This window comes from Trichomycterus rosablanca, chromosome 25 (genome assembly GCF_030014385.1).
Source record: "Trichomycterus rosablanca isolate fTriRos1 chromosome 25, fTriRos1.hap1, whole genome shotgun sequence".
NCBI classification, from domain to species: Eukaryota; Metazoa; Chordata; class Actinopteri; order Siluriformes; family Trichomycteridae; genus Trichomycterus; species Trichomycterus rosablanca.
The window spans coordinates 17,281,344-17,423,897 of NC_086012.1; the positions used below are offsets into that span (position 1 = coordinate 17,281,344).

Genomic DNA, 142,554 nt, shown 5'->3' on the forward strand with positions numbered 1-142,554 from the left:
TTCATCGAGTCTTCCACTGGGGGCGGCACCGAGCGCTGATCCTGAGCCTGCTGGGTTCGGAAACACTTTATTTATTTATTTATTTCGCAAAGCTAGATTAGACGGGGGGACTGTCGGGGGTGTGCAATGTTACCGAGAACTTACCGAGAAAGCTGCCGAAATCCGGTTGGGTTTCGGCGTGCTGTGTAAAAAGAAAAAAAAACAACAGAACTCTTTATTTTTCACGTTTGCAGACGTTTTCACTTACACACGTATCGTATGATTATGCATCATGAATTATTATGAGATGTGCAAAAATATGCATTGATATTATGAAGCAGAATGATATTAGAGATTGTTTAAGAATAAAGGTATGAAACTCAGCTTTTATTCTCGTGTCTCTTTGGTATCCTGTCCTGTAGACTGATAGACTGACGAGAAGAGGGCGTGTCTAAATTCTTAGCTCCCCTAAAATGCTCCTACTGAGGCGCCTTAATTCTGAGTGATGATCTGACTGAATAATGAGGGAGCGTTCGACGCCTCCTCAGCGCTGAGGGCAATCCCAGCATTCAGTGCGGCACGACTTCTCTCACAAAGAACTACAAACGTGGTGGATGAATATAATGCGGAGCAACCAACAGAGTTCTTTTCAAATGTAAATCTAACTGTGTTAGCTTAGTAAGCTAAAACTGCGGCAACGTCTAAGTAGAGCGTCTAAATAATCTGCCTTATGAGTTCGATGTCTTATTAGAATCCTCTCTACTGAGGCAGCTGCCCAGGTAGGCAGTAGGCAGCAAGGCAGCTCAATAGGTTTGAGACAGACCCCTGGTTTAAAATGTCAGCAGGCTGTTATTTCAACCAATGAACATTCACATATATACTTTTTTAATGCATTTAATTTATATGGAGATCCGTATCGCGCACGGAGAGTCACGCACCGATCTCCGTTATCCCCCGTCTCATTGTGCAGTTCCATCGATCAGCCAGCAGAGGTCGTAACTGCAGCAGTCAGCAGTTGTGAGGATTTGCTCTCCTACCCTTCTTCTTAATCTGTAAATCCTTGTGCTCATGCTGCATCTTAAAAGTGTCCGAAAACTTTTGAAACGTTATTTGTCGCTGGTTCTTGTAGAAAACGAAGTTAAAATAGATGCCGTTCAGATGTAATGTGATGCGCCGCGGCGGTAATTGAAGTGCCAATCCGCCGGGCGATTTTTGGGAAGGTGCACCGGTGCCCTTCATCCTCCAGTTGTCATGGAAACAGACTTTTCCTCCCGAGGTGGAGGAAGACTGCACGCGTGATGGTGTGTGTGTGTGTGTTACAGATGAGCCACTCATCTCTAAACCCAGTGCTGAATGTTACGCCACACTAACGAGCGTCTGCATTTGCATTTATACGAGCGTGTACGTGAATCGAGCGTGTGAAGGTGAGATCTGTTTTCCTCCCTGAGATGCTATCACGCGCCTCTCGGGTCATCGTTAACCCCCCGCCGATGTCGGTGGCGGGGCCGGACGGAGGTCAAGGGCACCGGCAACAGAAATAAAATCAGTTAGCGGTGGCGGTGCGAAGGAATGGAGCTAACCTTAGAGATCAAAAAATGTCAAACTGACCTGCTTTCTCTTTAACAGGAAAAAAGTTTACATACTGGACATTTGAAAGGGCCAAAAATATGTGGACACCCTGACAAGCTTGTAGGGACGTTGTGCTGGTAAATTAGCAAGTATAGTTTTATTTTTTAATCATTTTTATTTTTTATGATTAAATTTTTTTATTATCATTTTTATTTTTTAATTAGTTAAATTTTTTAATCATTTTTTATCAGTTTCATTTTAATCAGTTTTGTTTTTTATAATTTTATTTGTTAATTAGTTATTTTTTATAATTTTATTTTTTTAATGTTTTATTTTTATAATTTTATTTTTTAATCTGTTTTATTTTTAATCAGTTTTCCTTTTCGACTGCTTTTAGAAGAAAGCCTTTATTTTTAATTAATTATTAAAACACATTAAAAACACGTTTTCACTCGGTTGTTCTGCTCTATTAAGTGTAGCTTGATGGGTACAAATGTCATTTCCATTCATTTAAAATCAAACTCGAGGGGGTGTGAATACTTCTCTCGCTTCGTGTCCAGCTCTCTCCTCTCTCCATCGTCGGCCTGTTGTTGGGTGAGACGCTGTACCGCGGTGATCCTCTCGTCTCCTCTCGTCTCCTGTTTATCTCGCTCGTCCTCTAATGAGACGGTGAAGCTCGGCTCGGTGGGAACCTGCAGAACCTCATTAAAAAATAATTGCTCTCACAATATTTAACGTAGCGGGAGGGCACGTCTGATTTCGGGGAAGAGTCGAGCGTTCTCGGCTTCCTTCCAGGTCAAAGATTCGCTGTGATGTTTGATGTTCTTCCTTTTTTTTTTTTTAACAGAGCGAGAGATTTATGGGAATCCGGGCGCTAAGGAGGCGACAGGGCTCGAACCGCGGTCACAATTCGGTTGAATTTTATCTCCAGAAACATTCCGTGTAAACTTTGACCTGCAAACTTGCAAAATCTATCATCAGTTTGCTGATTTACAGTCTCAGTTTTTAGTTTGAGCTTTACAAGTTTTTATATTCCTCCCCATCTTGGTCTTATTCTGGCTTGAAAGGAGCAAAATGAAGGTTTTAAAGCGTCCAAGTCAAAATCCTGACTTGAATCCCATTGAGGCTGTTTTGGCCACCTCTATCCCTCAGATATTAACCAATCACATCCATGCAGACGCTTAGGTGGTCGATAGCACGGCTGAGATTCAAACCCTGGATCCCCAGATCTCAGCAGTAGTGGGTTAACGTACTTCAGCGCTGTGCCACCTTATATACAGTATATATTAGGGCTGTCAAACGATTAAAATTTTTAATCGCGATTAATCTCAGAATTTCATATAGTTAATCGCGATTAATCGCATTTAAAAAAATCTGTGTAAATGTTATAGAAAACAAGGATTTTTAAGTGAAATGTTACAATTCAAATGGTGAACACATTTTATGCTAAATGTACTTATGTTAAAAACTGCTGGGACAAGAGAAAACTGTAAGGGAGTTTTATTCACTTACATACTAGGCAGTAAATGTCAGATTGTAGGTTAGAATTTCTCCATCAGCAAACATTGTAGATCAGCGGTGCTTTAGGTGGGATAAGGCGTAGTTATTGTAACAGACTTGTCTGTGGTTGTATCGTGACGATGGTTTGATGGACGTTTCTACACGAAGTGAGTGTGTTTTGACCCTTTGGGGCTTCCATAGTTCATGAACTAACGTGCTCGACTCAGCTTTCCGGTATTCGGTACAGAAGAAGAAGTTAATTAAGTGTAATAAAGTGTTCTGCTCCCGACAACTTGTGAATATAGCGTGTATTTATTTCTTTATTATGCAAGTGCATCACTACCACGATCGGTTACATTATGTTAACAAACCGCAAATGAAAAACGGTGGCAAGTCCGACATTAAAACGTTTGTTCTACCAGTCAAATGTCAACATGAACTAGAATTTGCGTTAATGGCACTAATTTTTTTAATCGCGTTAAATTGAGGTTGCGTTAATGCGTTATTATCGCGTTAACTTCGACAGCCCTAGTATATATATATATATATCACAACTGCAGACGCCGCGTCCTAAAGCACATTAAACAGACATTAAAGTAAAAACAATTCTAATTTATTTTAGATCTAATAGATATTCGACTGTTTATTGTATTGTTAACTAAATTATTGTGACAGAATCTGGCTGCAGTGATTCTCCAGGCCACCAGATGGCCACCACACCGAAATTCTAGTTATATTCTGTAGCTCCTTAAGAAAGTGTGTTCCTGAATTCTTCTCCTGGATCTCGTTGAATCACGGTTTACGTTGTGTTATGTAAGTCTGAGTCTGCACAGAACACCACTGAACACTGTTTGGATGAATTGGGAAGCCAATAAATGCCCTGCTGACGAAATGGCCACAAATTCCCATAGACACTCTCCTTGTAGATTCTCGTAAAAAGCTGCTCCAGAGAAATGTGACTGTTATAGCCACAAAAGGAGGGTCAGGGGGTTCATATTACTGCTTCTGCGTTCGGTACTGAATGCCTAACATGCTCAGGGTCACGTGTACTCACACTTTCGGCCGTATAGCGTTCTCATCCTCTGTCGCTCATTTTGTTACCACCAGAGCCCAAATTTTACCCCCGGCGCATTTAAACCCCCCTGTCGTAAAGCTGCACCGCCCCGAATCGATGAAGTCTGAAACCTGAACTCCGCTGACTACACCCGCCGGATTAGCCGGAGCACCGCTCGGACCTCCGCTGATAAGATTGGAAACTCCTTACCTACAGAAATCTGCTTGGTGCATAATCCCCTAAAACGAGGCCACACACCAGCGCATTCTATCAGAAACGAGGAGGGGGGCGCATGCAGAAGAAATTACCCAGCATTCCTGCTCAGAGGGAACATTTATCATGAGCGCTGACAGTGAACACAGAGACGTAACGGCACAGCAAACATACAGGGTGGATTATAATATATAACCAAAAGTATGTGGACACCCGACCGTGAGCTTTGTGGATGCCCATTCAATCAAGAGATGGCAGCATTTGTATGGCTTGGCACTGACGTTGTTCCAGTTCATTCCAGAGCTGTTCAGTGGGGATCTATGCACTGGGCTTGCTTTGGAACAGGAATAGTCCTTCCCTAAACTGTTCATCAAAGCTGTGAGCATATAAATTCCTTTATAGAGTTAATTTATTACCCCTGTTGGCGACTGTTGTGGCTGAAACAAGCAAACTCAGTAATAAGAATAAGAAAACATGTGTAGATACTTTATTCATCAGCAGAGAATGGCTGTCTGTGTGGACGCCCGGCTGGCCGACAGCACCACTGAGATTCGAACCCGGATCTAAGCGGTGGTGGGGTAGCGTAATAGACCCAAGCACCTACCTGACATCTTACAAAACAGGGAGGAACAAAGTCATCAGGGCTTAGTGGTTAAGATACTGGACTAGTAATCGAAAGGTCACTGGTTCAAGCCCCAACACTGCGAGATTGCCACTGGTGGGCCCTTAAGCAAGGCCCTTAACTCTCAATTGCTTAGACTATACACTGTCACAGTACTAAATAAAAGCGTCTGCTAAATGCCAATGCTGTATGATGTTGGCAAATTCATCATACAGAGGCGGGGGCGTCCACATACTTTTGGCTATATAAGGTATCTAAGAGCGCCCGGACAGGTCAGAGCCAGCTAGGCCTCGAACCCCGGGTTGCAGCACGGATGGGCGAGCGTGGCACCCCTCAGCCTCAGAAAGTTTTACCTAAACTCTCTCTGTAAGCACTAGCGCATTCTCAATTACCCCAAAATTAAAAAAGCCGCCCCGGGACGAATCAGCATCTTGGTGGCTGAGATATAAAACCGAGGCGGTTCGGCCGCCCCGGACTCGCTAATAAAAGTTTGATGGTGAACTGAAGGCAGCGAGGAGCTTTAAATGAAAGGATGAATAATTCACGAGCCGCTTTCAGCTGATTGTTTGTCCGAGTCTGTGCGCCGTCTCACGTCTTCTTTCAGGTCCTTTGAAAGTCTCTTCGGCTGGAACTTTCGTGGAACGGTGGCTGAGAGCTGAGGAGAAGGTACACGGTGTCTCCAAAACCTGGTCCAGTAATCGGAAGGTTGCCAGTTCAAGCTCCACCACTGCCAGGTTGCCACTGTTGGGCCCTTGAGCAAGGCCCTTAACCCTCAATTGCTTAGACAGTATATTGTCACAGTACTGTAGGTCGCTTTGGATAAAAGCGCCTCCTAAATGCCGAAAATGTAAAATGTAAATGCACTCCTGAAACCGGACCCACTGTGACCCTGACCAGGATGAAGTGGTTGAAGATAATTGTGTCATGTCTGAAGCGCGTCTTCCCCTGCAGACTGTTTCCCCCCCTCACTTCCCTCCCTGCCTGAGCATCCAGACGTTCCCGTTCATCAGGTAATGAATCTTCCCGGCTGTGTCAGTGACCCGTCTGTTATTCTCGAGCGTCCAGACATAACAGGATGTAGAATTCCTGTCGGTTATGTCATGCATGTGCTCGGCATGCCTGTGTGCGACACTTGCGGCCGCCTCCGCTGGCACGGGCGGTGTAATTCGGCCAGCGCCGCAGGCCCGGGTGTGATTTTATTGGCGCGCACACACGGGGGGCACTGAAAGGTCATCCTCATTCAGACAGAGCCTGGCACCGGTCACCGCGGCTAATAAAAGCCCCCGGGCCTAGTGATGGACTTAAAATTAAACACCAATCAGGTGTGAGATCGGCGTTAAAACATTAATTACGTGTCCAATAAACGGGAGGCAACGGGACAGCGAGTCCAGCCGCCCGGGGGGCAGAGATTTCTACACTACAAGAGGAAGGGTGTGAATGATGTCATCAGAATAGAGGATTTCGATTGGCTGAGCAAATCTATAAAGACGTTATTGGTGAGAGACGGATGGGTATCAAGTGGGCATCAAAAGAGGAGGAAGATACTGAAGATATTAAATCACTGACGCTTCTTCAGGAGCTCCTGGATACGAACAAGGTGAGAATAAATAAAAATAAACTAGTATTAAATACACAAATGAATAAATGAAATGTAGTAGATTCATAAAGTTAATTCATTTAATTAAAGAGGAAATTTAAAGCAGCATTTATACTTTCACTTACATGATAACATAGTAATAATAATAATAATAATAATAATAATAATCAACATATATAATAGCAGTAATAATAACAATATTAATTATAATAATAATATTAATATTAAAAATAATAATAGTACTAATAATAATGTTATTATTTTTATTAATAATATTACTAATACTACTACTAATACTTGTATTATTACTAATAATAATGGTAATAATAATAATAATGTAATAAAATAGGAAAATAATAATAATGATAATAGTAATAATAAACATAATAATAATGTATTAAAATAGGAAAATAATAATAGTAATAATAAAAATAATAATAATGTAATAATAATAATAATAATGATAATAATAATAATAATAATAATGTAGTAAAATAGGAAAATAATAATAATAATGATAATAGTAATAATAAAAATAATAATAATGTAATAAAATAGGAAAATAATGATAATAATAATAATAATAATAATAGTAATAATAATAATAATAATAGCAATAATAGTAATAATAATAATAGTAATAATAATAATAATAATAATAATAATAAAAATAATAATAATAATAATTGAATTAACCAACAAGGTATAATAATAAAAAATAAAAAAATCAAACTACACACAAGTACTAACACATAAAGCAGATAAATTCTATTTTATTTGATTTATTACTGACAGAACCGAATAATAAACTGAATGGATCATTCTGAGAGCCTCTCACACAATATAGGGTCACATATATATATAAACAGGGGCGAGAGGATTTATATTTGAGTCCATTTAATCAAATTAAAGTCGGACTGCTGTAGGATACGTGCTCCTTATATGATCCAGATAATCATGCTCTCGTACGTGCACTGAGACGCGCACTTACTGGGTTATATGGGAGTTTTATAAACCATATGAAGTCATTTGTAAATGAAATGTGATTTTTATAACATATGGCATGTTTGTGTAGAATTGCTGTGGAACTAGAGATGAAATTCCAGGTCTGTACTGGAGTCAGAGTTTGTTTGGGTGGGTGAGGGGGTGGTTGGGATGTCCAGTGGGGTCACGGTCAGGTGTCCAGATACTTTTTATGTAATAAATCAGATGCTGAATTGGACACTGAGGGGAATCAAGCAGCCGACCCATTTCATCTTTGTTATTTATTATACGCTATAGGGTCGTTCTGGCGTTTTCTGCCACCCCCTCTGTTAACAGGTGTATTTTAGCTTTTAATGTTGTGCCAGTTTAGGGAATGCCTTACCCGTCGTTCCTGCACGACTGTTCCCTTGTGCACAAAGCAAGGTTCACATGTTAATTCCACTAAATACCTCTGGGATGTATTGGAACATCAACTGTGAGCCTGTGTAGATGCCAGGCTGGCTGATAATAGAGTAACAGACCCCTGCACCACTTGAGGACCCGTCTTTTTCATAATCAAACACAGGTCATTGCGGGCGCTGCGGTAAAACACGCTAGTGAACAGTGCTGAGATCTCGAGCTCCTGGGTTCGAATCTGAGTTCTGCTATCAGCCAGTCGGGCACCAGCATTTAGGAGACGTTTTTATCCAAAGCGACTTACAGTACTGTGACAGAATACAGTCTAAGCAATTGAGGGTTAAGGGCCTTGCTCATGGGCCCAACAGTGGCAACCTGGCAGCGGTGGGGCTTGAACTGGCAACCTTCTGATTACTGGACCAGCATTTCAACCTCTAGGCTACAGCTGCCCTTATGCTATATCACGGATGGCATCCCTAGCAACAAGAGAAAGCTCAGTGGTTCAAAAGGTTTCTGGTTCAAACCCTACTGCCACCAAGTTGCCACTGTTGGGCCCCTAAGTGAGGCCCTTAACCCTAAATTGCTCACATTGTATTTTAGTCGCTTTGGATAAAAGCAGCTGCTAAATGCCACAGATCTAAATCCTAAATGTCCCAAATTTTGGGGGTTTTATTGGTGCGTTATGCTCCTTTTAAACCCCCTGCGCCTGTTTTCCGAGGCTCAATGTCACGCCCGTCCGATGGCCGCGATGCTGCATGTGTCGGATCCTAATTGAATTTCCAGCAGCTTTTTTTAAAGCAGCAACATTCCCCCGTAAACTATTCCTGTCCCGGGGTGAGTCCGGGCTGACCCGATCAGCGCCGAACCCTCCTCTGGACGGAGTCTGTGCGCCGTGGGTCCGATGCCGGGCCGCTGTGCTACGTGTTGGGGAAGGGGGGGGGATTCTCCAGAGGGACGCGGTGCCCCTCTGTTCAGAAATAGCTGAATTATTTCCATCACTTTGACCTTTTTAATGAAGATGAGACGCCAGCGCTCGGACACGTGCTGCCGCTGGGGAAGGGCAGGACTAATCCGGGCAAACATTCCATCAAAAAACGTCTCACAGGGCCTCACGTAGCACCGGGCGACACGCTAGATCATCTGGACTGTCTACAATAAATACTTTTAGGTTTTTAATAAAGATAAAATATGAGGTTATTTATTTTGTGCATAAATAAGTGCCCCCTTCTTTCAATAACTGGTTGCACCATTTAATCCTGGTCAGGGTTGCGGAAACACCCGGCACCAGTCCGTCACAGGGCGCACACACACACACATTTCTAGTAGCTCCATTTAGCCTGACTGCTTGTCTTTGGACTGTGGGAGGAAACCGGAGCACCCAGACAAAACCCACACAGGAAGGGCCCTGGGGAATCAAACCCAGGCCCTTCTTGCTGTGAGGCGACAGCGCTACCCACTGTGCCACCTTAATATTATCCTGGTAAGTTATGCGGTGGGGCTGTTTTTTCCCGAATAATAGGGCACAATGAGGTAACACATCCTACAGCCCACTACTAACCCACTACCTCTGAGATCCAGGGTTCGAATCAAGGTGACAATGTTAGCTGATTAGCCAAAACATTAGAACCATCCCCTTCCTGCTAAATGTGAAATGCATATTTCATAGCGCTGGTGCATGTGAGGGTGAAGGATCTATTAAATTTTGGGCTGATGGAGGTTCCTCACAGTTCACGTGTTGAACGCAGACGATCTAATCACCATAAAGACTTGACTGACCAAACTGTTGACCAGGACCAAATCATTATGGCCAGACAACTGGGTTGGAGTATCGTCAAAACAGCAAGGGGGGGTCACAGGCAGTCGTGGAGGTTGAAGGACCTGTTGGGAATGTCCACCACTGGACTCTGGGTGGGTCGGAGATGTTTTGACAGCAGATTAGACGGGCGGTCTTGGTGTTTTGGCTTATTTTTATGGTTCTAAATGTTCTCTTGTGTCCGTGTGGTTTTCAGATGCAGCTTTGGGAGCTGGTGATTCTGTACTGTGTCTTTATGATTGAGGCGCCACACTGCAGCACCTCCGTCATCCAGCAGCAGGTAACTGAGAGGACAAGAGTGGCTTTAATGTCATTTCAGCTCTATACAAGTGCATACTGAAATCCTCAAGTGCATACACTTTCATCCTCAGAACGAAACACCACTTCCTGTCGGCGCGGTGCATGCAGCCGACGTCGTGGCGGAGCCGTGCGGTCAAGCGGACACCGAGGGCAGAGTCCAGCAGGACCACAAGAGGACGAGGGACTTTCCTGCAGGAAAAAGCCCTCTGGATCCTCTCTCCATCAGCCCGGTGAAGCCAAAACGACACCAAAAAGGGAGGCTGAGGTACGGCCATGCGATCCAGCAGGTGGTTGCATGTGGTTGCGTGATTGATCCCTAAATATCCCTCATGCGATTGTGGACATCAGAGAAGCCTGAAGTCATATTGCCACGGATGCTGAGGTCATAGGGCGGATAAATTACTCGCTACGTTACCGGACGCCATGTTATGATAACAGTGAGCCGGGCCGTGGCTGATCCGCCGGGGCGACCCGCTCCAGAGGAAACGTTTTCCCAGAACTTCGGTCAGCTGCTGCGAATAGATCTGACAGTCCAGCTCCTCCTGGGAGCTAACACCATCCGCTGTGGTCTAAACAACGGATCAACCCAATATGATTAGAGCTTATAGGGAGGGATGAAGCCGGGTCCAGTGGACCCCAGAGTGGAAACGGGATACACACACATACAGTCAGGCACACACTTACGCATGAGCTTATTCATTCATTCCTCTTCGCTAACCGCTAGATCCCTGTTTGGGATCGTGGTGGCTCTGGTGCCACCTAGAAACACGGGTGCAAGGTAGGAACACGGCCTTGACCGGGCACCGGTCCATTTTAGGACAACACACATCTACATCGACGTATTCACTCAAACTTTGAGGCAATTCTGCATGTTTTTCTCTGAGGTGAAAGAAAACCCTGGAGGAAAACCCATGCAGACATGAAGAGAATGTCTTAGAAGACGATTCGTCCCAATTCTTGGTTCCAATAAAAACTGGTGCGAATGTGGGCTGCCTTTTCTTAATACCACCAAGGTTCTAAGAACTAAATTACTCTGGATAAAAAGAGCCAGTTGTGGCACAGCTGGTTGAGCAGGTATCACCCGAGGGTCCTGAAGACCTGGGTTCTATCCTCGTGTGGTTTTTTTTTCGGTCAATCCACTTACTACAATTTCTGGGAGATGGGAGGATCCAGGCTCCAGGTCCTCGGGAACCTTGGGTGACACCTATTCCAGCAGCTGTGCCACATATGGCTCTATTTATCCAGAGTAATTTAGTTCTTAGAACCTTGGTGCTATTAAGGTTTTTATTGGAACCAAGAATGTGTGGTAGAAGAGACTTGGAACAAATTCATGTCTGCACAGGTTTTCCTCCAGGGTTTCCTTTCACCTCAGAAAAACATGCAGAACTGGCCCAAAGTGTGAGTGAATACGTTGATGTAGACGTGTGTGTTGTGCTATGGACCGGTGCCCTGTCGAGGCCGTATTCCTACCTTGCACCTGCGTTTCTAGGTGGCACCAGAGCCACCACGATGCCAAACATCTACTACTCAGACTACTCAGAAAAAAAATTGGTTCTATAATTCTGTAGTTTTACAACTGATTAAAATAATTTATATTTTCTCACCAGGCGGATTAAAGGCTCCCAGAAAAGAAAACCTCTCACCGGTTCACCTGACCTGATGACGGATGGACAAAGCGGCTCCTTGGTTCACATCAGATCTGGAGAAATCAGCTCTGTGGATTCGACTGAAAAGATCAGAAACACCACAAACTCAGAGAGGGTGGAGAAGGTGGAGAAGGTGGAAATCCCCGTCTCTACTGCACACACCCCTGATACTGCAAAAAACCCTCCCGCCAGAACTAGACCTCCCAAACAAAGTGGCAGGACCAGCTTCGGACTTCCAGTGGATCGGATCGGGCACCGACGTCTGCCTGGTAGAAGACTCTGAGACCAGGACATTTACTTTAGTTCTCTACTGAATGGATTTCTGTGTATCTGATTAAGATTCAGAGAGTTTGCAGTGAGAAATGTACTTATTGACTAATAACCAATAGTGAAATATGTTAAACTTTGATGTAACATCTGAATTTCTATTTACAGTGGTGTAAAAAAGTAATTGCCCCCTTTGGAACCGTTTCTCTTGCTGCATATTGAATAATTTCAGATCATGTAACAAAAAAAGGACCTTGTTGTAAAACCCAGCCTATCATGTCTGTGTAGATGCCTGGCTGGTCGATATCACCACCACAGAGACTAGAGCACAGGTCTCAGTGGTGGTGGGTTAACGTAATAGACCCCTGTACCACCAGAACACATACAGTGCCTTGCAAAAGTATTCAGCCCCCTTGAACTTTTCAACCTTTTGCCACATTTCAGGCTTCAAACATAACGATATGAAATTGTAATTTTTTGTGAAGAATCAACAACAAGTGGGACACAATCGTGAAGTGGAACGAAATTTATTGGATATTTTAAACTTTTTTTAGAAATAAAAAACTGAAAAGTGGGGCGTGCAATATTATTCAGCCCCCTTGCGTTAATACTTTGTAGCGCCAAATTTTGCTGCGATTACAGCTGCAAGTCGCTTGGGGTATGTCTCTATTATTTTTGCACATCAAGAGACAGACATTTTTGCCCATTCTTCCTTGCAAAACAGCTCGAGCTCAGTGAGGTTGGATGGAGAGCGTTTGTGAACAGCAGTTTTCAGCTCTTTCCACAGATTCTCGATGGGATTCAGGTCTGGACTTTGACTTGGCCATTCTAACACCTGGATACGTTTATTTGTGAACCATTCCATTGTAGATTTTGCTTTATGTTTTGGATCATTGTCTTGTTGGAAGATAAATCTCCGTCCCAGTCTCAGGTCTTTTGCAGACTGCAACAGGTTTTCTTCCAGAATGGTCCTGTATTTGGCTCCATCCATCTTCCCATCAATTTTAACCATCTTCCCTGTCCCTGCTGAAGAAAAGCAGGCCCAAACCATGATGCTGCCACCACCATGTTTGACAGTGGGGATGGTGTGTTCAGGGTGATGAGCTGTGTTGCTTTTACGCCAAACATAACGTTTTGCATTGTGGCCAAAAAGTTCGATTTTGGTTTCATCTGACCAGAGCACCTTCTTCCACATGTTTGGTGTGTCTCCCAGGTGACTTTTTATAGATATCTTTGAGAAATGGCTTTCTTCTTGCCACTCTTCCATAAAGGCCAGATTTGTGCAGTGTACGACTGATTGTGTCCTATGGACAGAGTCTCCCACCTCAGCTGTAGATCTCTGCTGTTCATTCAGAGTGATCATGGGCCTCTTGGCTGCATCTCTGATCAGTCTTCTCCTTGTTTGAGCTGAAAGTTTAGAGGGACGGCCGGGTCTTGGTAGATTTGCAGTGGTCTGATACTCCTTCCATTTCAATATGATCGCTTGCACAGTGCTCCTTGAGATGTTTAAAGCTTGGGAAATCTTTTTGTATCCAAATCCGGCTTTAAACTTCTCCACAACAGTATCTCGGACCTGCCTGGTGTGTTCCTTGGTCTTCATGATGCTCTCTGCGCTTTAAACAGAACTCTGAGACTGTCACAGAGCAGGTGCATTTATACGGAGACTTGATTACACACAGGTGGATTCTATTTATCACCATCAGTCATTTAGGTCAACATTGGATCATTCAGAGATCCTCACTGAACTTCTGGAGTGAGTTTGCTGCACTGAAAGTAAAGGGGCTGAATAATATTGCACGCCCCACTTTTTAGTTTTTTATTTCTAAAAAAAGTTTAAAATATCCAATAAATTTCGTTCCACTTCACGATTGTGTCCCACTTGTTGTTGATTCTTCACAAAAAATTACAATTTCATATCGTTATGTTTGAAGCCTGAAATGTGGCAAAAGGTTGAAAAGTTCAAGGGGGCTGAATACTTTTGCAAGGCACTGTATACTACTATTTACTGAATGATAATATGAGAGTTGTACAGCTTTTTGTATGTTTAACAAGATATATTTTATGTTTTTACTCAAGTTCCCTTTGTGAGATAGGTTTGAAGGAATTATAAGTAAATAAAATTGGGAGGAGTAGCTTTTTACATCACTGTATACAGTATAGTACACTGGTTTTTATATGTAGAGGATCTTATGTATTTTATTTGATTCAATAAAGAAGTGACTTTACAAAATAGGTGTCTGAAATGTCATGTACATAAAACGATGGTCTCCACATTGAGTCAATATTGCATTGAAAGTGCAGTCCAGAGTAATTGTCACCCATAATTTCATTTTCATCAACCACTTTCATCAGGCTACACTGGACGCAAGGCAGGGACATCCTATAACACCATACATTCTCCCATACATAAGTGTTTAATGTTATTAATATTTCATGTTTTTATATGAAATATTATCAGATGTGAAAACTCAATGGTGAGATCTGAACCTTTACTGCCATCTTCTGCCATCTTCTGTAAAGCATCTTCTGCTTTAATGTCGTAACCATGCGTCTGTCCTCGCAGTCACGTGACTTGAGCGTTTGAATCGAGGACTCGAATCATTGAATCATTGTGTCGATTCCCCGAGAAGCGTTTCGTTCTGAAGCGTCGTGGTTTGTATGTGAACACCGCGATTTATAAACGTTTCATTATATTTTTCTACAAATACTATTCAGTGTCATGGGAGGAGGAGATCTCGTAAGTATTAAAGTAGCTTTAATTTTAATTAACGTTTAGCTGGGTAGTTGACTACGTTAGCAGGTTAGCAGCTAAGTGGCTAATTTGATTAAACAAAAATATGTCGAACTTCTGAGAATATAAAACTCTTAATTACGAATAAAGACTTATATTAAACACTTAATTAAGATTTGCGAAGTGACAATTATGTACAGAATGGCGAATAACTTACAGTACTATACGCGAACATAAGCTGTTAGCATTTTAGCCTAATGTTTACCAGAGCTTTAAATTACCTTATGTGTAATTTCCGATTTAATTGTAATATTCTTATACGCTTAATTTTACATAATTTAAAGATTTGGAATCACATATACAGCTAACGTTTATTTACATTTGTGTACTCATTTCATTATAACTTTAATATGTTTAATTTCAGTGGATTTTACATTGTTTTTAATAATTATATAGTTTACGGTGTTTATTGTTCTCAAGTTAATTTAAAAGTCAGATTAAGTTTGATTTAAATAAGTTATTTATGTAATTTATGAAAAATAAATAGATATGTAAATTTTGTTATATTTTATGCTGTTTAAATTAACTTTAGATGTGGATATTTTTATGTATTTATTTATATAAAGAATTGATCAGGTCTTTGGAAAGGAATTGCTGTTTTTTCAGAATAGATTAAGAGGTGTTGGAACACCTAAGTAAGTGCATTAAGTTCATGACAATCATTTTAAAATATCTGTAAAAAATAATAAAACCCTGTATAGAAATTTGCCAACATCAAGGAACCCAATATCAAATAAACACACATTTTATTATGTGTCATTTAAATGTTTTCCTTTTTTATTTGACATATTTTGTTACTTTAACTTTAGGTTAAACGTGCGGATCAGTAATTATATTTCTGTGCCTTTCTTTTCAGAACTTGAAGAAAAGCTGGCATCCTCAGACGCTGAAGAATATCGAGCGTGTGTGGAAAGCCGAACAGAAACATGAGGCGGAACAGAAGAAGATCGAGGAGCTGCAGAAACAGCTGAGAGACGAGCGAGCTCGAGAAGAAATCACCAAATATGCTCAGGAAACTGGTGCTTTAAAGTGTGTGCAGTCTGTTGGGTGTTATTTTTAATCACAGGGCTGTTGTTATTGTCGCAGAGCTGTTTGTTGATGATATTTAGCAGTATTGGGGTGGTGCTGTAGCCATCGTATGAATTAGCAAACTAGTTAGGAAGCTGTTGCTTGCAATGTGACATTTCTGCAGCTTTGTTCGTAGTGTCTATAAAAAAGAAAAGCATGTAGGTGTAGTTTGGGTCAGTTATTTTCCCAATACACCATAGGTAAATAGGACTAGCTGGACATGCTTACTGAGAGAGTGTTTCTGACGGTGTAGTGCTGATGATACTCTGCGCTTTGGTGTTTCAGGAGGAAGGATGAGCGTCTCGACTGGATGTATCAGGGCCCCGGGGGACAAATCTCCCGTGAGGAGTACCTCCTGGGTCGTCCCATCGATAAGCAGGTCACACAGCAGTACGAGGAACAAGAGAGCGGACCGTCCTCAGAGACCGGCCTCCTGCCCGGCTCCATCTTCAGCTCGGACACCTCTGTCAACAGCCTCGATCTGGCCGCCAAGATCAGAGAGGATCCGCTGTTTGAGATCCGGTTAGTGTGTTGCTACTCACCATCAATAATTCAGCCCAGTATATAGGGGCAGAATCTCCTATATCTACATACAATCACAGTCATTATGGTATATTTGTGAACATTTAGGTACTGAGAAGTGTCTAGCATCTGTTTACAAGCATTTTCTTTATTAAATCAGTTAATTTGGTTAATTTTTGATAATAATATAACATAAACCTTTTAAATTTTATAGTCTTTAGAAATTAGGCTGCTTGAGTGGTTCAGCAGTCTAACGTGCTTGAATCTCAGCTGTGCTGTTGACACGGCGGGCCGTCCAACAGACACAATTGGCCGTGTCTGACAGGGAAGCAGGGAAGCTGGGAGGTTCACCGGGTTCCTCACTGCTGCACATGCGACCTCTGCTGGCACATCGAGGTGCCCGTTTGAGCGTCCCTAAAAATGCTGTCTTTTTCTCTGTGAGACGTGTGTGTGTTGATGAGTGCACATGCTAGTCTGCAGGGTATACCGCTTAAAACAACCGCGGAAACAACTAGAATAGGAGGGTGAAGATGAAATCATTTTATGAAAACGTGTGTTTGTGCTAAAGGCTTGTAAGTATGTAACTGTTCCTCTTCCTCTGTTCAGTAAACGCGAGGAGGAGAAGAAGAAGAGCGTCCTTACCAATCCTGTCAAAATGAAGGAGATTCGCAAAATGGTGAGTTATCCATAACAATGTCAGGTTTACATGAACAATATAAGAATGAAAGGATTTGAAAATGAATAAAAATGAATATTAAGTGTCGTGTCGGTCCGTCTGTCCCCCTTTTTTGATTGATTTAGTTGCAAGAAAATCTAAAAAAAGAGAAAAAGAAGAAAAGTAAGAAGGACAAGAAGGAGAGGAGAGAGGAGAAGGAAAGAAGAAAAGAGAAGAAGCACAGGCGCAGGAGCTCCAGCTCGGAGGATGAAGACAGGAAACACAGGTAATAGGGTTGTAGATTAATTAGAAGTTTTACATACTTCATAATAAACAGTATATATATATGACGGGAGGATTAAACACAACTCGGTGTTGCCACCGGTCGGCTGGGCGCCATCTAGCGGGCATAATTGGCAGTGCCTGCAGCAGACTCGTTTCTGCTAGGGCGGGAAGACCGGACTATGTGGGTGGGCTCTTCAAACGCTGTGTAAGGACCCTGATTAGCAGATAGAGGCGCCCGTGCAGAACGCCCAGTTTAGATACTGGACTCGTAATCAGAAGGTTGCCAGTTCAAGCGCCACTGTTGTTGCCCTGAGCAATTCACTCAATTGCTCAGTTGTATTCAGTCATCATTGCATGTCGCTTTGGTTAACAGTGTTTGCAAAATGCCATGAATGTAAAATGTAAATAAACAATTTAATGCTGTTTAGTTTTATTTAACACTGTATGAAAGTAAATCATCATTTATTTGATCATCAGTTGAAAACAGACTTAACAAAATTGAGTAAATTATAGTACTTATAGGTTATACTAAATTATAGTTAGAGTCTGATTCCACTGGGAAGCACTGGGTGAGGCAGGCACAATTCTCTACATTAATATAGTTTATTGATGAATGTTTTTTAATCCCCATAATCACCCTTTTCTAGCAGATCAAAGGAACAAAACGGACACGCCACAAACTCTCATTCTCATCGAAAAGCGGGTTACGGACTGCTGGTAGGTGGTCGCAGCTTCTTTTTGAGCCAGGAGCTCACGTTTCTGCATTATTATTATTATTATTATTTTTTTTTTTTATATCTTAAGAGCTATTTGACTTATTGCAGTTACCATCGAGCAAATCTCATCATTCGTCGGAGTCGAACCACAGACGGGACAGGAGTCGCTCTCCTCTGAGTTCTAGAGAGGATCAGAGGAACGGCGATTCGGACAGGAAGCACAAACCCAAATCTCCGAGTCCGTCTAGATCCAAGGACCGCTACCGCCGACCACAGAGCGCCAACTACAGCAAGTACGCAGCTGAAGTGTTTTAATACTGTATGTGTACACCGGACTGAGAGCTTGTCGGACGTCTTGTAGAAAAACAGCCACTCCGCTCTTCTGAGAAGGCTTCTCACAAGACTTTAAAGTATGTCTGTGGGAATTTGTGCCTATTTAGCCAAAAGATGACCACACTTGTGTGGCTGGGCATTGATATTGATAAGTTCATTCAAGAGATGTTGAGTGGGGCTGAGGTCGGGGCTCTGTGCAGGACACTGGAGCTTTTCTTCATGTCTTTATAGAGCTCGCTTTGTGCACAGAGGTAGAAAAGACCTTCCCTAAACTGCTGCTACAAAGTTGGAAGCATATTTCCTTCACAAAACTGATTTAGTAAGTTATTATGGCTGAAACACATGAATTCACTAATCCGACGGGGTGTCCCATTACTCACGTCTCCTTCAGGCGCCTCTCGGCCGATGAGCTGGAGAAGAGGAGGAAGGAGATGCTGGGTTTCGCGCAGGAGAGAGAGGAGGAGCGAGCGAGCAACGTGAAGAGATACAAACAACAAGACGAGCAGGAGAAAGAGAGAGAGAGCGCAAACAAACACAGAAGTCAGGCCTCGTTCATACAGTGAGTGGTCATTCTGACCATAAGGTCAAAAGTCATGACATAAATAATCTATATCAGTCCAGTTTCACAGCCACGCTTGTCTTGTCAGATGCCTGAAGCTCTCTCAGTCCAGATGACCGCTCATGACTTTACTGTAATTGTGTCATGTCCGTTCCAGTGGACGTGGGGACTGAAGGGGTTAACGTGGAGTTGGTCTGTGTTAAGGGCCTTGCTCAAGGGCCCAACAGTGTCAGCCCGGCTTGAACCAGCGACCTCTGGCTTACTAGTCCAGTGCCTTAACCACTAGGCTGCAGCTTGCCCCTTAATGTGACTTACATATAAATATTATTAGGGGGGCTCGAATGGCATCGTGGTCTATTAGGCGAGCCCACCACTGCTGAGATCCGGGTTCGAATCTCGGTGTCGGTGTCAACCTGACGAACGTCTGCACAGGTGTGGTTGGCCGCGTCTGAGGGAGGAATGGCCGAATCCGTGCGATGGATCAGCGCCCCCTGTATTCCAGGCTCTTCCTGCCTCCTATCAAGTGACCTGGACAAAGCGATCAGCTGTAATATATCTTATATAGTTTATTTGTTTATTTCTAGTGTTTGATGCTTTTCCTGATGCATCCTCTTATTTCTATCCGGACTTGGGACCTCCCAATGGCTAGGCTGTTTGACCACACCCTAAGACATAGCCAATTATGTCTGTGTTTGGTCACAGTTTATGGACATGCTTTACCATAAAGAATTCTCATTTCTTTTTAACATCTTTGCCTATAAAGCAGTTTGAGACTTTACGGTGTTTTATAAACATAACCGTTTAATAAAAACATTACTGTCGTCTCTGTGTGCAGCGATATGAAGCTGAAAAGCGCTTCCACCTCATCCGTGGAGGATCGAGTGAAGCGGAACATCCACTCCATTCAGAGAACCTCCGCCTCCCTGGAGAAGAACTTCATGAGGAGATGAAGCGTGATGGAGAAAAGCCGCCGTCGCTCGCACAGTGGTGCCTCACGTTGGTTGGGTGCTTAAACTCGTACAGCGACTTTTATTGTAACATTAAACGTTATTAAATTGTGTAAATTCTGCATATAAAACAATATATGGACAAAAGTATTGGGACGCCCTGTCTAATTATTGAATTCATATTAAAGCTCTATAAAAGCTTAAAGTAAAGTTGAGCTCAGTTCTGGTTTCCTTTCTGACAGAATGGGCACAAATTCCCACAGACATGCTCCAAAGTCTTGTCAGAAACCTTGTTATGGCTGGAAATACCATTAGATTTTGAATACGCCGTCTCAACAAGCTCATGGTCAGACGTCCAAATACTTTTGGTCATACTGTGTATATATTTTTCTGGTCAGGGTCGCGACGGAGCCGGTTCCACCTGATAATACATACTGGGCAGAAACAGGGTGCCAATTTATCACAGGGCTTCGACCTTCACCCCTTCCTTCCTCCCTCCTTAAGACACTGCCGGTCATGTCTGTGTAATCTGTCAATCACCGATGTTAGCCGACAAGGCCCGGCTCTCAATTGGCATTCCAATTCGTCCCACTGGTTACTAAACCTAAAGGTGCATGGAGTGGAATCCTGCCTCTAGTGGTTGCAGCAGGAACTACAGCAACAGACCACAAGATGCTTGCAGTTTATAAATGTCATGTTTGTATTTGTGAATTGTAAAGCTTTTGGTGGAATGGAGTGCTCTTGAAGGCACGTTTATAACATGATTTTTTTGTTTTTATTCCTTTTTTATTGTTTGTTCTTGGAAATGTGACTGTATAGAATTATAATGCTGTAAATATACAAGCCCCAGGTCTAAGACTGTCCTGTTTTATAACTCTGTCGTGTGTGTTTTCCTCTTTGAAAAGACATACCACACCAGACCACCACATCAATGCTATGTTCATTTTATTGAAAAGCGTTTGTAATTCAGAGCGAGCTAATACTGATATTAATACGTCTATCATGTCTACAATTACGGCGAGCTCAGAGCCGGAGAGTTAAAGAGAGAACAGTAATCACTGTAGGCAGCATATCATCGGTGTAAGTGGCACGTCTGGCTCCGAACCGCGGCCCTCGCCGGCTCAGCATGCCGTCCTGGACTTCCAGAAGTAGTTCATACAGTTGACCGGTTTGGTCGTCACCGTGTTCTGTCTCCTGACCAGCTCCATCCGTCTGGGAGGCACCTCGTCCACCTGGGGGGGCACCAGCTCGTCGTTACTGAGCATCCACTGCAGCTCCTGGAGAGTCAGTCTGTCTGGTACCTGAACAGGAGGAAACACAATGCTGAATTAATAAGTTTTATCAGGCACATGAACTTGTGCACGAACGCCCCCTTGTGGAGGCCTTACGTTACAGCTTGTAGACCACAGTGGGACCAGATTGCCACGTTTTGTTTTGTGTTAAGTTTTGATGGATTGTTTGTGTTGCCTGGGTGTCCTAAGGAGGAGTGGAGGGATGGGTGATCCGGGTTCCTGTAAACTAGCGGACCTCTTAAGAACAACCAATGATTGTGGATGTGGATGTGAGCGTTCCATCATCTGCCTTTATCCAAAGTGAACTACAGTACTGTGTCAGTATACAGTCTGAGATATTGAGGGTTTATGGGCCTTACTCAAGGGTCCAACAGCAGCCACCTGGCGGTACCTTAACCGTCCCTGTATAACACTGTATGACATTGTATAACACTGTATAAACATCATGAACATGATTTTATTTGCAAATGTTGAGATCTGACTGTCCAGAAGCGATTTTTTTCAGCGTTTGTGTGCGACATGAAGGAATTGATGATCACAAGACAAAGATAAGATTAAGTGCACGATGAAAGCCGAGAGCTTTGTTTGCTTAATCTGTTAAGATGCAATCAATGCGTTTGTTTCTTTTGCGGACCACTGATGATCTATTACTGCCATTGTTTGGCCGCTTGTATCACAGGTCTGTGGGATCCAGACCGGCAAGATTATGGGGCCTGAATGGCACCAATTTTTCTGGCGGAGAACCTGTGATTTTGTGGTGGAAAAGCCCCAAACTGTCTGGGATTTTGGCACCAACACTGGCACCTGTTGACTGTATGAAAAGTGCCAGCAGCGCCGGTCCCAAGCCTGGATAAAATAACAAGGGTTGCATCAGGAAAGTAAAACTGTGCCGAATCAGGTATACAGACCAGAATGATCCGCCCTGGCCACCCCTAAAAATATTGGAACTCTCTGCTATTTTAGTTTTGTAATACAGGGTGTCCCTAAAGTCTGGACACATACTATACTATACTGTCTATAACTATAACTAACTGTATGTTTACTAAAATACACACACATACATGTTGCATAGCAAATAGTGGAGAACACACTGAAGATGTTATTCATGTATTCATGTATTCATGTGTCCAGACACCCTGTAGAGTGAGGTAAATAAAGTTCCAGTAATTCAGTCACAGTAGAAAAACAGTAGCAAAAAATCAGTAAAATCCCAAACTCATGTCCATTATGATTCGAGTACTTTTGACATTAAGTGTACATCAAACACGGCTGCTTTAAAGAACGTAGATAAAGGTTTGTGCATGTTTATAAGGAAAATACTCTGAGTAACATCAATATTTATTCGTTTGATCAAGATTGGCCTCCTAGCTGCACCAAAAACTAAAGACTTCAAATGTTTTTTCTAATCAACAGGGCCGACTAAATAATTCAGATATTTACTAATCGACTCATTTTAATCTAACGTATATTTAATGCATCCACCAAATTTCCAACAAATCAGATTAACGTAGTGTCGTACCTCTTCTCCGGTCGGACCAGCTTGAGGGTTTTCCAGAGCCGAGTTCAGGAGCACGTGAGGCCTCCCGCATGATACGACGCCCACGGCGGCTACCAGGCACATCAGAGCGAGCGGTGAACAGGCCATGTTTCTCGGTTCTGGAGTCTGCTGACGGTTCTAGGTGTTCCTCTCGGTACCTGATGCCTGCTGAGCTGCTCGTGTTCTGTCTGCTCCACAGGTCTGTTATTTATACCAATCGTGCCTCGATCTGCTCTTAATGGAATCGTGAACTGGTTTTACGACTCTGGGCATCTGGGGGGGTCGTAAACGTGTTGGTTTTGTCCAGATTCCACCAGTTTGGAGCTGCTTCTGATGATGACCCAAGATAATAAAGTGCTAATGGACGCTCGGGACATTTTTGTGTTGCTGGATGGACCTGCACTCAGCATCATTGCTTAATAGCACCATGGGAACATACGGGCGGCGTTTCCTGGAAACGTGAGGGCAATTTCGGATGGGTTCTCATGATCTAACAGTGATGTGACCTTTCAGATTTCAGACTAACATTATGACCACCTTCCTAATATTGTGTTGGTCCCCATTATGCTGCCAAAACAGCCCTGCAACTGTGATGCTCTGTGTATCCTGACTCCTTTCTATCAGAACCAGCATGAACTTCTTCAGCAGTTTGAGCTACAGTACCTCGTCTGTTGGATCGGACCACACGGCCCAGACTTCACTCCCCACGTGCATCAATGAGCCTTGGTCGCCCATGATCCTGTCACCGGTTTACCACTATTGTTGGTAGATACTGACCACTTCAGACCAGGAACACCCCACAAGATGCTCTGACCCAGTCGTCTAGCGATCACAATCTGGCCCTCGTCAAACTGGCTCAGATCCTCACGCTCGTCCATTTTTCCTGCTTCTAACATCAACTTTGAGGATAAAGTGTTCACTCGCTGCCTAATATATCCCCCCCACTAACAGGTACCGTGATGAAGAGATAATCAGTGTTATATGACCTTCCTTAACTACATAAAATGAGATAAAAACCTTAATATAACTGAGGTCTATTAGATGAATTATATAAAGGAAACTTTGCAGCAACAGCTTGAGGAAGGCTCTTTCCTGTTTCCTGTTCCTGGTCAGTACTCTGGAGTAAAGCTGCTAAAGTGACCAGAAATTGAAATAAAAATAGTTTATTAATAATAACCATCACTACAACAGATCAGAGCCTCGCTTTAATATTGATCACCTTCCTAAAACATGATTGGCAATACCTGCTTCCTAACAATAGTGCAGGTCACTTTAGGATGCTGCTCGTGGTGCCCATGCTGACTGACCCCTGTCCACCACATCATCCTGCTTTTTTTTAGACCTTGTGGTCAGCACTGTTTACCCGGTGAAGCGAAGCTGCCACCAGGATGCACTTTAAAATGATCCATCGTGCAGTGTGAAGGATCTGAACAACTTGTTGGTGGTGTCCTGGTACCAAAAAACATGGGACACATTTAGAGGTCTTGTGGCGTCCATGGTTCTTATTAGGATATTAGGTGGTCATAATGTTTTGGTTCATTGTGTCGTGTCTAAACTGTATTAATACTGTAGTTAGTTCTTGTAGGATTGTTGTCTTTAGTTTATAAAAAGTAATAAATGCGCTCGCTGACAGTAACAGGAGCCAAATTATAAAGTATAATTTATATTATAATGAATTAAAATTATAATAACTCTTTAACAAAAGCTTCCTGCCTGAATGAACATTTTTATATATATATATATATATATATATATATATATCTTCTTGTTCCTCAGCCTTTTTGTCCCGTTTTTCGGTTACGGGGTCGGCATTTCTGGCTTCTTCCCTTTTTAGGGGTCGCCGGCGGGATTTGGCACAGTTTTTACGCCGGATGCCCTTCCTGACACAACCCTCCCTATTTATCCAGGCTTGGGACTGGCACTACAATGCACTGGTCAGTGCATCCCAGCGGCTAGGTAACTATGGGACAATTCAGTGTCTCCAATTAGCCTAGTGGCATGTTTTTGGACTGTGGGAGGAAACCGGAGCACCCGGAGGAAACCCACGCAGACACGGGGAGAACATGCAAACTCCGCACAGAAAGGACCTGGACCACCCCACCCGGGGATCGAACCCAGGACCTTTTCGCTGTGAGGCGACAGTGCTACCCACTTAGCCACCGTGCCGCCCATATACAGTGTATCACAAAAGTGAGTACACCCCTCACATTTCTGCAAATATTTCATTATATCTTTTCATGTGACAACACTATAGACATGAAACTTGGATATAACTTAGAGTAGTCAGTGTACAACTTGTATAGCAGTGTAGATTTACTGTCTTCTGAAAATAACTCAACACACAGCCATTAATGTCTAAATGGCTGGCAACATAAGTGAGTACACCCCACAGTGAACATGTCCAAATTGTGCCCAAATGTGTCGTTGTCCCTCCCTGGTGTCATGTGTCAAGGTCCCAGGTGTAAATGGGGAGCAGGGCTGTTAAATTTGGTGTTTTGGGTACAATTCTCTCATACTGGCCACTGGATATTCAACATGGCACCTCATGGCAAAGAACTCTCTGAGGATGTGAGAAATAGAATTGTTGCTCTCCACAAAGATGGCCTGGGCTATAAGAAGATTGCTAACACCCTGAAACTGAGCTACAGCATGGTGGCCAAGGTCATACAGCGGTTTTCCAGGACAGGTTCCACTCGGAACAGGCTTCGCCAGGGTCGACCAAAGAAGTCGAGTCCACGTGTTCGGCGTCATATCCAGAGGTTGGCTTTAAAAAATAGACACATGAGTGCTGCCAGCATTGCTGCAGAGGTTGAAGACGTGGGAGGTCAGCCTGTCAGTGCTCAGACCATACGCCGCACACTGCATCAACTCGGTCTGCATGGTCTTTATCCCAGAGGGAAGCTGACGCACAAGAAAGCCAGCAAACAGTTTGCTGAAGACAAGCAGTCCAAGAACATGGATTACTGGAATGCCCTGTGGTCTGACGAGACCAAGATAAACTCGTTTGGCTCAGATGGTGTCCAGCATGTGTGGCGGCGCCCTAGTGAGAAGTACCAAGACAACTGTATCTTGCCTACAGTCAAGCATGGTGGTGGTAGCATCATGGTCTTGGGCTGCATGAGTGTTGCTGGCACTGGGGAGCTGCAGTTCATTGAGGGAAACATGAATTCCAACATGTACTGTGACATTCTGAAACAGAGAATGATCCCCTCCCTTCGAAAACTGGGCCTCATGGCAGTTTTCCAACAGGATAACGACCCCAAACACAACCTCCAAGATAACAACTGCCTTGCTGAGGAAGCTGAAGGTAAAGGTGATGGACTAAACCCAATTGAGCACCTGTGGCACATCCTCAAGTGTAAGGTGGAGGAGTTCAAGGTGTCTAACATCCACCAGCTCCGTGATGTCATCATGGAGGGGTGGAAGAGGATTCCAGTAGCAACCTGTGCAGCTCTGGTGAATTCTATGCCCAGGAGGGTTAAGGCAGTGCTGGATAATAATGGTGGTCACACAAAATATTGACACTTTGGGCACAATTTAGACATGTTCACTGTGGGGTGTACTCACTTATGTTGCCAGCCATTTAGACATTAATGGCTGTGTGTTGAGTTATTTTCAGAAAACAGTAAATCTACACTGCTATACAAGTTGTACACTGACTACTCTAAGTTATATCCAAGTTTTATTTCTATAGTGTTGTTCCATGAAAAGATATAATAAAATATTTGCAGAAACATGAGGGGTGTACTCACTTTTGTGATACACTGTGTATCACAAAAGTGAGTACACCCCTCACATTTCTGCAAATATTTCATTATATCTTTTCATGGGACAACACTATAGACATGAAACTTGGATATAACTTAGAGTAGTCAGTGTACAACTTGTATTGCAGTGTAGATTTACTGTCTTCTGAAAATAACTCAACACACAGCCATTAATGTCTAAATGGCTGGCAACATAAGTGAGTACACCCCACAGTGAACATGTCCAAATTGTGCCCAAAGTGTCAATATTTTGTGTGCCCACCATTATTATCCAGCACTGCCTTAACCCTCCTGGGCATGGAATTCACCAGAGCTGCACAGGTTGCTACTGGAATCCTCTTCCACTCCTCCATGATGACATCACGGAGCTGGTGGATGTTAGACACCTTGAACTCCTCCACCTTCCACTTGAGGATGCGCCACAGGTGCTCAATTGGGTTTAGTCCATCACCTTTACCTTCAGCTTCCTCAGCAAGGCAGTTGTCATCTTGGAGGTTGTGTTTGGGGTCGTTATCCTGTTGGAAAACTGCCATGAGGCCCAGTTTTCGAAGGGAGGGGATCATGCTCTGTTTCAGAATGTCACAGTACATGTTGGAATTCATGTTTCCCTCAATGAACTGCAGCTCCCCAGTGCCAGCAACACTCATGCAGCCCAAGACCATGATGCTACCACCACCATGCTTGACTGTAGGCAAGATACAGTTGTCTTGGTACTTCTCACCAGGGCGCCGCCACACATGCTGGACACCATCTGAGCCAAACAAGTTTATCTTGGTCTCGTCAGACCACAGGGCATTCCAGTAATCCATGTTCTTGGACTGCTTGTCTTCAGCAAACTGTTTGCGGGCTTTCTTGTGCGTCAGCTTCCTTCTGGGATGACGACCATGCAGACCGAGTTGATGCAGTGTGCGGCGTATGGTCTGAGCACTGACAGGCTGACCTCCCACGTCTTCAACCTCTGCAGCAATGCTAGCAGCACTCATGTGTCTATTTTTTAAAGCCAACCTCTGGATATGACGCCGAACACGTGGACTCAACTTCTTTGGTCGACCCTGGCGAAGCCTGTTCCGAGTGGAACCTGTCCTGGAAAACCGCTGTATGACCTTGGCCACCATGCTGTAGCTCAGTTTCAGGGTGTTAGCAATCTTCTTATAGCCCAGGCCATCTTTGTGGAGAGCAACAATTCTATTTCTCACATCCTCAGAGAGTTCTTTGCCATGAGGTGCCATGTTGAATATCCAGTGGCCAGTATGAGAGAATTGTACCCAAAACACCAAATTTAACAGCCCTGCTCCCCATTTACACCTGGGACCTTGACACATGACACCAGGGAGGGACAACGACGCATTTGGGCACAATTTCGACATGTTCACTGTGGGGTGTACTCACTTATGTTGCCAGCTATTTAGACATTAATGGCTGTGTGTTGAGTTATTTTCAGAAGACAGTAAATCTACACTGCTATACAAGCTGTACACTGACTACTCTAAGTTATATCCAAGTTTCATGTCTATAGTGTTGTCCCATGAAAAGATATAATGAAATATTTGCAGAAATGTGAGGGGTGTACTCACTTTTGTGATATACAGTGTATCACAAAAGTGAGTACACCCCTCACATTTCTGCAGATATTTAAGTATATCTTTTCATGGGACAACACTGACAAAATGACACTTTGACACAATGAAAAGTAGTCTGTGTGCAGCTTATATAACAGTGTAAATTTATTCTTCCCTCAAAATAACTCAATATACAGCCATTAATGTCTAAACCACCGGCAACAAAAGTGAGTACACCCCTAAGAGACTACACCCCTAAATGTCCAAATTGAGCACTGCTTGTCATTTTCCCTCCAAAATGTCATGTGACTCGTTAGTGTTACTAGGTCTCAGGTGTGCATAGGGAGCAGGTGTGTTCAATTTAGTAGTACAGCTCTCACACTCTCTTATACTGGTCACTGAAAGTTCCAACATGGCACCTCATGGCAAAGAACTCTCTGAGGATCTTAAAAGACGAATTGTTGCGCTACATGAAGATGGCCAAGGCTACAAGAAGATTGCCAACACCCTGAAACTGAGCTGCAGCACAGTGGCCAAGATCATCCAGCGTTTTAAAAGAGCAGGGTCCACTCAGAACAGACCTCGTGTTGGTCGTCCAAAGAAGCTGAGTGCACGTGCTCAGCGTCACATCCAACTGCTGTCTTTGAAAGATAGGTGCAGGAGTGCTGTCAGCATTGCTGCAGAGATTGAAAAGGTGGGGGGTCAGCCTGTCAGTGCTCAGACCATACGCCGCACACTACATCAAATTGGTCTGCATGGCTGTCACCCCAGAAGGAAGCCTCTTCTGAAGTCTCTACACAAGAAAGCCCACAAACAGTTTGCTGAAGACATGTCAACAAAGGACATGGATTACTGGAACCATGTCCTATGGTCTGATGAGACCAAGATTAATTTGTTTGGTTCAGATGGTCTCAAGCATGTGTGGCGGCAATCAGGTGAGGAGTACAAAGATAAGTGTGTCATGCCTACAGTCAAGCATGGTGGTGGGAATGCCATGGTCTGGGGCTGCATGAGTGCAGCAGGTGTTGGGGAGTTACATTTCATTGAGGGACACATGAACTCCAATATGTACTGTGAAATACTGAAGCAGAGCATGATCCCCTCCCTCCGGAAACTGGGTCGCAGGGCAGTGTTCCAGCATGATAATGACCCCAAACACACCTCTAAGACGACCACTGCTTGAAATGTGAGGGGTGTACTCACTTCTGTGATACACTGTGTATCACAAAAGTGAGTACACCCCTCACATTTCTGCAGATATTTAAGTATATCTTTTCATGGGACAACACTGACAAAATGACACTTTGACACAATGAAAAGTAGTCTGTGTGCAGCTTATATAACAGTGTAAATTTATTCTTCCCTCAAAATAACTCGATATACAGCCATTAATGTCTAAACCACCGGCAACAAAAGTGAGTACACCCCTTAGTGAAAGTTCCTGAAGTGTCAATATTTTGTGTGGCCACCATTATTTCCCAGAACTGCCTTAACTCTCCTGGGCATGGAGTTTACCAGAGCTTCACAGGTTGCCACTGGAATGCTTTTCCACTCCTCCATGACGACATCACGGAGCTGGCGGATATTCGAGACTTTGTGCTCCTCCACCTTCCGCTTGAGGATGCCCCAAAGATGTTCTATTGGGTTTAGGTCTGGAGACATGCTTGGCCAGTCCATCACCTTTACCCTCAGCCTCTTCAATAAAGCAGTGGTCGTCTTAGAGGTGTGTTTGGGGTCATTATCATGCTGGAACACTGCCCTGCGACCCAGTTTCCGGAGGGAGGGGATCATGCTCTGCTTAGTATTTCACAGTACATATTGGAGTTCATGTGTCCCTCAATGAAATGTAACTCCCCAACACCTGCTGCACTCATGCAGCCCCAGACCATGGCATTCCCACCACCATGCTTGACTGTAGGCATGACACACTTATCTTTGTACTCCTCACCTGATTGCCGCCACACATGCTTGAGACCATCTGAACCAAACAAATTAATCTTGGTCTCATCAGACCATAGGACATGGTTCCAGTAATCCATGTCCTTTGTTGACATGTCTTCAGAAAACTGTTTGCGGGCTTTCTTGTGTAGAGACTTCAGAAGAGGCTTCCTTCTGGGGTGACAGCCATGCAGACCAATTTGATGTAGTGTGCGGCGTATGGTCTGAGCACTGACCGGCTGACCCCCCACCTTTTCAATCTCTGCAGCAATGCTGACAGCACTCCTGCGCCTATCTTTAAAAAACAGCAGTTGGATGTGACGCTGAGCATGTGCACTCAGCTTCTTTGGACGACCAACGCGAGGTCTGTTCTGAGTGGACCCTGCTCTTTTAAAACGCTGGATGATCTTGGCCACTGTGCTGCAGCTCAGTTTCAGGGTGTTGGCAATCTTCTTGTAGCCTTGGCCATCTTCATGTAGCGCAACAATTCGTCTTTTAAGATCCTCAGAGAGTTCTTTGCCATGAGGTGCCATGTTGGAACTTTCAGTGACCAGTATGAGAGAGTGTGAGAGCTGTACTACTAAATTGAACACACCTGCTCCCTATGCACACCTGAGACCTAGTAACACTAACAAATCACATGACATTTTGGAGGGAAAATTACAAGCAGTGCTCAATTTGGACATTTAGGGGTGTAGTCTCTTAGGGGTGTACTCAATTTTGTTGCCGGTGGTTTAGACATTAATGGCTGTATATCGAGTTATTTTGAGGGAAGAATAAATTTACACTGTTATATAAGCTGCACACAGACTACTTTTCATTGTGTCAAAGTGTCATTTTGTCAGTGTTGTCCCATGAAAAGATATACTTAAATATCTGCAGAAATGTGAGGGGTGTACTCACTTTTGTGATACACTGTATATATATATTTAAGCACCATGACTGCGTTTTAATATCATGTAAAAATAATAAATATCTGGACTGTGATGTTCTTGTTGGCCGGTGATGGTGTTGCACGACTTCACTTTCCTCTCCGTTGATCCTTCATGCAGACGCGGCACCGACTGATCACGTTGGTCATTGCTGGACCTTTCAGTGTCTGAGGTTCAGGTTTACTGTAAAAGAACACAGAAACATGTACTGAATATTTCAGATTTTATATATTTATGGCCAAAAGTATTCGGACGCCTGACCATGAGCTTGTCGGATGTCCTATTAAAAAAAGAAATGCTATTAAAAGAGAGCGACATCTATATGTTATATTCAGACAGAACAGCAGCTGCTATTTGAGGAGACTTCTCACAAAATGCTCAAGTATTTGTGTGGGAATTTGTGCCCGTTCTGTCATTCCAGAGCTGTGCCTGCCACTGGAGTTTCTTGCTCTGCTGGAACAGGAAAGGGCCTTCCCCAAACTGATGCTGCAAAGTTGGATGCATTTACTTTCCTTTATATAAATGATTTATCACACATGAATCCAATAATTAGAAGGGGTGTCCCAATACTTTCGTCCATATAGTGCGTATTTTGTCTGCTACAGAAAGCACCTGGTTAGTTTAACTGGTTGGATAGAAGGACACTGGAAGGGCTGTATGTATGTATGTATGTGTTAGAGACAGCAGGGTGCGCTCTAAGACTATCGATTCACCTGAACATGTTCTCCTCACTAAGCGATGCCAGCCAGTAGCTGTAGGAATCTGGGTAATAGTTACACGTGCCCCGCCCATGGCACTCGATGAAGGGCACCTGTCTGAAGCTCTCCAGGCACGAACCCGGAGAGATGAGTGATTGGCCAGAGCCCTCAGCACCCACACCGGTTTGCTGAAAACAAACAAACAAACAAAATACAGTTAAATATTAATATTATTAATAAACCTACAGGGTTCATTCAGAGTGAATTAATCCATCCTTCCATCCATCCATCCTTCCATCCATCCTTCCTTACATCCATCTATCCATCCATCCTTCCATCTATCCACCCACCCGTCCATTCATCTTCCTTCCTTCCATCCATCCATCCATCCATCCATCCTTCTTTCCATCCATCCATTCATCCATCCATCCATCCATCCATCCTTCTATCCTTCTTTCCATCCATCCTTCTATACATCAATCTTCCATCCATCCATCCATCCTTCCTTCCATCCATCCATCCATCTATCCTTCTTTCCATCCATCCATCCATCCTTCCATCCATCCTTCCATCCATCAATCTTCCATCCATCCATCCATCAATCTTCCATCCTTCCATCCATCCTTCCTTCCATCCATCCATCCATCCATCAATCTTCCATCCATCCATCCATCAATCTTCCATCCATCCATCCATCCTTCCTGGGACTTGTACCATGGTGAATGAATATCCAGTCCAGAGTGAGATCCACCCCCGAGGACAGTTTGGTATCTGTAAGGTTTGGCTGTGGATGCTGATGGAATTAGTCGAGCTCTCACACACTGAACATCTGTCAAACATCAGAGCATAACATCAATATCACACATCTGTAAAACATCTGTTACAAAACATCTATAACATCACTGTTATACCCCCCCCCCCCCACACACACACACACACTCACCTGCTGATATATTTGGCCAGATTGTCCCCCATGATGGGGTCCATGTTGGGGGGCATGGGCTCGTCCGTGGAGAGCCAGTACGAGTAGTCGTTACGTGAGGCGTATCGGCAGGTTGTTTCCGTATCACAGAAGAGAAACGGCATGGTGGAGAAGCGGGGTAGACAACTACCGACTGTACCTGAGAGGTAAAAAAAGTGCCACTCTGAATTGCTGAGTGGAGGATTAAACTGCTGTAGGCTGAGTGGACGGTGATTAGCCAGTGTTACCTAGGTCCTGTCCATGCGTCCGGTCGTTCCCGTGGATGAAGAGCAGCGAGTACCCCGAGTAAATAAATGTGGTTCCTTGTGGGCAGGCGGGCACCTGGACGCTCTGGCTGTGTCTGGCTAGCAGAAAGCTATCAAATGTTCCCGAAGTTCCTTCTCCTTGAGGCCCTTGAGGGCCCTTGTGTCCCGGCGGCCCCACATAGCCATTAAGCCCTAAAATAAGATCAGCAGTTAGTTCTGAGTTCACCAACGTTAGTAAACGTATAAAGTGTGAAAACCGTGTGCCAACCTGGCGCCCCTGGTCCTCCTTTATTCCCCTTTAGTCCAGGAAAGCCTTGAGGTCCTGTGATGGACCTGCCTTGATCACCCCGGCGGCCCTGGGCCCCTGAGAGAGAAGCAAAAAAGGCGTGTCAACTCCCAAACCACCAAGTGACCGCTACATTGACCAGGGTAAACTGGTTACTACAAATGGTGATTGGTCAAAAGTATGTGGACACCAAACATCTATGAGCTTTTACTAGACTTCCTTTAGCCACAAAGCACTGGTGAATGGCCAGTAACACAGTGGGATAACACCTGAGCACAGTCAGCATTCCGAATCATCCCAAGACTCAGAACTGTGCAGCTTTATTCCCCAAATTGTTGCCCCCAAGCTTTAAGATTTCACCACTCAGAAACTCTGAAACTAAGCAGCCCAAACCAAACCACCAAGAACAATCCCAGGCCATTATTACTCCCCTACCAGCCTTATAACCGTGGAAGCAAACTGGAGTTTTTTTTTTTACTCCAAGGAAAGGTTATGCAGTGCAGCAGAGACCAATGGAGCAGTCCTTTACACGACTCCAGTCAATATTTGCTCTTGCATATGAAGATCTTGGGCTCATAAAACTCCAGAAATCAGCAGGGTGTGGGCTTGCAAGTGTTTACAGCTGAGCTGTTGTTTCTCCCAGATGTTCCCACTGTATGCCAGTGCATTAATGAAGGACCTTGAGTTCTTCATATAACCATTTCTACTGCCAGTGTTGGTTCTATGAAGATCACATGACCAGTTCTTTGATTTTATGCAGATTAGAAGGACACGTGCAGCTTATTGATTACAATAACAAATTTTTTACATTTTAACCCACTTTAACGCCACTTTTAGGGGTAAAACGCAACCAACCCGATTCACCTTTTGGTCCGAGTTTTCCGGGTGGTCCATCACGTCCACGCGTGCCTGGATATCCAGGATCTCCGTCCGGCCCCGAACTCCCCGGTACATTTATTACCGGTGTATGAACAGCAGGTCCATCTGGGCCTAAAAGAAACCACAAACAAACCACAAAAATCACTTTTATTTAACATTAACGTGTCCTAATTCAAGTTGCATTTACAACTTAAACCTTTAAAAATGCTGAAATAAATGATAAATTATTATAAATTAAAATATAATACATAAAACAAAACCTCTAAAGTGAATTATAATTGATGCGAATTATTTGCCTATTTTATTTTTTATAAACTGAAATAGAAATTAACTACAAACAAGCCGATTAAGTTTTAAAAAATAGGCTAAAGTTTTTGTTTTTGTGTGTATTTTTTTATTTAACAAAAATTAAACCTAAATTTAACAAAATCTGGAAAAAAGGAAATATTTTAAATATTACAAAAATGACCAACATCAGTTATTTTATGTACATTTTTTAATAAACTAAAATTATTAAGTTAATAAAAAAAATCATAAGGAAAATATGATGCTCCTGTATTTAGGCGTCGCCACAGCAGATCTGGTCCACATCAGAGTTGGCACAGTTTTTACGCCCGATGCCCTTCCTGGCACAGCCCTCCTAGTTCTATCCGGGCCTGGGACCTGCACTAAGAGCGCACTGAGAAGCATCTCCTGTAGACAGTACTGTAGACACTAGCCAATCATGTCCATGCAGACTCCTGACCGGCCGATATTTTACCACAAATTTACATTAAGAGAAAATATACAAATATGCCTAAGAAACATCATCACATATTAACAAATAATAAATATCAATAATATTCAGATCTAAAGAAATTTCAGTCCATAGTTTTGGGTGCAATATTCAGTAGCAGTGTTTGTGATTGTAGGGACTAACCTGCTGATCCGGGGGGTCCTGGGGGCCCGGGATTCCCATTAGGTCCGTACCTATAGTTTGGCTCTCCAGGCTCACCTTAACGAAAGATTTAAATTAAGTTAAACACTTAAATTACAGCTATAGAACTTGAGGACTTTGTGACTGCTGGCGCCGCCCTGTAGGACAAAACAGTTCATGACAACCTGGAGTCCTCACCAGGTTTTCCTAAATGTGACTAGATTTACCCACGATACCTCTGTAATTGTACAGACACCCTTTAAATGTGCTTAATTGCTTTGTGCGCAGGGGTGCAGTCATGAGGAAACTGGTACAGTTTGGAAAATTATACATAAAAATTAAACATTCATTCCATTTATTCTTTATAATTATTAATTGCCTTTAAATAGTTAGAAACAGTAGTCGCTCACCTGGAAAGCCTGGAGGACCAGGTATCCCAGGTTCCCCGTGTATCCCAGAAGCACCAGGTCCACCTTCAGGTCCCTGTCAAATAAAAGGTCAAAAAAAAAAATCTATCAAAACAAACAATCTCTCTTTTTCTCCTAATTTTGGCACAGCCAGTTTGTCTTTCAGTGCTGGAGACCCTGATCACGTCCGAGGAGGGGATATTCCCCTGACACACGCTCCCGCCAACGAATTTCCCTAATGTCCCAACTATTTTGGAATTGCGTGTGTAGCAAAAGATAAAAAAGTGATTGGAGAAGTGATTTACCGACGGTCCGGGGTTTCCTCGGCATCCCGCCTCTCCGGGATAACCGGGCCGCCCTGGTGGTCCTCTGTCCCCCTTGTCTGCTTTATGTAGGGTCTCTGGGCGGCCTGGTGGACCAATCGGCCCTGCACATCAAACGAGATTCATTATACAGGGCTGCGCTTGGTCTGGAACTGAGACCACAGACCAAATATATTGTAATCACAAAGTATATTGGGACACGCCCCGCTCCCCAATATTCAGATATGCTAAAAATGCCCCCCCCCCCCCCCCCCCCCTTCCATTCCACTCAACAGCTTTGGCTAGAATGTTTTAGAATGGCAAGAACCATTACCCCTGCCCCCCTCCATCCCACAGTAGATCTGGCCCCGTTACCCATACATCGCAATCCATCGAACCCTTACCCATTCATCCAACAATAAACTCAACCAGAGCTGAGGATCAAACCCAGCTCTCCAGGATGCACCACCACTACCCACCACTCACTCATCAGTGTCACTCACCAGGACGTCCGGGGCTGCCAGGATTCCCAGGATTCCCAGGATCTCCCTTTATGCCATGAAAACAGTCCCCCGAAATTCCAGGTAAGCCGGGTGACCCGGGGACTCCTGGTGCTCCTTGGATTCCTTTATTGCCAGTAGGACCTGGAATCCCAAAACCTGGGACGCCCCGAAGTCCCGGATCTCCCTTCGGACCTGAAGAGCACAGATTACAGTGAAATCCAGACCCAGAGGATCGAAGTTGTTAGCAATAATTGGACTTCAATCACATGATGCTCCTTCACCACCAAGTTGCCACTGTTGGACTCCTGAGCAAGAACCTATAACCTCAAACTGTATTTGATCATAAGTGTAAGTCGCTTTGGATGATCAGAGTTTAGCAGTGGAGTAAAAAAGTGCACCAGTGTCCACTCAGTACCTGTCATTGTGTCATTGCGCATGGTAATCTTAGGCTTGTGTGCATCTGCTGTAAAAGTGCATGACACTACACTTGATTGTGTCAGAAATAGCTGCTACTGGTTAGAAGCTGGGTGGCGCTGTCGCCTCACAGCAAGAAGGTCCTGGGTTCCATCCCCAGGTGCTGTGTTTGCGTGGGTCCAAAAACATGCAGTCAGGTTAATTGGAGACACTGAATTGTCCAGTAGTTGAACAGGTGTGGTTAAGTGTGTCTGCCCCTTCCAGGGTGTTACTGTGTGCCTTGCGCCCATTGAAAAGCCCTTCGACTCTGATTGGATAAGCAGTTAAGAAAGTGAGTGAGTGAGTTAGAAGCTAGTTAGAAGTGTCCATATACTTTTGGCCATGCATTTTAGCAAACCATTAGAAGTAGAACATTTCATCAAAACAACTTTGGATGCAGCTCTAGAGCTGTTGTCTATTCTATTTTGTTTCAGTACTTGCCCGGTTGCCCCTTCTCTCCTTTTCGGCCTTCGCCAGCCACAAATGGACCTGAAAAAGACGCCACACGTTTGAAGCCCAGCTGACATGGATGGCATGACAAGTTTGTGACTTCAGTACAGTTATGAACTAAAAGCAGGCGTGAGAACAGGGAACAGGGTTCTACCTGGATCTCCTCTCGGTCCCGGTGATCCCGGAATGCCATCTAGACCCTGGTTGCCTTTTTGTCCTCCAGGTCCTGGAGCACCAGCAGGACCAGAAGGACCTGAGATCAGATGTAAAGATAATTATCACACAGATTCAACAGAAGACAATCACAAATACAGGTGGCCATCCGCAGTCCTCAACGGAGAAAGTGAATAAAACAGGGGTAGCGCAGAACTGAGTACTGGTCCTCACAATATAACAAGCTTTTCCATCTGCATTAACTCAGTTCTTGGTAAAAAAAATCAAATATAGGCAACACTTAAGAGCCTGGTGGGACAGGCAATACATGAGCGAGACCCCAACCACACCAACTAGTGCACCCGTGCATAAAGTGGATGTACGGACGGGGTCCAAACTGCTCCCCTCTGGAGCAATAAGCTCTACATCACATCCCAGTGATAAACCAGACCGGGGCAAGTTTGGAATCACAGCATCAGAGAGATGAGAGGGAGAAACCATGATACTGACACAATCATCTGCACCTCCGTGCCCCCTCTGCTGGCCAAAATGTAGTACTCACTGAGCTACCATTGCATTACACTGTGCGTCTACATACTTTTGGTCCTGAATTGTGTTGAATTATTTATATTTAGTACAGTACTAATAACGTTTTAAGAAATATATGTTAGACTGAACACATTACCTGGATTTCCATTCAGTCCTACGGGTCCGGGAGGTCCAGGATGACCGAATGAGCCCAGTGGACCCGGTGGTCCTGGAGGGCCTGAAACAGCCACATCATCAAGGAATAAAAACCTGAAATATAAACAACTAAATACAAAACACTGTCTTGATCAGCAATTACTGTTTACCTACAAATCCTGGAACCCCGACGTCTCCCACAGGTCCGGCTGGCCCGGGATGACCCGGTGGACCGGACGACCCGACGTCCCCCTTCTGTCCTTTAGGTGAAGCAGTACCTCTGAGTCCAGGTTCTCCCTGTGGTGGAGCACATATATTCACATACATATACTGTATACAGCCAGAGGTATAGACTGATGTGACTCGTACCTTTTGCCCTCGAGGTCCAGAAGGTCCATGTGTGTCTGCACCCCAGTCTCCTTTGTCTCCTTTGATTCCGGGTAGACCGTGTGCACCAGGTGACCCTTGGGATCCAGGGAAGCCCTGCTCTCCTTTAATACCCCGGAGACCTGTCCAACAGGATGTTCCACCAATCAAATAGCTTTTTTTTTTTAATGGGACGTCCAACAAAGCTCATGGTCAGGTGTCCGAATACTTATGACCAATATGGACATCATTTAGTGGGTGCAGATATGTGTGCAAATTCCCTCACCGGGAAATCCTATATGTCCACGATCTCCTCTTGCTCCAGCTATGCCTGGTTCTCCTGGAACGTCACTGTCAGTACCCGGATTACCATCAGGACCTGGGAAACAAACGTATGGATCTCGGTAATCTTGATGACCAAGCAGAATTCCGATACCTCTGGAGCTCCAGCAAGAGTGGTTTGCTAACATCAGCATCTGGAACAAAAGTCTAAAGCCAGAATGTCCTCAAGGGTGTAAAAGTTACATGAAAACTTACCCATTGGTCCGGGGCTTCCAGGTATCCCTATGCGGCCATCGGTTCCTCTGGTTCCTGAATCTCCTGGATCTCCATGTTCACCACTTAAACCAGGTTGGCCTATTGAAGGTCAACAGAAAATATTGGACGGATTAGTCTGACCAGCGGTGGAATCTAATCATGAAATGAAACCCGATTACCAAAACGGACCCTGCAGAAGTAGCCATCAATGACACCATGATGTAGGATGGTGGGTTGAGAGAGTATTCAGACCCTTAGGCAGCTTTGGGCTTTGGGCAGTTTATCCCATTCTTCATGGCAGAACCTTGAACTTTCATGGCTATCAATGGCTGCATCTCCCTGTCCTTGGTGCTGAGAAGCTTCTCCAGAGCTTGACGCTGCCACCACTATGTCCATCCACACCATAGGGATGGTATTAACCAGATGATTAGCCAACAGAGATGGTTGTCCATCTAACAGGTAGAAGTGACAGTTGGGCTCTTCCTTCTTTCCTGGATGCCCAATTTGCCCAGGCAAGTCTACGAAGGTTCAAGGTTGTGCCAAGCTTCTTCCATTTGAAAATGATTGATGTGATTGTGATCCTGGGGATGCTCAAACATCAGATATTGTTTTTTACCCCTTCTTTCATCCCTGCCTTGCCACAATTTGATTACGTGGATTAACAGAGGGCTCCTTGGACATCATGGCTTAGTCTTTGCCCTGACCATGCAGAGGATTGGGTAGAAATGGCAAATAGATCCATTAAAAGTGAACCCCACAACACAAGTGCACAAAAATCAAGGAGTCTGAACCCTTTCTGAATCCTGTATATGTATGATTAAGCGTACCAGGTGGTCCAGGGTCTCCTGGTGGTCCGAGTTCGCCCCCTGTACGACCTGGAGACCCAGGTTCTCCATCGTCTCCAGGAACACCAGTAAGACCTCTCACGCCTTTCACTCCAGCGAGACCCTGAGATCCTGTAAGCAAAATAAATGTCGATCTGAGGCATCAATGGTCAGCGTTCCTGCTTCAGTGTGTATTAGTAACTGACCTTTGAGTCCGGGTAGCCCGACTAGTCCACTGGCGCCGTCTGGTCCAGGAACTGACCTTCCTGGAAATCCACAGTCTCCTTTTGCTCCTGATTGGATCAGTTAGAACATTAAAAAAGCGAAGCTGCCAGAATTTTACACTTGTTTATATTTTGAAGTAAACAGTACCGGACACTCCGGGGGGTCCGTGCAACCCTGATGGACCTGGTTTGCCAGGAGGTCCAAGTTGTCCCGGCACCGATGACCCAGGTGTTCCAGGGATTCCAGGCTGTCCAGGCTTCCCAAAACCTGGCACACCAGAGCTCCCCCTAATACCTTTCTGCCCACTCGATCCTGTAAAACGTGTTTCCGTTGGTAAATCTGGCACCTGTACGACAGAGGTTCCTCAGAGACCTGGTAGAAACTCTTTAGACAAACCTGTGGGGCCTGGTTGACCTTTTAATCCTGGATCACCCGGTGGACCAGTTGTTTGCCAACAGCTACCTGGTGCTCCGTCTGGTCCTCGTCTGCCTGCTATACCTTTATCCCCTGTTTAAAAAAATCATGATTTTAAAGCGTGTATAAACTTTGACTGCTCGGTTTCTCTGGTAGCTACTTACCTTTCAGGCCTCTTCTCCCTTCCAGTCCCGGTACTCCGAATGGTCCAGGAAAACCCGGAACACCTGGATCTCCAGGAGGACCTGGAACATCTGCCTCACCTGGGAACCCTGCTGGTCCTGGAGGTCCTGGTGGTCCATATACATCTTCACCCTGCAGCAAATTCATTTTAATGTGAGCGAGTCTTCAAATATGAGGCAAAATTGGCACTTTGTGGTTGTTTGTATTACTGACCGTTGGTCCTGGTAGTCCTTGTGGTCCGGTTGGTCCAGGCATCCCTGGTGAGCCTATTCCAGGAAGTCCTGCAGGCCCAGGTGGACCTTTGTTACCTGCAATAATGTACATTTATTAAACCCATTGACCACCCCATTGCCCTCGCAGAAGAGTTGTGTGACTCCATATAATTGCCCATGGTTTGGAATGGGATGCCCAACATGCGCATGGTCAAGTGTCCATAAATATTTGGCCATATAGTGTTCCAATCATCCTAGTCGCAAAAAAAACCCCTTAAGTGTGTATATTAAGCACGTGCACACCACACCTTTTGCTCCTGGTGGTCCTACACTTTCAGGTAAACCAGTGCCCCTCTCTCCCTTCGGACCAGGGTAGCCTTGAGCTCCTGGAGAGCCTGGTAGTCCAGGATGTCCTGTGAACAAAATGCTCAGTAAAAATGTCCACAGAACAGTAATGCCTTACCCGTAACAGCACTCACCTTGTGTTCCAGGTGGCCCTTGAGGTCCTTTCCGGCCTTTAAGTCCTGGGCTTTCTGCTCCTTGACTCCTACCAGGTTCTCCTTTCTGACCTAATGAAGAAGGGCAGAAGTTTGGCATTAAAACAACGCAGGTGAGAAGGTCAGCAATGTATGCGAGGTTAGGGTTCTTGCCTGGTGATCCGGGTGTGCCCATTAGGCCTGGCACTCCACGGTCGCCTTTCTGACCAGGAAATCCAGGCTGTCCGACACTTAAGGGTCCCGGTGTTCCACTTGTACCTGGGATTCCTGAAAGCCCTGGAAAACCAGGAGGTCCTGGGTCTCCTCTGATACCAAATCTCGTGTCCTAATCATAAATGATTGATTATTTAGGGTTTAAAGAAATAGCCAGCTGATTAAGGAAGGCAGTCATAATGACGTGGACACGGGGTATCACTTACTGAATACCCCTTGGGTCCAGGGGGTCCCTTTTGTCCCGGAGATCCTAGTGGACCATGGCGACCATCTGGTCCTGGTTGACCTAGCGGTCCTGGAGAGCCTTGATCTCCTTTCTCCCCATAGTCAATGGTGTTCCCACCGCATCCTCTTGGTCCTGGAGCACCTTGAGGTCCGGGTGGTCCTGGAGGCCCCTGCAGTCAAACAAGGGACATGACGACCAAACATCTGGCGCCAAATTTGGACAAATATAGCTACACAAATAGTCAGAATTATGTGGTCACCTGACCATGAGCTTGTTAGACATCACATTCAATCCCAAGGGCATCAAAATTTCCCCATTTTCTTGGAATTTGACACTTGGAGTGTGTTAGTTGAAGGTTAAGGGTCTTCTTCAGTGGCCTACCATTGGCAGCTTGGCTGTGGTGGGTCTTGAACCCAGAACGTTGACTTCTATGACATGCTATGCTACCACTTTCAGCCATAAAAAAGCATTTGTATGGTTTCCACTCATGCTGGACGATGATTATGATTCCTGAATCTCAGTTATCTCAAAGGTGTTCCTTAAGGTCACCATTAGGAGACCATGAGGTTTCTGATACACCTGAACTTAATAATTAAGGGGTGTCCACATAATTTTGACTATATAGTTTATCACCAGTCATTAACTTTATACCTGGTATCCTGGTAAACCAGGCTCTCCGTTGTAACCCGCGTCTCCCTTCGGACCAGGTGGTGCATTCGTACCTACACAAATAATCCATATCAGTGGAGTTTGAGTTTATAACCATCGAGACGTTCCGCTTCCCATCAGCCGTATAATCTCACCTGGAAGACCTGGTGCTCCGGGAACACCCGGGGGTCCTCGTACCTCATTACAGGAGTCAGGACAGTCGTAGCACGGCTCTCCTTTCTGACCTGTGTTAATCGTTCAGTGTTAATTCAAGTTATTTTACAGCCTCAGCTGAACATTGTTGAATGAACGCCGGTTCACCTTGTGGTCCTTGTTGGCCGTCTTCACCAGGAGGACCCAGAAACCCTTTCATTCCTTTAACACCCGGAGGACCCTCGTAATCAGGACCTCCCAACACAGAAAATCAAGAGGTTACAGAACACACGCTAACCACAGGCACCAAGTCTTTAAAAATAATTATTTTAATATTTAAATCTTATCAAACTGTGTCCTGGTGTACATGTCATAATAATAATAATAATATCAGTAATAATAATAATAATGATAATAATAATATCAGTAATAATAATAATATCAGTAATACTAATAATAATATTAATAATAATAATAATAAATAATACAAATTTAAAATAGTAAAACATAATAATAATAATACTAATAATAACATTAACACTACTAATAATAATATCAGTAATAATATTATTAATAATAATAATTTATAACAATAAAATAAATAATCATGATAATAACAGTAATAATAATGATAATAAAAACAATGTATAATTAATGATAAAAATTTAAAATAACAATGATAATCATTTCAGTAATAATAATTATTAGAACAATAAAATAAATAATAATAAAGACTAATACATAAATGATAAATATTTGAAATAGTAATAATAATAGTAATAACAATAAAACAAAATAATAATAAAAACAACAACAATACTACTACTTATAATAATAATAAAAATAATAATAATATAATAATACAATTATAATAATAATATTAATATTATCATTATTATTATTACTATTTTAAATATGTATTATTCATTATCTATTAGTCTTTATTATTATTATTTCATTATTATTATTATCATTATTATTATATTACTATCTTAAATATTTATTATTTATTACGAATTAGTCTTTATTATTACTATTATCATCATTATAATTATTTTTATAAGTTTTGCAGGACAGAAAGTGGCACAAATACAATTAAAATAAAAGAAAAAGGAAAATAATCAAATAAATAGAAATGTTAAACCACTAAATCTGTGTGTCACTGACGCTACATGAGTAGAAGTTTTGAAACCTGATAACAATGGGCCTGGTGGACCTGGGTCTCCAGGAGGCCCTTGGAATCCCAGAGGACCATCTTCACCCGGGGGTCCGAACCAGTCTGGTGCTGCCTCACCCTTCTCCCCTTTAGGACCCATGATACCTGGTGGTCCTCTCTGCCCCGCAGGTCCCGGGAAATGAGAACCTGAGGGGACACACAGAAGCTTTTTATTATAAAATCATTTGACATTTTTTATTACCACTACCAAGCTGCCACTGTTGGGCCCCTGAGCAAGGCCCTTAACCTTCAGTTGGATAAAAATGATGTTGCTTTGACACATTTAGCTCCAAAACCTGTATGATAAGCCAGCTACCTCTGAAATTAAAAATTAAGAATTTATAATTACATTTCAATTTCAAAGTCATGTTTATGAGAAAGTGAGGGTGTTTTGCAGGTACCTGGCAGTCCCGGTGGTCCCGGAAAACCCGACACACCTTAAAAAAAATTTACATTCATTAATAAACAGTGCTAATATCTATCGCTTGTTCTCTCTTAGATCCCATTATGATCAAGCTTTTTTATACCAACTGTACAAAACTAAGATGCATTAAATGGAATAATTAATAATTAAATTCTGTTTGATAATTGGTGCATAATCGACCCACCTGGCAACCCAGTGGGCCCAGGACGCCCAATACAGCCAGATTCCCCCTGGATTCCTTTAACTGGAGGATATTCAACAACCTGAAGAATGAAACGGAACGCTGTTTATATATATATATATATATATATATGAATTATTATATATATTATATAATATATATATATATATATATATATATATATATATATATATATATATATATATATATATATATATATAAACACATATATCTCATAACTTGTTTGGGAACTGAATGTGAGAGACCTAATTCCCATCTCATGTCCCCCTTTGCTCAGGGGTCCAGGGTTTGGGTCACTGTGGTTTTGCATTACAAATGCTCTTGTATAATAACATTTGTATTATAAAACGTTTATATTCTATTAATTACACCTTTGTATGATGATAAAATAATAAGGATGTATCACATACATCTCCAGGAGGACCTGACGAACCCCAGTCACCTTTCTCTCCCTGAAACAGAGTCACAACTGTAAGTCCTATATTTATTTATTTATTTATTTATTGCGATATGAAAAACATGTTTATTTAACTGACCTTGACTCCTTCTGGCCCAGCAAAGTATCCTGGAGGACCTTGATCTCCTTTATCACCCTTTAAAAAATACACATAATTTTACAGGTACAAATTTTGGGGCCCTCTAGTTACCCCGAATGTTGTCAAACCAACATGTTGGGTGTTTAGGGTCATTTTGTACTGGCGCTACAAGGCTAATGTAGCTTACAAAAGCTAAGAAAAGGTGATCTAACCAAACATGCTTATACAAATCTTAATAACAGGGTCTGTGAGGCTTAATTGGCTAAAAAAAGAAAACACCGAGCCATAACGACGACCTCAGAAAGGATGTAAATAACCACCGTAAATCCTCGGAATCCAGGATCTCCGTCTTTCCCCTGTTTTCCCTGAATGGAAAGAATTTAACACTTCTGAGAACATGTGGGACTTATTACACATTAAATATGGCCAAAAGTATGTGGACACAGCATTAGTTTTTGACTTTAGGGCTGTGGTAGCTCACTGGTACAGGTACTGGACTGGTAAAAGAAGGATGCTGGTTTAGTCTTCACTGCTGGACTCCTGAGCAAGGCCCTTAACCTTCAGTTGCTGTAAAAGCACCTCTATTCTATGCTTTTAATGTCGTAGCAACAGTTTGGGGAATGCCCTTCGCCATTTTAGCATGTTTATGTCCTTGTGCACAAAGGTCCAGACAGACACAGTGATGAGTTCAGTGTGCACAATGCTCCAACCTCAACCACAATGAGCTCTTTTAAAATGGAATGGAATGACAACTGTGAGTCAGGCCTTCTTGCCCAGCATTTCCCAGTAGAGTGATGACAACTGCTTTATTAAATGTGGTTTTGGAACAGGATGTGTAACTAGTTATCAGTCTGGTGTCCACATACTTTTATTTTGTATGTATTTCAGATTCAGATATAAGGACCCACCTCAGGACCTTTATCACCTTGGTCCCCCTTTATACCCTTCTGCTGGACATAACCAGGTCGCCCCTGCCGAAATAACAAAACGCCTGTCGTTAGATCGTACAGAAAATCTCAGGAGCCAAAAAGTCGCCACAAATTTTAACGTTTCGACTCAAAACTTGTGATGCAAACGTGAGTGAAAGTACTTACAGGTTTACCGGTACAGCCTCGTTCTCCTGCGTCTCCTACATCACCCTGAGAAGATCAAATCATCAGCAGCTATTTATTTATTTATAATTATTAATTCTTCATTAATTCTTTCATTTTCTTCTCGCTGCACAATTAAAAAAACTAATTAACCCTCCATGTGGTTTGGGGAGATGGGAGAAAGTACCAAACACTGATGAAACCAACATGTCGTATATCTGACACACAGTATTGGAACTGAGGTTCAAACCTAGGTCCTCGGGGCCCGTGTTGATGTGCAGCACCCACTATTTCTGCCTGTGGTTCTGACACACAACAGATCAGGTGATTTTATCATCACAGGGGGGCGTGCACTGATGTTTTGAGAACTTGTGGGACTGTTATTATACATTAAATACAGCCAAAAGTATGTGGACACCCCATTAGTTTTTGTGTTCAGGCCTGTGGAAGCTCACTGGTTAGGGTACTGGACTGGTAATAAGAAGGATGCTGGTTTAGTCTTTACCACTGGACTCCTGAGCAAGGCTCTTGACCTCAACTGTTCCCTAAACTGTTGCGTCTGTGTGAAGTCAGCGTTTACCCGCCCTGCGCCCCCCAGTAAGTCATTCAGTCACTTTGAAGTAGATAGAAATATTAAATATTACCTTCGAGTTCTTCCCGGCGGTTGCGTACAGGATCGTTCCTCGTTTACCGGGTGTACCAGGAAGTCCCCGATCTCCCTAAACCCACCGTATCAAATAAAACAAACACACACATATCAGTACCGTAGTAAAATACATGAGAAGAATTCATTATCAGATGAAGTCTAGTCCTGACCTTCAGTCCTTGAAGTCCTGGGACACCAAAACGTCCTTCTTTACCCTGTCACACACACACACACACACACACACACACACACACACACACACACACCGGGTTCAGCTGGACTGGCGAACAGTTTCACACTTGACCAATGAGCGATCAGCTGTGAATACCTTCAGTCCTGGAGGTCCAGAAGGCCCCGGAGGTCCCTGCAACGAGCCACACATCAGTTCAAGAGCCTCTCCAAACCCCCTCCAGACCTGGACTACACTAGATAAATAAGTACACCCGTGTGTACATAACGGAATCCTGTTTATACTCATATTATATTCAGTGTCTGGTTTACCAGCGCTTTATCCTGGTCAGGGTCGCTGTGGGTGTGTTTTACTGGGCGAAATGATAGGGAACACCTTGGACAGGTCGCCAGGCTGTCACAGGGCGCACACACACATTTAAAATTTCTAGTATCTTCAGTTAACCTGACTGCACGTCTTTGGACTGTGGAGAACATGCAAAATCCACACAGAAAGGACCCTGGTTCTAAGGAGATGACATACAGGTGGTGGACAAAATAACGGAAACACTAGAAACAAATTAACCTGACTTTAAAGCTGCTTCATCACAGTTTAGTTACAAGGGTCAAGCCTAGTGGGAAAAGCTTTGGGGTATCAATCAGAAGGTTGCGGGTTTGAATCCTGGCTCTGCCATCCACTGTTGGGACAGACACTTTTATCCCAAGTGACAATTATAACTGAACACAAGTTTGAGCAAGGGCCCTGCTCAGGAGTCCAACGGTGGCAACTTGGCAGTGGTGGGGCTTGACCCAGCAACCTTCTGATTACTAATCCAGTACCGTAACCAATGAGCTATCACTGTCCTTTCAGGACCTTACTTAAAAGAGAAAAACAAAACAAAAAAAAAACTCACGTGAGGTCCTCTGAACCCGACTGACCCCGGGGGTCCGGTTCTGCCCGGCGGCCCTGAGGGTCCCTGTGGGTAAAAACAAGGGATGAGTTCTCTCTTCTGCAACAAGAACGCAGGACTTTACTCAGATTCTTCAGAAAAGGATGGACGTACTGGATCACCGTCGCGTCCTGGAGGTCCCGGTCTTCCTTTTAGACCCGACGCCGGGAGAACAGAGTCGCCCTGTTACCCAAAATCCAATCAGAAAGAGAAACGGGATTATTTAAGGGTGCAGCGGTCAGTCGTGATGCCAATGTGATGGGAACATCCGGAAAAACAATTTAAATAAAGCAAGCATATCAGAAAACACCCACACAGACACGGGAGAACATGCTAAATTTACACAGAAAAGACCCTGGACCCAAAGAGATGACATAAAAGTGGTGGACAAAATAATGGAAACACCAGATACAAAATAGCTTGAAGGGTGGATGAAGTTTTGGGCAATCAATCAGAAGGTTGTGTATCATAACGACCTGGAGGAAACCCAAACAGACAAGGGGAGAACATGCAAAATCCACACAGAAAGGACCCTGGACCCATACAGGTGGTGGACAAAATAATGGAAACACCAGATACAAATTTGCCTGACTTTAAAGGGTGTGTGGAGATTTGGGCTGTCAATCAGAAGGTTGTGGGTTCCAGTCCTGGCTTTGCCATGCAATTTGAATAAAGGAAGTGTGTCATAACGACCTGGAGGAAACCCAACAGACACAGGGAGAACATGCAAAATGTACACAGAAAGAACCCCGGACCCATACAGGTGGTGGACAAAATAATGGAAACACCACATATAAAGATGCGTCATCACAGTTTAGTCACAAGGGACAGTGGCAGCCTAGTGGGTGGAGCTTTGGGCTGTCAATCAGAAGGCTGTGGGTTCCAATCCCAGCTCTGCCATGCAATTTAAATATAGAAAATATATATTTATAACGACAGTGTAAGAAAGCACTCACTCTCAGCCCAGGCCAACCAGGAGATCCCTAAAAAAGGAAGTACATTTACTGATTGGTGTTAAATAATAATAATAATAATATCAGTCCGATTACACAATTAAATAAGAATCGATTACTTACTGGGGGTCCGGATAAGCCAGACGGACCAGGTGACCCGGGTACACCCACGTCTCCCTGTCACCGTAAATGTGCAAGACTCAACAATTTATCTTCAAGGGCAAAATAAAATAAAAATAAAATCTAAATGAACTTTTTACCTTGGTGCCATTACATCCAGGGTCTCCGGGGTCGCCAACTGGACCCTGTTCTCCAGGCGTGCCCTAATTAGAGCACACACAGTTTAAACTGGACATACTAGACGTCTCATGTACACCATAACAGTCTTATATTCAATTATCTAGATTTATCACTCATCACTGCTCCAGACTCCCTACCTAAGCCACGCCCACATGAATTCATACGGGGATCAGTATCGCATACAGAGAGTCATGCACTGCTCTCTATTATTCCCTGTCTCGCCAGCAGAGGCCGCAGTTGGATCAGTAATGAGGAATCCCATCGACCCTCCCTCCCTCAGACATCATGCTAATCGTGTCTGTATAGGAGCCCGGCCGGCTGGCAGCGGAGCTGAGATTCAGACTCCTGAGTTCGAGATCTTAGCGGTGGTGGGCTGGTGCTTTAGATCGCTGCATTTTTTTTCTGTGACTGAATGATGAGTTCAGTAAGGCTCCTGATTTGTTATCCTGGCTTCTTGATTGATCTTTGGTCATTATGATTATAATTGGTAACTTCTCTGTGCACATATAAAGAGAACTAGTTTGACTGCACTGTCATTCGGTCACAGAGAAAAATGTTATATATTATTGTAAGTATGGCTCTGATTAAATTTTGGTTCTATTTACAGTCGGGTCAGATTAGCTGGTGGACTGTTCTCATCTTACCGGTAAACCTGAAGCCCCGAGAAAGCCTGGACTTCCCACGGCTCCCTACAACACACACAGAAACACCAAAACTCAGGTGAGTGGTCAGGTACGCCGGATATGAGCACACGTGAAATATTTCAGCATTATTTAAGCATAAAATAAAATAAATTCATTTCACCCGAGCTCCTTTTGATCCTGGAGCACCAACAGGACCAGGATTTCCCTTCGAAAGAAACAAATAACATATTACAGTGTCAAAACAATTACTGACTGTAGTCTGTAGAGCAGTAAACAGGCCTCATATCGGCTTACCGGGTGCCTACACGTTGACACAGTTTCCTAAATCATGCTTGTACAAACTGAAGTGCATGTAAAGTTTTACACACATTTTACCTTCTTGCCTTGTGCCCCTCTCTGCCCCTCAGCTACGGCGTAGCCCTGTAATCCAGGAGACCCGGGATCACCCGCAAATCCCTTTTCACCCTGCAGAACATCCCAGAGTGTATTAAAAATATTCACGTGTTTTATTTATAGGCATTAATCTGATGACATATATCTGATGGGGATCTGTCCCACCTGAGCACCAGCGCATTATTATTAGTAGTAGTCTTTATGGCTCTTCATTAATAATGTAAAAATATATATTCCCTTTAGATATAGGAGGTTAAAATCATTCTACGTTTAGGGCAGCTCGAATCTCAACAGTGCTATCAGCCAGTCGGGTGTTTGGGGGGTGGGAGGTGCGCTTGTCAGTGCGCTCTCAGTGCAGGTCCCATGCCCAGATACAATAAGGATAGTAATAAAAAATTCTAGGATTTAATTTACTTCTTTTAAAGGGTTGAAGCATCATTATGAGGTGCTTTCTTGATGACACCACAGCCTGGTCCTGGTTTAGTTCTTTAGACCCTTTGGTGATGCTGGGCAGCCCACACAGACACACTGATGCACCTTCTGTTCCCAGATAAGAACAGAGCAACAATCTGAAACCACTGCAGGAACAAAGTCACAACAGACTCAACGTGAACGAGTTCAAGGCCTCCGGACGTTCGCGGTGTATCAGACGCAGCTGTGGTGTGGGTGCCGCACAGCAACGCAGGTTCTGAGGACCTGGGTTTAATCCTAATCTCTGCTTACTGCCTGTGAGAAGACTGAAGAAGGTGGATAATAGCGAGCTGAACACCGATCAGCCATAACATTAAAACCACCTCCTTGTTTCTACACTCACTGTCCATTTTATCAGCTCCACTTACCATATAGAAGCACTTTGTAGTTCTACAATTACTGACTGTAGTCCATCTGTTCCCCTTTCATGCTGTTCTTCAATGGTCACGACCCCCACAGGACCACCACAGAGCAGGTATTATTTAGGTGGTGGATGATTCTCAGCACTGCAGTGACGCTGACATGATGGTGGTGTGTTAGTGTGTGTTGTGCTGGTATGAGTGGATCAGACACAGCAGCGCTGCTTGAGTTTTTAAACACCTCACTGTCACTGTTGGACTGAGAATAGTCCGCCAACCAAAAATATCCAGCCAACAGCGCCCTGTGGGCAGCGTCCTGTGACCACTGATTAAGGTCTAGAAGATGACCGACTCAAACAGCAGCAATAGATGAGCGATCGTCTCTGACTTTACATCTACAAGGTGAACCAGCTAGGTAGGAGTGTCTAAAAACTCCAGCAGCGCTGCTGTGTCTGAGCCACTCATACCAGCACAACACACACTAACACACCACCACCATGTCAGTGTCACTGCAGTGCTAAGAACGATCCAACACCTAAATAGTACCTGCTCTGTGGTGGTCCTGTGGGGGTCCTGACCATTGAAGAACAGCGTGAAAGGGGGTAACAAAGCATGCAGAGAAACAGATGGACTACAGTCAGTAATTGTAGAACTACAAAGTGCTTCTATATGGTAAGTGGAGCTGATAACATGGACAGTGAGTGTAGAAACAAGGAGGTGGTTTTAATGTTATGGCTGATCAGTGTATGTGATGTAAATGGACGTCTCACCTTTTCACCTTTTACTCCGCTACAGTGGCAGATCGATTTTCCATTACACACACATTTCTGAAACAAAAAACAACAACAATAATAATAATGTTAAAACATGCACATCAGCTCACATATTCGCTCAAATAAGCTTTGTTTATTGTTTAAATCAGTCAGGAAACACAAATTAATAGTTCGGTCCAATATAAAATTGAACCCTTGTTGTGAAGGAAGATGAGATTTTGGGATTCTGTGTGTTCTGATGCCCCCTGTTGGCCAATTTTGGCGTTTCTACTGACCGTACACACTGGGGTTCTAGAGAATTGGATTCGTAGCCTTGTAGTAATCAGAAAATTGCCAGCTCAAGCCCCACCACCACCAAGCTGCCACTGTTGGACCCCTGAGCAAAAAATCACACACGTAACCAATCAGCTCCATATTTTATGCAATGTTGTTTAATAACTTTATAGAGCTTGCTTTGTGCACAGAAAAGGACCTTCCCTAAACTGCTGCTGCAAAGTCAGAAGCATGTAATTACCTGTTATCGACTGTTGTGGCTGTAACACATGAATTCGGGAATTAGAAGGGGCGTCCCAATACTTTTGTCAATGTAGTGTATATTATCATTAGTTAAATGACTGGAGCTGTATTGGCAGTGATGTGGACAAGCACGGTGGGTCGGCGGATAGCACTGTCACCTCAGGAAAGAAGGTCCTGGGTTCGATTACCCGGGTCCTTTCTGTGTGGAGTTTGCATGTTCTCCCTGTGTCTGTGTGAGTTTCCTCCGGGAGCTCCGGTTTTCTCCAACAGTACAAATCTTGTGTAAGCAGTAACTACCTGACCTGTCATGTGTGGAACCAAAGTGACGTTACAATCCTAATAAATAAATAAACTAGTTCATATCACGGACACACACACACACACACACACACACACACACACGCACACACACACACACACACACACAGAGACTCGACCTTATTTGTTATTTCCCATGTATCATCGTTCCGTCTCTCGTTCTGTTTATGCTGGTGAGTAAACACAGAACAGGCCACCGGAACCGAAGCGCTCGTACCGTACACACGCCCCGGGTCACCCGTCCAGAACTCGACGTCCTGCACAAACACTCTTGAGTTTGTGAACACATTCCGTCCTCTGGTTATAAAAGCGCAGGAATCCCGTCTGCTCACCTCTTATGTTGTTTATCATCGATGGGGGGTCGTGGATTTTTAAATGTCACCTGCTGACCCCATGTGACCCCTTAACCAATCCTACAGCATGTCATGTCACTCTGAGGGTCAGCACTTACATCTCTTACATATCTGAAGTAGTTTGACCGGTAATCACATAAAGGAATCATTAAAGCTCCACATGTGGTCAGTTCTTCTTATTATTACTGCAAATTAATCAGCCCAAATCTGTCCGAGTCACACTGGTCACCCGTCCCATTTCCTGTTCGTTTTGATCTCCGACGGACACACACGTCTCTGCACGGTTTAGGACCTGCTGGGGGTCACTGTGGTCACTTTCAGCATCATGGCCCCCAAACTGGACCACATTACTTTCCCAAAAGCATTCGTTCGATGAACCGTGAGCTTGCTGGACATCCCCCCAGGCTTTTCACAAGATTTTGGAGGCTGTCTATGGGAATTTGTGCTCATTTAATCAAGATATGAAAGCTATATCTACTGTATAAGGCTGGGTGCTGATTGATCAGTTGATGTTCCGGTTCAACAACCTATTTGTTGTTGTTGATAATAAAAGCAGATCTGATACTCACCCCGTCTGCCCTGCCGTGCCACAACATCATCCAGCCGAGGACGAACCACGTCCACCGCGCTCTCATGCTTCACGTCTCCCCGAGGCGCTCTGTGAGCCGTCCTGACCGAGATCTCCCCCTTTACTTAAAGTGGAAGGGTTTAGAAGCATCGCATCAAGGTCAGCACTGAACTGACCACTCCTAAAGCACCGTCCCACAACATCAGCATGACAGGATCCAGCCTCGGAATGCAGACTGACCAGAGCGATGGAATTCCTGCACTTGGTGTTGCTTGAGGAGCTGGAGACGGGTAAGAGCCGGACTTTTTCTGAGCTATAAATGTTTATTAATCAGCTAGTACTGCAGGGTTGTGTTATTTTGCACTGATTAGACTTGATTTTAACTTAATTTTGCTTTTTTTTAATCATAAAGTGAAATATTTGGTTAAAATGTGGATTTTCTTTATGCGATATGATTATATTTGTTATTTACACACACAATTCTTGCCATTTTTTATAAAAATGACATATTTTGGTGATTTAGCTCCACCTGACTCTGAAAATTGAAAAAATTAACCTTTAATCGCTCGTTCACTCACTTTCTTAACTGATTATCCAATTAGGGAGCCTATCCCAGCTTTTCAATGGGCGCAAGGCACACAGTAACACCCTGGACGGGGCGCCAGTCCATCGCAGGGCAGACACACACACACACATACACCCATTCACCTATAGGGCAATTCAGTGTCTCTAGTTAACCTGACCGCATGTTTTTGGACTGTGGGAAGAAAACCGGAGCTCCCGGAAGAAACCCACGCAGACACAGGGAGAACATGCAAACTTCACACAGAAGGGACCCGGACCATCCAGCCTGAGGATCGAACCCAGGACCTTTTTGCTGTGAGGCGACAGTGCTACTCACTTAGCCACTGTGCCACCGAATTAACCTTTAAATGAAGTAAATGTATTCATTCATTCATTTATTGTCTGTTTATTCACTGATTTATCCTGGTCAGAGTCACAGTGGGTGCAGTTCACTGGGTGAAAGGTAGGAAACACTTCAGACAGGTCGCCAGTCCATCACAGGGCACAAACACACACACACCAAGGGCAATGTTGTATATCCAAATAACCTGACTGCATGTTTTTGGACTGTGAGGAAACCCACGCAGACACAGAGAGAACATGCAAAATCTACACCCTGGACCCAAGGAGATTACACATACATAGGTGGTTGACAAAATAATGGACACATGGTCACAAGGGACAGTGGGTAGCCTAGTGGGTAGAGATTTTGGCTATCAATCGGAAGGTTGTGGGTTCCATTCCTGGCTCTGCAACTCTTCTTGCAAAAGTATACAGACACTAAGACTAACATTTTCTTCATCACCGTTAGCCAATCGTGTCTGTGTAGACACCCGACCGCCTGATAGCACCTCATAGATTGGTAGTATTGGTTAACGCTCTTGAGTGCTATGCCACCCAAGTGCCCGCACTACAGAGACCACAGCAGACGGAAACAAACCTCGTCAATGAATCTGATTCTGACTCTTTTGATTCTGATTCTGATTCTTTATTTGCAGTTGTTCTTCATGCAGGTCCAGTTGAAACCTTGGTGCGAGGAGACGCTTGATCAGCAGAATCAGCAGTGAGAGACTCTTCACCCCCCCAGATAAAGCGATGAGGGTGCTGGCATGGAGCATAGCATGGTACCTCCTCACGATCTGCTGAATTCTTTAATCCCTGAGTTGTTTTAAGAGTCAAAAATGACCCACAAATATCTGCACATAAAATCCTTTCAATCTTATTTCAACCTGAATTTTTTTTTTTACATTTCCTATAGATTTGAGGTTTAATATGTAATTAATTCTTATTTTTGGGGTGAGTGAAGGTCATTTTTGACCCTCAGGCAGGAAAAGTTAACAGAATGTGTAGATAACACAAGAGTTAATATGAATTCATTTTACTTGCAAACCTTTTTTATAATCTATTATTAGATTTAGTCACACTTTGTGTTTTATGTGATTTGACTATTGGATGGTACAGCTGGTGCCACACAGAAGCACAGATCCTGAGGAACTGGGTTCAGTCCTCACCTCTGGGGACTGTATGTGAAGATTTGAGCATATTTGCAAGGGCTTACCTTTAGTAGGTACTTTAAGATACTGAACTAGTTATCAGAATGTTTGACTGGACTAAAATACTGGACTAAGGTACTTGACCAGTAAGAAGCGAGTCGAGGCTCAGTGATGAAAGCGCGGCGGTTTCAGAAGCACTGAGGGGAAAATGAACGATGTTTTGTTTGGTTGTTGTTGCAGGTGGATCACGCTGGCGAACATCGTGGTACGACACGCCCACGCGGTGAGAGCTGATCCTTTTATGGATTTATGGAACTTGCGTTTGTGCACAGCCATGCTGGAACAGGAAAGGGCCTTCCACAAACTGTTGGAAATGTAGAAACATAAGATATGTTTTCTATAATGGATTTTATATAACTGCTAGCAACAGGTATGGCTGAAACACCTGAAGTCATTGATTAGGAGGTGTGTCCACATACTTTCGGTTATTTTAGTGTACATACATTCAAGTCAAAGTCAATACATGTGTTACTTGGTAAATTAATTAACATTTATTAAGGTTTATTACACATACACACACACACACACACACACACACACAAACACACACACACACACACACACACACACACACACACACATATAGTAGTCCAGTACCTTAATCCAGTCTAACCTTCTGAATACTAGTCCAGTACTCTAATCCAATCTAACCTTCTGAGTACTAGTCCACATACACATACTGTATATTATTTTAAATAAATATAGTTTATTTATATATGTATTTATTTAATATAATATTTATTTAGAGGTTATGCATTTGCACAAATACAAATGTTTAATGGTCAAGTTCGTGGTGGGTCAGGACCCACCCAGAAACATCGAACACAGGGCAGGAATTCAGGTCACCTCAGGTTCAGAGGTGGTTCCACCTGCTTCGTGTTTTGGGAGAGTTTGGTGTCAGTAGCCGTGAGTGTTTGTGAGTGTTAGTGAAAGTACGTGGTGTTTATCAGCAGCTGTGGACAGAGCGTCTCTCCGTCCTCCAAACAAATCCAGCAGACGCAAACATTCGCTACCACATTCTCACATTCTCACGCTCTCCTGGAGGAAGGCCACGGAGGAGCTTTTTACTAAACTGGGAGTCGTGACCGGACTCAAACCCAACGGCATATTTACAGTACATATTGGGGGGTGTCTTTATTTTTCTTGAGCTTTTTTCATAATGTTTGGATCCTTCAGGTTCCTGTAAGCTGCTGATATAGTGGAAATGTTTCAGTCCCCAGTGGGTTCGGTTCCTCCCAGTGTTCAGGTCATGGTTACGGCCTTGTTCAGACCAGACGAGCTGAAAACACTTTAATGGAACAGTGGTAGTGAAGTGTGTTAGCCAGTGTTTAGGGCAGCAGTAGCTCAGCAGTTAAAGTACTGAATTACTATTATGAAGGTTGCTTGTTCAAATCCCCGCACTGCCAAGATGCATTTGCAGGGACCATTTGTTCACAGTTGTGGATCAAACCGGCTGATAAAAATGATAGAAATATAAAAATACAAACACGGTACAGCAGAACTGGTCCATATTACAGTCGATTACGTTTATTAGATGCCGGACTAGCTCAGTCAGAAGAACACTGTGAAGAGAAAACTGTGTATTTTTATAAAAAATAAAGTGGATTTTTTTAAAAACATGAGAGGCTCAGGAATGTGCTTGTGTAAAAGAAGCTATTTTAACTGCATTAAACTCCAAAATAATTGATCATAGAATAAACAGAGCTGTAGTTTTAGTCATGTTTAGAGAAAAACCCAACAGCACGGTACCTACTGTGAAGCATGGTGGTGGTAGTGTTATGCTTTGGGTGTGTTTTAGCTGCCGGTGAACCTCATGCATCACAGGATGGAAAAATAAAAGAGCAAAATGACCTCAGAATATTTAGATCTTGGACACAGACGAGTGTTCCGACAAGACGGCGATTTATCTCATTTATTTGACTTTAACTGCTGTGTGTTTTGCAGGGAGGGGCGCTGGAGCCATGTAACGGCCGGGACTGCTCTACGTGCAGATGCCAGCCTGCTAAAGGTGCCCGGGTATGAGCACACTCATCCTCACTGGACCTGTATTGTCCCACTGTGGGCTGGACCGAGGGCCCAATAAGAATCTCTGTGTCGTATTTGTTGTCGGCTCTTCCTAGGGGGCGCCGGGCCGGCTGGGTAAACCAGGGCTCCAAGGTGAGTCAGGGATAAGTGGCCCACCCGGACCCAGGGGTGAGAAGGGCAGACGAGGTGCAGAGGGGGAACCCGGACCTGAAGGAACCCCAGGAGGCAGGGTGAGAACAATGTTCTGCTATTGTAAACCACCACTTAGGTTCCACCTTAGACGTGCATTTAAAGAAGGTTTGAGAGTCCTGTACATGGTTGGGATGAAAACCCACATTGTCACCTGGTTGTCAGAGAGAAACGTCCACTGTTCCATGTAGAGAACCCTTAAACCTGCTTTGAATCTGGGGGAACCAAGGGGTGGGATTGGTAATCCAATAACCACCAAATAGAAGCTGCTGCAACAGGCAGCTGTCCACAGTTAAGCAAGCTTTAAAATGCCATGAACTTAGAGGCTTCATTGAGTTGCTTTTTCAGTTGCTGAATAATAATAAAATGTATACATTTTTTTTTTTTTTGAAGGGGATGACTGGTCCTCCAGGGTTTCCAGGTGTGAACGGTGTTGATGTGAGTAACATAAAACTCTCTGATGTTTGTAATTACGTGTATAAACATTTTGGGCTGCGCCTCTGACTGTGCTTGTGTCAGGGACACGTCGGTGAAGCTGGACTGCCTGGTCCGCCCGGACTGGATGGCTGTAAAGGTGCTCAGGGTGAGCCTGGACCCAGTGGGTCACCTGGAATTTATGGAACACCCGGACCTTTTGTGAGTAGGCATTTATTTACATGATTGGGTATAAAAAGGGCTCTCTAGGACTCCAGTCACCTACACAGAGTCCTGGTCTCAACACATACGAGCACATCTGAGATAAATTAAACTCAAATGGCGAGCCAGGATAAGGTTTAGGGGTGTGATTTGGGGACATGTTATAGGAGTATGACTTATGGGTACAAATTGGGAGAATGATTTGTGGGTATGATTTAGGAGTATGAGTTATCTGATTTGCTGTGCATGTTCCCCCTCAGGGTCCACCAGGGCTAAAGGGGGTGAAGGGAGAGGCGACGTACGGATCCATCGGAGGACCTGCAGTAAGTCGTCTTCAGGCAGGTTATTACTTTCTAATGGAGTCTTTGTGCGTCCTGCAGTTTATAATAACATTATTATTTCTGTACCAGGGAAATCCAGGCGCACACGGCCCTTCTGGCACAGCTGTAAGTTTTTCTTTTGACTGGATGGGCACAAATTCCCATACACAGATATATAGTGTATGTAATTTATGCTGCTTTTATTTTTGATAGGGAGAACCTGGACCTGATGGGGAACCTGGACATCACGGCCTTCGTGGTCCACCGGGCTTTTTTGTGAGACGAATTTTTCTATTATATTTATATTCATATTTGAAGTTATATTTATATTTATAGTTGGTTTTTTTGACCACCCATGACTTGATGTCCTCAGGGTCCTCTCGGTCTTCCAGGGCTACAGGGAATCCCGGTACGTGCTCATATCTAAACATTCATACACATATTTACTTCATCTAATAAACAAATCACAAACATTCCCATCCAGCAAACACACACACACACACACACTCACGATCCCACAGATATACAGAGCAGAACTGGAACTCCGACTGCTCTGTACATGAAGCCAGGACCTAACACGTGTTGGTGAATGTGTGTGTTTGCAGGGTGATGGCGGCAGGTCACTTCCTGGTCTGAAAGGAGATGAAGTAGGTGCAGTTTATTATTCACATACAGGGTTTAACACGTCTCACCACATATAAAGATCTTTAGACAGAGTGCTGCTGTAGGTTTTTGGATATACTCGACTCCCCTGTGGGCACTAGAGGGTCAGAGCCTTGCTGCATGGCAGGGCCGGGACTCAAACACACAACCTTCTAGTTCATAACGCACATCTCTACTCACCAGGCTGCTTTCACTTCTATACAGTTTCATTCACTCATCCCATTCTAATGCACTAACATGATATGAACACTGGGTGGCGCTACAAGACAGAAAGCGGTTCTGATGTGCTTCAGGATGCAGGACGGTCCCAACATCCACCCAGCATCCACTCAACATCCACCCAACATCCACTCAACATCCACCCAGCATCCACTGAACATCCACCGAACATCCACTCAAACCCACCCAAAATCCACGCAAATCCACCCAAAATCCACGCAAATCCACCCAAAATCTGTCTAATGTGTAAAATTACACACTTCTAATGTGCAGTAGGAAGCAGCACCCACCCAAAAACATTTAATAATATTCATTAATATTATTATTATTATTATTTTATTATTAATAATAATTAAATCATAATAATAGTAATAACAATAATAAAAAATAATGATAACAATAAAAATAATAATAATAATAATAATAATAATAATAATAATAATAAAAACAATCATAATAACAATAATAAATTATAAATAATGCAAAGTTTGCAGAACCTCAAAGTGTGCAGAACCTCACAAGGATCAAACCCAGACACTTGGAGCTGTGCAGTAGTGACACTTAATGCTCTGCCACCATGCTGCCCACACTGGGTACAGGCGATTAATCAAATTAAGTATAATATATATAATATATACAAAAATGCTTAATAAAAAGGACCTGGGTTCGATTCCCTGGCTCGGCAGTCAGGCTCCTTTTTGTGAGGAGTTTGCATGTTCTCCCTCCATCCTGGTGCTCTGGCTTCTTCCTATTAATAATAGAAAATGCCTTAAGTGAGAGTGTCTGTAATGGACTGGCAACCCGTCCGGAGTGTTTCCTGTCTTTGGCCAATGAATATTCCCCACTTTGACCCTGACCAGGATAAAGTGGTGGTAAAACAGACACTGAATGAATGAAATAAATAATCAAGCCCTTTTTAAAGGCGTGTGATATAAAAAAAAACCCTGAAAGCCAGATATGGAGCAGTGAGATCTCAGCACACGGCTGCTGCACCACTTTCCTTCTGCTCCAGGGACGCTCACTAATAACCCCATGATTTTAAAACTCGATTTGGAGCGCAGCCGCTCGGGCACTGAGACGTGTGAAGGTGTTAAAGGCTTTAAGAGCTTTAAAAAGCGATGGAGGGAGTTTAAAATCAATTCTAATTGAAACAGACAGTAAGTGCATTAATGCTGGAGCAGATATGAGACGCTCCTCCTCCCTCCTGCTGCTGCTGTTCAGTCTGGACTGATTTATTATTCCTGTAAAAGATTCATCGCTCAGTCAGTGAGGAACACCAGGAGATACGAGTCTCACATCTTCTCACTATCACAACCGGCTATAGGTCCGGTCCGTGTGATGAAGGTCTGGCTCATGTGTAGGTCAGACTGGTGTGATGTAGGTCCGGCTCGTGTGATGTAGGTCCGTCTCATGTGATATAGGTCCGGCCCGTGTGATGTAGGTCCGGCTCATGCGTAGGTTCGACCCGTGTGATGTAGGTCCGACTTGTGACAGTTTGGCCCTTTCTCCTGACCTTGACAACACACTACTGTTCCATGTAATCATTCCTCCCTGGTTATATGGGCACAGAAGAGTCACAAGCTGTACTTACTTACATTTTTAACATTTATCCAAGGCAACTTACAATTATTATTAAATACAATTGAGAGCCTTGCTCAGGGGCCCAACAGTGGTAACTTGGTGGGTGGTGGGGCTTGAACTGGCAACCTTCTGATTACTTGTCGAGTACATGTCACAAAGTTAAATATGATTGTGATACTCTCCGAACCACTAATGGATCAGGCGAGATCAGAGAAAACACCGGCGCATTTCATTACCCATCAGCACTTGGGAGACTCATTTATCTCATGAATCTCTACTTTTCCATCAGGGAGAACCGGGACTGCAGGGTCCGCCTGGTCCAGACGAGATCGTGGAACCGCCCGAGGTTCATTTCATTAAAGGAGAGAAGGTACGAGGACGCCGAGCTGGTTTACAGAACAGAATCATGAACAGAATGAAGGTTCTGACGTGAGGATCTTTATTTTAGGGAGATAAAGGTGATCCGGGACCCTGTGGGCCTGACAGAGAGGACGTGAGTATGAGACGGGGTGGGGGGGGGGGGGGGGGAGGATGTCCGGGACGTCTGAGTGAATTTAAAGCTGTTTGTGATATTTTAGGGCAATTTAACGGAGTCTGGTGTGAAAGGGGAAAAAGGAATTCCTGGACTGCCCGGCCCGCGGGTAAGAACCACAGATTTTTACCTGAATGTAACGTACAGTGTGAGAAAAAGTATTTGCCTTTATATTTAATATAAAAAGTAATGATATGGAGAAAGAAAGAAAAAGAGAAGGAAGGAAGAAAGAAAAAAGAAAGAAAGAAAGAAAAAAGGAAGGAAGGAAGAAGGAAAGGAAAGGAAGCAGAGAAAGAAGTAATAAAGAAAGAAAGAGAAGGAAGGAAGAAAGAAGATGAGCTTATTGTAGGGACTTTGGGCAGCTCCAAAACTTTAATTTAGTCTTGAGTTTGGTCAGTAGATGATGGTCAGAACAGAAATAGAGCTTATAAACCACGTTGCAGTAGAGGTCGTAACTCAGGTAGTGATGTTCCTAAAGCCTGTTTTATTTTTCTCAGGGTTTTCATGGTCAGAGAGGCTCAGCAGGACGTCCAGGGTTAAAGGTTCTAAATTAAAATTCCTTCTCATTTTTGGAAGGGGGATGAGTGGGTTCCTCATTATATTTCATAACCGAACGTCGAGTATTAACGCTTAACTTTGTTCTGTATTTCTTTCTGTTCAGGGCCCCTCTGGAGATCTGGGTCCTTCTGGTCCTCGTGGTCGCACCGGTCTGAAAGTGAGCCGCGTCCAGACCCTCAATCAGTCGTCTGTAATGTAACCACTGAAGTCAGATTAAGATTTTTTATTTCCTCTTGCAGGGTGACACAGGAGATCCAGGTCCTAAAGGTCCTCCTGGATTCATCCACCCGGATCCAGGTCAGAATCCCTCATCATGATTATTCCTGATAAAATCGTTAATATTTAATATTCCTGTTTCACACCGTCCGTCCACGTCTGATCTGTGCTGATCCAGGACCGCCTGGAGACCCGGGCCGACGTGGACCACCCGGACCGCCTGGCAATTATGGATTAATGGGAGAACCTGGATTACCCGGACCTCCGGGAGACACGTATCTAGGTTGGCGCCGTCACTTTTCATGCATCTTTAACGTCCAGACGTCCTGCTGGTTCTTCACAGTTTTGTTTTGTCTCGAAAGGTCAAACAGGCCCCCCTGGACCACAAGGCTCCGAGGGGCCCGAAGGGTCGAAAGGAAACCCGGGCCGAGTTTTGCAAACAGAACCAGGACGTCCGGGTCTGCCTGGGTATCGTGGACCTCTCGGGATCAAAGGGGTCAGAGGTCCTCCTGGTCAATATGGTAAATCTGACTGAGTAATTACTGTAGGTTCATCCACAGTAGTACAGATGATTAAAGCTGCAGTATGTAACTTTGTCAGCTCTGTCACCTGACTAAATGGGCACAAATTCCCACAGACATACTTCTTGTTGTCCATCTCCTGGTCGTTCATGGTCAGGTGTCCAGATACTCGCACCTAAAGTTACATACTGCAGCTTTAATCACTAAAAGTGCTTACAGATCTCACTGCCTCACTGTTGTTCTGTCGTTCTGAAGTCCACTGCCCTCCTGGTCCTGCGGGACCCCCTGGAGATAAAGGTGACCGGGGATATCCAGGCGTCCAAGGCGTCAAGGGTACAAAAGGTGCGTGTTCACATGTTCCCCCAATCATTGAGTATATATGTTTGTTAAAAAGTCCAAACATTGTTTTGCTCTTTTTATTTACAGGCTATAATGGCGATCATATTTGCACTTCGGGTGGGCGGGGCCTGCCTGGCCTAGCCGGCGCTCCGGGACCTCCGGGATACGATGGGCTTCCTGGGAGAGAAGGACAAAAGGGTGATCCAGGAGGTCCAGGAGGTCCAGGAACACCAGGTCACACAGTAAGTCAAGTACAAACCCAGTCACACGGGGTAACATAGCTAGTATGGAGCATGGGAGCATGGAAGATACTGTTTACAGCCAATCAGGCTTTACATTGCCGTGGGCTTAGAAACTGCTGTGCTTCTAAGACCACAGAGATCAGCATGGCGCACGGAGAGTCATGCACTGCTCTCCGTTATTCACCGTCTCAATGCAGTACCCCAACCAGCCAGCAGAGGCCGCAATTGCAGCCTTCAACTCGCCCTTCAGGCAGACGTCAGCCAGTCATGTCTGTATAGGCGCCCGGTGGGCTGATAGCAGAGCTGAGACTCGTACTCGAGAGCTCAATCTCAGCGCTAGCGTGTTTTATCGCCACGCCAGCCGAGCGGCCCACAAAAGTCACATGTAAAATAAATAGCAGATTTTATAATGCTTAATAAAACTCGCTAATGCTAATTGTGAAATAAATGATACCCAGGGAAACCCAGGCCAGCCGGGTCCACCGGGAGTCAAAGGTCAGAAAGGAGACCCTGATTTTTTCACTGTTAAAGGTAAGATATGCTGAACATGACCAGATATACATTCACCAACTGATCGATTTGCTTTAAAACTGTATTTTTATTTACCTTGTATGTGGCTCTTCCCTAAACCAGGACTAAAGGGGGACTGGGGTCATTCAGGGTCACCGGGCCCTCCAGGAATCATCGGCCAACCTGGCTTCCCAGGGCTACCGGGCCTCCCTGGAGATCCAGGACCACCGGTGGGTGCACTGTTAGTTGATCACGTGGAAAATAAGCGCCACGCCCGTATGTTTATATTAAAACGGCTTTTTCTTTTTCACTTAGGGTGACGCTTACGAAGGTCTGGACGGATACGTCGGAAACCCGGGACCCACAGGCCCTAAAGGCTACCAAGGGTCTCCGGGTCCTAAAGGCATTGGGATTCAAGGTCAAAAAGGGCTACGAGGGCCACTAGGAGACCCAGGTCCAGATGGTCCATCAGGGTTTCCGGGACCTCCAGGTGTTCCAGGTCTGAATATAGATGGATGGATGGATACTTTATTAATCCCGAAGGAAATTGAGGAAATATATCTATATATCCATATACTGTATATCTATATCTATCTATCTATCTATCTATCTATCTATCTATCTATCTATCTATCTATATATATATATATATATATATATACAGTATATACACATCAATGAGGCATAACATTAAAACCACCTCCTTGTTTCTACACTCACTTACCATATAGAAGCGCTTTGTAGTTCCACAATTACTGACTGTATTCCATCTGTTTCTCTGCATGCTTTGTTAGCCTCCTTTCATGCTGTTCTTCAATGGTCAGGACCCCCACAGGACCACCACAGAGCAGATATTATTTAGGTAGTGGATCATTCTCAGCACTGCTGTGACACTGACATGGTGGTGGTGTGTTAGTGTGTGTTCTGCTGGTATGAGTGGATAAGACACAGCAGCGCTGATGGACTGAAAATAGTCCACCAACCAAAAACATCCAGCCAACAGCGCCCCGTGGGCAGCGTCCTGTGACCACTGATGAAGGTCTAGAAGATGACCGACTCGAACAGCAGCAATAGATGAGCGATCGTCTCTGACTTTACATCTACAAGGTGGACCAACTAGGTAGGAGTGTCTAATAGAGTGGACAGTGAATGGACACGGTGTTTAAAAACTCCAGCAGCGCTGCTGTGTCTGATCCACTCATACCAGCACAACACACACCAACACACCACCACCATGTCAGTGTCACTGCAGTGCTGAGAATGATCCACCACCTAAATAATACCTGCTCTGTGGTGGTCCTGTGGGTCCTGACCACTGAAGAACAGGGTGAAAGGGGGTAACAAAGCATGCAGAGAAACAGATGGACTACAGTCAGTAATTGTAGAACTACAAAGTGCTTCTATATGGTAAGTGGAGCTGATAAAATTGACAGTGAGGTGGTTTTAATGTTATGGCTGATCGGTGTATATTTTGTATACTATTCTGACTTAACCAAACCATAATTATTTCCCGCCGAGTAATCTTTGCATTTGCGCATTTAGGGGATGTGCTCCCATGTCCTCCTGAAACATTGGGGCCACCTGGACCAAAGGGCGACAATGGCGACCAAGGTACAGCACTTCAAATATATGATTGATTGATTAATAGTTGATTGATTAATGAGGTAGTTTGAAATATCAATCATCCCTTCATCACAATCAGGACCCCCTGGGTCACTGGGACATCCCGGGCTAAAGGGCACCTCTGGACCCATGGGACCAAAAGGAGAAAGGGGAGACGATGGAGAATACGGAGGTCACGGATCTTCAGGTAGGATCTTTCAGGATGTTCTGATGCCCTGTGTTCTGTGTTTGCTCTATTGCTCTGAATGTTATTTCCAGGTCCCCGAGGGTCGTCCGGTGATCCAGGTGATCAGGGTCCGCCTGGAGGCAGCTATGTCGGCCCGCCAGGCTTTCCTGGGCTGCCTGGGCCACCAGGGTTCAAAGGGCCCAAGGGGGAATCCTTCTCAGGTACATCTGGAATTCCTGGACCGCAAGGACTACCCGGAAGCCCTGGTCCGAAGGGTAGCCGTGGTGTAACAGGTCCTCCTGGATTACCAGGTAGGTTCCATATCAAGTGTCCTGTCTTGGAATGTCACTTTGCATCATGTCCATCACCTGTTGGGTTCTGTCTAGGAGAATCTGGACCTCCTGGATATCCTGGATGTAAGGGGCAAGATGGGGACAACGGGGATCCAGGTCCACCTGGAATACCGGGACCCAGACTTGAATTTTGTAATGTCTTACCAGACACACAAGGTCCACCAGGACTTGTGGGACTGCCTGGACTGCCTGGACCACAGGGTAGGATGCTGGATATTCAGAATCTGTTTGAGAATTATCTCACATCGTTATCCTGCTACTGATCGCTTCCCTTCTTCACAGGCATCGGTGGTGCTAAAGGAGACAAGGGGTTGGTTGGTTTACCTGGAAATGGACCAAAAGGCCTTCCAGGACGACTTGGTCCACCTGGTCCTCCAGGCTCTCCTGGACCATACGGCTTAAGGGGAGAACCCGGTGAACTAGGGACGTCTGGGCTTCCTGGGACAAAAGGTGATCATTTTTTTCAAACAGGGGTGTCAAACTCTGGGGTGATCCTTGGTGGCCAAGTTCCTCCTGGACTGGAGTCTGACCTTTCTGTGTCATTAATTGACCATAATCGAGCCTAAACTTGGCCACAGAGGCGTAGACTGATGTACAGTGTTGCTTTAAAGGAGCGAGAGGTTGTCCTGGGGTAGACGGACCACCAGGACCTTCTGGAAATTTAGGCGTACAAGGACCGCAAGGTAGAAGAGGAGTGAGTGGTGATGAGGGATCGACCGGTTCGACCGGCGACGTTGGATATAAAGGGTCCAAAGGTACGAGTCTTTACACCGTCCACATTCTTTCTGTCCTCTGTGAAACTGTCCTGACCGGTGCTGGTCCTGCTCAGGTATCATGGGACAGCAAGGACCTCCAGGAGACGTAACCTCTCTGAAAGGCTTGATGGGTTTACCTGGACTCAATGGACGACCAGGATTCCCAGGACCTAGAGGTTTGGACTGAAGATATGAACCATCTTTTGTTGTATCATATAATAATCATAATAATAACAATAATAATAATCCTCATTTCCATCAGGACATAAAGGTCTCCATGGGCTGCCTGGTCACGCAGGTCTAAACGGACTACACGGCGCTCCCGGATTTCAGAAGGGCTTACCTGGTTTGCCTGGACGAAGCAGCCCTAGGGGAGCACCAGGTCCACGGGGTCCCAAAGGATCTCCAGGAGTCTTGGGATTCCCAGGATCCCGTGGAGATCAGGTAAATTGTGTGTAATCTCTCAAATCATTCATTACTTGATGATATTCCATCAGTCTGTGCACATACCTGACTAGAGGCTTAGAGTTCGAATCTCAGAGGTGATATCGGCCGGCCAGGTGTCCACACAGACCATGGCCAAAGCACTGCAATGGATCTGTGGTATTTCTGCCGCTCGCCAAGGATGTTTGGGTGTCCACAAATGTTTTTGTAGTGAAGTTAAAACTAAAACTGATAAACATCGATTGTCACAATGATCGCTAAACATCTTTAACAGGGTGATCCAGGATATCCAGGACCAGTCGGTGCCCAAGGCGGCCAGGGGTACCCGGGCATAAAAGGTACGATACAGAAAGAACCAAAATACAATATATTGTTCTCCACTATTATATCTCTGCATAATCCAGTCAGAGCTCTTTTAGAGTGGCCAGTGAGTTCTTTTTACCTCCTTTACTAAGGCCCTTAGTGCCAAGATGCCCAATTTGGGGGTTTAAGGCTGTGCCAATCTTCTTAGAGATCGTTTTATACCCTTGCCCTGATCTATGCCTTGTCATGCTTGGATTGCAGACATTCACAGAGAGTTCCCTGGACTTCGTAGTTTGGTTTCCGTTCTGATAATGCAGTTTAAATTGAAGGTGGATTCCTGTGGATGTCTGGGAACGTCTTAAGTACAGTAAAGCAAACAGGAAGTACAATTTGGATCTGTGAATAAATTCAAAAGGGGTCTGAATTCATTTCATTTTATGTTTTTACCACCGCTGTATCTTAGTCAGGGTGCCTATAATCCTTGTTCCCCTTTCACCTCAATAAATAGGCAATTATTTCTGTCTGCTGGGAGTTCTAACCCTGGATCCCAGCTGTGCCACCCAAGCACCATAGGGTTCACAATACTTTTATTAATAAGATATGTCAGTTTTTAATTATTACTGCTTATTAAGCGTGATTAAATGTGGGCTGATGGGTAAATATGTCAATTCTATCCATTCAAAATCAAATCCAAACATCAAATCAAAATGCACAAATAATTAAGGGGTCTGAATACTTTCTAAATCCACGCTACATTTCATAACGTAAAAGGGAACAGTGGTGTAACCATCGATGATTTTTTTAACAATGTTCTTCCAGGTGACAAAGGCGACTCCAGTGGGTATCCAGGTCCACCTGGACTCAAGGGCATCAAGGGTGAAACTGGACGAACAGGTCAGATCTCTTTCTAAAAGGCTTTTAAACACAATGTGTGCAAATTAATCGACTTTTTTATGTTCCCTTCTTTATGGACGTCTTTCTTATGGACGGAATCCGCGGTCAGAATGTCCCAGTGAGTCTTTTTGTGCTCTATGACCAGCATGACTAGTTTACTAGCACTAAACCTAAACTCACTGCTACTAACAACCATGTCTTTTTTTTACAGCTGAGATCGGATATCCAGGGGAGCTTGGGGACCCAGGGCCTCCGGGTCTGAAGGGACAACCTGGTCCTCCTGGTTTTTCAGGTCCTCGAGGATCACCAGGCCCCATCGGTCCTCCAGGTAACCCTTGTTTTTATTAAATGGAATAAATTTGTCTTGTAGCTTAATCATAGATGATTCATTCTACTTGTAGGACAGAGTCCAGATCCTTTGATTTTGGGTCCTCGGGGTCTGCCCGGACCTCCAGGGTTACCAGGACTGAAAGGTCTTCCAGGCCCACCAGGTTCAAAAGGTAATGAAACAACAACAGCACGTATTTATGGCTACAATCCGCAGTGCATACAAGATTAGCTAATAGTACATCAACGTTACCTACATGGGCATTATTTGTACTTTATAGTTGTAATTGTGGCCGCGTGCTTTGCTAAACATTCATTTTTCTTCCAGGATATCAAGGAGCAGCCGGTCTTGAGGGTCTGGACGGCCTCCCTGGTCCAAAAGGAGAGAAAGGTTGGAGAGGTGAGAAGGATCTAGACCATAATCCTGTTTTCCTGGAGTTTGTGTGTGCAGTTCCGCACTGCCTGATGGGAAACACATTTTGTATCATGGTGTTGTAGATGTTACAGATCCCCAAGTCACCATGGGGTCACCACTGGGCTGCAGGGGGTCTCCGCCCAACAGTTCGCAGTGTAGTTACTTCAAAGGTGCGGAATTCAGGTCCTCGGCGGTGCTGTCGGCTGGTCGGGCGTCTACTTACGTACATGATTGGCTACATCTGAGGGTGGTGGGCCAATGACCTTTGATTAGGTCACCAATGATGGGATTGGCATCCTATACGTAGTGTGTTGCTGCACCACGACCCTGACCATGATAAACAGATAGAACAGAACATGATCTTCCAGTACTGATGAAACCTGCTGATCTACTCTGACACTCACATCTCCTAATCACAGGTTCAGATCTCGTTGGTCTTCCTGGGTTCCGAGGTGATCCAGGGCAACCAGGTCCACCCGGTGATCCTGGAATCAAAGGAGCTTCGGAACAAGGAGCGAAGGGCGGGAGAGGACCTACAGGAGACCCAGGTATCAAAAAGTGATCAGAAATACAAGCTCATGGAGTCCAATTATATACATCTAATAAATTGTGCTGATCTTTCTTCAGGTCCTCGGGGCTTCTTAGGTGCACCAGGGGTTTCAGGAAGAACCTGTGATGCTTCACTTCCAGGATACAGGGGAGACCCGGGATACCCAGGACCTCCAGGATCTCCAGGACCTCCAGGACCTCCAGGTTCATGTTATCAGTTTTGAATCCTTTGATGTCAGGATTCCCGATGCACACCAGACTGTCGAGCTTTTAGAAGCCTTCGTTAAGATTGTTGTGTTAAAAAATCATATTATTTTAGGTATCATTCAGTCAGCTGCAGAAATGATGAAGCTACTGAGACATGACCGTCCATTCCTACATGTGTGTCCTTCATCGTCCAGGTCCGGCAGATCTGACTGGACCTCCAGATTTGACCCTCCGTGGAGCTCCAGGAGACGATGGCCCACCGGGACCTCCGGGACCCGTCGGTGTGAGCGGTCTGTCAGGGCCGCCAGGCTACCCCGGTTACTACGGACCACCGGGACCCAAAGGTTAGACCGTCTACTTATCGGTCACCTGACTGTGAGTTTATTGGCTTGGTCACTGATATGAAGTTGCCTTTTCTTTTTTGCAGGTATAACAGCCTCCACTCTTCTGGGAAGGCTTTCCATGGGGTTTTAGAGTGCGTTTGTGGGAATTTGTGCCTGTTTAGTCGAAACCAGGCTCACAATCATCACGATTTAAAGAGAACCAAAGGAGTTCCTTGACACTAGACTTGCCATGCCATGTCATTATTGATTGATTGATTGACTGATAGATTGATTACTTTATTGATCCTGGAAGAGAAACTGTAGTGGATGTAGTGCAAGGGAATAAAATGATTCAAACGTAACGTAAAGCAAAAATAGCCGAACAACTTGTGGAGTTTTTGGCCTTCAGGGCTGTAACAGAAAAACCAGTCCATTACTGGGATGACTGGGGTCATTTCACGTACCGTGAAATGAGACCTGCACTATGTCTAATCTGCACTATGAGGCGTCCTAGCAATCCTACGGCAATTCAGTTAGCAATAGCTCAGGTGGTGCAGCAATAAAACACACCCTAGCACACCAGAGCTGGGATCTCAAACACATCGTATCGAGTCTCAGCTCTGCCATCCGGGCCACATGAACAATGATTGGCCTGTTGTTCACATAGGGGTGGGGTAGGAGTGCGTTGATCAGGGTGTGTCTCTCCGTACACAGGGCTGATCTGCATGAGCACTCACCTAGTGCAGGTGAAAAAATGCATACGGCTGCTGCCCATGTGTCATGGGGGCGTGCGTTAGCTTCGTTCTCCTCAATCAGAGCGGGGGTCAGCATTAGGACGTGCTAAAAGTCTAAAAATCTCATGTGTGATTATTCTAGGGCAGAGGGCATTACCTGGTTTGATGGGCATCACAGGACCAGAGGGTCCCAGAGGAAGAGACGGACCGCCTGGGCTCCAGGGTGAAAAAGGACTGAAAGGTCACAAGGGTAAGAACCTGCACTACAGTCAGTCAGGGTCACGGTCAGTAGACAGGACACACACTAGACTTCATGGTGAGTGATCTGAGAGGGCTTATCACAAGACTTTGGAGTATGTCTGTGGGAAGTTGTGCTCATTCAGTCAGCATTTGTGTGGCTGGGTGCTGAATTTGGTGCTCCAGTTCATTCCCCAGCTGAGTCTCTCTTCATGCTGGAACATGCTGGCCTTCCCTAAACTGTTGCTGCAAAGTTAAATCATTTCTGTGTGTTTCTTCATGCATGTATTCCAGGCGCCAAAGGTAACGTGGGTCGAGTTTTGCTGCCCACTCCCACCCCCCCGACAGTAGGACCACCAGGGCAGCCGGGTCCACCTGGACCTCTTGGACTGCCAGGAGTACCCGGACCTCCAGGAAGTCCAGGACCCACTGGTGAGGTCCATTACCCCGACACACACACTCTCAAACTGTGCATGATTCTATCTAATCATTACATGGCATGATGTTTGGATCTGTTCAGGACAGAAGGGCATGGCAGGATCCCGTGGGTTATCTGGACCGCCAGGGATTACCGGACACCCGGGTTCTCTTGGAGACGCCGGAGAACCTGGAGCACGAGGCTTTGTGGGGCAACAAGGTATAACATCATCATAATAATATACTATAAAATAATATGGTCTGATGTTCTCCTTTTTTGGGGTCTGGTGCCTTGCTTTTTGGGGGTCTGATGTCCTCCTTTTTGGGGTCCTCTTTGGGTTTGATGTCCTGCTCTTTGGGTCCTTTTTGGGGTCTGGTGCCCTCCTTTTTGGGGTCTAGGTTTAATGCCCCCCTTTTTGGGGTCTGATGTCCTTCTTTTGGGGTCCTTTTTGGGGTCTGATTTCTGCTATTTTGAGGTCTTTTTAAGGTCTTTTTAAGGGGGTTTGATTTTGTCTTGTTTTTGGGTCTGGGGTCTGATGTCCTCTTCTCTTTGTTGGGGTCTGATGCCCTTTCTTTAGGGCACGACCTCCTGTACATTCATCACACACTGATGCCTTGATTTTATACCCCTTTACTCGTTTCCTTTCAGGTCCTCCGGGTGCCAAGGGAGATCAAGGTTTCCCAGGTCCAGCAGGTTCGGGGCACCCTGGATTCCTCCTGGTGATCCACAGTCAGACGGAGGCGGTGCCCGAGTGCCCGGCGGGGATGGCGTTCCTCTGGAGCGGGTACAGTCTGCTCTATATGGAGGGTCAGGAGAAAGCGTTCACGCAGGACCTGGGTAAAGTGTCGAGCTCAGATTAATGTTTACACCGCCAACAATTCTTGTTTGTTTGTGTTATAATGTTGTTTTGTTTGTTTGTTTAGGCCGGGCCGGTTCTTGTTTGTTTGTTTTATAACGTTGTTTTGTTTGTTTGTTTGTTTGTTTGTTTAGGCCGGGCCGGTTCTTGTTTGTTTGTTTTATAACGTTGTTTTGTTTGTTTAGGCTGGGCCGGTTCTTTGTTTGTTTTATAACGTTGGTTTGTTTGTTTGTTTGTTTGTTTAGGCCGGGCCGGTTCTTGTTTGTTTGTTTTATAATGTTGTTTTGTTTGTTTGTTTCTTTAGGGTGGGCCGGTTCTTTGTTTGTTTTATAACGTTGTTTTGTTTGTTTGTTTGTTTGTTTGTTTGTTTAGGCTGGGCCGGTTCTTGTTTGTTTGTTTTATTGTTGTTTTGTTTGTTTGTTTAGGCTGGGCCGGTTCTTGTTTGTGTTTTATAACATTGTTTTGTTTGTTTGTTTGTTTGTTTGTTTGTTTAGTCCGGGTCAGTTCTTGTTTGTTTGTTTTATAACGTTGTTTTGTTTGTTTGTTTGTTTGTTTAGGCCGGGCCGGTTCTTGTTTGCGTATTTTCAGCACCATGCCCTTCTCCTACTGTAACTCGGCCACCTGTAACTACGCCAGTCGCAATGACAAGTCCTACTGGCTGAGCACCAACAGCCCGTTGCCCATGATGCCCGTGGCGGGCGCAGAGATCCGCCAGTACATCAGTCGCTGCGTGGTTTGCGAGGCGCCCGCCCCGGCCGTGGCGGTTCACAGCCAGGACGCCAGCGTGCCCGGCTGTCCTGCGGGCTGGAGTGGACTGTGGATTGGCTACTCCTTCCTCATGGTGAGTGGCTGCACTGTGAAGTGTCTTCATACGGAGATCCGTATCGCGCACGGAGAGTAAATAATCATAGCTTTTTTATCTGTGTGTGTGTGTTGACCTGTGAACCCTCCCTCAGCACACTGGATCAGGTGACCAAGGCGGCGGTCAGTCCCTGACCTCATCCGGAAGCTGTCTAAAGGACTTCAGGTCGCAGCCCTTCGTCGAGTGCCAGGGTCCACGTGGAACGTGCCATTATTTCGCCAACGTTTACAGTTTCTGGCTGACTCGGGTGAGCTATGACGAGGAGCTCGGTCTCGCACCGGTGCCCGGCGTACTGAAGTCGGCCGGGGAGCAGCGGGCGCGCGCCAGCCGATGCCACGTGTGCATGAAGCGGTGACGGGATCCGTCCTGCAGCTCGTGTGTATTTTTACCACATCACCCTCCCCAGAAATGTTGTTTTTGATCGTTTACTTGTTATTTAATGAACTTAAAGCTCCGGAACACTAATTAAGGAGGCGTCGGGCATCGAACACGTCTCGTCTGATCTACAAACTACATTTGGTGGAGGGTGGAGGGGGTGAGGGTGTAAAATAAATTTTAACTCACATTATAACGAGTGTGTTAAGGTTTTATTTTACCTAAAGATCATTTATTCATTTATTTGTACTCACTGATTTGTCCTGGTCAGGGTCCAGACACCCAGGAACACTGGGCACGGGGTGAGAACACACACTGGACACGGCACAGGGTGACAATCACACATTTATTCACTCACATGCTCACCCACACACTCACTCACACAGATGCTGGATTTGTAATCAGAAGGTTGCCTGTTCAAGCTCCGCCCCTGCCAAGCTGCCACTGTTGGGCCCCTGAACGAGGCCCTTAACCCTCAATTAATTAAATTGTATTCAGTCATAATTGTATTTATAAGTCGCTTTGAATAAAAGCATCTGATAAATGCCGTAAATGGAGTGTGGACGGAGAGATCCATGATCAGAGGTCCGTGCAGTCACAGAAAGAACATGCCAAACTCCACAGAGACAGTGGATAATTACAGATTAAAGTTTAATATAATTCTTAAAAAAAAAAAAAAAACTGGTGACAATCGGCTGCGTTTCATTTCCTGGAGCATCACTGTACAGAAACGAGAACACTCAGTGCAATAAGACGAAGGACGCGCTCGTTCTGCCCGTCACAGTGAACATGTTACATACAGAAAGATTGTACAGGGTTACGCCTCCTTAATCCGCACCCTCGGGATGGGGCGGGGCGGGGTGAGTAAATGCCAAACAATCGTCCCATAGACCTGCATACGATACAAACACGTAGAGCTTAAATACATCTCAAAACACACGCTCGTTATAGTCGTTAATCGGCTCGGACGGGCTCCCGGGGGCATGGGGACCCTTCTGCACCCTTCCAAGGGCCATTAACTAGTGCCAACCCTCAAAAAGAGCCATTAAACGGGATTAAAAGGGATGAATTTTATTTCTGAAACACTTTGGCATCACATGGCCGCTTAAATGCTTGAGGTAGAGGGAGGACGGCCGTCCTGTAGCCGCTCCGGAGCCGATCGTTGGTCTTAAATACACAAATTCGATCTAATCACGCCGACTGACCGATATCATCACCGCCAGTGTCGCTACAGCTATACATCACTCATCCAACAAGCATGAACACTTATTATTCAGAGCGCTAACAAGTTCTAATACTTACAGATTGTCTGAAATCCCAGATCATCTCGCAGACCCCGGGATGAAGGTGACACCCGTTTGCCATTTACAGTAAGGCCCCCTCCACAACAGTGCCCGTCTTACCCTCCACGACCCTTTCATGGTTTGTTTATCCTTACCTACCGAAACCTTCAGCGTAGTTGCATACTTGAGTCGAAGCTAACAAAATAAAACGCTAGTTCTTATAGAAAAAACTGTACATCTGATCTGTTGAACACCAGAGATCGTAAATCTCACTGCGTTTGCATTCATTGCACATTCTTGCAAAATAAACGTGTGGCAAAGCGTGGCGGCGAAATGAGAGCTAGCCCTAATCCAGTGTCACAACTCGTGATTCATGTGAAGAAACTCAAAAGCATAAGAAGGGCGTGGCCGGACAGAATTCTTTCTATATTCTATCTATGCGTGGTTTTCCTCCGGGTTCCACCCACAAGTCCAAAAGCATGCAGTCAGGCCAACTGGAGATACCAGACGTTGTCCTAAATAGGAGTGTGTGCTCTGTGATGGACTGGCGACCCGCCTGGGGTGTTTCCTGCCTTCCCCCCGTGAATTGCACCCACCACGACCCTGATCAGGATAAACTGGTGCCAAAGCAGACACCGAATCAATGAATGAATGTACAAAGGACACAAAACTACTGTTATGGTGATCGTTTGTGCCACGTGGTGAAGTAATGACATTTGTTGCATTTGTGCCACACCATCCTTCATAGATAACCCCCCCTCATCCTCAGCTAGATTTCGAGATTCGTTTTGAACGCTAAAATACCCCTTCAAGGTCCAAGGGGGGGAGAAAAAGAAGAACAAACTGCATTGTGCGAACTCTACATATTTGTCTGCAAAGATATCCCATCTCATTTAGAAAATATTTGTTAACACTAAAGTCATTTACAAGGAATCACGATACAAAAATATCTCATCAACGTTATTACAAAAAAAAAACCTGACGATCGGCGCACTCGGAAATATTGCTACGTTGATCCCGCCGCCTGGCTCATGGGCGTCCGGCCGAGCCGTTAGATCGGCGTGTCCCAGAAGACGGGGCTCTGATTGGGATACGGCGGTGGCTTTTTCGGCTCGTCGGCGCTCTTGCCGTTGGGTAAGGCTTGGCCGCCCTCCGCCTTGGTGGGGCTCCGATCCGGAAGCCACTGGCGGGATCTGATCTCGCGGCATAGACGCTGTTTCCTCTTGATCACCTCCAGCATGGTGCTGTCCCCATGTAGCCAAGGGAAGGGTGGAACCTGTGACATTTAATAAACAAAAATGTGCTCGTTAGTGCGATTGCTCAGCCAGGGGTTGGTGGAGTTCGTCCTACAACGTCTGTAAACAAAATGAGGAACTGAGTTGGTACCTCTTGGGTTTCTGAAGTCTTTCTCTGAGGCGTCCCTAATGGAGATGGCACCATTAGTCCTGCCTTTAGAATGGTCTTCAGCTCTGTAAGAACAAGTCAAGATTTTAAGAAATAGCACTAAAAATTGAACCAATAAACTTTTAACTTCATTCCCGTACTTACCGGAGTTCCCCAGCATTGTGGTCGGACTAACGGGGGATCGTCTAGACCTGACAGAGATTTTGGACGGAGGTCCGGACCTTGCATCCCATTCCTGTGCCGTACTTGATTCCGCACTGTAGCTGCTTTTGTCTCTACCCTTGTGTCCGGGTTCTACTGTGTGAACCCCCTTGTCCTTCAGTTCTTTTCCGTTGACAGCGTCCGCCTCGTTGCCGCTACGTTCCCTACAGGTCCACCCACCGTCTCCGAAGTAGCCGCTTCCCTGATGAGAGTCTACACTGTGCTTTCGTCCCTCCCTGCTGTTGCGCCGGCTCTCCAGGCCGGTCCGTCCCAGTTCTTTACCGCCGTGCTTGGGTAGCAGATCCGGCCCCTGAGCGCTCCGGTCCCTGCTGTTGCGCCGTTCCAAACCGTTCCTGGGCATGAGTTCCGGGCCGCTGCAGAGCCTGTCCCTGCTGTCCCGCTTGGGTAAAGGTTCCATGCCGTTGCAGACCCAGTCTCTGCTGTCGTGCCGCAGTATCGGCTGACTGGTGCTGCACCCTCTGTCTCTGCTACCCCGTCTGGGAACGAGGTCCGGCCCGGTGCAGATCCTGTCCTTGCTGTCCAGCCTGGGCAAAGGTTCCATGCTGTCGTATCTCAGCACAGGCTCAGCGGTGCTGCACTTCCGTTCTTTGCTACCTTGTTTGGACACAAACTCTGAACCAGTGCAAATCCTGTCCTTACTGTCGAGTCTGGGCAAGTGTTCCATGCTGTTGTACGCCCAGTCCCTGCTGTCGTGTCTCAGCACAGGCTCGGTGAAGCTACTTTTCCGTTCTTTGCTGCCCTGCCTGGGCATAAGTTCTGGACCGCCGCAGCCCTGGTCCTTGCTGTTCCGCCTCACTAACGCTTCCCCGTTGCTGTACCCCCTGTCCTTGCTATCCCGCCTTACGAAAGTCTCGACGCTGCTGCAGGTCCGGTCCTTACTGTCCCGTCTCTGTAAGGCCTCGGTGCTGTTCGGCTCTCGGTCTTTGCTCCCGCGCCGGTGCGAGGACTTCCCGTGCCGCTCCTTGTCCTTTTTAGACTCCTTGCTGTGGCCGCTCCGCTCCTTATGCTCTCGTTTGGACTCCGAGCCATGGCTCTTCCCTTTGGATTCGGCTTTTGGACGACAGAAAACTCAAATTAGATCAACAATAACACTTGCTTAAACACAAAACCTTTGGGACCTAGAAACCAGTTTAAGACTTTTGGCTTCCCATATTTGTATCAAGACTATTAATTCCTGCTCGAACAGACTCTGTGTTAGTGCAAACTATCAAACCAACTGGGCACCCAGCATGTGTAGCTTACTGGGACAGTTGGTAGGTGTACGCATACACATGGTTCGAATTATGGAGGGATTGGGGGTCGGACACTCCTAATTTATACTCAGACCCCCGAAAAAGAGGTAAAAACAATACTTTGGAGGGTCGTTAGTTAGCTAAACTGTAAATTCGGGCTAAACTACACATACAGTTGAACCCCCAGTTCCAGTGTTGGTGCAGCACCACTTCAGTGACCCAGGTTCGGTTCGGTATCTGTTGTCTGTGTGGGTTTCCTGCAGGTGCTCCGGTTTTCCCACATCCCACGTATTATGGCTCCTATACATTTTTTATTACCACTGCTGTCCTGTTGACCGGGTGCAGTGCGGTACCAAACCCTGTTAGCTATCGCCTCTGTGCTTCGACCACACTCCCACACCTTCAGACACAGCTAATCAAGTCTGCAAGTAGGCGCCAGACCGGCCAACAGCACCGCCGGGGATTCAGACCCTGGATTCCAGCAATCGTGGGTTAGCGTAATTCACCGCTGTGCCACCCGAGCGCCCTGGAGTGGTTATTTAAGATGAATAATTGAATGAATTTCTGCCCAGCGCCACATTTCTTAAGACTTTTAGCCATGAATGCATTGATGACCGTTGGCCACTTGGTGTCGCCTTGATACCATAAGATACCAGATCATTTACTGGTTTACTGGTATGGGTGGCACAACAGACAACTGTGTTGTTACGTTATGTTTAAAAACACTATTTTATTTAACACTATCATTGTAATGTTAAAAATCACCGCTTAATTCTGGACAGGGTCGTAGGTTCTCAAGTGACGCAGCGGTAAAAGTACTCTATCTCAATACCTCTGAAGTACAGGGATCCGGGGTTCAAATCTCAGTGGTGCTTGCGGCCAGTTGGGCTTCTACACAGACATAATTGGCTATGTCTAGGGGTGGAGGGTGGCCGAAACTGCCTAGTCATTGGGAGGTGCGTAAAGACTGACCCCTGAATACTGGAGCAGCACATATTTCAATAAAAATATTAATAATAAATAAATACAATTCTGGTAAGGGTCATGGTGGGTCTGTTCTCCAGAATTGCTGTACATAATGCAGTAACATGCGCCAGATAGAATGCCAATTCTTTGCAATGCTTCGGCCAATCGTGTCTGTATGTAGACGCCCAACCTGCCGATAGCACAGCTGGGGATTCGAACCCTGGATCCCGCTGATAGTGGGCTATCCTCCGTTCCACCCAATCCCTATAACAACAGAGGCAAATCAGACACCACCAACAAAGGAAATGACTAAATCAATCCCCAAAATCCCAAACAGACAAGGAACAGGTCAGGCCCCTAATTAACACCGTATTAATTACACACTTGTAGTGAAGGATCTCTTCATTACTCCGAGAGCGTGTCTGTGCAGGTAGTGCAGCGCGGCCTCAGTCGCAGCTCGTTCCCTCCTCTGAGAACGTCCGGCTCGGTTTGCAGCCGCGCGCCGGCCGTGACCCGAATCCTAATTGGCCCGCGGCCCCCGAGAGGGTGAATCTGCAGGGACTTCCCTTCCTCTGTTACCATGAGGAGCGAAAGCTGGCTCCAGCAGCAAGAGCTTTCATGTGAGCTCCACACACACGTGCACACCAGTGCCGTACGATTTAAAAAGGACACTGCTGAACGGACCTTTCGTGCAGGGTGACGTCCAGCTAGGTCATCGCCCATGAGGTGAAGTCGATACGAACGGACAGGCTGTGGCGTGTAACTCTTCCATTAGTGAGCGGGCAGTGAGGATGGCTTTTAATTCTGGATTCGGGGTAAGAATGTTGCTGGTGGTGGAAAATGGTCCCGGGGACCGGGGTCCAATATTTCCTTCAGTTTAACGTCTATAAAACATTTCTCTTTATAGTTATTCTACACTCACCGAGCACTTTATAAGGTACGCCTATCTGGTGTATTCATCATGTGCTATAGTAATGCACTTTGTTGGTATTCAACTACTGACAAAATATAAAACCCACAGTGTCTTGTGATCAGAAATTGTCCACTGATAAAAGGCTAAAGAAAGACTACCAGCGTTTGTGTTCCTTATATGGAGGCTAATACATTTAAGCAGCAATTAAAAATCCTAACAACACTGCTGCACCTGCTACACTCATAACGAAAAAAAACACACACTACCATGTTAGTACCATGTTAGTACCATGTTAGTACCAGTGCAGTGCTGAGAACGATCCACCACCCTATAATATCTGCTCAGTCTGGGTTGCTTTTAACTGATAAATGGGGTAGAGAGGGGCAAAAGGTTGGTAACAGTCAGTAATTGTATACCCAATATGATCAATGAAAGTATGTACCAGATAGGTGTACCTAATAAAGTGCTCAGTGGGTGTATTTATTTAAATTTCTTTCAATTACTTATATAACCCTTTCTGCCTTTTATTTTTGGGGTGAATTAAAGGTGGCAGGACTCGCCCCCTCCTCACAAATGCCCAAGTTTGACTGAATGGGCACAAGCTCCCACAGATAAAATCAAAATCCAAAAGGATGCACATTGGGTCCAATCTCATACTAATGCATATGGCTTTGGAGCGAGATCTCTAACCATCTCAAGCTCAGGTGTCCGTATACTTTCGGCTGTATAGTTTACAGTGTAAAACTGCTGTTTTAAAAAGCGGAATGAGGTTTTACTGTACGACACTTGATGCGGGAAGCGTCCACTGTTCACTGCAGCTGTAACCAAATCCTGCAGCGCAACCGCATGCAAATCCCCGAACAGCCCCATGCAAAACCCCAAAGCGCCTCACAATAAACCTCCTCATGTCTGTGTAAATCACAGTAAACGAGGCTCTTTCGAGGTGGATTTTGTTGACCACCGTATCTACGTATTTAAAACGAACCTGCCGGCTGAACCCGTCGTGGCTTTGAGCTTTCAGAGCGGGCGCACGAGGCTCCTGTTCCTAATCTCCGCAGATTAAACCGAATGATCCGCACCGGCCCATTTCGGATTGCTTGGAGTGCTCGGATTAGAGCGGCTCACTGAGCAAGCGGGACAAACCTACCCCCCCCCCCCCCCCCCCCCCACCCCAACCCACCACCACAACCACCAATCAGTGATGGAAAATGGGGGAAAATAAATCTGTCTTAATGGTTTAGGTCTGCACCCAATACGCATATAGAATTTGGAACTATGCACACCATGGGTCCTCAACAACAGTCCCATTTTTTTTTTGGAAGGAAGCACAGGAGAACTCATCATGCATCGTCTGGTATAATGAACGGGTGGCTGTGGTATGGTGTAAAGGTGACGGATCCTATCCTGTAAACACTGGGCACAAGCAAGGGACGCACCCTGGACGGGGCACCACTCACAACTGGGGCGATTTAGAGCAGCCAGTTCAGCTACTGTTATGTTTTCTTAGGTACCCAGTTTCTTTATAGAGCTTGTTTTGTGCACAGGGGGCACAATCATGCTGAAACAGGACAGGACCTTCCCTAAACTACTGCTGCAAAGTTTGTACACCTGTTTGCAGTTTTTATGCTGATTAGGGTGGTCCGAAAATACTGGGCACAGGGCAGGAACATTCTGGACAAGGTGGCCACCCCGGTTTACACAGACACAAAGCCAATCACGTCTGTCTAGATCAGGGGTTTTCAACCTTTTTGGGCATGCGCCCCCTTCCGTGTGCCAACCTTGAACTTGCGCCCAACACCCATCAACCCTCGTCCAGGAAGCATCTCGAAAGTGTTCATACATAATCATACATACGATGCAATTTTGCTGATTTAGATAATTACTTCAAAAAGATAATAAACCCTACATTATTTAATGCAGTAGCTGAGCCTCCCACGCCCACCTAGACAAGTACTCGTGCCCCCACTCCCCTGCCACCCTACAGGTTGAAAACCGCTGGTCTAGATGCCCGGCCGGCCGAGAGCACCGGCGCTGGGCTTGCAAAACACACCACGAGCGCCACAATCTAAATTCTTTCCTCTTATAACACCACATTGAACATGTAAAGATGAATAAATGAGTAAAAATATCTGCTCTTTGAGGAATAAGTTTTTAAGTTAATTAGCCGTGATTTCTCTCAGCGTCGGAGAGATTTACTTCCGCTGTGTTTCTGTGTTTGTGCCGAGAGAAACGATCCTGCTGTTTTATTTCTCCATGCAGCATCAGTGAACAGAAATAGCCCAGCTTCATTCTCCGATCATACTGAGGAGCCCTGGGTCCTAATGAGTTTATAATAGAGCTTTTTTATTTCATTATTTATTTCATTTTATTGTATTTTCATCACCAACTGGCTGAAATGGAAACGAAAACCTGGTGATCTCTGTACATAGAGGCATTTCACATCATATATATATATATATACACCGATCAGCCATAACATTAAAACCACCTCCTTGTTTCTACACTCACTGTCCATGTTATCAGCTCCACTTACCATATAGAGGCACTTTGTAGTTCTACAATTACTGACTGTAGTCCATCTGTTTCTCTACACAGGACCACCACAGAGCAGGTATTATTTAGGTGGTGGATCATTCTCAGCACTGCAGTGACACTGACATGGTGGTGGTGTGTTAGTGTGTGTTGTGCTGGTATGAGTGGATCAGACACAGCAGTGCTGCTGGAGTTTTTAAATACTGTGTCCACTCACTGTCCACTCTATTAGACACTCTTACCTAGTTGGTCCACCTTGTAGATGTAAAGTCAGAGACGATCGCTCATCTATTGCTGCTGTTTGAGTCGGTCATCTTCAAGACCTTCATCAGTGGTCACAGAACGCTGCCCACGGGGCGCTGTTGACTGGATATTTTTGGTTGGTGGACGATTCTCAGTCCAGCAGAGACAGTGAGGTGTTTAAAAACTCCAGCAGCGCTGCTGTGTCTGATCCACTCATACCAGCACAACACACACTAACACACCACCACCATGTCAGTGTCACTGCAGTGCTGAGAATCATCCACCACCTAAATAATACCTGCTCTGTGGGGGTCCTGACCATTGAAGAACAGGGTGAAAACAGGCTAAAAAAGCATGCAGAGAAACAGATGGACTACAGTCAGTAATTGTAGAACTACAAAGTGCTTCTATATGGTAAGTGGAGCTGATATAATGGACAGTGAGTGTAGAAACAAGGAGGTGGTTTTAATGTTATGACTGATCGGTGTATATATATATACAGTATATATATGTATAGCCGTATATATCAGTCGTACATCTGAATCTGATATGAACTGACTCACTCTCGGCGTGTTCCTTGCTCTTTCGGCCGCTGGTTTTTGTCTTTAGCATGTTCTTTCCACTGGTGAACAGGTTGGTGAGCTCGTCCAGCGGGCTGGTGGGAGTCCGCGAGCGCCCCGATGCCACGTTCTGCGCCGAGCTGTGGTGTCTCGGCATGGCGGCTCCGCTGAAGGGCCCCTCGAAGGGCGGCGGCCTCATGAGACTCAGGGGCGTGAGGCAGCGGCCCATGCTGACCGGGGACGGGCATGCCGAGTGACTCCGCTGCGAGCCCGCCGAACCCGTGGAGCTCCTGTAGCGGGCGCAGGGTAGCGGCGGGGCCGACGAGCGTCCTGAGATCGTGATGGTGGGCGTCGCGGTGAGCTCCCTCTCTGCCCGCCTCTGGTGAGAGGAAGAGGCGGAGCTGAGGGGCTCCATGGAGGAGGAAGAGGTGGAGGGTGACTTAGAGTAGGAGGTGTTCTCCAGAGACGGCAGCTTGTTGACATCCATGGGTGTGAGCGGGGATTCGTCTGAATTTGGAGAACATTGTGCAGGTACCGGGGGGAAGACCAGCAGAGGTGGCCGGTGCAACAGCAGGTTTGGAAAGGGGGCGGGAATTTCGGGAAGCTGCGTTCCTCGAACGGTGTGGCCGTGGATGTCCATGTCAGAGGAACAGCGGTAACCCATGAGGTCCCAGCGGGAGTCATACTCATCCATGGCGGGGTATTTCATCTCCTCATAGACGGCCTCGCCCGGCTCCTCGGACTCGGAGCGGGGCGGCGGGTCCTGCGCTACTTTCCCTGACATCTCGATATAAACGGGTTCCTCAGAGTCCGAGTCTCGCTGAGGAAAGTGTGAGCGAGTGGGTGACAGAGGAGAGTTCGGAGAGGGAGGTTTGACCTCTCTGGAGTGGGCCATGGGGGGCGAGTCAGTTAGGGAAGCGTTTAGGATGTAGGACTCGTCGAATGAGGTGCTCAGCTGTGTGTTGGGATTCCGTTTGGGTTTGGGCGGCGGAATCCTCCTGCTCTCGTCAACGCAGCCCTGAGCCGCTGGGTGAACGGAGACAAAATAGAGACAGTTATTAGTAAATATATTCATCGTAAATGTCCGAATATACAGAATAACTAGATAAACACGGTCACAGTAACTTGACATTTTCATATTTTATTGTGGGTGGCTCGGTGGGTAGCACTGTCGCCTCACAGCAAGAGGGTCCTGGGTCCTTCCTTTGTGGAGCATGTTCTCCCTGTGTCCTGTGTTTGTGTGGGTTTCCCCCGGGTGCTCCGGCTCTAGGTGTGTGTGTTTGTGTGTGTGTGTTTGCAGTATATTGTCTAAGCAATTGAGGGTTAAGGGCCTCGCTCAAGGGCCCAACAGTGGCAACCTGGCAGTGGTGGGGCTTGAACCAGTGACCTTTCGATTACTAGTCCAGTACCTTAACCACTAGGCTACAACTGCCCTTTTATTGTGACATCTACACATCACCACACCAACATACTAAATGTATTCCTATTTCAGATAAAATCCCGATTGTTTGAAGGGTGGCACAGCGGTCTAACGTGCCAGCTCACCATTGCTGAGGTCCAGGCTGTGCTACCGACTGGCCAGGTCACCCACACAGACACGATTAGCTGTGTCTGTTGGGCGGGATGGTCGAAGGTAAAGGTGTTGGATCCTATCCTGTAAACACCAGGCACAAGCAAGGGATGCACCCTGGACAGGGCACCAGAGTAGCCAATTCAACTACTGGTATGTATTGGGAGGGATGGTCGAAATGGATTCCTCATTATTGCTGCATTTACTGCGACCTCTGCTAGGCGCCTGCACCGAGAGGGTGAATACTGGAGACCAGAGAGACTCGTCTTGGGCAGGACCTACCATGATCTCTCCAAGGATGGACCAATTACTGAAGTGATCCAGTGCTTTCACGATCAGGTCTGCAATGATCAGGAAATAAATGGGGTGTCCACATACTTTTGGACATAAATAAATGTCGTTTTTTAACATCTATTCATCGCACCCAGATTAAAGTCGTTTCTCAAGTGCGGCGCCTGAATCAGAGCGCACCAGCGCATTCCTGGGCCTTTAATACAGACGTGTAAATTATGTGTACGAGGGGGGAGGCGTGGGTGCGTTTCAGCGCCCCTGCCTGCGCTCGTCCTCCGTCATCCCTCCCCCTGTTTTCCTCCGCCCCCCTCTCTCAGGTCTCCTAAATCTAGGTCAGTCGCTCCTCCTGAATGAATTCTGCCTGACCTGGTCACTCCTCCCCCCTCCCCCCTCGTCCTCGCTTCACCCCTCCCCCGGCCTGCCTGCTCCTCTCAATGAGTTACATCCCAGACTCCCGAGCTCCTATTGGACGAGCTCTGGTTCCCTGGCGGCGACCGGTCGCCGCCCCGCTCTGACGCGCCCTCATCCGGCTGCCGATTGGCAGAGGCTGATGTCTGACGCCGGGATTGGAGGAGCAACAGGGGGGTCTCTGTTTCTGTGGGTCGGTTGCCGTGGCATTGAGGAAGATCAGCGTGCACGCTGCCATCCCGTCCGAACTAGCGCGCAACTTCTGCTGCACGCCACGGCAACACGGCGCGCCGGAGCAACGTGCCAGTACGAGGAAACGATCGTTTTATGCAAATAAACGCCGCTATTGGGATCTTAATTGCATCGAAGCTGTAAAAGCTGAACACTTTCTAACTAATTGTTTCTCGTTTTTTGGGGGTTTTTTTTCAGTTCTCTTCCATGACAATAAGTTCCAGAATCCAATAACTCGCCTCTGAATTTAATAACCTGCTCGGCACGAGGACGTAACTGAATTAGTCCATGTTCCAGGCATGCCTGGTCCAAAAAACAACAATAAAAATAGAGCGCAGCAGTATTAAAACCAGACTTATGATCTACAGAAACATGCAGAACAATAAATCTGTCATAAAAATACTAAATACTTGCACGAAACATCAGATTTTAAGGTCTTGTTTTATACTTCGGTTCCATTCATAAATCCATTCATATATTTCCTTTGTACTGTGAAAGGAAACCGGAGCCCCTGGAGGAAAACCACACACACACACACAGGGGGACAGGAGGCCCGGAGGTCCATGCAATAGATCTGCATCCGTTCCTTTGTTTATCCACGCAGTGTGTGCGTTTTTGTCATCGCAGCCTCTGTGCTAATTTATTCCACGCTGGATTTATTCACGTGTAAACAGTTCAGTCAGAGGCTTCGATTTTGCTTCAGCGCCGCCTGTGAGCCGCACTTACGGAGGCAAAGTACCAGAAAAAAATACACAACAATACATCTGATATTAAAAAAGAAATAGTAGCTCAGAACATTATTAACTCTAAGTCTGTTCTCAGCTCATGTTGTATCTTTAAACATACTGATCGCTACTTCCCGAAGTATGCCAGCGGCAAGCAGTGCCATCATTCACAACTCGCTGCTTGGCGCAGGATGACCACGGACGCCCGACTTCTCTGTTCCTGAGATCCAGTCCGGTCCAGATCCCGACCGGCTTTTCCGACTCTCTGCTTCACCAGCCTACTTAGCCACCAGCCCTGCTAATTAGTCAGCTGTGCCTAATTAGCCATGAGATATTTAAGGAGTCTAAGGGTGCAATTCGTGCCCCTTCGGTTCCGAGCGCCGATCCGACGTCCTTCAGCACACGAGCCCTCGTGTTCCTGACAGTTAGCGGCTGACTTGCGGCTTCGGTTTTCGGACGATTAAACAGAGTAACTCAGCTGTGGAATCTGGGCTACAAATAGTTCGTTTCATATATGAGGTTATTAGAATCTGAGCTGTAGAGACGCACCGGGAGTGACCAGAATGTTCTGAGTTTTAATCCCAGGACTGAAAGAGAGCCACCCTAGGACCACTGAATGTATAACATTCACAGGCTGCTAAAAGTTAGGGTTTATGTTTATGTATTTGTGAAACTATGTGAGCTTGTGTGGCGTGATGTAAGAGCCCCGCAGTGCCTGAATTTCAGGGGTTCCAATCCCAGACTGGGCTCACAGTGCACCCTTCGTGCAGGTCCCAAGCCCGGATAAATAGGAGTGTTGCATCAGAAATGATCCGCTCTGGATCTAAAATATACCAAGAATTTATGTATCTATTAATTTGCTTGCATTGTGGATTTCACGTAGTTCCTGGGTTCAATCTTGCCTCCAAATTTCAAATGCATGCAAAAGGTGGATTGGCTGCTTTTAATCGTCCATTTGTGTAAGTGAATCTATAAGTGTGCGACTCTAATGGATCAAGTGCTAAATAGCAATGAATTATTAATTAATTAAAGGTGATAATCAAAATCAAAATGCTTTGGTTTTCGAATATGCTATAAAAAAAGTCGCCAGGCTACCTTATGGAACTGCAGAACGCTAAGTGATGATTTACATCCTAAACCTACCGTCCCACTTTTGGGACTGTCCTCCCCTGCACGAGGAGGCGCTGTGGTCCACGGCCTCTGACGAGGCGCTGAGCTTGGTGGTGGGGTCCCGGCGTGGTTTGGGCGGCGGCAGTTTGCGTGAGTTCGGGCTGCCCTCGTCCTCCTCACCCCCGACCGAGTTCAGGGACTGTGAGCGAACCGAGAAGTGCTGAGGCTGTTCGGACATGCTGAGTGAGCCCATGCGCTGGTGCTTCCCCTCCACCGCCATCTCCTCGCTCATCCTACAGACAGAGAGAGAGAGAGACAGAGAGAGACAGAGAGAGACAGAGAGAGAGCGAGAGAGAGACAGATAGAGGGAGAGAGAGAGAGAGAGACAGAGAGAGAGATGTGCATGATGTGTTAAAATGATTATTAAATCTTATTAAACCTTAATTGAAACAATAATCAATACCTGGTTCACTGAAAACCCATCCTTGGTGTGCATGTGCCAAGTTTGTTTACATGAGCATTCAGAGATTCTGACTCGGAACATAAAAGCTTTATTATGTTTTTATATTATTTAAATTATGTTTGTTTGTTTATTCGGATTTTAAGATCATGTTTTACATTTTGGTTCTATCCAGGACAGAACAGGTAGTTACTGGTTACCCATGATTCATCAGTTTAGATTCACAGCTAATTTTGTATCTTACACGTCTCTGGACTACGGGGAGAACATGCTCACACACAGAAAGGACCAGGACCACTCCAAATGGGAATTGAACCCAGGACATTCTTGCTGTGAGGCAACAGTGCTACCCACTGAACCACCATGCCCTAAATTAGGATGGACTATTAGGAATCAGAATCACGAGCCACGACTGGTTGTTGTTTTTCGTTTTCTTGTGGGGCATTAGGGTGGCACAGCGGTAAATTTGCTAGCCTACTAATGCTGGGATCCAGGGTTCGAACCCCCAGCGGTGCTATCGGCCAGTCGGGCGCCTACACGCAGACACGATCTGGGGATGTCTAAGGCACCGTGATGGATCGGCGTCCGTTCCTTTGTTTATCCACGCAGCGCGTGCGTTCCTGTGCTAATTTATTCCACGCTGGATTTATTCATGTGAGTAAACAGCTCAGTCAGAGGCTTCGATTTTTCTCCAGCGTCGCCTGTGAGCCGCACGTACGGAGGCAAAGTCCAAGAAAAAAAGACACACAGGAGGAGGAACTGACGGTGCAGAAACGTGACGGCGGCCGTGCTGACGCAGGACGATGAATAAAGCACGCTGAGGAGGTTCGTACTGCTGTCACTTTCATACAGCTGTGGAGTGAATCGGATATCATGCCTCCAGAATCCTGGTGTATTATATATTATATTAGAAAGAAAACCAGTGCAACAATCATTAGAGGATAGAAAAATATCAGCAGCAGCACATAAACGCAACATAGATGGCCAGAAGTATCCGGACACGTTACAGTGAGCTTGTTGGACATCCAATTCAAAACCCTGGGCTTTAATATGAAGACCACCACCCTCTTTTTAAGAGATTTTGGAGTGTGCCTGTGGGAATTAATCCCAGTTTAATCAACACTTTGCTTTGCAAGTTCCAAATCATCCCAGTGGTTTTCAGCAGGGTTAATGGTCAGGGCTCTGTGTAGTTTCTCCACACCGAACCACCTCTTTATTGAGCTCACTGTGAGAAATGAGCACAAATGAGCAACACAGAGGCCGGGCGGCACAGAGTGGGTAGCACTGTCGCCTCACAGCAAGAAGGTCCTGGGTTCGATCCCCAGGTGGGGCGGTCCGGGTCCTTTCTGTGTGGAGTTTGCATGTTCTCCCCGTGTCCACGTGGGTGTGCTCTGGTTTCCTCCCACAGTCAAAAGACATGCAAGTGAGGTGAATTGGAGACACTAAATTGTCCAAGACTGTTCGATATAACCTCGTGAACTGATGAACCTTGTGTATCAAGTAAATATCATTCCTGTCATAAATGTAACCAAAGTGTAAAACATGATGTTAAAATCCTAATAAACAAACAACACAGAGGCCAGAGGAGAAGGACAAGTCACCAAAAGTTTACGGACACCTTGATATTTTACCTGACACCCAATAACTAAATGCACAATTTTGATTGGAAGTGCAGAGACTCAAACACTCCAAAACTTCAAGCGTCTTTCAGGCATCTAACTGCGACCTCGCGTTTGTCTTTTGGTTCTTTGTCCTGCTGCTTACAAACAGTGTAAAGTAAAAAAAATAAAAAATAAAAGATCCATGCGCTGGTTTGAGGAGCTGAAATACGTTTGCAGTTTATCAACTATTTAACTTTTATTTTATTATTTTATATTTTATATTTATGCCCCGGCTTTCTATTTAAAGTCCTAGAAGAAGCAGCTCAAGGCCGCTCATGTAGAATCACCAAGCAGACTTTCTTTATTACATGATCAGTCGTGTTTGAGAGCATACACACTCACACACACACACTCACACACACACACACACACACACACACACACACATACACACACACACATACACCCACACACACACACACTCACACTCAAACTCAGCTGGTGAGCAGCAGGAGTTGAAAGGGACGAGTTCATTGGTCAAGGGTTTAAGTTTGCCTGGCAACAGGGTTCCAATTCAAACCCAACAACTAATGTGCTACTGCTGCTCGGTACCACCAGCACACAAACTGCACGCTGACATACAGCTTCTGTTAGGGGGGTGAGCGTGATGCTGGAGCAGATGTGTTCACTAGTATGTAGTATAGTATATCGCATGTTATTTGTAGTATAGTATGCAGTATGTATTATGTAGTATACTATGTAGTATGTATTATGTAGTATACTATGTAGTATGTATTATGTACAGTAGTATACTATGTAGTACGTATTATGTACAGTAGTATACTATGTAGTATGTATTATGTAGTATACTATGTAGTATGTATTATGTAGTATACTATGTAGTATGTATTATGTACAGTAGTATACTATGTAGTACGTATTATGTACAGTAGTATACTATGTAGTATGTATTATGTAGTATACTATGTAGTATGTATTATGTACAGTAGTATACTATGTAGTATGTATTATGTAGTATACTATGTAGTATGTATTATGTACAGTAGTATACTATGTAGTATGTATTATGTAGTATACTATGTAGTATGTATTATGTACAGTAGTATACTATGTAGTATGTATTATGTATTATGTAGTATACTATGTAGTATGTATTATGTAGTATACTATGTAGTATGTATTTGTATTATGTAGTATACTATGTAGTATGTATTATGTAGTATACTATGCAGTATGTATTTGTATTATGTAGTATACTATGTAGTATGTATTATGTAGTATAAAGTATACCATGTATTATGTAGTATACTATGCAGTATGTAGTATGTATTTTGTAGTATACTATGCAGTATGTGGTATGTAGTAAGTAGTATACTATGTAGTATGTAGTACAATATGTAGTATACTATGTAGTACGTAATATACTATGTAGTATGATTTATTACAACTGTTATAAATACATTCAATTCAATAATTAGAAGTGGTGTCCCAATACTTTTGTCCATATAATGTATTTATTATTAAACTACCAGCTCAGAGACACTTTAAAGGAAAAATAAGCCACAGTGTCTTTAAAAAAAAGGAATGAAACTGAGGTAAAGACGAGGAGCTGGTGTAATAAATCCTTCCTGCAGGGCCGCTAGCTCCAGCAGCTCCACGCTCCATTTACAGCCTGCAGTGTTTTGATGCACAGCTGTTAGAAATGTGCACGCGACGCCCACCGACGCAGCAAAAGCCCCCAATGAAACGGCAGGACACGCAGGAAGACCCTCCTCCCTCAAACCAATAATAGGATCCAGTCGGCTTGTAGATGTTCCAGCTGTCACCAGGCAGAACAGAACACGGATCTCCTGCTAGCAAGCTCCTCATCTCCAAGCTCCTCATCTCCAAGCTCCTCATCTTTAAGCTCCTCAGCTCCAAGCTCCTCAACTCCTCAGCTCCAAGCTCCTCAACTCCTCAGCTCCAAGCTCCTCAGCTCCAAACTCCTCAGTGTTTTATTTTTATTTTTCATCATTTCTACCCGTCCGTTCCTTCCTGCCTTCCCTTCATTTCGTTTCTACTCTCCTCACTCACTCACGTGTCCCTCGCTTTCACTCAGTAGCCACAAAAACTGGGACGACTCACTGACCCACTTATGTGTCTCTTTTTTTTCGAACCACTATAAATATTTACGCTAACGACAGTGAGAAGATCAGCAGATTTATCAGGGAGTGAAATCATGGTGCAGCCAGTATTGCGTGCAATTGAGTCCTTATTGCAGAAGACCAGCTTGTCTTTGCAATCTTGCAAGATCTGTTAAAGTGCAGGATGCCGAGGAAACTGCTCTATTACATTTTTATTACTAAACAGTCTGTGGCCCCGTGTTTGCATATTTTTTACTCCATCTGACCCCCAACAAGAACAGTTTGGAGCAGGAATGCAGCAGGACTCGTGCATTATGCACCAGAACGTCTGATGAATGGAGTCTGACATGCCGGTTGACAGTACCAGCCTGGTCCGTGAGCAGAAGTGAAGAAGACAGTTTTGATCTCTCAGAATCCGACGCGCTGATGAGAGTGACACTTCACTGTCTGTGCAGATTAAGAGCCAGAAGCTTAGCGTGAACAGTTCGGGTTTTAAAAATCGCTGATTGGTCTCCTGAGTTGAGCGAATGTTCCTGATTTACTCGGATGTCAACAGTGTTGGGGTTTAAAGACGTCAGCTTTGTTCTGGGGGTCGTTCTGGGACCTTTGATGTTTGGGTTCTTATAGAAAACAAGAAGCAAACGTGGTTTACCATAAAGCCAAATTAATTTAGTCAACAGACTCCCAAGCCTATTTCAGCTCTCAGTGGAAGCAAGACCTACAGAAACACCCTGGACAGGGTGCCAGTCCATCACAGGGCAGACACACACACACACACACACACACACACACACATCTAAAGGCAATTTAGTATCTCCAATTAACCAGACTGCATGGTTTTGTACTGTGGGAGGAAACCCTCATAGAAACGGGGAGAACATGCCAACTCCACACAGAAAAGACCCGGACCGGTGCTACCCACCGAGCCACTGTGCCACCCCAATTTAATTATAATTAATTTTAAATATAATAAGTGGATGAGTGAATGGGTGAGTGGGTAGGTAAGTGAATGGGTAAGTGAATGAATGATTGAGTGAGTGAGTGGGTGAGTGGGTAGGTAAGTAAATGGGTAAGTGAATGAATGAGTGAGTGAGTAGGTGAGTGAATGGATGAGTGAGTGGGTGAGTAAGTGGGTGAGTGAGTGAATGAATGATTGAGTGGGTGAGTGAATGGATGAGTGAGTGGATGAGTGAGTGGGTGAGTGAATGGGTGAGTGGGTAGGTAAGTAAATGGGTAAGTTAATGAATGAGTGAGTGAGTGGGTGAGTGAATGGATGAGTGAATGGATGAGTGAGTGAATGAATGATTGAGTGAGTGAGTGAGTGGATGAGTGAGTGGGTGAGTAAGTGGATGAGTGAATAGATATGTGAATGGATGAATCAGTGAACCTTCACAACCTTTATTTTATTCATCACCTTGGATTCTGTTGCCAAGGACAAAATATGTCACGAATGAGGACGAGACCCAAATACGTCCAGTACTGAAAAATTAATCAGCCTTGAGGAGAGAGAGAGAGAGAGAGAGAGAGAGAGAGAGAGAGAGAGAGAGAGAGAGAGAAATAGAGAGAGAGAGAGAGAGAGAGAGAGAGAGAGAGAGAGAGAATACACACCCAGTCAGCACCTAAACCACCACACAGGGCCAGAGGGACGTACAGCGGGGCCCATACTGTAAAAACCATCAGGTGTGGGTGTGTGTTGCTAGGTTGTTGCCGGGTATCGTGAAAAGCAAAACAGCACATTTTGTGAGAATTTTGTGAAAGTGTGAGAGATAAAGTGGTGGCGGTCAGAACATTTTCTCTTATGTGAGAGAATTTTGAGTGAATGTGAGAGCCTTTATGTGAATGTGAGAGCATTTTGTGTAAATGTGAGAGTATTTTGGTGAATGTAAGAGCATTTATGTGAATGTGACAGAATTTTGTGTAATTGCGAGAGCATTTTAGTGAATGTAAGAGCATTTTGAGTGACTAAAACATTTTGTGTGAATGTGAGAGCATTTTGTGTAAATGTGAGAGCATTTTGTGTAAATGCAAGAGCATTTTGTGTAAATGCAAGAGTGTTTTTTTATGTGAATGTGAGAGCATTTTATGTGAATTTGAAAGAGTGATTTTTTGTGAATGACATTGTGAGTGACATTTGTGAATGTAAGAGCATGTGTGTGAATGCAAGAGCATTTTTGGTAAATGTGAGAGACTTTTGAGTGAATGTGAGAGCTTTAATGTAAATGCGAGAGTATTTTGTGTGAATGCGAGAGTGTTTTTAATGTGAATGTGAGAGTATTTTGTGTGAATGTGAGAGCATTTTGTCTGAATGTGAGAGCGTTTGTGTGAATGCAAGAGCATTTTGTGTGAATGCGAGAGTGTTTTTTTAACATGAATGTGAGATATTCTCTCCCCGCGGCTAACACACGAACCTTTTAATGATATCGTCCTGCTTTCTCTTCTTGTCGTTCTTCTCCTGAGCGCTCCTCCCCTTCTCGTTGCGCGAGAGCTCGCGAGCCACGCCCTCGTGCACCCTCAGGCCGCTGTCTTCCACGTACTGGAGAAATCTGAAGGTTTCTTCCTCATTGGCGCTCATCATGGTCAGGGGCATGCTAACTGCACTTCCTGTAACACACACCATCCCACCGTAAACGGATTATCGGTCACGTGAGACGCGGATACGGGCGCGGCGGGTGCATCATTACCGCTGTCGGTGGTTACATCACCCTCTCCGGGGCGCCGCGGTAACACTCCGGGGTTCAGAGACTCGGGTTCGGATCTGTTCTCGCAGGGACTGGCGCTGACCCAGTTCTGTAATATTTCTGCTCGTCCCTCGGCGCCCTCGTCACGTGAGCGCTGGAGGATTCTGGGTTAACGAGATTCTCACGCTGTCAGCAGAGCCGCGCTCTCGCGCCTCTCGGTTTTGAGAATGTAAAGACGCTTTACGTTATTTTTACTGTATTGTCGTCGTGTAGGTACGGATTGCTGACGCCGGAGTTCAGCCGGCGTTTTGGTGAGAGCTAGTTAAAGCTAGTTAGCTGTTTCCAAAGCCGTTCCCTTTGAAGCGACGCCCACAAAACTCATGCACATAAGATCAAAGAATTCCTCTCATGCCTTTGATGTTGCCTCCCTTTTTTCTTTCCTCTGTTCCTTATTTACATTTAGTCGACGCCTTTATCCAAAGCGACTTACAACTGAGTCCGTATATGAGTCCGAGGGTTAAGGGCCTTGCTCAAGGGCCCAACAGTGCCAAGCTGGCGGATGTGGGGCTTGAACCAGCAACCTTCCGATTACTATTGCTGAACCTTAACCGCTGAGCTTCCTCTGCCTTATCACATACATGGACAAAAGTATTAGGACACCCCTGTAATTATTGAATTTGTGTGTTCCAGCCTTTACCTGTCTTTACAATTACGTGCTTCAGACCTTGCAGCAACAGTTTAGGGAAGGTCCTCTCCTGTCCTGTGCACAAAGCTCCAGTGTCCTGACCCTGACCCTGACCTCAACCCCACTTAAGAGCTTTGGAATGAACTGGAGCTAAACGGGCACAAATTCCCACAGACGCACTCCAGATCCTTATGAGAAGCCGGTCGGGTGTCCGAACAGTTTCGACTGTGCAGTGCATCGTGGGTACCGAGCCACCACACACATCTGCAGTGTAGTGATGAGTAAAGCGAACCGGCGCGTGCTGTATGTAGGTCATCGTTTACGCCGAGGCCGAGACCCTGAGCGCGCTTGTTTACGTGTGTGTGTGGGTGTGTGTGTGTGTGTGTGTGTGTGTGTGTGTGTGTTTGAAAGGAGAGGATGTGTGTGTGTGTGTGGGGGGGGGGGGGGGGGTCTGCTGGCACAGAGAGGGAAGATCAGAAGGGAGGAGGGGGCATCAAGGGCAGCCAGATGGTAAATGCCTCGCCAGCTCTGACCTACAGTAGTGTTTCGTTTCTGCTCGTGTTATCTGCTGATGATTTCGGAAAGGACTGATGGGAGTTCACACGGACACCGAGGGTCTTCCCAGCCACACATGACTGAACGGGCACAAATTCCCACAGACACACTTTGAAATCTCGTGAAAAGCCCCCTCAGAAGATCACACAGACGTCACTACTGTATATTTTAATACCATGTGTTTTAGATGTGGGATGTTGCCTTGCCAACTCTTGCCATCTTACTCTCCAGAAAAGCACTATATGGACGAATATAGCTCGTCTTCTGATGTTTAAATTCACGTGCTTCAACCAGAACAATTGCAAGCGTGTAATGAATCAGTTATATGAAGGAAATTATATGCTTTAAATGGTTAGCAACAGTTTAGGGAAGGGCCTTTGCTGTTTTGCAAGCTCTACAACTCTATAAAAGCATGAAGAAAAAAAGCTTGCTCAGTGCCCAGCTGCACAAGTTCCCACAGATGTACTTCAAAGTCTTGTGAGGAGCCTCCTCAAGAGCGGCTGTTGTGTTTGTTTTTGAAATGAGCTGCTCATGATCAGGTGTCCGAATACCTTTGGTCATTTATTGCACAGATCTGCTTCTTAGGTAACATGAATGATGCAGGATGGTGCAGAGGGTTGTGCGTCATACCCAAAGCATGTGTGTGTGTGTGTGTGTGTGTGTGTGTGTGTGTGTGTGTGTGTGTGAGCATAACGCTGCGGTTTGACTTTAAGCCCCTCAGACGTTCATCCCCTCATTAATCCCGTAAACCTGCCGCGCTGCACCCCAGTTATTGCGCGATTTCCTGCGTAGCTGCACGTCTCCCCATCGCCTCTCCCCCGTCATCCCGCCCTTCCGTCTCCGTTTAACGTCACCTGCAGCGGCGGAGCCTCCGGGTGCAGCTAAATCTTTCTAAAACCGGAGAAAGTGACAAGCAGCGCACGTAGCTAAGCAACAGGGAGCTGGAGGAGGATGCTGAGGATGCTGAGGGGGGTGAAGGTGACGCTCTGAGTCGTGCCAGATAGTTCACGGAAAAACAAACTGGGTTCGAATCTCGCCTCCCATCACTAGCTGTTCTGTAATGACTGACACACTGTTATTGTGTGGCTCTGGATACAGTTTAGGGAAGGTCCTTTTTCTGGATACAGTTTAGGGAAGGTCCTTTTAGCATCTTTAAAGACTAATAAATAACCTCCAGTGCAAGCCGTAGCCGAGTGGTTAAGGAACTGGACTAGTAATCAGAAGGTCACTGGTTCAAGCCCCACCACTGCCAGGTTGTCACTGTTGGACCCTTGAGCGAGGCCCTTAACCCTCAATTGCTCAGACTGTATACTGTAACTTTACTGTAAGTCGCTTTGGATAAAGGCGTCCGCTAAATGCTGAAAACGTAAACGTAAATGCACAGCTCTGGAATGAACCGGAACATCAACATCAGCACCCAGCAGCCCCGGTTCTGGACTGCTTTGCTTGGGGGGGCAGTAAAACCTAATGAGGGGGCATGTTGATAGTCATGTTTTTGAAGCCAGAAATATATTCAAGGCTTGATTTGTGCATGAATGATGACAGCCAAGCTATTGATACTGGCTTAAAGTGATGTATGAGGTAAAGAAATAAAAATGCATGTTTTCGAACTTAAACTTAAAACCCAATGATTAAAAAATACATGTTGATTATGTAAATGGAGAAAAAAGATTATCTAATTGTATTTCATTTTAATACGCCCCCTTAATTAAATTGCCATTACTAATAGAACAACTCTATTTCTTGAAAGGCTTTAATACAAATTTAAGTCAAAGCTGACAAATGTACCTACACACAGACTGAGAATATTCAAACGTGGAAATAGGAATGAGTGAGAATATTTATATTATTGGGAAATTAAAATATAAAGAAAACAAAAGAATACTAATTCTGTAAAAAAAAAGTGTTTACCAGTATACCTGCCTCTCGCTCACACTAACAGAACATATACTGCCGAACTGAACTGTTTGGGGCAGTCTGCCGATTTTTATATGACTCAAAGAGCCAATCAGGAATAAGCAAGGAAATATCTTCACACTGTAAAACAAAATGCATTTTTGTGATTGGTTCAGAGATAATTTAAAAAATAGCCGTTGCTTGCATTGTGCTTGGGGGGGCAAAGACACAATTTGGGGGGGCAATGCCCCCCCCTAGCGCCGGCCCTGGCGCCCAGCCACACAAGTGCTGACTAAATGGGCACAAATTCCCACAGACACACTTCAAAATATCGTGAAAAGCCTTCTCAGAAGATCACACAGTCTCTATATTTTAATACCATGTGTTTTACTTTTAGATATGGAAGGGTGTCCAGCATCCTCATGCTCAGGTGTCCGAATACTTTTGGTCATTTAGTGTTTTTAATTATTATTATTATGTTTATTTTTTTATTAACTCCAGGCTTTATTATTGGTGCACAGACGAACTAAATTGAATAAAACTACTAAACTGACCGGGTGTAGAAGTGATTCTGTGCTGTTTGGGCGATGCAAAAGTTTTGCCCCCCCCTGTTTACATTCCATATTTTTATTTGTATATCATTTAGCATCATGTGTGAAAGTTCTGGCTGGTTTGAGCCTCTTTGCTTCCTGTAGAACGAATAAACGAATACATGATGTGCTATGTATTACATTTAGGGCGGCACGGCAGAGCGGGGGGAAAGAAGGGTCTGGGTTCGATTCCCTGGCCAAACAGCCTGGGTTCTTTCTCTGTGGAGTTTGCATGTTCTGAAGCCTCTGGTAGCTCAGTGGTTAAGGTATTGGACTAGTAATCAGAAGGTTGCTGGTTCAAGCCCCACCAGTCCCTCTGTTGGGCCCCTGAGCAAGGCTCTTAATCCTTAATTGCTTGAATTGTATTCAGTCCCAATTGTCGGTCACTTTGGATAAAAGCGTGTCTGTGTGGGTTTCCTCCGGGTGCTTCGGTTTCCTCCCACAGTACAAAGACGTGCAGTCAGGTTCATTCCTGTCTTTCATACAAATAATCAGACCCACTGAGACCCTGACCAGGATAAACAGGTGGTAAAACTGATAGTAAATAAGTGAGTGAATGAATGAATGAATTCTCAACTGATGACGTGTAAAGAAACCTAAAGCAATTTATTATTCAGTTCATCATTATTGTTATTTTTAGACATTCTTGGATCTCTGGGACTCCAGGCAGCCTGCAAGTTCATGGTCCAAATAAAAAAAAAACAGATTTTAATGTTAATTTTATTGTTTAATGTTGAACCGTGAGCCCTAATGCTTCATTTCTCTGTATTTTGAAGTTGGCGGTAGAAGGAAGCGGAGTACTTACAGAGCAGCGGTGTCCCGGCAGGCTGTGCTTTACACCACCTCAGGTGAATCCAGTACAGCCGTGCAGGTTGACACAAAGCCTGGTTAAAATCCTGAGACTCCCAATCGAGTGTGCTTGCCATGTTACAAAAAGTCACATGTCAGTTGCCCAGCTGAGTGCCAGCCTTGATCTGATCCCTCCCGAGCAGAACAGCAGCAGCAGACGCCCGACCCGCAGCCGCGTCTCCCGGCTGGATGCTGATCGGAAAACTCCCAGGAGCTCGGAGACAGTTCATTCTCGCCTGAGAGATCCGTCCTGCTTCATCTGAAACGCACCGGATTATACCAGCCTGAGAGTGGAAGCGGAGCGGGCACGACCCGAGGGCATCGTACAGCCTGGTTTTCCTCCTCGGCTCTCCGACTCGAAGCAGGAGCAGAAGATCTCAGAGACGCCTCCAGGAACACGGACTCATCCTCGGCTCATCCTCACGTCCTGGTGTTTACGTGGCACTGGCATGGCACGGGCATCACACCGGCATCTCGCACAAGCTCTGCTTTGCTCCTGGATGCCACAGCAGATTAACTCAGGCACCAAAACACAGAAACCACGCCTCCCTCTCTCCTCCTCCTCCTCCTCCTGGTCCTCCTCCCCCGTCCCTCGCTCAGCGCTTCCCGCTCTCAGAACCTCGGAGAGCTCCGCCGCCGCTCTGTTTTCCCGTAGTAAAGGGGAGGAGTCGCGCCACGCCAATCAAAGGCGGGTGGGCGGTTCAGTCCACCGGCGACTGCCAGGGTGTGACCTCATTACCCCTGGCAACCGGGCGAGCCGCTCCCTCCGCTCCCTGTTGTAAACAAGACTGGCAGCCCCACCGACGCACGCTCTCCCATTTAGGAAACCAAAACAGAGCCGCGTTTGCATTTCTGTTCATGGTTTTAGCGTAAAGACTCGACCCGAGTCCAATTACATTCACGAATACGTGTCACACACTGTATGACCAAAAGTATTTGGACACCTGAGCATGAGCTTGTCAAAAACAACTGGTATTAAAACAGAGCGACCTCTGTGTGATCTTCTCAGCTAGAACAAGTCAGGTCATTTCAAAGCCACTTGGACCAACAGACCAAAAACCCCTATTGAGCAAGCCGAGGGCGACAGTGGCAAGGAAAAACTCCCTTAAAATTACAGGAAGAAACCTTAAGAGGAACCAGACTCAGCAGGGAACCCTGTCCTCTTTGGGTGACCTGGAAGATATTTTAAATAAAAAGGATTTACACAAATCATACAAACACTAAATTAAATTAAACTGAAAGTTATAACTAGCAAAAAAATAATGTGAGTTCTTTATTGTTCAGTCCAGTCTGTGATAAAGTCCGCTGTAAATTCTGGACGTTTTTGGTGCAAACACGCCAGGTTCCCATCCCATCTAGCAGGAGCAGCATTGTTGCCACTGCAGTCTCGACTTGCAGTCTTTAACTTCGAGAGGGTGAACAGGTTTCCATCAGAACCACCTCGTGGTAAAACAACAGAAGATGTAGTTACAATGTAAAATCGTTAAGAGTAAAATGTCAGTTTTACAGAGAGTAGCAACAGTCGCTCTTGGGAAGGCTTCTCATGGGATTTTGAAGTACGTCTGTGGGAATTTGTGCCTATTCAGTCATTCAGTAGTGCTGAGGTCAGACCACAAATAGAGTTTGCTTTGTGCACAGGGAAACAGGCATGCTAGAATAGGAAAGGACCTTCCCTAAACTGATCCTACAAAGCTGGAAGCATGTAATTTCCCCTATATAACTGATTTATTTCACCTGTTTGCAACTGTTATGGCTAAAACACATGAATTAGAAGGGGCGTCCCGATACTTTTGTCCACGTACTTTTTAATACGTCGTTTTACAGTTGCTCTAAATAAAACCAATTTTTAATGTACACTAACTTCATTATATTAACCCTGGTGAGTACATCCAGTTACACTCTAGCACTTTATTCTGGTCAGGGTCACAGTGGGTCCAGTTCATTAAACGAAAGGCAGGAAACACCTAGAGGTCACCAGTCCATCACAGAGCACACACACACACACACACACACACACACACTAAAGGTAATTTTACCCACACAGACACGGGGAGAACATGCAAACTCCACACACACATCAAACCCATGCCCTTCTTGCTGTGAGGTGACAGCGCTACCCACAGAGTCACTGTGCCGCCCACCCCAGTGATAACTGGTTTCATAATTTACCTTTGACAGAACAGAAGTAAAAGATCAAATGAAATGAATTAAAAGTAAAAAACAAGTGGTTAAATAAATAAATAAATAAGAAGAGAGAAGGTCAGTGCGCGTGTGTAAGTGTGTGTGAGTGTGTGTAAGCATGTGTAAGTGTGTGTGAGTGTGTGTAAGCATGTGTAAGCGTGTGTGAGTGTGTGTAAGCATGTGTAAATGTGTGTGTGTGTGTGTGTGTGAGCTTGTGTAAGTGTGTGTGATTGGTTTTGGTGATGGATGAACCCAGCCCTGGGCGAGAGCTGACAGGACTGTGTACTGATGGATTAACACTGTCCACACAAAAGGGATAAAGAGGGAGACGATCTGTTTTGCACAAACACCCCCCCCATCGTATACACCCCCCTCTCGCCTCCCGCCCTCTTTTCGGTTCTGGCTTCACTTCTAAACAAGCATCCAGCAGAGAGACGTGTGTCGTCTGCACCAGCAGCCAAAACAATCTGTTTACTCACAAACAAGCAGCCGGCGACACCGATCACACACACAGCAGACCCGGGGGGGCTGGGCGGGGCCGGGAGGGGCTTTGGGTGGGGGGGAGGCACAGTTTTATCATGCTGTTCTTACTAACCTCATTACATTAACCATGGTGAGTACGTCCAGTCATTCACTGCCTGTTTTACCTGAGCTTTATCCTGGTCAGGGTCCCGGTGGGTCTGGGTTTTTGGACGAAGGTAGGAAACACAGCGGACAGGTTGCCAGTCCATCACAGGGCACACACACACACACACGCATTTTCAGACTTGTGGGAGGAAACCCGGGAGACACAGGGAGAACATGCAAACCCCACACAGAAAGGACCCTAGCCACCTGGCCGGGAAATCGAACCCAGGCCCTTCTTCCTGTGTGGTGACATTACATAGAATGTGAACTCCTTACTATGAGCTACTTGGACATCTCATTTCAAAAATATGGCTACTAATATGCAGTCTCCTTTCTTTGCAGCTATAACAGTCTCCCCTCTCTACACTGGGAAGGGTTTTCACCTGGAGACGTGGAGTATGCCTGTAGGAATTTGAGAGCCATTCAACATGAGTAAATTATTGAGCCGGAGATTCCACCGGACAGCAGGGGTCACTGTTACTCCAGCAGTGAGGAGAAACCCTATCCGCCCTCCCTCCCTCAGACACAGCCAACCGTGCCTGAGTGCCCGGCAAGGCCGCTAGCACCACAGAGATTCAGAATCGATATCTGGAATGCTTTGTGGCGATGGGCTTGTGCACTAAGCCACCAGAACATCCCACGAGGAGATTTACGGTTCGTGTTTCGTAACCAAGCGGCCACACACACGACTGACCACTTCCTCTCTAATGAGCGACCCATGCGCCCCCGTGAGTTATTGACTCAGTACATCGATCTGTATCGCTGAGTCTAAACTGTTTGCTAACAGGCTAACAGGCTCCGGACGTTCACGCAGCCGCTCGTTGTTGTGTGTCAGAAATTACTGGACCCTCGGTAAAGCTAAGAAAATATAATAATATAATAAAACCCTGGATGATAAATACGAATCCTGGCACTTGTTCATTTTACACTTGGCACAACCTTCATGTTGAGACATCAAAGCAATTCCTCAGTCCTGAATATCTTCAGATCCTCTAAGCTCCACGGTCCTCTCTGATTGTGTTTCCTCTTCAGCAAGCCCCACAGATTATTAATAGGAACCAGGACCGGGGACTGGACGGACCACAGAAAGAGCTTTGAGCACGTCTAACTGCTGGGTCACCACAACGATGGTAGAGGAATCCAGATGAAGTTCACGATGCCATGGATCCAAACATGGTTTCCAGGACTAAAGCATGTGCTGACCACTGTGTCACTGAGATGGATCGTTCCTAACCTGTAGCACTCACACATGCAACCTCAGTCGGCGCTAGATTTGCCGGCTCGGGAGCAACTCGGCGATCGAAACTCGGCTCTCGATCGCGATGTGTGAACTACTCAACAACTCGATCCGAGCGGCTCACCGACTGAAGAGAGATTTCTAGCTTGTCAGATATCTGGATCTGAGTTGCCCGACTGGCAATGAGTGCTATGGTTAAGGGGAAACGCAGGGAAGGAGTGTAAAAAGGTGGGACAGGGGCGTAATATAGTTTATATGAGAATACATCGACACACACACAAGTTTTACAGTATTTCTGACCTTATCGTTTTCTACAAAAATATTTATTAACCTCCAACTCACCATAGAACAATTCATGCTGGTCGTGTTGCCAAATCCACTCAGATTCATTAATTTTTTTCCCTTGATTTTAAGCTGCACATCAGCGCACAAACTTTGATCGCTCGCTACTTGTTGACGTGCATTTTTGGACGTGGTATCATTAAACCCTTCGTCACTTCTCACGTTTGTTTTCGTCTGCGATTCCAGTCTGTGATAGATGGTGTAGTGTGAAACCCCCTGTCACCGATCAGTCGTGTAGTGTGAAATACACACCGACATGAAAGACTCCCGATTACAAGAGATCCAGTCGTGTAGTGTGAACTTGGCATTACCTACTTACCAGTATAACCAGAAGAGAAGCGTTGCATTGTCTCTTTTCACGGATGTGCTGCAGGCATGGAATTATTGATTGATTGATTGATTGATTGATTGATTGATCCCCTAAGGGAAACTGTAGTGTTACAGAAGTAATTTACAAACATTACAAACCTCACACAAACTTGTCAATGTAGTGCACAGGAAATAAATGTATATAGGAATTAATAATAGGAGAAATTAGTGTATGTTTACAGAAATTACCATGGTTAATGAGGTACAGCATTATTTACTATTACACATTCACAAATCAGTGTGTTCTGTTTCTATTTTCACTTTATCTACCGTCCCTTTGTTAAATTTGGGTTTTAAGTCTCTGGATGGGTCCCTGCTGAGTCTGGTTCCTCTCAAGGTTTCTTCCTGTAATTTTAAGGTAGTTTCTCCTTGCCACTGTCGCCCTCGGCTTGCTCAACAGGAGGTTTTTGGTCTGTTGGTCCTGGATTCTGTAAAGCTGCTTTAAGACAATGTTCACTGTAAAAAACGCTATATAAATAAATCTGACTTGACCTGGATGCTGCGTTCCTGCTGCCCGTGATTTACTGGGATTGTAAAACTTACAGTATGTTGGGAATCGTATTAACTGGAGCATATTTCTGAAGTGCTTCGGCTGCAGGAGACGTTCCTTATTAAATAAACATCTAGTATTTATCAGATATAGGACGTCAGGACTTCAGGGCTGAGAACTGCTAATGGCATGAAACCTAAAGTGAATATTTAGGCTCTTAGTGTGAGGATAACCAGATTTGCCGGAGCCTGGTGAAGCTCCATTATTCTCTCCCAGTAGAGTGATGTCATCGCGTAATGGTCCGGGTGTTTCTGCAGCACCGGTGAAGATCGGGCACTGGGACCATTTACGAGATGCCAGACGCTCATTAAACTTTCACAGTGTCTTGTTTCCACATCCACGACTCGCTGACCGAATTGGGACACCAGCTCCGCACCGCACCGCGCCCATGGATGAGTAACATCTCCGATGATTCAATCCTCTCAAATATTGATTTAAATCACAGACGCGCGTTCCTAATTTCTATTTAGTCCATTCCGATAATCCTATTGAACACCATACATACTTATACACTATATGGACTAAAGTATTAAGACAGCTCCACTGAAGAGCTTTGGAATGAACTGGAACATAGACTGGGACTGACATCAGCACCCAGCCATAGAAATGCTGACATTTTTTGACTGAACGAGCACAAATTCCCACAGACAGACTGACAGACAGAAACGAGAATATAGTGTACATCCACCAGAGAAATGTACTTTCAGTAGATTGTAGCTTGGACAAGTAATCAGAAGGTCACTGGTTCAAGCCCCACAACTGCCAGGTTGCCACTTTTGGGCCCTTGAGCAAGGCCCTTGACCTTAAGTTTCTTAATTACAGTAATGTAAGTGTAACCCACGTAAAGTAAGGTTATATTACAAATTCCAAAATTTTGAAATAGTCACTAATAAGTTAAGAATGTTAACTAGTTATGTTTAAAAACTTGTGGGATAAATTAAGATTTTTAAAATGGTAAAAACATTCCACTTAATGCATATTAGAAAAAGGTACTGTCTCTTTAAGACAGCCCTGCAGCTTAGAAAAAAACACACACAGCCACAGGCGGTGAGTGCACAGACCGGAGCAGAGAGAAGAGGGGAGACATTTTTGTCAGAGCTGCAAGATTTAGCCCGTTTCTTGCAAATAGTTAATTAAAAGTTCTAAAAATCAGCTCTACAGGTGTTCACCACTTCAGTACCCAATTAGGGTGACAAATTCCCTGTTTTCCAGTGAAACAAGCTGGTTTTTGTCACGTGGGAAGAAAGGGACACAAATGCAGAAGTAAAATTATAAAAAGATATTTTATTGATTAATAAGGACAACAGAAAAGGTAAACAGCTAACATAAAATAAAACAAAACCCAATCGGAAACTCCGACGGAAGCTGACAAACACCGATCTGAAAAGGAGAAAAACAAAAGAGAAAGGTTACACAACGGTAAGGCGTGGATTCGAACCGGGGATGCTGGCGTGACTGCCGATTACTTTCCGGAGTTGCCACCCAGCGGTTACAGAATCCAATGTTCCGTTTAACTAAAGGCACTGATGCCGAAGTTACCACCAACGCTAAAACAGCGCGGAGTGAAAGCCGCTAATGCTAATGTTAGCGTTTTAAAGAGACAGCGATAAAGAGTCTGCCCAGCAACTGCACGAGAGCTGGGCAGCTGTAGAGAGTGTGGATTCGAACCGGGGATGTTGGCGTGACTACCGAGTACGTTCCGGAGTCGCCACCCAGCGGTTGGAGAATCCAATGTTCTGTTTGACTGAAGGCACTGATGCCTAGGATATAACCAGCGCTACTAGAGCACTGAGTGAGACCGCTAAGCTAAAGCTAGCGCTGAAACAAACAGCAGTTCGAGGACTGCGCGGCGTCGCACCACACTATTTCTAAGAGGACGAAAGAAAACCCTCATACCTCAAACCTTGCGGTTTTACTTACCCTAATGGCCTAGCGCCACCAGGGCTACCACCTATAACTAAACAACAGTGTGGACGAGCTGCCACAAGAGACCACAAAACAAACAAAGGTGCGACACCCACTGCTGTGTAGAGCTGGCTTAAATAGCCAGCCCCACAGCTGTGGGTGATCAGCACTAATTGGAAGGTCTGGTATAAGAGACCTTTGTTTGCTGAGCTCTGTAACGTCTGTTTCGCTGGGAACCCGGGGCACGTTCACCAGCTACCACAGACCTCGTTATAGAACCCCCTCCTCTAGGGACAGCTCCTGAGGTCCCAAGACCCGCAGCACGGTTCCGTCGGAACTCGCGGATCAGTTCAGGGTCCAGGATCTGACGAGCCGGTACCCATGAACGTTCCTCAGGGCCGTAACCTTCCCAATCCACCAAGTATTGGGTACTACCCTGAACCTTCCTGCTGTCAAGTAACCGGCGAACCGTGAAGGCAGGGGCACCCTGGATGATACGAGGGGCGGGAGGTTGGGGAGGGGGTAAAACTCCCCCGCACATAAATGGTCGGAGATGGGAGACATGGAAGGTTGGATGCACTTTCATGCGGGGAGGAAGCTCCAACCTATACGTCACCGGGTTAATCCGCCTTACCACCTTGAACGGACCAATGTACTTGGGTGCCAACTTATGTGGAACACCTCGAACGGGGAGATCCCTCGTTGATACAAGTACTCGTTGGCCTGGCCGGAAGGTAAGAGCCGGCTGCCGCCTGCGGTCAGCTTTGCGCTTCACAGAGCGCTGGGTGGCCACAAGTGCCTGCCTAGCTTTGCGCCAGGCGGCGCGGCAGCGGCGGACCTGAAGCTGTACAGACGGGACCGCTACCTGCTGCTCTTGCTCAGGAAAGAGCGGAGGAGGGTACCCGAACTGAGCCTCAAACGGTGACATGCCGATCGCCGAATGATGCAGGGTGTTGTGAGCAAACTCTGCCCACATCAGCTTATCCGACCACGTGGTCGGATTCCCTGCCGTCAGGCACCTGAGCATCTTGCTCAGATCCTGGATAAGCCTCTCCGACTGCCCATTCGACTCCGGGTGGTAACCGGAGGATAAGCTGGCCTTCGCGCCAATAATTTGGCAAAAGGCCCGCCAGCACTGGCTCACAAACTGTGGGCCCCGATCTGACACAATGTCTGAGGGGACCCCATGTGCTCTCACCACATGATTCAGAATGATCTGCGCAGTGCCCATGGCGGATGGTAGCTTGGGCAGTGGGATAAAGAGGCAAGATTTGGTAAACCGGTCGACAATTACCAATACCGCCGTGAACCCTCTGGACTTAGGCAAGCCTGTCACAAAGTCCAGGGCAATGTGGGACCACGGTCTAGCCGGTATTGGCAACGGATGAAGAAGGCCCCTGGGGCGCTCTCTGGGACTCTTGTTAAGAGCACACACAGAGCAGGCGCGGACAAAGTCACGTACCTCATTCTCCATCCCCGGCCACCAAAATCTTCGGCGCAGCAAGACCAGGGACTTGGTCACGCCTGGGTGCGCCGCAAATGGGGAAGCATGAGCCCACTCGAAGACCTGACGCCGTACGGATGAAGGTACGTACAGTCTGTCAGGAGGTCCCCCACCGGGGTCGGGTTCCGCCCGTTGGGCATCCCGAATGACCTTTGATATGCCCCAAGTGATTGGGGCCGCTATCTGGGTCGAGGGGATCACGGGATCAGGTCCGGTCTCCGGCCTGGTCGGTTCCCACTGTCTAGACAGAGCGTCCGGTTTGACGTTTTCGGACCCCGGTCTATAAGACAGTGTAAAGTTGAACCTTCCAAAAAATAAGGACCACCGGGCCTGACGGGAGTTCATCCTCTTGACTTGCTGGATGAATGACAGATTTTTGTGATCCGTCCAGACAAGAAAAGGATGTTTGGCCCCCTCGAGCCAGTGTCGCCACTCCTCTAACGCCAACTTAATGGCCAAGAGTTCCCTGTCTCCAACCGGGTAGTTCCGCTCGGCTGGAGTCAGGCGGTGCGAGAAGAAGGCACATGGATGTAGCTTCTTCCCCGGCCCCACTCTTTGGGACAAAACTGCCCCAGCCCCGACCTCGGAAGCATCCACTTCGACAACGAAGGGTTCCTCTGGGTCGGGCAACTGCAAGACGGGAGCAGTTGTCAAGAGTGTTTTTAGCTTGTCGAAAGCTTGCTGGGCCTGCACCGTCCATTGGAACGGACCTTTGCCTGTAAGGTCCGTTAACGGGACGGCGACTGAGCTAAAGTTCTTAATGAAACGCCGAAAAAAGTTTGCAAAGCCCAAAAACCTTTGCAGTTGGCGTAAAGAACTGGGAGTTGGCCACTTCTCCACCGCAGATACTTTAGCCGAGTCCATGCGCAGGGTGCCCTCGGACACTACAAACCCCAGAAACGAGACCGTGGGGGAGTGAAAGACTGACTTCTCCAGCTTGACAAACAGATGGTTGTCGAGCAAGAGCTGGAGAACTCGTCGGACATGCCCTATATGCTCGTCGATGGACTGACTAAAGATAAGAATATCGTCTAAATAAACATAGACGAATTTACCAAGAGTCTCCCGCAAGACCTCATTGATAAATCTCTGGAAGACTGCGGGGGCATTCATTAACCCAAATGGCATCACCGAGTACTCATAGTGGCCAGTGGGCGTAATGAACGCAGTCTTCCACTCATCCCCCTGCCTGATCCGGATCAAATTGTACGCGCTGCGAAGATCGAGCTTTGAAAAAACCGATGCTCGCTGAAGGGCTTCGAAAGCCGTGGCCATCAGCGGCAGCGGGTACCGATCCTTGATCGTAATGGCATTCAGACCGCGATAATCGATACAGGGGCGCAGGGTGCCGTCCTTCTTGTTCACAAAAAAGAACCCTGCCCCAGCTGGGGAGGAAGAAGGACGGATGAACCCCTGTTTAAGCGCCTCACGCACATACTCCTCCATAGCAACCTTTTCTAGGCCGGAGAGCGAAAAAAGGCGCCCCCTAGGAGGAGTAGTGCCGGGCAAAAGGTTGATGGCGCAATCGAACGGTCTGTGGGGGGGCAAGTCCTGCGCCCGGGACTTGCTAAAAACCTCCCGTAAATCATGGTACACAGGAGGAACAGCTGCCAAATCCGGAATCGCCATCTTGGGTTCGGACGGCTCGGGGCTCGCGCCGCCTTGCAGTAGGCACGAGTCCCGACACTGCGTTCCCCAGATAAAGATCGATCCGGTGGCCCAGTCGATCTGGGGGTTGTGTCTTTGCAGCCACGAATACCCCAAAACCACCTGGAGGTGAGGAACGTGAGTCACAAGAAAGGTGATCCGTTCCTCGTGGTTTTCCAGGCGCAACGTGAGAGGTCGCGTCTGGTGGGTTATCGGGCTGCCCGCTACAGGTCGGCCATCCACAGCATGGACCGACACTGGAGTTGTTAGCGGTTGGACCTCAATCCCCAGCCTGTGTACCAGGTTGATGTCTATGAAACTCTCCACCGCGCCTGAATCCACACAGACCCGAAGGTCTGTGTTTCCCAGGCCCCAAAGCAACCGGGCCTGCAGAAATAGTCCTTGGGCAGGGATGGTAGTTCGGCTCACTCCCGAGTCCCTAGCTCGAGAGCGGCCTGCTAGTTTAACGGCTGCCGGGGTCGGGCAGACGGACCCGAAGCCGTTGGGGCACCAGCGCGAGCTGACCCCAACTGCATGGGCTCAGGATCCAGGACAGGCGGAGGCGAATTGGGAGAGACCTGCGAGCGGGTGAACGGGGAACAAGTGCCCCGTTCCCGGGCTCGCTGGCGAAGGCGGGTGTCTATGGCGTTGGCCAGGACATAGAAGTCCTTAAGAGTGGTAGGAGGGTCCCTGGTGGCTAGCTCGTCCTTCACCTTACCAGACAAACCACGATGGAATATGGCAGTAAGGGCCCCCTCGTCCCAACCACACTCAGCCGCGAACGTTCGAAACTCGATTACATAATCGGCTACTGACCGAGCACCTTGGGTAAGCTCGAGTAGACGAGGGCCTACCTCACGGCCACCCGAAGGGTGAAAAAAGGTCTCCTTTATAGCTTCCTTAAAGGAGCTTTCCGAAAAGCATTCTGGAGCATTTTGCTCCCAGAGGGCAGTAGCCCATTCTAAAGCTCGGCCAGTCAGCAGGGAAATTATGTATGCAACCTTCGATCGCTCCGTAGGGTAGCGAGAGGGTTGCAGCTCAAACGCAAGGGCACACTGGAGGAGGAAGCCACGGCACCTCTTAGCCTCTCCCGAATACCTTTCGGGAGGCGAAATAGGGGTGTCGCGGTTTCCGCACCCTCCGGAGTGGGTAGGAGAGTGGGCAGGGGGTTCAGGACCGGACCTAAGAATTGGCGACTGCAGGGTGAGCGCAGCTACCCGCTGCGCCAACTCGTTTAGGGCCACCTCGTGCCTGCCTAACGCTACCCCTTGATGACGTAGAACGTCCGTAAGGGGTGGAACTTCTGCTGCGTCCATGGTATGGTCGCACCTTTCTGTCACGTGGGAAGAAAGGGACACAAATGCAGAAGTAAAATTATAAAAAGATATTTTATTGATTAATAAGGACAACAGAAAAGGTAAACAGCTAACATAAAATAAAACAAAACCCAATCGGAAACTCCGACGGAAGCTGACAAACACCGATCTGAAAAGGAGAAAAACAAAAGAGAAAGGTTACACAACGGTAAGGCGTGGATTCGAACCGGGGATGCTGGCGTGACTGCCGATTACTTTCCGGAGTTGCCACCCAGCGGTTACAGAATCCAATGTTCCGTTTAACTAAAGGCACTGATGCCGAAGTTACCACCAACGCTAAAACAGCGCGGAGTGAAAGCCGCTAATGCTAATGTTAGCGTTTTAAAGAGACAGCGATAAAGAGTCTGCCCAGCAACTGCACGAGAGCTGGGCAGCTGTAGAGAGTGTGGATTCGAACCGGGGATGTTGGCGTGACTACCGAGTACGTTCCGGAGTCGCCACCCAGCGGTTGGAGAATCCAATGTTCTGTTTGACTGAAGGCACTGATGCCTAGGATATAACCAGCGCTACTAGAGCACTGAGTGAGACCGCTAAGCTAAAGCTAGCGCTGAAACAAACAGCAGTTCGAGGACTGCGCGGCGTCGCACCACACTATTTCTAAGAGGACGAAAGAAAACCCTCATACCTCAAACCTTGCGGTTTTACTTACCCTAATGGCCTAGCGCCACCAGGGCTACCACCTATAACTAAACAACAGTGTGGACGAGCTGCCACAAGAGACCACAAAACAAACAAAGGTGCGACACCCACTGCTGTGTAGAGCTGGCTTAAATAGCCAGCCCCACAGCTGTGGGTGATCAGCACTAATTGGAAGGTCTGGTATAAGAGACCTTTGTTTGCTGAGCTCTGTAACGTCTGTTTCGCTGGGAACCCGGGGCACGTTCACCAGCTACCACAGACCTCGTTATAGTTTTGGTCAGGTTTTTTTCCTTTTCTGAACTTTAGTCTCTCTTGCTGCTCGTGTTACAACCGAGTGTGAGCGAACCAGACATCAGATGGCGAGCCAACCCGAGGATATTGTGCCTGTTAAGCTAACTTGAACCTGTTCCTCCTGTACGGTAGGATCTGGATCGAATTGAGTTTTTGGAGTAATTGAGTTTTTTTTTTGGAGTTGAATGGAACATTTTTGATGTATATATACCTGATCTGAAAGGAAAAAAAGGAACATTTATTTTGAAGAGAAAGAGGATCTTATTTTTCCAACTGTTCCTACATATTTTTTTTGCCTCAGAACATTTAAGGTCACAATTTTTCTAAGAACATTGAGTGATTCTGAATAGATTGAGTCAAGGATCTTATTTTTTTTTCTTATTATTTTGTATATTGGTCTAAAGAGTTACAGTGTTCATTTTCATATGGACTTTACTAATGTTAAGGTGTTTGGTAAATTGATATTGCATGGTATTGGTACTTTGAAGCTCCAAAGAGTAAGGGAAGTCAACCAAAAATTGTATTTTATTGTTTATTCCTTTGAAATCACAAAACTGTTAACCAATTCTTTTTCTTTGTAAAGAGGGATTCTGTGAAGCCTAGAAAGAGAAAAAAATAAGTTAATTCAACACTCAACCTAAGTAGAAGGAAAATATAATAGTAAATTGGTAAGGTAAATGTACTTACCTTACTAATCCGTATACTGAGTAAAATTTGCAGTTCTGCTAAATAAACAATAAAGTTAATTAGGAAATACAACAAAATATATCAGCCTAACCTAATTTGATTACCAAAACTAAACTAACTTTAATAATTCTACTCTAAATATAAGAAAATATATATATATCCCAACCTATAATTGATAATTGGACTAGTACATCTTGAATAAGACTTGTAACAATTATAAATATATATATTTAACATATAATTGGGTGTCATTTTTTCTTTTCCTTGAGAATTAAATATTAAATTAACGACATTTTGTGGTTGTCTCTGATCATTTGTAATTGCACCACTCCCCGTACGAATCTAGAACTGGTCCTATAACAACTCCTCCTACACAGGTGTTACACAAACTTGGCGAGCCAGCCAGGAGTGGTCTTACACTTAGTCAATACTAGAATCAGAGACTTAAGTAGCATATTAATTAAACACCCTAAAATGGATGCTGTTTATGCAAACAATGTGAAAATCCCGAACTCACTCCTAGTTAGTGGTATGACAGACACTAAAACAGATGAAGAACTGTTTGACTTTCTGAAACAGTACGGTTCAATTGAGAGAGTGATCCCAGTAGATGATACTCAGTTAGGATCTGGCAAGTGTTCCATTGTGGAGTATACTTACGGGACAGCTATAGAGTCCATATTCCCTTCACTACCATACAGTCTCCCTAGCAAAACTCAGTCCGACATTGTCTTCCATATCAAGTCTCTAACTAGCGTCTATGCACAAAACGTTGGTATTACAACTACACAAAGCTTTCTCAAAGAGCTGAAGAAGATTGCAAAGGAGAGTGGTAAGGATTTTACCTCTGTGCTTAGAGATGAACTCTCTCGCATCAGTGAAGCTGCTGAGAAAGATGACCCAGATGAAGTTGAGCTTGAATCATACTCACCTAATGCTCCAGCATCTCGTACTTTGGAGACTGCAGAATGTACCAGTCCCCAGTTCAGCTCAGTACCAATGCCAAACAATCCCTTTGATCACAATACGTCCTTACCGCAATCAACCCCTCAAGGTCAGACAAAACTTGTTCTCAGTTCTCATGACGTCAACCCACCTGAACTGCAGAGAGTTATTGTCGAGCATGTAGTCAAGAGTGAAGGATCTGCAGTACAACCACATGCATCTCTAAGACTCCGACCCTTTTCTGGGCGTTGCCCACACCCAAACCATGAAATAGATTATGAGACATGGCGTTCCAGCCTTGATTTTTTTTTGAAGGACTCTGAGCTCTCTGATCTGTACAAGTCACGGCGATTACTTGACAGTCTTGTATCTCCTGCCACTGACATAGTCAAACATCTGCCTTCTGACTCTTCACCAGATCTTTACTTAGATATACTCGATTCTGCATACAGTACTGTTGAGAATGGTGATGATCTCTATGTCAAGTTCCTTAATACATTTCAAGACCATGGAGAGAAGCCTTCCGCTTACCTTCAGAGATTGCAGGTGATGTTAAACACCACCTTGAGAAGAGGAGGTGTAACTGCAAGTGACCTTGACCGCCAACTGCTAAAACAGTTCTGCAGGGGGTGCTGGGACAACAGTTTATTATCCGAGCTACAGCTGGAGAAAGGAAGCCAAAACCCACCTACCTTAGCGAAACTTCTGCTGCTTCTTCGTATTGAAGAGGACAAGCGAGCCTCAAAAATGTGTCGCATGAAACAACACTTTGGCGTCTCTAAGCAGAAAGTGTACGCCCAGGCCCAGTGTGCTCATGTCCAGAATGAAGAAGCATGCCGTGGATCATCAGTAGCAGGTTTCAGAGCTGATTCCAGTGCAGAAATACAGGGTTTGAAAAAACAAGTAGCCGATTTGCAGTCACAGCTTACAAGGCTAAGTCAACAGAACAGTGGTAAAAGCCAAATTAAGTCACTATCGAAACAAGATGCTGACAAACCCTTAGCCCAGCTATCAAAGCCTAATGAAGCCAAGCCAGTTGACAGTGTCATGGTTACCCAAAGTAACAGGCCCAGGCCTTGGTATTGCTTCAGATGCGGGGAAAATGGCCATATCAAGCCACAATGCAGCAATGATCCAAACCCCTCTCTTGTCGTTGCGAAGCGGAACCAACTGACAGAGAAGCAGACAGCATGGGATGCTCAGTACAGTTCCAAAATGAAAAGTAATTTAAACTAAAGCCGGTTCCTGTTGAAGGGCAAATGGGAACCATGAGACATTTCAAGAGCCCTCAGAAAAAATATCATGCATCACTTTCTTGCTCAAATGCAAGGCAGACAGGAACACTGCCAAAAGGCCTGATTGGAGCGAAATGTACTGCAGAAGTGACTATCGCACAAAAGAAGTGCAAGTGTTTGCTAGACACCGGTTCTCAAGTGACCACAATTCCACATTCTTTCTATGAGCAGAACCTGTCACACCTACCTATTGAGCCGCTGAGTAACATACTGGAAGTAGAAGGAGCAAATGGTCAGAGTGTTCCCTACATAGGTTATATTAGAGTTGATGTAACATTTCCCAAGAATATCCTGGGACAAGAGATTCAGGTTTCAACATTAGCCCTGGTTGTTCCTGACCTACGATCCAGTTTGTCATCGGTCTTGATAGGAACCAACACATTGGACATTCTTTATGAACGTTATGTTGATCTAGATATTCCAAGACCTCAGCTGCTGCCATATGGTTACAGAGTAGTCCTTAAGACTCTTGAGATCCGTCAGAAGAAAAGTGCTGAACCTAGCAGTAGAGTAGCAAGGCTGCACAGTAAAGAGCCTCAGATGATCCCTGCTGGTCAGTCAAGAGTCCTAAAAGGCAGAATAAGGTGCAGTGTCAACAGCATCAATGCACAGGTGACCGTTGAGCCGCCTAAACTGTTTCCCTTACCTGGGGGCATTTTAATTCAGAATGGATTGGTAAATTTTCCATCCTCCATCATACCTGTGATCCTAACAAATGAGTCAGATCATGACATCGTTCTTACCCCAAGAAGTGTGATAGCTGAGGTAAATTCCATTCAGAGCGTTAAAGCCCTTAAACCTCAGGCATCTGAAGATCCATCGAAACAAGGCCACAAGATAAACCTCGAGTTTGACTTTGGGGACTCCTTGGTTCCTGAAGGGTGGAAACAGCGCATAACTGAAAAGCTCAATTCTATGCCGGGCATATTTGCCCAGCATAATCTTGACTTTGGACGCACTGATAAAGTAAAACATCACATAAAGCTTAGTGATGAGACACCAGTTAAGCATAGGCCTAGACCTATACATCCACAAGATATTGAAGCTGTGAGAAAACATTTGCAGGAACTTCTTGAAGCTGAAGTAATCCGTGAGTCAGAATCACCCTTTTCTTCACCAATTGTAGTTGTCAAAAAAAAGAATGGTGATGTCAGACTCTGCATAGATTACAGGAAGCTCAATCTTCAAACAGTGAAGGACTCCTACGCTTTGCCCAATCTAGAAGAATCATTCTCTGCATTGACTGGTTCAAAGTGGTTCTCAGTTCTGGACCTCAAGTCTGGGTATTACCAGATTGAGATGGAGGAAGCTGACAAGTACAAGACAGCATTTGTCTGCCCGTTAGGATTCTTCGAGTTCAACAGAATGCCACAAGGGGTCACTAACGCCCCAAGCACGTTCCAAAGGCTCATGGAGCGCTGCATGGGTGAGTTGAACCTGAAGCAAGTCTTAGTTTTCCTTGATGATTTAATAATTTTTTCTTCGACCCTTGAAGAACATGAGGAAAGACTGCTGCGTGTGCTTAACCGTTTGAGGGAATTTGGCCTAAAACTTTCACCAGAGAAGTGTAAATTCTTCCAGACCTCGGTCAAGTATTTAGGTCATATTGTGTCCAGCAAGGGAGTTGAAACAGACCCAGAAAAGACATCCGCCTTAAAAACCTGGCCAAAACCAAACAATCTGAAAGAACTCAGATCTTTTTTGGGATTCTGTGGTTATTACCGCAGATTCATAAAGGATTTTTCCAAAATTATGAGACCTCTCAATGAGCTCACAGCTGGATACCCACCTCTACGGAAGCATAACAGATTGAAAGCAGACCCAGGGAAGTATCACAATCCCAAAGAGTATTTTGGAGATAGATGGACCACAACTTGCCAAACAGCCTTTGACACTATAATTGAAAAACTAACAACTGCTCCCATTCTTGGATTCGCTGATGCCAAGATGCCGTATATTCTGCATACAGATGCGAGCACAATAGGTTTGGGTGCTGCCCTTTATCAGGAGCAAGAGGGTATCAAGCGTGTAATTGCCTATGCGAGCCGTGGGTTGTCTAAATGTGAAGCTAGATACCCAGCTCATAAGCTGGAGTTTCTCGCCCTTAAGTGGGCAGTGACTGAAAAGTTCCAAGACTACCTGTATGGTAGCTCATTCCTTGTAGTCACTGATAGCAACCCCCTCACGTACCTACTCACCTCAGCCAAACTTGATGCCACGAGTTACAGGTGGCTATCCTCATTGTCCACATTCAACTTTCAATTGCAGTACAGAGCTGGAAAACAAAATCAAGATGCGGATGGCTTGTCCAGGCGACCTAACCACACACTGACAGATGATTTAGCCTCACAAAAAGAAATGGAGAGGATACAACAATTTGCACAAAGACACTTGATGGAATCTGTAAGTCATGAATCAATAGCTGAAAACACGGTCAAAGCAATCTGTGAGAAACACCTGATCCATTCGGTAATAGACTCTGAGCAGGAAATGTCATCTCCTGGTATTCCTTTGGTCACGTCACTTGCTCTTCATCCAAAATCTATACCAGAGAGCTTTGAGATTGAAAGCCAGCTAGATGGACCTCCAGTCATTCCCCACCTCACACCAGATGACTTACGAGAAAAGCAAAGAGCTGATGCTTGTATCCGTGAGGTAATCATCCAGATGGAGTCCGGAGAGAGACCACCTCCCTCGGTCAGACAAGAAATCCCCGAGTTCCACCTACTAGTACGTGAGTGGAACAAGTTAGAACTGAAAGATGGCATCCTATATAGGAGGAGACAAGATGGACCATGCACTACTTACCAACTCGTGTTGCCAGAAGAGTTCAGAGCTGTAGTCTTGAAGAACCTGCACGATGATATGGGGCACATGGGTGTGGAACGCACCCTAGATCTTGCGCGGTCCAGGTTCTATTGGCCTAGACTATATGCAGATGTGGAGAGGAAGATCAAAATGTGTGATCGCTGCATAAGGAGAAAGGCTCTTCCAGAGAAAGCTGCACCATTAGTGAACATTAAAGCTACACGACCTCTGGAACTTCTGTGCATCGATTTCCTCACCTTAGAACCAGACTCAAGAAACACAAAAGATATCCTTGTAATCACTGACTTTTTCACAAAATATGCTGTCGCCATCCCTACAGCTAACCAGAAGGCCGTAACAGTTGCAAAGTGTTTGTGGGACCATTTTATTGTTCATTACGGAATACCAGAAAAGATCCATAGTGATCAAGGTCCAGACTTTGAGTCTCGCCTTATCAAGGAGCTTTGTGAACTTGTCGGTATCAAGAAGACCAGGACAACCCCCTACCATCCAAGAGGAAACCCTGTTGAGCGATTTAACAGGACATTGCTAAACATGCTCGGTACCTTGGAAAATCATAAAAAGAGTCACTGGCGTAACTTCGTTAAACCCCTAGTTCATGCTTACAATTGCACTAAAAATGAGGTAACTAAGTTTTCACCATACGAACTTATGTTTGGGAGGCAGCCAAGACTTCCTGTTGACCTAGCCTTTGGCCTGCCAGTCAAGTGTCAACAACAGTCACATTCAGGATATGTCAAGACACTAAAGTCAACCCTTGAAGCAAGCTACAAAGTAGCAATGGAGAATGCAAAGAGCTCGGCACACCGTAACAAAGTACGGTTTGACAAGCATGTTGTTGCCTCTTCTCTGAGTAAAGGTGACAGAGTCTTAGTTAGAAATGTCCGCCTTAGAGGTAAGCATAAGCTAGCAGACAAATGGGAGTTAGACGTACATGTAGTTGTGGGCCAGTCTGGGACTCTTCCTGTATATACTGTACAGCCCGAATCTGGGAAAGGACCAGTGAGGACACTTCATCGGGACCTTCTCCTTCCATGTGGATTCCTTGGTTCTACTCCAGTTGAAAATGATGGCAGTGAAACAACCAGCAAACCAACCACTCGCCTCACTTTCAAGAAGCGTTGCTTAGCTGAGTCTGACAAACAAGAGTCATTGTCTGAATCGGAGGAAAGTGACCTGGATGTTCCCCATCATTCCAGAAGGATTATTCTGGAGACTTCCGGGATCAAGGAGGTGCCCAGGACTATAATTATTCCTTCCGGTAGTGTAGATCAAGAACCTGGTACACTGTCTGTAGCTATTGAAGGAGATCCCCTTCGTGTAATTACAACAATTCCTGAAAATGTTCCAGCGAGAACCAGAGAGATGGACTTACCTGAAAGAATCACGGTTAGACACTCACCTTTTGGAAATGCTACAGAAGACTCCATTGATGTGAGAACAGCCGGAAGCATGCCTGAAGGGGAAAACCCTGAATATGTACCTGAAGAGGATCCTGTTACTCACTTACCTGCAACATGTGGTACAGATGAGTCATCGATGACTGAGACGAAAGAAAACATACTTAAAAAAAGGACAAATGAATACTTACTGGATGATGGACATGATGGAATCTTGCCTGCTGACGGTGTTGATGAAAGACATCAAAGTGAAGAATTCCCTGTGGAAGAAACAATGCAAAGAAATGATGTACATGATGATGTAACTGAACCAGAAACTTGTATACGAACATCTTCTAGAAACAGAGAACCTGCAAAAAGACTCACTTACCATACCCTAGGAAATCCATTAGTCACTGTAGTTAAATCCCTGTTGCAAAGTTTAAGCACCGTGATCTCAGATGCACTAACAGAACCAGAACTCCATGAAGTGAGGGTAGTGTGACTGATACGCCAATGCACAGGGACGTGCATAGGGTATCGGGGGGAGGATGTAACCCACGTAAAGTAAGGTTATATTACAAATTCCAAAATTTTGAAATAGTCACTAATAAGTTAAGAATGTTAACTAGTTATGTTTAAAAACTTGTGGGATAAATTAAGATTTTTAAAATGGTAAAAACATTCCACTTAATGCATATTAGAAAAAGGTACTGTCTCTTTAAGACAGCCCTGCAGCTTAGAAAAAAACACACACAGCCACAGGCGGTGAGTGCACAGACCGGAGCAGAGAGAAGAGGGGAGACATTTTTGTCAGAGCTGCAAGATTTAGCCCGTTTCTTGCAAATAGTTAATTAAAAGTTCTAAAAATCAGCTCTACAGGTGTTCACCACTTCAGTACCCAATTAGGGTGACAAATTCCCTGTTTTCCAGTGAAACAAGCTGGTTTTGGTCAGGTTTTTTTCCTTTTCTGAACTTTAGTCTCTCTTGCTGCTCGTGTTACAACCGAGTGTGAGCGAACCAGACATCAGATGGCGAGCCAACCCGAGGATATTGTGCCTGTTAAGCTAACTTGAACCTGTTCCTCCTGTACGGTAGGATCTGGATCGAATTGAGTTTTTGGAGTAATTGAGTTTTTTTTTTGGAGTTGAATGGAACATTTTTGATGTATATATACCTGATCTGAAAGGAAAAAAAGGAACATTTATTTTGAAGAGAAAGAGGATCTTATTTTTCCAACTGTTCCTACATATTTTTTTTGCCTCAGAACATTTAAGGTCACAATTTTTCTAAGAACATTGAGTGATTCTGAATAGATTGAGTCAAGGATCTTATTTTTTTTTATTATTATTTTGTATATTGGTCTAAAGAGTTACAGTGTTCATTTTCATATGGACTTTACTAATGTTAAGGTGTTTGGTAAATTGATATTGCATGGTATTGGTACTTTGAAGCTCCAAAGAGTAAGGGAAGTCAACCAAAAATTTTATTTTATTGTTTATTCCTTTGAAATCACAAAACTGTTAACCAATTCTTTTTCTTTGTAAAGAGGGATTCTGTGAAGCCTAGAAAGAGAAAAAAATAAGTTAATTCAACACTCAACCTAAGTAGAAGGAAAATATAATAGTAAATTGGTAAGGTAAATGTACTTACCTTACTAATCCGTATACTGAGTAAAATTTGCAGTTCTGCTAAATAAACAATAAAGTTAATTAGGAAATACAACAAAATATATCAGCCTAACCTAATTTGATTACCAAAACTAAACTAACTTTAATAATTCTACTCTAAATATAAGAAAATATATATATATCCCAACCTATAATTGATAATTGGACTAGTACATCTTGAATAAGACTTGTAACAATTATAAATATATATATTTAACATATAATTGGGTGTCATTTTTTCTTTTCCTTGAGAATTAAATATTAAATTAACGACATTTTGTGGTTGTCTCTGATCATTTGTAATTGCACCACTCCCCGTACGAATCTAGAACTGGTCCTATAACAACTCCTCCTACACAGGTGTTACACAAGTCGTTTTGAATAAGTGTCTGCTAAATGCAGAACATGTAAATGTACTTTCAGTGTATACAATTACTGACTGTAGCCACCCCCCAGCCCCATTCGTCACAGGAAAAGAACTGGGAAGGACCTACACTGACTGGAAGTTGTTTGGGTGGTGCAGTGACCCTAACAACGTAGTGTGTGTTGTTCCGACATGGGAGTATTAGGTGTAGTAGTGTTGTTGGGAATTTTTAAAGTAGTGTTCACATTTACCGGCCTCTTTCTAATCACAGGATGCATCGAAGTACTCTGGTTTCGTTCCACCTGCTGCAAGGTATGGGCGGGTGTGTGTATGAGTGTGTGTTGCGCCCAGGGTTTCCAGCTGGCTCTGGACAGACTGGAATCCTGACTACGCTGAGTGAGTGAGTGAGTGAGTGAGTGAGTGAGTGAGTGAGTGAAAATGCCTTCATGAATAGCATATGTGCCTTTATTTTTGTTTAAATAAATCAGCTGATGTGCCACCTTCTCTTTAGGGTTAAAGCCCGGTGTGTGTGTGTGTGTGTGTGTGTGTGTGTGTGTGTGTGCGTGCGTGCGTGCATGTGTGTGTGTCTGAATAACACATGAGAAAGGTCTTAGCAGGTTGTCCAGCGGTCCCAATTTAGAACGGTTTTATGTCCGTAAAAAGTCTCTTATTATTAACGCTCCAGTTTTTTTTGGCTCAAGTCGTATTAACTGGCACTACCATTAATGAAAGCTGGCATCACCCAGGACTCATAGGTTCTGGTTGATAATACGAGTGGGCAAACCCCACTGAAACAAACAGGAGTTACTGCTAATGAGCCAGCGGAACGTGTCACGTAGGGCCACGTTAACAACTGCTTTTGTCAAAGTCTGTTTTCCACCCTGTGAACTTCTGCCACCCCCCACAGCTTTACGCTGACAGATCCAGACTAACGAGAGCTTTACGTATAGTGTGTAGTGCCTGCGAGGTACGAAAACAGTGTGATAGTGGGCACCGTAACCCCTCACAGAGGGCACTGACTGAATTAAAAAACGTTTTAACCCCTCGAGCCTTTAATTTAAGTTCAGGGGCGTGACCGCTGGATTTATACCTGATGTGATTTCTCAGTATGCACGTCTACAAATGTGTGCAGACATCAGATTCCAAACCCTGTGTGTTAATATAGAGTTGCCCCCCTACATTTTCAAAGACTTTCTGCAAGATTTTAGAGTGTATCTGTGGGAATTTGTTTACATCTGCACAAAATTATTAATCATAATTTTTAATGAGGATTTAGGAGGTTGTGCCACAAAATGAAATTACATAAATGCACTTTCTGCACCACCAGTTATATATACTGTATATATGTATGTATTTGTTCTGGGAGGTGGAAGGAATCCTAGGTGTCAAGTAAATGGGTGAATGTATTGTCCCTCAGATCAATGCCTACTTCATAATACACCATATGGCCAAAAGTATGTGGACAGTTCTCATAAATACTGAGTATCACTTTATATAAAAAATACCTTGTCTTCAGCTTCATGGCAAAATCAGTCCTCTGTACAAGGGTCCATATTTATATGGTTCAATGAACAAATTCCAGTGTTCTATGCTAAGTCTTGACCCATAGTTGTAACCTTAGGATGAATTGGAATGCCAGTAGCAAGTTTGGCCTTCTTGTCCATCATCATACTATTTAGACTGAACTGGGAAGAGAAGGGATTCATTTTAGGAAGGTGGTCAGTTTTCCAACTCCACATCAATTGGAAATTGATTCTGACACACACAAACTAACACACATACACTCATGTACTTGATTGCACACATACCTACACTGTGACACATAATTACTCACATATACAGTGTATCACAAAAGTGAGTACACCCCTCACATTTCTGCAGATATTTAAGTATATCTTTTCATGGGACAACACTGACAAAATGACACTTTGACACAATGAAAAGTAGTCTGTGTGCAGCTTATATAACAGTGTAAATTTATTCTTCCCTCAAAATAACTCAATATACAGCCATTAATGTCTAAACCACCGGCAACAAAAGTGAGTACACCCCTAAGAGACTACACCCCTAAATGTCCAAATTGAGCACTGCTTGTCATTTTCCCTCCAAAATGTCATGTGATTTGTTAGTGTTACTAGGTCTCAGGTGTGCATAGGGAGCAGGTGTGTTCAATTTAGTAGTACAGCTCTCACACTCTCTCATACTGGTCACTGAAAGTTCCAACATGGCACCTCATGGCAAAGAACTCTCTGAGGATCTTAAAAGACGAATTGTTGCGCTACATGAAGATGGCCAAGGCTACAAGAAGATTGCCAACACCCTGAAACTGAGCTGCAGCACAGTGGCCAAGATCATCCAGCGTTTTTAAAGAGCAGGTTCCACTCAGAAAAGACCTCGCGTTGGTCGTCCAAAGAAGCTGAGTGCATGTGCTCAGCGTCACATCCAACTGCTGTCTTTGAAAGATAGGCGCAGGAGTGCTGTCAGCATTGCTGCAGAGATTGAAAAGGTGGGGGGTCAGCCTGTCAGTGCTCAGACCATACGCCGCACACTACATCAAATTGGTCTGCATGGCTGTCACCCCAGAAGGAAGCCTCTTCTGAAGTCTCTACACAAGAAAGCCCGCAAACAGTTTGCTGAAGACATGTCAACAAAGGACATGGATTACTGGAACCATGTCCTATGGTCTGATGAGACCAAGATTAATTTGTTTGGTTCAGATGGTCTCAAGCATGTGTGGCGGCAATCAGGTGAGGAGTACAAAGATAAGTGTGTCATGCCTACAGTCAAGCATGGTGGTGGGAATGCCATGGTCTGGGGCTGCATGAGTGCAGCAGGTGTTGGGGAGTTACATTTCATTGAGGGACACATGAACTCCAATATGTACTGTGAAATACTGAAGCAGAACATGATCCCCTCCCTGGGTGAACTGGGTCGCAGGGCAGTGTTCCAGCATGATAATGACCCCAAACACACCTCTAAGACGACCACTGCTTTATTGAAGAGGCTGAGGGTAAAGGTGATGGACTGGCCAAGCATGTCTCCAGACCTAAACCCAATAGAACATCTTTGGGGCATCCTCAAGCGGAAGGTGGAGGAGCGCAAAGTCTCGAATATCCGCCAGCTCCGTGATGTCGTCATGGAAGAGTGGAAAAGCATTCCAGTGGCAACCTGTGAAGCTCTGGTAAACTCCATGCCCAGGAGAGTTAAGGCAGTTCTGGGAAATAATGGTGGCCACACAAAATATTGACACTTCAGGAACTTTCACTAAGGGGTGTACTCACTTTTGTTGCCGGTGGTTTAGACATTAATGGCTGTATATTGAGTTATTTTGAGGGAAGAATAAATTTACACTGTTATATAAGCTGCACACAGACTACTTTTCATTGTGTCAAAGTGTCATTTTGTCAGTGTTGTCCCATGAAAAGATATACTTAAATATCTGCAGAAATGTGAGGGGTGTACTCACTTTTGTGATACACTGTATCTACACACTCATATGAACATACGCACACACTCAAGCCTACATGCACATACACTCACTCACACGCACTTGCGCATTCACATGCACACACGACCACACAACCAACACAGTCTTGTTCCCTGGACTCTGACAACTCCAGCACACACTATTTAGTGACTGTATTACTTGCATTTTTGCACAATATTGCAATATGCTGCCAACTGTATATTAGAGTTTTTTTTTTTACCTCACCTATCATTTACTCAGTACTGTGTACAGGCCAACACTACACTTGTTTCTAGTCTTGTCTCCTTTAATTACATTTTAGATTAGAAATGTCTTTTGTATTTATTGTACTGTTTTTATCTGTATATTGTAATGTGTCTTGCACTTTTTGTTCTGTGTTGCACCCTGGTCCTGGTCCTGGAGGAACGTTGTTTGATTTTGTTATGTACTTATATAGAGCTGAAATGACAATAAAGTCTCTCTAGAACTCTTAAACTCTTGAATTGGAGATACAGTGGATGGCAAACTAGCTCATGATCGGGCGTCAACATGCTTTCGGCCATGTGGTGTTGTTGACATGCATTGGTGATCCGTTTGCTCCACCTGCTGGTTGTAATTGTATGACACTGTAGTCACTAAAAAAACAATAAATAATAATAATAGTAATACTAATATTATTAATAATTATTATATTAATAATAAGGATGAATGAAGTAATAAAATACTATTTTAGATGGTTTAAAAATGCTTGTTCCCGCCCGGTTTCGAACCGAGGACCTTTCGCGTGTTAGGCGAACGTGATAACCACTACACTACGGGAACTGAGCTGCTTTAATGCACATGCGCACATTATTTAAAGTCACGCCCAAATCACTTCAGTCACTACCTAGGTACCCTACTAATAACACACGTCTCCGATTGGAAAACATCCTAGCAGTTTGAGGTGCAGATATTCATTCCTGTTGCTTTCACGCCTAGTCAGTTATTGTAGGATTCATTTTTGAAATATTTCAGCTCGTCCGACCTGATAATCGAGTTTATTATTACCGAAACCGGACTGTAATTATTCGATATGTGAAAGTAAAAACCCCAGAGAGGAAGCTAACTGACGGAGAGAGAGAGAGAAAGCTCGGTAATTAACCTCATTATGTTTCTGTTATGGTTGACAGTTGTCACGGCGGGTGGCTGAAATAAAATTAATGTATAAACCTACATGATAACCTGATATTGTCAGATCAGGACATATTGCTTTTTAATATGTTATATGGTACTGGAATTAGCTGGCTAGCACTGTACTGCTGGTTATTATAGCATGTTAGCTTTAGCATTAGCTAATGATATAGAGGAGAAAGGGCCAAGCCAAATACTGTATTATTTTTGTCAATCGGTATTATTCATGTATTCCTTTCAATCTGACTAATATCTGAGGGGTTTGTGGAGATAAACAGCCTAGCAATTGGGAGGTGCACTCATCAGTGCAGGTCCCAAGCCCGGATAATAATAAAAACAGTGCTGAGTCTGGTGTGGACCAGATCCGTCGCGACGACACCCGAATATGGGAGCAGCCGTAAGAAAAATAAACTCCTTCCATATCAGTCAGGTCCAGTTTCCCTCCCTCCTGGAATGAGGAGAGCCACAGACTAGCACGTAATGCAAATACCGCTTCTTTTCACCTGCCAGAGGTTGTGCAGGCGCCTTAACCAGCCAGCAGAGGCTGCAATCACAGCAGCAATGAGGAACCCGTTCAACGTCCTTCCCTCAGGCCGCTTTGCCCAGCCTGGTTGATAGCACAGCTAGGATTCGAACTCTGATCTATTATTCTCAGTACAGGGCACCATGACAACATTTGATTCGTCTTGCTGTAGGAGGAATGAGTGAAGCCGACTTCTCCTCCACTGCCGACATGGCTGAGATGAACCGTTTGCTGTACCAGCTGGAGTACACGGAGGGCATCAGCCTGCAGATGAGGATCCCACAGAAGCTGAAAGTGGCACCAGGCTCCTCAGGGGATCAAGCAGCATCGTTCCAGGAGGAACCTCACAGCACTATGATGAATGTTCCAGACAGGATCGTCGTAGCAGGTACGGATTACTCTGTTATTTTACTTGTCTTGTAGATAGACTTATAGGCGACCCTGACCAGAATGTGTCATAAATGACTTACTGTGGCCTCCTAACCAACATGAAGTTTCTCTCCACCATTCTAGACGACGGTGGTGATGCTCGCTTCAGCATACCCCGAGAGCTAGATATAATCCAGCCTGCGTCAGTGGAGAGCGTGGCGCTGAAGGCTCCTCCGCGGGTCCTCACCCTTAAAGACCAGCCTCTGAATTTCCTGGAGCCGGAGCAGTCAAACCAACCTGCTCATTTCAAACAAGAGGTAAAGGTTTCTGGTTCAAGTTAAACCACTGTCATCTTAACATTGTTGGGTCCCTGATCAAGGCCCTTGAACACAGTCGGGAATTGGAAATGACTAAATTGGGAGATAAAGAGAGGAAAGACAAAAGAAAGACATTTAAAATAAACATGTAGGATGATTATTAGATGGTTAATGAATCAAGCATTACATCGCTATAGATTTAGGCCCTGCTGCTCGGCTGTGGACGGTTACGCTCACGGTCCTGCTGCTTTTAATTTCTAGAAAGAAAAATGTGCTTGTGTTTGGAATCTGTTTTAAAGTTTGAAGTCTGATGTGATGCAGAAGAATCACATAGAAGAACGCGGGACGACGTACTGTGCATATCGGGAGTGCAGCGTTTGATTTTTCTCTACACAGGTCCATTCTCACACTAGATGGAGGCGTGAGCGCTACGCCAATGAGAACGTAGGAGCTCACCACAACGTGCAGATCGTCACATATGATGCGTGAGTACCATGCACGCTTTTTCTCACTGTATGGGCACAGAGGTCATGAAAAAATTGTGTTTTCTACTTCTCCCAGTCATCCGGTGCGTGCGTGTCCCCCTCTGGTGTCTCCTGAGGACTGGCCGAGCATGTCCAGCGTTGGTGGGATCCTCTCCTACGTCCAGCTGACCACACGCAGAGCCTTGGAGCAAGTCCTGGTCATGTTGGTTCCTGCTCACCGCAGGTCAGTTCCTAGGCTGTTTTGACGTGACAAGCGTATGAAGCTACGCTTTGCTCCAATTATGCAAGGACAGACATGGCAAAACAGGATCATATAAATCCGGCTGAGACTGAATATCTCTCTGACTAAGGAAAACAAGGAGCAGACTGTCTCGAGTCCAAGGTTAAATGGAGTCTGCTGGTCAAAATACAAGAGAATTCAGGCCTTACCGATCACAGAGTAAAATATGTGCGGTAAAAACTGAGCATCAGAGCTGCAAATCTGCCGGTGACACTCAGGGTAGTGCAGGGTCAGGGGTAGCAGCACTTCCTTATTTTATTTATCTGTGGGAACTTGTGCTTTGCCTGTGACGGGCCTTATGAAAGTATTTTTATCAGAACTGTTCCTCTGTCTGTTTCAGAAATGCTCGTACAGCTTTGGAGGTCAGCGTGGAGAGCACTTTCGATGATGCAGCTTTGGTCGATGCCTCTGCGCTCAGACGACAGGTATTCAGACTCTCTTTAAAAGCTACCCACACATATCCGGTGATGTTGCCGGAATGAACGATGAATAGGATGGCGAAACAGCCATTGCTTAACAGTCTGGGATCTCAGCATGTTTTCAATAGGACTGCAGGACGGGTCTGGAATGCAGGCCGGCCAGTCTAGTACCTGCACTCTCTAACTACGAAGCCTAGGTGTTATAACAAGTGAACGTCCCTTGATGGTGTATTTTGTTTATTCTTAACCGAGCAGATCGTGAAGCTGAACCGAAGGCTTCAGTCGTTGGAGCACGAGAACAAAGAGCGAAGCAGGCGTGAGATGGCCATGTACTCTCTCACCGCGGCTCTCTGGCTGATAAACGCCTGGATGTTGGCCCGTCGCTGACTTCTGGAGCTGCTCCCTCCGTTCACTGATCATCTCAGGCTGTGTTTAAATGTTATTAGATCTGACTACTGTATTTGTGTGTGTTTATTGTAACTTATTTTGAAATTATTTTGAACAAGGTGAAATTCCGGCCTAAATTTTATTTAGATGCTGCCATAAATACGTATTTTAAAGAGCTGAGAACTCTAGTAATTATCTAACTGATGTCTAATTAATAGACATCAGTAGTTTTAATTTACCAGAGTGTTACTATTATAATTGGTAAATATTCCAACACGGACAACTGTGTATGACAAGCTAATGTGGGTAAAAATGTGATCTGAATATTTTCTGGGTTTTATTTTAATATTCTATTGCCTTATGAACAAATCAACGCATTTATAATAAAAATAGTTGCATGATATACAAAACTGGATCGTTGTTGGTGAAATTTTAGTAGCTGGTTCAACGTTAATGTTAGTTTTACAAAGTCATAGACACTTTTGTACTTTGCTCTTCTTGCCGTCCTTCGACTACAAGCTTCAGTTCTTTCTACAGATGTTTGATAGGATTCGGATTAGGACTCATCAGACCATTACTGACTGGCCCAACATTTTCCTCTCATTCTTTTTTGGGTGCTTTTTGATGTTGATTTGGCTCATTATCCTGGTGGAAGACCCATAACCTGCTACTGAAAATAAAGCAACCACAAAACATTAGTGAGCCAGAGTTGGCATCGCTGCCAAAATCCATGCTGACAAACTGAAGAGCTTTTTAGTAATTGTCTTGCTTATAAAAGAGGGTCCATATTTGAATAAAATGCAAAAGTACCGATATTTATCATTTTTCAGTTATGCACTAAAATAAAAATTAAGATGCTTTGTTGTGGGGTTGTACAATTTTTAATAATCTAAAATCAGAAAAGGTTCATTTATATTTTATTTCTTCTTTATTCCATATGCAAATAATCAAGCACTGGATCTCATAGTTGTGTAAAGAAGTTGTTAAATCGTGTTGTCCAGAATCGAACAAATGCAGAAAACAATTATGGAAAACAATGTGTGTGTTCTTTTGCGTAATTGTTGGTTTATAATCTATAAGATAACAGCAGCAGTGTGAGTTGTTTTCATGATGTTATACATACAGCATTTAGATTATTACTTTAGAGGTGGAGAAAGTTCTATTATGTTGTTTAACCTCGTGGCATGTTCTAATTTTTATTCATGATTATGATGGATGTGGATGTTAAGAACCAATACAGAAAGAACCAGGTCTGTCAATTGAATTAATCGGAACCTATTTTCCAAAACATAAGTGACCATGTCCACATAGTTTCTGGAGTGTTTGCACCTGTGTTGTACTGCGTGGTTAATGAAGCTCATACAAAATACTATAGAGACAAAGGATTAAAAACAGTTTCCTGCTCTTAAACATTGTGTTTATTTCTGTGGACATATTTTTGGTATTGTTTGCTTTGTTATTATTTTATACTTGTACAGAATGTTACTCGTGCTTTATTATGTAAATGTCATTCTGCACTGGTTCATGTTCATTCTTACATTCCTAGAACATTTTATTTTTTGGCAATAAAACAAGCTTAATAATTCATTAAAAAAAACAGAAGATTTCTCTTAGTGTGTTTAATTTTACATTACAATATTGTTACACATTGTGCAGTGTGTGTTTATTCATTCTCACTATATTATAAAGACAAAAGTTTCATATTATTAATATGCAATATTATAAACAGTTCCTTTGGGGGCATTTATATCTGGTATTTTTAGTTCATTTTGGGCCTGATGGGGCAGCAGGTAAAGTCTGGGCTGTGTTAATACTTAATATTTTATCCTTAGTACAGCATTTCAGTTTACAGTGGTACCTTGTAACTCAATGTCCACTTAACTCAAAATCTTTGAAACTCAACGCCCTTCGTTGAGAAATGTGTGGCCCTAAACTCAACATGTTCAGTTTGTTTTTTAAAAATATTAAATTAACAATCAACGGTCGCTTTGTTCAGCGCTCGGCTTGAGCGGTAAAACGTTGTCGAAGTGTGCATATGAGACGAATCTGCATTTGTGTGGAATAATCATCAGATCCAGTCTGAAAGCTGCACATGTATCTGTGTTTATCTGGATTTTCCTCACTGTTTCACTTTTAAACTTGTGTTACAGCTCGAGCTTCTGAGAAATTGTAAGAATCAGCTTCTTATTTCAGTGTTTTTATATTTGTGTTATTTTCGGTGTGTGTCAAAAACAACCTCATTATTTTACATATGCCTAAAATACTGTATATGCACGTCCACGGGACCATGGAACGCATTAAAAGGTTTCCCAAACATCCTTATGGGAAAAAATACCTTGAAACTCAACGTCAAGGTACCGCTGTATTTATTTTAAACCCTGATCTAGAGCTAGTTCGTATAGAGAAATGAGTCGAATCATTTTCCTGCATGGAATCGACTCCCACCTCTATATCCACAATTAGAAAATCTTAATGGAATCGATTCACAGAACCGGTCTCGATTCCCTATTCTTAATGCATTTAATAATAGAACCGACTCTTGGAGTCGACTCTGCACTAGTGTTTTCATTCTGGTTTGACCAGGAAGTAGAAGGTCGGAAAGCCAGCCGGAGCGCAGACGTGGAACAGGATCTGTCACAGCCGCTGCATCCCGACTGCTTCTGTTCACCTATTTGTGTATTTTTATCTGTATTTAAGCTGATTTTGAGAACAGTAGCACGATATTTAGGTGGTGTGGTGGTGTGGATGTGATCGGGCGGTTGTTAGATGGAGATCCGTGCTGGTTGGGGTGATGTGAGATAAACAGCTGTGCAGTCGAGCTAACGGCTAACGTGTGTGTGTGTGAGTGTGTGTGTGTGAGTGTGTGTGAGAGAGTGTGTGTGTGTGTGAGTGTGTGTGAGTGTGTGTGTGTGTGTGACTGTTTATATTCTTCTGTACTGATAATAATGCAAATATATGCAAACAGAAGTGTAACTGTTCTATAAACAAGTAGTTAATGAGATCAGTATCGTCAGTGCACGATGTTATAACGAGTTTAGCGTTATAATCAGTCAGACATCTGCTTCAGAGTCCTGTCGGTTCGATATCAAAACCGGTTTGATCCAACCAGTTCGATCTAGTTGGTGACTGGTTAGATCTGATTAATAGTTTGTTATCAGTTCTGGGGATTTTTTTAGGTAATTTTTATTGACTTTAATTGGCCACCATTTGTTTGATCCAATTTCTGCTTCAGTACAATCGTTAGTTTGGTGTAAATAACGGTTTAATCTCATCTCTGGTTCGGTATCATCACCAGTTCGATCTTGCTATTGGTGTAGACTAATCTCTGGTTCGGTATCATCACCAGTTTGATCTTGCTATTGGTGTAGACTAATCTCTGGTTCGGTATCATCACCAGTTTGATCTTGCTATTGGTGTAGACTAATCTCTGGTTCGGTATCATTACCAGTTTGATCTTGCTATTGGTGTAGACTAATCTCTGGTTCGGTATCATTACCAGTTTGATCTTGCTATTGGTGTAGACTAATCTCTGGTTCGGTATCATTACCAGTTTGATCTTGTTATTGGTATAGACTAATCTCTGGTTCGGTATCATTACCAGTTTGATCTTTTATTGGTACAGACTAATCTCTGGTTTGATATCATCAGTGGTTTAATACTGTCACCAGTTTAATTTAATTAATGGTTTGGTCTACTTGCTTGGTGGTTTGACTGGTTTAATTAAATTATTGTGGCGTAAATGTAGATCAACTCTATTTTCACCAACTCGAGCCACTGAACACTCGGTTTGGTTCTTTCGATCCGAATAACCACAGTAGTTCAGTATCATCACTGGTTTGATCTAACCTGCTGGGGTACTACCATCACGGCTGCTGCGATGGCACCCATGGGTATCCGTCTGTCCCCTCTGGGAGTGGCGGTCTTCTGCTTGCTCGGACTTGGCCTCCTGTATCACCTCTACTCCGGCGTCCTGTCCAACAGGCTGTCAGTCTTCCGTCAGAAGAAGACGGTGGATCTGCGCGACCTGCTGGCTCTGTCCATAGAGGCGGCCACGCAGGGAGGGTGGGAGGTGAAGCGGATCCGTATGGAGGACACGCTGGAGGAAAAGTCCAAGGGTAAAACGAAAGAGGGGGCCGTGGAGAAGCTCACGCTCGGAGATCTGAACTCGCACCGGAAAATGTTCTACCTGATCAGAAACACCTACCCCTACATACAGGTGAGTGTGAGCGCAGGCCGGGCTGATCGTATGTAGTCACTTAGGAATCAGTACTAGATGTGCTGGATTTATTAGATGTAGGGATCCCAGGCGGTGCTATCAGCCTAGCTGTGCGTCCAGACAGTCTATGTGGCTTCCTCTGCTGTCACTGAAGGTCCTGAAGGTTTTTAATAGGGTTGAGATCAGGGTGCGGTGTTGACCACACCGAGGTAACGTTTCCATCACACTAAACCAGTTGAACCAGATGTACTTTATATAATTGGTTCCGTACACCTGACCTGAGAGCAGTGGATGCCCTATAAACGTTTTTTGAAATACTTGCGTAAAATGCGGCGTCACCGTCAGGTGTCCACATACTTTTGGCTGCATAGTGTTCCGGCATGTATCCGGAGTCAGGTAAAAAGCTGTGGTGAACCTTTGTGTGTCAGGTGAACTCAGAAGAGCACGATAACTCTGACGGCGAAGCCACCGTCTGGACCCGTAACATCCCCGAGGAGATTCTGACCAAGATTCCGGTGGGTAAAGAGGTGCCTGCGGAGAGCGTGACTGTGTGGATCGACCCACTGGACGCTACGCAGGAGTACACAGGTACGTGTGGGATGTTTAAAAGCATTACATCTGAACTGCTTTGTCATCACTTCGACTTACAGTCGTGTAGGAATATAATTCTGCCAATTAATGGCTCTGCTCAGGGGCCCAATAGTGGCTGCAGGGCAGTGGTGGGGCTTGGACCAGCAGCCTTCCACCCAATAGTTGACCCTGAATTGTTTATCTGGGGTTTATCTTAAAAGTTTGGCCTCAAGACTGTTAGGTGTTTATTGATATGGTTCAGACTTATCAGCTGTTTGAGTTGGTTTTTGGCTCTGAATCAGTTTTTGAGCTGTTTGAGTTGATTGTTGGGCTCTTTGAATCAGTTTTGTGATCCTTCAGTCTGTTTTTTTTTGCTCTTTGAGTCAGTTGTTGGGCTCTTAATCTGTTTTTGGGTCCCCTGAGTCAGGTTTTAGGCTTTTCGTGTAGTTTTTGGGCTCTTTGAGTTGATTGTTGGGCTCTCTGAATTGTTTTTGGGATCCTTGAGTCTGTTTTTGAACTCTTTAAAATAGTTTTATGGCTTTTTGAGTCAGTTGTTGGGCTCTTAATCTGTTTTTGGGTCCCTTGAGTCAGGTTTTGGGCTTTTCGTGTCGTTTTTGGGTCCTTTGAGTTAGGTTTTGGGATCTTTGAGTCGATTGTTGGGGTCTCTGAATCATTTTTGGGATCCTTGAGTCTTTTTTTAGCTCTTTGAGTCAGTTGTTGGGCTTTTAATCTGTTTTGGGTTCTCTTGAGTCTTGATGAATGTGTGTATATTTACATTTGTGCTTTTTTTCCACCAGAGAACCTGAGGAAGTACGTCACCACCATGGTGTGTGTAGCGGTGAATGGAAAGCCTGTGGTGGGAGTGATCCACAAACCTTTCACTGGTTTTACAGGTACAGAAAAGCATCGACTGCTTGTACAGATGACAAGAAGTTCTGAAATGTTTCAGCTGTGTGGTGATTTCCTGCTCCTAACCGACGCTGTGTTCCTCCTCAGCGTGGGGGATGGTGGGCGCCGGAGCCAACGTGGCACCCCGCGAGTCCTACAACGCCGCCAACCCGAAGGTCATAGTGTCACGCTCGCACGCTGGCAAAGTCAAAGGCTTCATTCAGCAGGCGTTCGGGAACAACACCGAGATCATACCGGCAGGGGGGGCAGGTACTGCACAATGCCAGCCTGTTTAGAACCTTCAGGGCTGAGAACATTCCAGCCCACCACACCCAGCGTGCTCTTTAACTCCGAACAGGCTGGTCATTTTACATTTCCAGTACACATGGACGTCCAGAGAGCGGCAATGAACTGAGAAGGGGGTTCCTCAACCCCCCATTTTACATTTTATGACCCTATCACTACCGTTCTCTAATTTATTTACCCCTTTAGCATTGCCCCTGTTTGGATATACTCAGTTTCCCTGTGCACTCTGGTGATTCTTACGTAGAGCCTGAGCACAAGCCACGGCCAAAGCAGAGATGATTCCTCATCTGGCCTTCCCTTTCTTAGACATAGCCAATTCTGTCTGTCGAATGGACCCTGTCTTGTGGCTGAAATCCCCAGCACATACAGTCACTGAGGTCGAGCATAGTCCGGGGTGTGTTACTGCACTGCTCCCACTGTGACCCTGATCACGATAAAACTTATATTGGTTAGCTTAGCTATATATAGCTAGTTTGCTCATTTTTTAAGTCTGCGTAATAGACTCGTGTTGTATACTGAATTATTGATTCATTTATTTAAATTGATTCATTTATTGATTTGTTTGCTGGTTCACACTGTCAGGTCAGTAGCTCAGGGGTTAAGGTGCTGGATGACTAATCAGAAGGTCATTGGTTCATGTTCTACCAACGTCAAGTTACCCCTGAGCAAGGCTTTTAACCCTGTGTTACTTGATTTGTCCTGTGCTGAGTGATTCTTTGTTTTTGATTCCTGAGTCGATTCAGGTGTATAGTGAATCGGTTCATAATTGGTTATGTTGTGGCAGTGTGAACAGCAATAGTGAATTCTGAGTCGAGAGTGATTGATTCACTGGTGCATTAAATGCTTTTGGTCTGTTATTATTTTTTATTAGTTTAATGTTTAATAAATTTATTATTTCTGGTATTTCTTACTGAATCATTTGAATTGATTGATTCATTGAATAAATCATTGCCTTGTATATGAATTGACACTGTGATTGATTCATTGTTTCTTTATCGATCCCTTTCAGGATACAAGGTCCTCGCTCTGTTGGACGCCACGGACGAAGAATACGAGAAGGCCGACATGTACGTCCACGTCACCTTCATCAAGAAGTGGGACATCTGTGCCGGAAACGCCATCCTGAACGCCGTGGGTGGTCAGATGACGACGCTCAAAGGAGAGGAGATCGACTACTCGGGGTCCGAGAAGAACCCGGGCGGTGTGCTCGCCACCGCCAGCCTGGACCACGCGGCCGTGGTGAGGAAGCTGCCGGTCTGGGACGAGAACAAACACTGAGGACGCGGGTCAGTTTTTCAGTTCTGGTACGGACGGACCGAACCGGTGGGACAGACTCGATGCAGAGATGAAGACGCTGTAGAGAGCTGGCGGGAGCGGCGGCCGCTCTGTAGCGCTGGGGTAGCGGGTGATGATGAGGTGGCTGTGATGCGTCGTTTACCTTCGTCTGAATTGTATCTCCCGGTGGAGCGATGGACGGGAGGTCGGTGTGGGTGTGGGTGTGGCTGCGTTGTTTGTGATCCGTCTTTCTGTTAAACCTGATGTTTATTTAAGCTGTTACGTTACGTGCAATGTGAAGAAGGTTAGTTTGGTCATGTGACTTAGGCGTGAGTGTCAACATTAAACTTTAAAACACAAAAATTACCAAAAATTCCTGCGTTTCTGGTTTTATCTGGTCTCTCACGTTGACTGTAATGAAACTGTCAGAAGGAGTTTGTGCCTATGAGGTAAAAGCATCTGTGAGGTCCGGCCAAGGACGGATTAAGGATAGTCTGGGCCCCTGGGCAAAGAGGGCCCTCTAATGGTATGCCCTGCTCTTCTCTAGGGCCCCCTGGTAGGGGCTCTCATAACCAGGGCCCTCTAAAAATATGCCCCCCTCTTTCCTAGGACCCCTAATAGCCAGAAGTCGAAGTCAGAGCAGTGCCACAACGCCTCATCCATTTTCATAAGGGGCCCAAAAGCATGGCTAGGGGCCCCAAAAGCATGGCTAGGGGCCCAAGAGGCCCTGGGGTCAAAGTCCCTAATAGTCAGAGGATCCTTAAAATGGAGGGCCCTCAGAAATAAAAATATATTGTATCATAAATGTTGATAGGCATCGCAAAATTTCTGGATTTCAGGATTTCTTAGAAATTGACATTGTGCCATTATTAAACATTAAGATATTTAATATTTTGGGCGGTTTGATGGCATTAATAATTTTTAAGGGGTTACTCTAGCTAAAAAATTAATAACCGACCCCCCTTCACTTCTGCAGTACCGCCACAGCCCACTATGGGGCGCCAGCCTCTAGTTAAAAGAAATCAATGTTCTGTGTTGGGATGCGACAACACAACACACCTGAAATCTCACGTAATGTAGTTCTTTAGTAACGTCACAAACACACACACACCTCACGTACTGTACGTCTTCAGTAACGTCACACACATCTACACACACAGACCTAAAACCTCACGTACTCCAGGTCCCTAGTAATGACACACACATGTACACACACACCTCAAACCTCATTTACTGTAGTTCTTTACTAACATCACACACACACCTCACATACTGTAGGCCAGGGTTGGGGAACCTTTTACCCACTGAGGGCCAGATTAATAATTAATTATTATTGTGTATTATTGTGTATTATTGTGTGAATGTGTTTTTTTTCGTCTTAATTTCAGCAGAACATCTGCGTGGGTCACTCACATCGTAATGTAGCATCTCTTACTGTGAAACCAGTAATGTAATCACCACTGATGACTGGTGTGTGGGTGCTTTTACCTCTTCTGTGACCCATCACGTCACTTCAGCCTTAAAGCACCCGCGTGAGATGAGCCGAGACCGTTAATGCGACAGTTCTGTTATTAAATCCGTGTGCATGCATGTGTGCCCTGAGACGCGTTACGTAAAGTCGTGATTTCATTTTGATTGGAGTAATGAAACCTACACTACATGGACAAAAGTATTGGGACACCCCTTCTAATTAATGAGTTCTGATATTTCAAACGCACCCATTCCTATCAGATATATACAATCAATGATGTAAAATAAATTATACGCCCCCAAATATGTGGCAAAGGTTTGGGGAAGGCCATTTCCTTTTCCTTCAGTATTCCTTTAGTCCTTATGTGTGTTTGGCGTGAAGAACTTTTCCATTTTTCTGGAAAACTGAGCTGAAGCGTCTGACCGCAGCACGTTTTTATAATCTTCGGTCCATCCGAGATCAGATCTAGCCCAGAGAACTCTGGGTTTCTGGGTAGAATCAATGTCCCCCCCAGTGTTCAATTCTCAGCTTTGCTACCGGTCGGCTGGGCACCCCCTAGCAGGCACAATTGGCAGAAAAAGTCTGCTGGGTGGGAAAAGATGGGACTAAAAGTCGGCGGGGTCGTCAAGGCTGTATAAGGATCCTGGTTAGGAGCCAAAGGCGCCTGGACAGAAGTGGAGGAACGTGGAGATCAGTGTGTGACTCTCCATGCGAGAGACCGGCCTCTTGTGCCGATCCACAGAAGTGCAAGCGAACAAGAATGGGTCGGTGGAGCGTGTACGCATCTGAGGGAGGACGTTTCAGGTGAATATATCCTCCTCATATGCCATCGGGGTCTCCAGCAGCAGAAAACTAATTGGCATTGGTCAGTCGTTCCACTCTCGGTCTTACTGGGAACGCTGGGACGAGCCTGAAGACGCCGGCGAGTCGTGACATCTCAAAGTGGACCAACTGGGTTCCAGAAGGAGTAACAAAGGCAGGAATAAAAGTTTGCCGCTCCTTTGAAACGACTCCTCGATCTGTGCGCCGTTATCGCGCCGACAGGCCACCCGAGGTTGGCACTCCAGAACCTGGTGGAAAATTGCCCGAACCCCCCTGACGCCCCTCCGGCGCCGCCGCCCTGTCGTTAACGCACATGTACCGAGTCCTTGAGTTTGATTGAATTTCGTGTCGGGAGAAGTGGGAATGAAGATGAGCTCCATGCCAGAGGAACGTCTGCGCCCACTCGTGTACGATGGCGCTCGTGTGCTGACGTCTCCTGCGGGCGGCTCCGGGGCATTCCGTGTTGTGTTCGGCGTGTCTGAATTCCTCCGGCTCAGAGTAATTATCCCGACCATCTGCCTGCATCCGAGACCCAGATGGAGGGACCTTCACGCCCCCGAGTTTTGCCCGGGGGACACAAAGTCGCCCGAAATCGATGACACGGGACAATTTTCGTCGTGACTCTCGGAGAACCCTACAGAGAGGAACATAATAAAGCCCAAAGAAAGACAGAATGACGGTGCAGGAAAGTAAAACGGTTTTTATATGAGATTTAACACGCACTATATGGTCAAAAGTATGTGGACACCAGACCATCTATTTATTTCCTCATGAGGGCATTTGTGCTATCAGCCAGCAGGGCACCTACACAGACGACGAACAGGTCGTCCGGGGGTGGGGGGATCGTCAGGGACTCATCTCTGCTGCAGGTACGACCCCTGCTGGCTGGTCGATGGCACTGCACAATAAGAAGAGGGAAAATAGGGAACGATGCATGACTCTCTGTGCGCGATACGGATCTCCACATGAACCCAGCTCGTGCGGTCTGCACCCATACAGGTGAAAAACAAATCAGGTAATTGGATACGATTCAATTTTTTAAAGTTTGTCACTGTCAGTGTTCTAATTCATCCCAAAGGACCTCGCTGTGTACACGGTCCCGGTTTCAGAGTCTCGTCTTCTCCGTTTGTGTGGCCACTTACTGTCCGCTAATCCGCCGCTGTTATTCATCACGCTAAATTGAGAATGAGCCCTGAGCAACACATTGCTAGCGTTACATGAAGCTGTTAGAAACGCGGTTAGCTCGCAGTTAGCAAAGCAATTAGCACTTAGCATCGGCGCAATCATCAGACTGTAAACGAAGATGAAATCCACAAACCGGCGGTTCTAAAAGGTCGACATAACAACAAAATGAAAGCAATAAAACTTCGTGGTGTGTTACAACCGGCTTATGTTAACTTCATTCAACAGAGATTCTGCATAGCCAAAAGTATGTGGACACTCGAGAGTCGCATCAGTATGACTTAGTTTAAAATGTTAATCTGTTGTTGGATCCTGTTTGCTGCTATAACAGTCTCTAGGTGTAATGCACACAGCTGTGAGTAAACTAACTAATTTAATATCTAGAAGGGACGTCCGTATTCTTTTTATCATGTAGTGAATCTCAGTTTAAAGGATTTTATCTATTGATGAAGTATCACAAGCCACGTCAAACTGTCCAGGATCCTTTAATATATTTAAAATTCCCTTTGTGATCATATAAATGCTACGAAATGTCTGATTTTTATCTACAGTAGGACCAAACGTCTGAGACCACCAGTGAAAATATTTTCAATCTTGCATTTATGACAATATTTTATTATGAATAATATAATAAATATTTACGTTTAAGGCATTTATGGCATTTCGCGGACGCTTCTATCCAAAGTGACTCACAATTGGGACTGAATACAATTGGAGCGATCTAGGGTTAAGCGCCTTACTCAGGGGACCAACAGCAGCAACTTGGTGGCGGTGAGACATGAACTGGCAACATCCTGACTACTACTATTTACTAATATAGGATTTTAAATCAACATTTAGTTGATCCTGGAAGTTCTTGGAACGGATGCCACAAGGTTGTACAAAATCTGATAATCCATGTGACTTTTTCCATCGTGGCTACATGATTTCCTGTCCAAGATTTCTGGCTTTGTGTCCGGCGTTTTGTCCACATCCGAATCCCTCGACTTCTCGGACTGCTCTGAGATTCGCATCTATCTCTACCAGCCTACCAAGAGCGTAAAAACACACGAGTTCAACACAATCACAAACAGAACCTTTAAAATCTTATAAATGAGACCAACTGTGCAGTGTCACTTGATGAAGAACCTGCAACGTTAGTGTTTCCTACTCGATTAACTGCATACTCTTAATTATTTATAATCTCCAACATTTCAAATATAACTCAAGTTGCCAATGAAGTTACACTTCACTGTCTGTAAACGATGCATCGTAGGAGAATTTTAACATGTAATCACAAAGTTATATTTACAAAATGATTGGAAAGCGGTTTTCTATTACTTGTAATTATTAGTCTGAATTATATTAAATTTCACAATTCATTTGTTTTATTTATTTAATAGATCATCTAAAACTGCTGTCTTGCAAAATCTAGCAGCACAAATAAACTGCTCATTCTGCTTCGTTGTAGTTGTTGCAAAGCTTTAAGCTTTGAGGTTTAAAATGTAAGAATAGAAGCATTTTTTCTAGTGTCCCCAGACTTTTGGTTTCACGGCTTGTTTGTTGAATTACGTCATTCATGTGAAAATTTGTTTAGCCTTATAATTAATTACACACACACACACACACACACACACCGTGGCTACACTTCACACCGGATAAAAATAAAGATGGAAACGTGAAGTGGCGTTTCAGCAGCCCTCAGATTTATGTACAAACACACTTAAACACACGACATGAATCGTGGACCTGACAGAATTGGGCCCCGGCGGGGTTGGTAGGCGTGAGAGATCGTTCCCCGATGCTGACTGAAACTGTGAGGATGTGAAAATGGACTATCGATGGACGCGAGCGTAAGGCTGAGGCTTCAGGACTTCAGGCTGTGTGATGATGTTCAGAGAGGAAAAGACACTGAAGCTGTTACTAAACGTCTCTAAATACGACACGAATTGTTCGATCTTGTGGACGGTCGCTGTATATTTTATGCTAAAAGGTCTGTAGAGATGGACGGTCAGGGAGAAGCATGAATTAATCATTATTTAATGTCGTGAATAATAACATTCGACAGTCTGGAGTAAAATTTAAATGAAGGCTGCCGCTCAGTTAGGACGAACATGAATATGGTTATTACGAGTCAGATTTCCATAATATCTCCTAAACTGTCGGGTTTTATTATAACGTTTAATCGTGATGAAATATGTTCTGCTGTGTTCATGATGTTCTGAGTTTGGCTACTATAAATTGGATGAATGGATGAATGACAGACGGATGGACAGACAGATAGACGAATGAATGATCAATGGATGGATGTATGAACAGATGGATGGATGAATAAATGGATGTTTGGATGGATGGAAGAATGGATGAATGTTGGATAAATGGACGGATGGATAGCTGTTTGGACGGATGGATGGATGGATGAATGAATAGATGGATGAATAGATGGATGGGTGAATGGATTGATGGATAAAAGAATGGATGGATGAATGGATCGGTGGATCGATAGATGGATGGATGAATGGATGGACTGATAAATAAATGGGTGGATGAATGAATAAATGAATGGATGGACTGATAGATGGATTGATGGAAGAATGAATAAAAGGATGGATGGATGGATGGACCAATGGACTGACAGCTGGTTGAATGCATTGACAGATGGATCGATTGAATAAACAGCTGATCGACTAACAGACGATTGATTGACTAACGTCATGTATAAAAATGACATGAATGTAAACAGACAAGCTGCTTCGACAATTGAAGGCATTGAGTTAAAAGTACAGGTTCAGGTTTATAGAAGCATAATCTGAATCTCTCAGATTATAAAATATGATATAAAGGAAATAGATGAAGCTTCACGACTGAGTTTTTGTTACAGGAGCAGCTTTAGCAAGGTGGAAATCTGATGATCACTCAAGCGGCTATTTAGAGCAGTCAATCCACCTACTGCAGGGAACTGACGTCCATGGATGACAATGCTAATGGAAATGGGTGCAGCACCCAAATTGGGCAAACTAACAGGGTCACTAAAAGTTCCAACCTTTCAGACGAGCTGACTTATAATGGCTAGAATAACGTATCTCCATTATCCCCCAGAAATTTCCCATGATCCTCTGAAGACGAGGACACCAGACGACGAGTGAGTCACGTTTTATTATTCTGAACTCTCCCGATCTTCCATTGTAGGTGATGGATTACGTCTCTGGTGCCCACAGTCCGTCTGATTGCTCCTGGTCATTATCCACCAAGAGCAATCTGGAAAATGAGAATAATCGTCGCGTCTATAGGATCGATCGAGCCGAAACAAACAGCTCCATCTTCTCAGTAAACGTCCGTGAGAAGCGAACCTGACGCTCACAGGTCTGGTTTTGGACAGAGAAACGTGTCGTGACTGTTTGGTGCAAAAAGCTTTTGACCCTCAGAATCTTGGGCACGACTTGGTACCGAGCACTCGCTCCTCCGGGTCCACAAGTGCCAATTTTACAGACGTGGACGAGCTGCAGGTACAAAAAGTGATTGTTAGAAAGTGAAGGTTCGTTCTGAAGACCGACCTGCAACCCATAAACAATCAGGGTCTTCAGGAGTGAGTCTTCATGATGATGGTAAAAGTGGTGTAGGTGGGGCAGAAATAAGGGAATTCAATTATGAAGAGTGGTGTGTGTGTGTGTGTGTTTGTGTAAATTTGTGTGTGTACCGTTCATGTCAAAAGTTATCATAATTTGACAGTTTGGCAAAGAGACCACTGTTCCATGTA

The 142,554-nt window shown here is 44.9% G+C and overlaps 7 protein-coding genes across 8 annotated transcripts; 4 read left to right on the forward strand and 3 right to left on the reverse strand.

Moving 5' to 3' along the window:
- The first annotated feature begins 14,564 nt into the window (after nucleotides 1-14,564).
- cwc25 (CWC25 spliceosome associated protein homolog) lies at nucleotides 14,565-21,582 on the forward strand. 2 transcript variants are annotated; one of them, XM_062988112.1, is made up of 9 exons: nucleotides 14,565-14,677; nucleotides 15,588-15,760; nucleotides 16,085-16,321; nucleotides 16,928-16,997; nucleotides 17,123-17,262; nucleotides 17,909-17,978; nucleotides 18,086-18,270; nucleotides 18,702-18,869; nucleotides 19,705-21,582. In XM_062988112.1, exons 1-9 carry the CDS (start codon nucleotides 14,660-14,662, stop codon nucleotides 19,817-19,819), a joined length of 1,176 nt encoding a protein of 391 aa, XP_062844182.1. In that variant the 5' UTR covers nucleotides 14,565-14,659; the 3' UTR covers nucleotides 19,820-21,582. The 2 variants fall into 2 exon arrangements, with proteins under 2 accessions (XP_062844182.1, XP_062844183.1); XM_062988113.1 differs by having other exon boundaries at nucleotides 17,912-17,978.
- On the reverse strand, nucleotides 20,745-23,179 carry sst2 (somatostatin 2). Its single transcript, XM_062988136.1, has 2 exons — nucleotides 22,628-23,179; nucleotides 20,745-21,117 (listed from the first exon to the last, which is right to left on the reverse strand). The coding sequence occupies exons 1-2, from the start codon at nucleotides 22,751-22,753 to the stop codon at nucleotides 20,938-20,940; spliced, it is 306 nt and encodes a 101-aa protein (XP_062844206.1). The 5' UTR covers nucleotides 22,754-23,179; the 3' UTR covers nucleotides 20,745-20,937.
- A 7,751-nt stretch (nucleotides 23,180-30,930) lies between these two features.
- LOC134302251 (collagen alpha-5(IV) chain-like) lies at nucleotides 30,931-53,245 on the reverse strand. Its single transcript, XM_062987285.1, has 51 exons — nucleotides 53,180-53,245; nucleotides 51,421-51,477; nucleotides 49,803-49,892; nucleotides 49,588-49,632; nucleotides 49,428-49,472; nucleotides 48,744-48,806; nucleotides 48,607-48,660; nucleotides 48,487-48,513; nucleotides 47,645-47,713; nucleotides 47,495-47,557; nucleotides 46,741-46,776; nucleotides 46,583-46,627; nucleotides 46,411-46,485; nucleotides 45,770-45,814; nucleotides 45,584-45,646; nucleotides 44,972-45,040; nucleotides 44,676-44,732; nucleotides 44,573-44,591; nucleotides 44,122-44,181; nucleotides 43,915-43,950; nucleotides 43,490-43,660; nucleotides 42,466-42,552; nucleotides 42,300-42,389; nucleotides 42,148-42,218; nucleotides 41,477-41,665; nucleotides 41,211-41,382; nucleotides 41,040-41,129; nucleotides 40,869-40,973; nucleotides 40,562-40,656; nucleotides 40,330-40,480; nucleotides 40,148-40,258; nucleotides 39,899-40,063; nucleotides 39,530-39,658; nucleotides 38,703-38,801; nucleotides 38,452-38,544; nucleotides 38,169-38,308; nucleotides 37,970-38,096; nucleotides 37,801-37,881; nucleotides 37,081-37,215; nucleotides 36,954-37,001; nucleotides 36,060-36,251; nucleotides 35,560-35,681; nucleotides 35,258-35,330; nucleotides 34,851-34,925; nucleotides 33,917-34,042; nucleotides 33,035-33,130; nucleotides 32,749-32,958; nucleotides 32,483-32,660; nucleotides 32,254-32,368; nucleotides 31,555-31,727; nucleotides 30,931-31,024 (listed from the first exon to the last, which is right to left on the reverse strand). Exons 1-51 carry the CDS (start codon nucleotides 53,243-53,245, stop codon nucleotides 30,931-30,933), a joined length of 4,887 nt encoding a protein of 1,628 aa, XP_062843355.1.
- A 180-nt stretch (nucleotides 53,246-53,425) lies between these two features.
- Nucleotides 53,426-73,867, forward strand: LOC134302252 (collagen alpha-4(IV) chain-like). The gene is made up of 41 exons (XM_062987286.1): nucleotides 53,426-53,468; nucleotides 55,476-55,518; nucleotides 56,340-56,409; nucleotides 57,240-57,311; nucleotides 57,416-57,550; nucleotides 57,903-57,947; nucleotides 58,029-58,145; nucleotides 58,406-58,468; nucleotides 58,679-58,741; nucleotides 58,839-58,874; nucleotides 59,071-59,112; nucleotides 61,218-61,298; nucleotides 61,377-61,421; nucleotides 61,507-61,569; nucleotides 62,122-62,175; nucleotides 62,258-62,315; nucleotides 62,413-62,517; nucleotides 62,597-62,755; nucleotides 62,975-63,097; nucleotides 63,182-63,336; nucleotides 63,795-63,867; nucleotides 63,997-64,076; nucleotides 64,162-64,345; nucleotides 65,728-65,946; nucleotides 66,271-66,438; nucleotides 66,600-66,743; nucleotides 66,818-66,919; nucleotides 67,006-67,187; nucleotides 67,462-67,525; nucleotides 68,310-68,384; nucleotides 68,596-68,712; nucleotides 68,786-68,884; nucleotides 69,040-69,111; nucleotides 69,546-69,674; nucleotides 70,077-70,226; nucleotides 71,082-71,189; nucleotides 71,471-71,608; nucleotides 71,697-71,813; nucleotides 72,243-72,431; nucleotides 73,008-73,291; nucleotides 73,407-73,867. The coding sequence occupies exons 1-41, from the start codon at nucleotides 53,426-53,428 to the stop codon at nucleotides 73,665-73,667; spliced, it is 4,527 nt and encodes a 1,508-aa protein (XP_062843356.1). The 3' UTR covers nucleotides 73,668-73,867.
- Nucleotides 73,868-74,312: 445 nt separating this feature from the next.
- On the reverse strand, nucleotides 74,313-98,841 carry nyap2b (neuronal tyrosine-phosphorylated phosphoinositide-3-kinase adaptor 2b). The gene is made up of 7 exons (XM_062988142.1): nucleotides 98,792-98,841; nucleotides 93,991-94,183; nucleotides 87,411-87,670; nucleotides 83,046-84,068; nucleotides 76,519-77,646; nucleotides 76,357-76,439; nucleotides 74,313-76,246 (listed from the first exon to the last, which is right to left on the reverse strand). Exons 2-7 carry the CDS (start codon nucleotides 94,167-94,169, stop codon nucleotides 76,022-76,024), a joined length of 2,898 nt encoding a protein of 965 aa, XP_062844212.1. The 5' UTR covers nucleotides 94,170-94,183; nucleotides 98,792-98,841; the 3' UTR covers nucleotides 74,313-76,021.
- Nucleotides 98,842-125,066: 26,225 nt separating this feature from the next.
- Nucleotides 125,067-129,498, forward strand: mffb (mitochondrial fission factor b). Its single transcript, XM_062987524.1, has 7 exons — nucleotides 125,067-125,270; nucleotides 126,004-126,219; nucleotides 126,345-126,517; nucleotides 126,914-127,002; nucleotides 127,079-127,225; nucleotides 127,623-127,707; nucleotides 127,957-129,498. Exons 2-7 carry the CDS (start codon nucleotides 126,009-126,011, stop codon nucleotides 128,086-128,088), a joined length of 837 nt encoding a protein of 278 aa, XP_062843594.1. The 5' UTR covers nucleotides 125,067-125,270; nucleotides 126,004-126,008; the 3' UTR covers nucleotides 128,089-129,498.
- A 1,205-nt stretch (nucleotides 129,499-130,703) lies between these two features.
- On the forward strand, nucleotides 130,704-135,716 carry bpnt2 (3'(2'), 5'-bisphosphate nucleotidase 2). The gene is made up of 5 exons (XM_062988005.1): nucleotides 130,704-132,304; nucleotides 132,733-132,892; nucleotides 133,672-133,767; nucleotides 133,871-134,032; nucleotides 135,078-135,716. Exons 1-5 carry the CDS (start codon nucleotides 131,966-131,968, stop codon nucleotides 135,344-135,346), a joined length of 1,026 nt encoding a protein of 341 aa, XP_062844075.1. The 5' UTR covers nucleotides 130,704-131,965; the 3' UTR covers nucleotides 135,347-135,716.
- Nucleotides 135,717-142,554: the final 6,838 nt, after the last annotated feature.

Bases quoted from the DNA above. Each gene is read 5' to 3' on its own strand.
- cwc25 (XM_062988112.1), top strand. The intron at 16,322-16,927 runs GTTAGTGTGTTG...TCCTCTGTTCAG, and splicing joins GATCCGCTGTTTGAGATCCG to TAAACGCGAGGAGGAGAAGA. The intron at 16,998-17,122 runs GTGAGTTATCCA...TGATTGATTTAG, and splicing joins TGAAGGAGATTCGCAAAATG to TTGCAAGAAAATCTAAAAAA.
- sst2 (XM_062988136.1), bottom strand. From the start codon at position 22,753: ATGGCCTGTTCACCGCTCGCTCTGATGTGCCTGGTAGCCGCCGTGGGC. The intron at 21,118-22,627 runs GTACGACACTAC...CCTCCTGTTCAG, and splicing joins CTGGTCCGACCGGAGAAGAG to GTACCAGACAGACTGACTCT.
- LOC134302251 (XM_062987285.1), bottom strand. From the start codon at position 53,245: ATGAGAGCGCGGTGGACGTGGTTCGTCCTCGGCTGGATGATGTTGTGG. The intron at 42,219-42,299 runs GTGAGATTATAC...TTATTTGTGTAG, and splicing joins CGGAGCACCAGGTCTTCCAG to GTACGAATGCACCACCTGGT. The intron at 34,043-34,850 runs GTTAGTCCCTAC...GGTTTCTTTTAG, and splicing joins AGGACCCCCCGGATCAGCAG to GCCCAGATGGACCTGCTGTT.
- LOC134302252 (XM_062987286.1), top strand. From the start codon at position 53,426: ATGGAATTCCTGCACTTGGTGTTGCTTGAGGAGCTGGAGACGG. The intron at 59,113-61,217 runs GTAGGTGCAGTT...CTTTTCCATCAG, and splicing joins CTGGTCTGAAAGGAGATGAA to GGAGAACCGGGACTGCAGGG. The intron at 61,299-61,376 runs GTACGAGGACGC...TCTTTATTTTAG, and splicing joins ATTTCATTAAAGGAGAGAAG to GGAGATAAAGGTGATCCGGG.
- nyap2b (XM_062988142.1), bottom strand. From the start codon at position 94,169: ATGCCCCTGACCATGATGAGCGCCAATGAGGAAGAAACCTTCAGATTT. The intron at 77,647-83,045 runs GTGAGTCAGTTC...GTCGTCCAAAAG, and splicing joins GAGCAAGGAACACGCCGAGA to CCGAATCCAAAGGGAAGAGC. The intron at 76,440-76,518 runs GTAAGTACGGGA...TTGTTCTTACAG, and splicing joins CACAATGCTGGGGAACTCCG to AGCTGAAGACCATTCTAAAG.
- mffb (XM_062987524.1), top strand. From the start codon at position 126,009: ATGAGTGAAGCCGACTTCTCCTCCACTGCCGACATGGCTGAGATGAAC. The intron at 126,220-126,344 runs GTACGGATTACT...CCACCATTCTAG, and splicing joins AGACAGGATCGTCGTAGCAG to ACGACGGTGGTGATGCTCGC. The intron at 127,226-127,622 runs GTCAGTTCCTAG...TGTCTGTTTCAG, and splicing joins TTGGTTCCTGCTCACCGCAG to AAATGCTCGTACAGCTTTGG.
- bpnt2 (XM_062988005.1), top strand. From the start codon at position 131,966: ATGGCACCCATGGGTATCCGTCTGTCCCCTCTGGGAGTGGCGGTCTTC. The intron at 132,893-133,671 runs GTACGTGTGGGA...TTTTTCCACCAG, and splicing joins CGCTACGCAGGAGTACACAG to AGAACCTGAGGAAGTACGTC. The intron at 133,768-133,870 runs GTACAGAAAAGC...GTTCCTCCTCAG, and splicing joins ACCTTTCACTGGTTTTACAG to CGTGGGGGATGGTGGGCGCC.